The sequence below is a fragment of the Malaclemys terrapin genome, chromosome 8, assembly GCF_027887155.1.
Source record: "Malaclemys terrapin pileata isolate rMalTer1 chromosome 8, rMalTer1.hap1, whole genome shotgun sequence".
In the NCBI taxonomy this organism is placed as follows: domain Eukaryota; kingdom Metazoa; phylum Chordata; order Testudines; family Emydidae; genus Malaclemys; species Malaclemys terrapin.
Genome location: NC_071512.1, coordinates 47382019 through 47526197, shown reverse-complemented (window position 1 = coordinate 47526197; position 144179 = coordinate 47382019). Strand labels below are relative to the sequence as shown.

The 144179-nt window shown below is 46.1% G+C and overlaps 1 protein-coding gene across 3 annotated transcripts; it reads left to right on the top strand.

Annotated features, from left to right (window-relative positions):
* Positions 1 to 51498: 51498 nt before the first annotated feature.
* PRRX1 (paired related homeobox 1) lies at positions 51499 to 143956 on the top strand. 3 transcript variants are annotated; one of them, XR_008446030.1, is made up of 5 exons: positions 51499 to 52451; positions 124493 to 124668; positions 127220 to 127401; positions 138592 to 140055; positions 143211 to 143956. XR_008446030.1 is itself a non-coding variant. In XM_054038692.1 (5 exons), exons 1-4 carry the CDS (start codon positions 52211 to 52213, stop codon positions 129758 to 129760), a joined length of 654 nt encoding a protein of 217 aa, XP_053894667.1. In that variant the 5' UTR covers positions 51500 to 52210; the 3' UTR covers positions 129761 to 129774; positions 138592 to 138680. The 3 variants fall into 3 exon arrangements, 2 of the variants coding, with proteins under 2 accessions (XP_053894666.1, XP_053894667.1); XM_054038692.1 differs by lacking the exon at positions 143211 to 143956 and adding an exon at positions 129706 to 129774 and having other exon boundaries at positions 51500 to 52451; positions 138592 to 138680; XM_054038691.1 differs by having other exon boundaries at positions 138592 to 143956.
* Positions 143957 to 144179: the final 223 nt, after the last annotated feature.

The following is a 144179-nucleotide window of genomic DNA, read 5'->3' as shown; positions in this document are numbered from 1 at the left end:
GTGCAGAGAAGGGCTACTAGGATGATGAGAGGAATGGAAAACCTACCTTATGAGAGGAGACTCAAAGAGTTTGGCTTGTTTAGCCTAACCAAACAAAGGCTGGGGGGAGATGTGATTGTTCTCTATAAATACATCAGAGGGACAAATACCAGGGTGGGAGAGGAGTTATTTAAGTGCCAAGAACACCAGAACTAATGGCTATAAACTGGCCATCAACAAGTTTAGCCTTGAAATTAGGCGAAAGTTTCTAACCCTCAGAGCAGTGAAGTTCTGGAACAGCCTTCCAAGGGGAGCAGTGGGAGCAAAAACCCTATCTGGCGTCAAGACTTAACTTGATAAGTTTATGGAGGGGATGTTGTGATGGGACTGCCTACAATGGCATGTGGCCTGTCGGTGATTGCCAGTAGCAAAAATGCCCAGTTGCTGGAGACAGGACACTAGATGGGGAGAGCTCTGAGTTACTACAGAGAATTCTTTCCCAGATATCCCATGTGCTCAGGGTCTAACCAATTGCCATATTTGGAGCCAGGAAGGAATCCCCCCCCCCCCCCTCCCCATGTCAGATTAGCAGAGATCCTGAGGGGTTTTCGCCTTTCTCTGCAGTATGGGGCACGGGTCACTAGTAGGTTTAAACTAGTGTAAATGGTGAATTCTCTGTAATTTGAAGTCTTTAAATCATGATTTGAGGATGTCAGTAATTCAGCCAGAGGTTAGAGGTCTATTTCAGGAGTAGGTGAGGTTTTCTGGCCTGCAATGTGCATGAGGTCAGACTACATGATCATGATGGTCCCTTCTGACCTTAAAGTTTGAGTCTAAAAGATTTTGTTGATTACTCCCCTCACCCAAGAAGAGGAGACATGCAAGTGAATTCCTCCTGAATTTGCAACTCAAAGCAGAAGAGGGAAAGGAATAAAAATCCCTAACAAGGAGGAGCTGTAATTTTATGCTGCTTGGACTCCGAGAGGCAAGCATTACTAAGCATAAACAACAGAACCCCAGTGCTTGGCCTGGGTTAGCCCTAAAGTACAAATAGAGCTTTGCACATTATAGAAGCTTCTATTACTTTTTGAAATCATAGAAGATTAGGGTTGGAAGAGACCTCATGAGGTCATCTAGTCCACCCTGCTGCTCAACGCAGGACCAACCCCAACTAAATCATCCCAGCCAAGGTTTTGTCAAGATGGGCCTGTCAAGGCTGGATCCCCACTTTGAACTTTAGGGTACAAATGTAGGGGCCTGCATGAAAACTTCTAAGCTTAACTACCAGCTTAGCTCTGGTTCCGCTGCCACCATTTCCCAATTTTTCCCTCCCTGGGAAGCCCTGAGAAACCTTTCACCAATTCCCTGGTGAGTACAGATCCAAACCCCTTGGATCTTAAAACAAGGAGAAATTAACCATCCCCCCTCCTTCCTCCCACCAACTCCTGGTGAATACAGTTCCAACCCCCCTGGGATCTACAACAGGGAGAAATTAACCATCCCCCCTCCTTCCTTCCACCAACTCCTGGTGAATCAAGATCCAAACCCCTTGGATCTTAAAACAAGGAAAAATCAATCAGGTTCTTAAAAAGAAGGCTTTTAATTAAAGAAAAAGGTAAAAATCATCTCTGTAAAATCAGTATGGAAATTAACCTTACAGGGTAATCAAACTTAAATTGCTCAGAGGACTCCCCTCTAGTCTTAGGTTCAAAGTACAGCAAACAAAGATAAACACTCTAGTAAAAGGTACATTTACAAGTTGAGAAAACAAAGGAAAACTAACACGCCTTGCCTGGCTATTTACTTACAAGTTTGAAATAGGAGAGACTTGTTTAGAAAGATGTGGAGAACCTGGATTGATGTCTGGTCCCTCTCAGTCCCGAAAACGAACACACTCCCAAACAAAGAACACAAACAAAAGCCTTCCCTCCCCAAGATTTGAAAGTATCTTGTCCCCTTATTGGTCCTTTAGGTCAGATGCCAGCCAGGTTACCTGAGCTTCTTAACCCTTTACAGGGAAAAGGATTTTGGAGTCTCTGGCCAGGAGGGATTTTATAGTACTGTACACAGGACAGCTGTTACCCTTCCCTTTATAGTTATGACAGGGCCTTAAAAACCTCTAAGGAAGGAGACTCCACCACCTCCCTAGGTAACCTATTCCAGTACTTCATCACTCTCCTAGTGAAATAGTTTTTCCTAATATCCAACCTAGACCTCTCCCACTGCAACTTGAGACCACTGCTCCTTGTTTTGTCATCTGCCACCACGGAGAACAGCCTAGCTCCATCCTCTTTGGAACGCCCCTTCAGGTAGTTGAAGGCTGCTATCAAGTCCCTCCTCACTCTTCTCGTATGCAGACTAAATAAATCAAATTCCCTCAGCCTCTCCTCATAAGTTATTTGCCCCAGCCTTCTAATAATTTTTGTTGTCCTCTGCTGGACTCTCTCCAATTTGTCCACATCCTTTCTGTAATGGGGGGCACAAAACTGGACACAATACTCCAGATGTGGCTTCACCAGTGCCAAATAGAGGGGAATAATCACTTCCCTTGATCTGCTAGCAATGCTCCTACTAATTCAGCCCAATATGCCGTTAGCCTTCTTGGTAACAAGGGCACACTGTTGACTCAGATCCACCTTCTCATCCACTGTAATCCCCAGGTCCTTTTCTGCAGAACTGCCACTTAACTAGCCAGTCGGTCCCCAGCCTGTAGCAGTGCATGGGATTCTTGCATTTTAAGTGCAGGACTCTGCACTTGTCCTTGTTGAACCTCATCAGATTTCTTTTAGCCCAATCCTCCAATTTGTCTAGGTCACTCTGGACCCTATCCCTACCCTCCAGCGTATCTACCTTTCCCCCAAGTTTAGTGTCATTCATGAACTTGCTGAGGGTGCAATTAATCCCATCATCCAGATCATCGATGTTGAACAAAACTGGCCCAGGACCGACCTCTGGGGCACTCCGCTTGATACTGGCTGCCAACTAGACATCGAGCTGTTGATCACTACCCTGTTGAGCCCAACAATCTAGCCAGCTTTCTATCCACCTTATAGTCCATTCATCCAATCCATACCTTTTTTAACTTGCTGGCAAGAATACTGTGGGAGACCATATCAAAAGCTTTGCTAAAGTCAAGATATATCACATCCACTGCTTTTCCCTATATCCACAGAGCCAGTTATCTCATCATAGGTTTCAGAGTAGCAGCCGTGTTAGTCTGTATCCGCAAAAAGAATAGGAGTACTTGTGGTACCTTAGAGACTAACAAATTTATTAGAGCATAAGCTTCCGTGGACTACAGATTTCTTATCTCATCATAGAAGGCAATCAGGTTGGTCAGGCATGACTTGCCCTTGGTGAATCCATGTTCACTATTCCTGATCACCTTCCTCTCCTCCAAGTGCTTCAAAATGGATTCCTTGAGGACATGCTCCATGATTTTTCTATGGACTGAGGTGAGGCTGACTGAGCTGTAGTGCCCCAGATTCTCCTTCTTCCCCTTTTTAAAGAAATTTAAGATTGGAACTCGTTTGTGTGTGTGTATGTTTACCTGCTTTAATCTTGTATGTAACTTGTATTTCCTTTTCCTAGTTAATGAATCTTCAGATAGTTTATTATAGGATTAGTTACAAGTGTTGGCTTTGGTGTGAGATCTGAGGTGCAATTGACCAGGGGTAAGTGGCTGGTCCTTTGGAATGGACAGTAACCTGAATATTGCTGTGATCTTTGGTGTAAGGGACCATCTATCACAAAGGCAGGTTTGCCTGGGTAGCAAGACAGATCAGAGTGTCCAAGGGGACTGTGTGTGGCTCCATGTTAAGGCTTGAGGAGTTCACACTTGGTAGTCGGTAGGTGAAATCTAAATATGGAACTCACAGCCAGTTTGGGGTTTGGCCCTGCTTCTTAACAGTCTCCCTGGAGGTTGGTGTTCTGGAGCCCTGCAGGACAGTTTGACACCACTAGCAGTCCTTCAGGGCCCGCCAACACCACACAATTATTTAAGGGAGGAAGTGCAAAAGAATGTCACATCCAAACGAAGCAGCCCTGCAGGGCCTGCCAACGCCACACAACAATTTAAGGGAGGAAGTGCAAAAGAATGTCACATCCAAACGAAGCAGCCGAGGGAATGTAAGGAAGCGGAATATAATTTCCTCAGATGAGATGGGGTCAGGACATTGGTGCTAACCTACCTCCTCCTATACCAAGGGATCGTGTTCCAGTGGTCAAGACCAGAACAAAACATGGCACCTCCAGGAGCATAGTACCATCCGAAAGCATCTGGTGTAGGGTTTGGCATTTGATTGGTCCAAAAATAATTGACTGGTCCAATATTGATCAAATATTGTCAAATAATATCAAAAATGGTCAAATATTTTAAAGCACTTATTTATTAGAACAATAACAAACAAACAAAAAAAAGAGTAAGACTTTATGGCTTAGGTTTAGCTTTATGTAGTTTTTTTTATGCCTAATTACAAAAAACAGGTTACTTAACTTAGTTATTTGAACTCAGAAAAATGTGAAACACAATGAAATGAAATTCTAAAAAAATGAAAGAATGGCTCCATGATGTGATCAAAAAAGTAGGCTATTGCCTACATCAGGGCATTCTTACTGGAATATTTGACTGTGGTCAAATAATAGGCAGTCACTTGACTGGCTTGCCAAACCTAATCTGGGGTATTGTTTCAGTTCTGATTCAGGGAGAGGAATGCTACTCACTATATAACCAATAAAACTCCCTACTGTGTGCTGGGTTTTCGTCTGGTTCCCATCTGATTACTGATTCAGCAGATCCCTGCTTAGTTTATGAGACCTGAAGAGCTCTCAGCCTGAGGCAATTGTCTCAGAAAAGATTTAAGTTCTATAAGAAGATAAATTTCTTTCCAATACTTTCCAAAATACAAGGCTATTCTTTCTGTGAAGCTCTTCCACATCCACGGGAGTAATAAAGTAAAAACACAAGGAGGTCAGACTAGGTGATCATGATGGTCCCTTCTGGCCTATAAGCATGAAGAGTGCTTACCAGCTAGATGTGGTGTGTGATACAGTCAGCAGCAATAAAATGGCTATTTTAGGCCTCCAGCTGCTTGGGTCTGAAAACGTAAAAGGGACAACTCCAAAGAAAAGCATGCTGGGAAAGGTGCCTACTAGAAGAGGACCCTACCCTGGGGGGTTTCAGAAAAGCATAGAACCTCAGCTATTGGACAAAGGCACAGAACCTCAGCTATTGGACATCTCACCTACATCAAAGAAACCAATGAGAGTTAGGCACCTAAATATCTTTGAGGATCTGGGCCCAAGCAGTCGCAAAGCAAATTGCTTTAACAGTAACTATCAGGGCAATGTCAGTCTACCTGCAGTGTTGGAATACCCTTTCTCCTTCATCTCCTGCTTGGTCCAATAGAGCCTACACCCTAAGACCAGTTTGTTCCCTAAACCTTATGAGAAGGAATTGGGTTAAAAGGGATTTAATGTGGATTAAGGGGCTTGTGGGGGATTCTTGTTTAATTCTGACTGGATTATCAGGTCTTTATTATCTATCTAAGGTACTTATCTGGAATCCAATAGTGTAGTACTGGAGTGCCTCACAATCTTTAGTGTGTTTATTCTGACAATACCCTTCCGTTGCCACTATCCATTGAAGTCTACTAGCACTCTTTAGTTTCCAGAGTGTCAGTTGCTAGTCTGGGATCTTTCACCAGCACTGACTTCTTAGCACAGGGGTGGGCAAACTGCAGGCTGGATCCGACCCATCAGGGCTTTGGATCCAGCCCGCAGGATTGCCACCCCCATGGTGCCGCGGGGCTAAGGCAGGCTGCCCTGGTCCCATGCCACTCCCAGAAGCAGATGGCACCACATCCCTGCGGCCCCTGGGAAAGGGGGGGCCAGAGGGCTCTGCGCGATGCCCTCGCCTGCAGGCACCGCCCCCTGCAGCTCCTATTGGCTGGGAATGGGGAACTGCAGCCAATGGGAGCTGAGGGTGGTGGTGCCTGCAGGCAAGGGCAGCACTCAGAGCCCTCTGCCTTCCTCCCCCCCCTGCCCCACGGGCCACAGAGACATGATGCCGGCCACTTCTGAGAGTGGCGTGGGGCCAGAGAAGGCAGGGAGCCTGCCTTAGCCCCGCTGTGCGCTGCTGCCACCCCTGAGCCACTCAAGGTAAGCAGCACCAGGCTGGAGCATGCACTCTGAACCCCTTCTACACCCCACACCCCAACCCCCTTCCCTGAGCCCCCTGCCGCACCCTGCACCCCTCCTGCACTCCAACCCCCTGCCCTGAGCCCCCTGCTATACCCTGCATCTCTCCTATACCCCTGCCCTGAGCCCCCTCCCGCACTCTGCATCCCAACCCCCTTCCCTGAGCCCCCTGCCACACCCCAACTCACTGCCCCAGCCCTGCATGCAATTTCCCCACCCAGATGTGGCCCTTGGGCCAAAAAGTTTGCCCACCCAATCTTAGCATATTTGTGGGAGATGAAAAACCACTAGTAAAATATCAAATATGCAACTCTCTACCAGACCCAGTGACTAACTGAATGTTATTCTAGGCCATCAGGAGAAAGAGAGTGGGACAAAAATCTTTGGAAGAAAATGTATTTCACTGAAAAAAAAAAATCACCTATTTTGAGAATTAAAATTTGTCTCAAAAAGTTCAGCATTGCAAAGACCTTGTGTGTTTGCTTGGTTTTTTTAAACTATGTTTTTATCCAAACTGCAATGAAAAGGGGGAATTGAAAACCTGACTTTGGCTGAAAATTTTGAAAAATATTCAAATCACAAGCCAGTGGGTCTGTTTCAAACACTGCATAATGCAAACTTCCCCATTTTTGAATTTTTTTCCCACTTTTTCACCAGCTCTAATATCAAGGAAAAGTTGCATGTAAGGGCCCAGTCTTGTAGTTCTTGCACAGGCGAAACTCCCTTTGACTTCAGTAAGCCAAACCTTTGAACCAGGAATAATTTGGGAGATCCAAAAAACAAAAAAACAAAAACCACACCAGTCACCACTTTTCTAGAGATCGGCCCAACTCAACCCTCTGGATCCAGACCAACAGTAGAAGTCTTGTAATTCCACATACAGTGCTATTCTTGTGGCATTTCCAGTTCAAGCGGAAGCAAAAAGTGCTGGGCATTTCAGGGGGCAGCCTGGTATCACAAACTTTCCATCACATCTGTAGATGTAAGAGGTTCTGAATAATGATAATTAAAAATACTGGAGCCTCGGTCCTGGGGCAGGAGCTCATTGTGCTAGGTGCTGTACAAACACAGAGCAAGACTGTTCCTGTACCAAAGAGCTTGTAATCTAAGTAATAAAGTTTTGATGACCATCTGCACTTTTGGGTGGCTATTTAAACCAACCCACCTCTTGGAATCACATCCATCAATAATACCTAAGGGAAACACTTAAACGCTCTTTGCTGTCAGTATTCCCCAAACTGAAGCTACACTAATGGGTAACAAAAAGACTTAGGGCACATTATGAACATTCATTTATCTTCTCTCCACCCATAGGAGTGAAGTTAACTATTATTCTTGTGTGACAGGGGGGGGGGGGGTCGTTGAAGCACAGAGCTTAGACTATCACAAGGCCACAGAGGGAGTTGGTGGAATAACCTGACTGGGAACCCAGGAGAGTTTAGCTCTGTGGACTTGTCTCCTTCCACTACACAATACTGCCTCTCCTGAGGTGGGGGGTTTTCTCCAAGGAGAGGGCTTTTGGGAGAGGTGTAGCCATTTTTCTTGACATAATGACAACCACATGCTTGCTAATTGCCTTTTTCTTCTAATTCCGTTAAGGTGGGTGCAGGCTCCTTTGAAGGGGAACAAGACTAGTTTCCTCTGGCATTTCTCCTGATTTATGTCCCAGGAGCAACCTCCCCCAGGCAGGATGGGAAAGGCCACGTAACTGGAGAAGTGAAGCATTAAAAAAATACATATATGTATATATAGGATGTCAGACAAGACTTTTTTCTTTAAATCCTTGCCTTTGGCAGCCTGTTACAGGGTTTAAATCATACCTTTAAAATACAGATCGAGACACTAAAAGGCTCAGGGGCTCTATGAACTGGATAGAGGAGTTAGAGTCATTTTCTCAATTAGCTGAACATAAATCAGCAGTAATGAGGCGCTTTAGGAGAATTGGGCAGGTTTAGTGCCCCTGCTCCTTTCCTCTCCCAGAATCCCCCATCCTCCCCCACCCGCCAGCTCCCACCTGTTTGTTAGGCAGCGCAGTCAGTTATTTTATTGTCCCATTGCTACAAATCTGAGCGATGGGTTTTAATGTCGCCAATCTAACTGCAGCACCTGGCGTGTGTGTTTGGAGGGGAAGTGTGTCCAAAATATTCTAACTGGGGAAAACATTTGTACTCAATAAGTAGAATGCAGTGCTTGTGTTTAACAAGGGAACAGAAAACCAAGCAGCCTCGAGGTGTTTGCCTCCTGTGTATGGGGAAAGACTCTGCATGAGTAGGAACTGGAAAAAGGATGTCAAGTTTCAGGAGGGACATAATTTGGTGTGACAGCAGGCCTCTCTGCCTGCTCAGTATAGATCTCTTTCCTACAACTCTGCCTGCCACACACTTCTTGTTAAGGGAACAGGAGGAAGAGTGGGTTGGGTACCATGATAGCTGTGATGGGTTCGATCACAGAAACCCCATTGGGATGTCACCTGATGTACTGAGACTACCTCTGGGCCTGTTTTCTCTGCCAGTTTGGGCCTCCAGAACCCTGCCTTGTTGAGCCAGACACCAGTCTGCTCCAACACAGACCCAGGATCTGAATCACACACCCCAACGGTGAAGACTTAACTGAAAACTGCTTAAAAAGTGCTCCTGTCTCCAGCACCCAGACAGCCAGCTCCCAATGGGCTCAAAACCCCAAATGAATCCATTTTACTCTGTATAAAGCTTATACAGGTTAAACTCATAAATTGTCTGCCCTCTATAACACTGATAGAAAGATATGCACAGTTGTTTGGGTTAATTAACAAGCAAAAGTGATTTTATTAAATATAAAAAGTAGGATTTAAGTGATTTCAAGTAATAACAGACAAAACAAAGTAAGTTACCAAGCAAAATAAAACAAAACACACAAGTCTAAGCCTAATACATTAAGAAACTGATTACAGATAAAAATCTCACCCTCAGATGTTCCAATAAGCTTCTTTCACAGACTAGACTCCTTCCTAGTCTGGACCCAATCCTTTCCCCCGGCACAGTTCTTGTTAGCTCCAGCTCTGGTGGCAACTAGGGGGTTTCTCATGATTGGAACCCACTTTGTTCTGTTCCACCTCCTTATATAGCTTTGGCACAAGGGGGAATCTTGTCGCTCTGGGTCCGCACCCCTCCTTCTAAATGGAAAAGCACCAGGTTTAAGATGGATTCCAGTACCAGGTGACATGGTCACATGTCCTGTGAGACCCCAAGTCTTCATTCTTCCTGGCCTGACTCACAGGAAGGCTTGCAAGTAAACAGAAGCACAAGGAGGGGAAGGTATTGTGAGCTGAGGTGCTTAGTGTAGCTCTCACTGAAAATGTCAAGGTCAGGGCAGGCTGCAAAAAGGAGATTAAATTCTCCCAAATCTGGTGGTTAACACTAACTGGTTGGCAAGTCAAACTTCAAACTGTGCTTCTGATCCCCCACACTGGTTATCAAGAAGCTAAAAAAGAAATACCACAACTCCCTTTATTGCATTTCAGTTCCCTGGCTCCCAATTAGCCCATAGGTCCAGTACAGTGAGAAGTTATTTAAAAACTCTGCACTATACAAAATATTCTTCTGACTCCAAAGGGCCACTCACATTACCAGGCCAATATTGGTTTGGATCTTACCCAAAATACCACGCTGCCAGCCAATCCTTTAGTGTCTAAAACTAAAGCTTTATAATAAAAGAAAGAACAAGAAGAGTTGTTAAATGGTCAAGCAATCAATACAGCTAAAAGACTTCAAAATCCATATATCAGGTTCTTCACAGCATTGGTGGGTTTGCTGGCTTGAAAGTCCCTTTGGAACATATCCACAGCTTGGATGGTCATTCAGTCCTTTGTTCAGAGCTTCAGTTCATAGAGAAGTTGCTCCAGAGGTAAGCAGCAGCAATGAAGACTAACTGGAGATGATGCAGCTGTCTTATATCCTTTGTCATGTGGCTTGTACTTCCTGTGTCCCAAACACAAGCATGTGGCATGGAAAAGCCTTAGAGTTCGGTCCATAGGCATGCCCCTATATACCTTGCTGACTCAAGGTGTATCCTCTGGCTCCTTTCAATGGGTTTATTGTACAGTTGATGACCCTTGATTGGCCATCGAACAGGCTAAGCAGTGCTCATGCCATCTGTCAGGGGTCGTCACCCAGAAACACAGCACAAGTTTGGAAATACAGATACCATGCATATCTATAGCTCACAATACAATGGTGATAAACACGTAAACAAGATGATCATACCTGGCAAATCATAACAATTTCACTGACCTCTTACATGACATGTTCGTCACAATTCATTGCAATTTTATAATATTGGTATTAACAATATAAATGGTCTCCCATATTCCACAGTGTCTGTGGTCCCACCCACAGTCAGAGGCACAGCCAGAGTAGAACCCAAGTTTCTTGACTATCAGCATTTCTGTAATGACTAATAGAAGGCAGTGTTGCCTAGTGGATACAAAACACAACGAGGGCTGCAACAAATTGGGGGATGGAAGATGAAGTAAAACAAAACTTCCCTTAACCTGCCGTATAGTTCTTTCCCCACTGATACTTGTATTGCTTTTGCTGCTCTTCTCTCTCTTTTTTTTTTTTTTTAAAGCAAGTTGCTCAGAGCTGAACCCATTACTTCAAATCAGGTATCACCAATAGGGGGCTATTTTATTACTGTGATTATCTTTATTTGTATTACCATAGTGCCTAGGAATCCCAGTTACAGCCTTCCCCATTGTGCTAGGGATTGTACAAATGACTTTGCTGCTTTTAGCTAGAAGACTATTGCTGTGCTCCATCTCAGCATTTGCCTCTTCTGCAGCAGCATTCAATTATCGACTCACATGCAATTTATCTTCCCCGCTAACTTTTTCTAAGCCCCTTCTGTGTGGTGCTGCCTACCTAAAGTTCCCCTATTCTGTACTGTGTGTTTGAATTATTTTGTCTCTAGTTTTGCTTTCAGCCCGTTTCTCCAATGTAGCAAACCCAGACTGCATTTTTCTCTTATCCGCCAGAGCTTTTATGATCCCTCTGAGCTCCAAATCTGATATGGAAATGCTTCACTCCATCGTCCAAGTCATTTAATGATTATGATAAATAGTACTGGACCCAGAACAGATCCCTGAAGGAACAAACTTGATGACTTCTCCCAGCTTGATATTGGACCATTCATAATTTCTGTCTGGGTTCAATTTTTGTAGCCATCTGTGAATCCAGCACTCTGTAGTCCTTTGCCAGTATGTCATTTGGGACTGCATCAGATATCTTACTTAAAAATGAGACACAATATTCACTGCATTTCCTTCATCCACTCATCTTGTTATAGTGTGCAAGAAAGACATGAAATACACGTGCCAATCTTAGCAATATTTTGAGTAACCTGCCAGCACTCAGCATAGCGTTAGATCTACGGATCGGTTAATCTAATCCAGGCATCCTACTCTTCAAAGTATCTTTCATGTGTTTTGTGAAAACAGGCTTGTCTGGGGCTGTCAACTTTCTCCATGCAGGGATGGGCTCCAGTTTCCAAAATACTGATCTGGATCCAGCTTTAAAAAAATAAAGCACCACATTTAAGGATTTTTGTTTAGCTCATGTTTGTGCTGGGTTTGCATGTACATATATCCATGATACTGTTAACATCGCACAAGCTGTATCTCCCACACACCAAGATCCTCTCAGCACAGGAGGTTGAGCATGCAATATGTTTTGATGGTTATCTTCACTGCAGGGAGAGGGATGCACCCAGGCCCAGAGCTCTGTGTATAGAGATCTTGTTTGTCTGCAGGGTTTTTATAACACTGTATAACAGGTAAATCTTACCATTGTTTGAAGAGCTAATCCAGGTTCCCAGCAGGGATTCCACTTTGCCTCCACTTGCTCCTTTTTTTTGCATCCCCCGCTGCCCCATCCCCAGCTCCCAAAATAACAGTTTTTCTGCTTTTCTCAGATCAAAATATTTAGCAACAGTGATTTTTCATCATAAAAAAAAAAAATCACATGATACCTTCTGCCTATCAGGGTGCCAGATGATGCTAAGCAAGGAAGGCAGATGCCAGCAAAGGTGGGAGTATTAGCAGAAACTAGCTTTTCCTGTAAGACTTGCTCAGGGATAGGGCTCTAGGAGTAGGGTTCCAAAGGATTGGTTTTTAGGGTTTGGGTAAGGGTTCCTGGGGGTGGGGCTTCCTGGCCCAAGGGTCAGGATAGTCTTTAGGGTTAAGGCAAAGGGCAGGGTGGGGTTCACAAGGGTTGGGGTTTGAAAGGGCAGGGCTCTGTGCCCAAGGATCAGGGTTAGGGTTTTCAAAGTGTAGGTGTTTGGGCTTGGGGGTTCAAAGGGCTGAGCTCCCCAGCCCAGGGGTCAGGTTAGTATTCCAAAGGGTAACCAAAAGATCAGGCTCTAGGGTCTTGATTAGGTTCCAACAGGTAGTGGTGTGGAGCACTAGGGGTTAGGTTTCCAATGGATAGTGTGACAAAGCTCTGTCCTTGCCTCTGTGGGTCCCACATTTCCTGGCAGATTTCACTAGCCTCAGAGGCTCACTGTGACCCTCCACATAGCCCTTCTCTCTCTAAAGGCAAGGCTCACAGCCTACTGAGCCATTTTCATCATAAGCCAGTGAGAGAGGTGAGGAGAAGCTATCCTCCCTTGCATAGTCTCTGTTGTCTCTCAGTCTCAGTGATTAATCAGGGGGAACAAAAGGGGGAAGCCTAGGCCCACCCTCTACTCCAGGGTCCAGCCCAGGGACCCTAATAGTATCAGCTATGGTAGCTGACCTTTTAGAAAAAGGACACATACAATTCCCTGGGCTACTTCCCCACAGCAGCTCCCACTTCCTCAAGCTCCACTTCACCCTTACCTCAAGCCCTCCATCCTTGTGCCCAATATGGTGTGTACTGCTCAGTCTCTCCAACAGCACAACTTCCTCCTACCACTCCTGACATGCACACCCACCTGACTAACTGGGAGATTTTTAACTAGTTTCAGCCAGCCCCTGATTGGCTTCAGGCATCCCAATCAACCTAGCTGTCACCACTGCTTTCTGGAAGGATATTAATTGGCCCCAGGTGTCTTGATTAACCTGGAGCAATGGCCATTTTGTTACCATGGTAACAGGGATTTGTTTAGCCTGGGGATAACATACCTGTTTCTCACTACTTTCCTATAGCTATCTGGTCTTGCCCCGTCACAGTAGATACATGGCCCTCTTTGAAGCATGCTGGGAAGATGAACTAACAGGGCTATTTGAATCCTATTAACCAGATTACAGCTTTGATAGATATCAAACAAATTATCTGATGTGTAACTTTTGCATTATTTCATCAGCTAGATAGCTGATAGGGTGTGTTTGAGAAATCATGCATTATTCAGCTAATAGAGTGGCTTCCAAACATGTGTGGAAGGGGAAGTGGCCTGCATGACTGAATGAGAATGGAAGTGTCTGCCAATCGCTCTACTACTACTAATTGGTGATGACAATTAGTAAATACTTCATATTGCAGTAGCACCCAGGAATCCCAGTCATGGCCCAGGACCCCACTGTGCTAGCTGCTGTACAACTCAGAACAAAAAGATGGTCCCTACCCCAAGTAACTTCCAATATAAGACAACGGTAGGTAGAAACCAATGGAGGAGCCAAGGAAATCTATTAAGGTGTGGTCCACTGTATTTCTGAAAATGGTGGGTCCAGTATGTTTGACAAAAAACTTGCTCTATATAAGATTAATTCTATTAACTAATTCATTTAACAGGCATCAAAGAAATAGACTTAAGATCTCCCAAGTTCCCATCCCAGGCCTGTCACTGATTCAATTTATCTCCTTAGTCAGGTACCTTAATGTCTTTGGTCTTAGCTGTAAAATAAGGGTACCAGTTACTTACCAACCTCCTGCTATGTGTACAGTGCTTTGAAAATGTTCCCTGAAACTTCCATGGCACATGTTGCCTTTGCATCACCAAGTGCTTTACAAAGGTATTAAGTATTATTAGCCTCACAACACCCCTGTTTTCTATAAATGGGAAAACTGAGGCACAGAGTGCTTAAAGTGCACTTTCCTGCTCCAGAAAGGAATTATGAGGACGTGGTTCCTCCCTACTCAACATATAAGTTCCCGTGTATTTTTAGTCATATCTACTTAATTTATTATCTGTATCCTTTTAGCGCCTAAAGGCCCCAGTTGAGATAAGTGCTGTACACTTTCCTGCCCCCAAAAACTTTCAGGACAGACAAAAGGTGGGGAAAGGAAACTAGACATGGACAGGAAGTGATTTGCCCAAGAAGAGACACAGGCCAGTGGCAGAACCAGGAATAGAACCCTGCCGCCCTTATTCACTAGACTGTCCTGCCTTTCAGACTCCAGTTTTACAACTGTGCAGTAGCCATTGTGGGATTACCTTTTTTTCATGGGTTGGCTATAGATATCTGAGGCTTATGAGCTCTATTGATGTATAGAAGGATGTCTACATGAATACTGAGAACATTTCTTCATCTCTTATTTATTTCAGATGGTTGGAATGTTAGAAGTAGTCACAGGACTATGTTAATCATGGAAAATAAAACTATAATGATTTATATGACACTCTAACTGAAGTTTCTGAACGTTTAACAGACACTATAACTAAAACCAGGAATTCCTAAAAGCACAGTGGCCAAATAGAAAAATGGAAAAGACTGATTTTTTTAAAAAGGCACTGAAAATATCAGAGATGGCTTATCCCATCCTGCTATGAACTGGGATATCAGAAACTGTGATCTGGTTGGTCTTTTGGGGATTTTGGTGAAATAAGGTCAGGTTTTCTAAACCTATCATCATTTTTTTTGCTCTCTGGACTTCCACCAATGTGTCCACATCTTTCCTAAAGTGTGATGATCAGAATTGGAAGATTGCCCCAGCTGAGGTCTCACCACTGCCAAGTAGAGCGGGACAGTTACCTCCTATGTCTTGCATAAGACTCTCCTGTTACTACACCCCAGAATTGTTAGCATTTTTTGCAGTTGTATCACATTGTTGACTTCTATTCAATTTGTGATCCACTATAACCTCCAGATCGTTCTCAGCAGCACTGACACTAGCCAGTTGTACATTTGATTTTTTTTCCTTCCTAAGTAAAGTACTTTGCACTTGTTTTTCTTGAATTTTATCTGGTTGAATTCAGACCAACTGTCCAATTTGTCAAAGTTGTTTTGCTTTCTAATCCTGTCCTCCAAAGTACTTGCAACCCCTTGCAGCTTGGTGTCATCTGCAAATTTTATAAGCATACTCTCCACTCCATTATCCAAGTCTTTAATTAAAATATTGAACAATACCAGACCCAGGCCTGTCCCCCTGGGTCCCTACTAAGTACACCCTTCCAGTTTGACAGCGAACCATTGACAACTATGCTTTGAGTACGGTCTTTCAACTAGTTGTTTACCCTCCCTTTATTAATTTCATCTAACTCACATTTCTCTAACTGGTTTATGAGAATGTCATGTTGGGACTGTGTCAAAAGCCTTACTAAAATCAAGATATATCATGTCTACTGCTTCCCTCCATCCACTAGGCCAGACAAAGAAGGAAATTAGGTTGGTTTGGCATGATTTGTCCTTGTTGTTGACAAATGCTGGCTATTCTTTATAACCCTATTATCCTCCAGGTGCTTACAAACTGATTGTTTGTTTGATCTGTCCCTGTGGAGCGGTGCTCCAGTGGGAACAGAGTTAGGCCACTGCTGACTGCTTTCAACTATCCCATCTTATTCTCAGATATGTCCATGAGAAATGTGTCTTACCAGCCATCATAAATGATCCAATCTCACCTGAGTCTCTTGGAGTTGAAGGCACAGTAACCACAAATTGAGACAAGACATATTTACTGGCTGAGGTTCTCTGCCCTGTTTCATTCAGGACTCAGACTAGATGGTCATAATGGTCTCTTCTGGCCTCAATCTGTGGCGCTATTTCAGCTTATTTGAAACAAAAATGACCACAGTCACTCTTCAGCAGGTGACTTCCACATCCACAGCAGCAGATGGACAAGTCAGTAACTCAACTCAAACCTTTCTGCTGAAAACCTCTGGTGACAACTTCCTCCTTTCATCTTTTATCCAGCTGTCCCTTCTCCCTCCCAACAATTGCTCAGAAATTTTCTGGATCAATCCAACTTGCATTTCAGACTTCTGATTGGTGCTCCATTGACCAGAGATGGAATCACTGATAGCTGATAGCCCAGCTGGCCCTTACTAGAGAGAGCATGAGAGAATACATGAGGTGGGGTGGCAAGAAGGATTGTGTTAGCACTCACTTGAGTTAGCTGCATTACACGCATGTCAAAGGCATGAGTGGGGCAGGCCGGTCATTCTAATCTAAGGCCAGTACAACACCATTCCATAATGTATTCCATGTCTGCCATGTAAGTTTTAGAGAGTTTGAAAATTCCACTGGAACTATATCTTGCATCCTTTTCCCTAGGAAGCCAGAAGCTTTTGTTACCATAAGTCCAGCTGAACAGGACTCAAGCAGAGAGGAAAAATTGTAACTAATACAGCTTAGAAACCCTCTAAAAATGATGTAAAATAGCTTTTTGAGAGGGGGTAAAATACCCTGACTTGAAAGTCTGATTTCCCAGGACTGTCTGGCCTTAGAAGCAAGTACTGTGTCTCCTATGGGAAAGCTGGAAATCTCCCCTTTTGTATGGCCTAGAGCCCCCAACTCTAGCTCTGGGTGTTGTGAGATCTTCCACCCATCAGCATGATAGAACTGATTATTGTCCATCCTGCACCATAGGCTAGGATAATTCTATGGTGGGAGAATTCTACATTTGGTGGGGAAAGAAGGAAACAGCTCCCTGACAGGAGTCTACTCTTTTATTTTTTTTTCCCAAGAGGAAGATTAAAAAATTCTGCTTTTGGTGGGAGGAAGGGGCACCTGGCTTTGTCATGCCGTAATATGCTGCAAGTGTTGAGAGAATGTGGTTACATAACACCATATTTTTTAATCCGACTGACAGACTGTCTTGAGATTTAAGTGGCTTTTGACAGTTTTTATGCACCTGTTAATTCAAAGCTCTTAACATGTGCCAGTTAAAAGGAGCCAGGCACTAAAACATCCAGCATAGGATTTGAATGTGGCTCGGCTGCCGAAGTGTAGAGTTTGCACTCAAGATGGAAATTGGCCTCCTCTACGTGTCCAGACAAATAACCAGTGGAGCAGCTCTGAGCCCCTGCACCTCCCATCTCTCTGATAGACAGCTCATCAACTCCACACCCCCTCAGAGGAATAGGTGCATGCATGCCTATCACTGGCAGTATGGTCTAACAGAAAGAGCTCAGTGATTTAGGCCCCAGTACTGCAAGAGATGTCATGATTGCTAGGCCTGCATGGAGCCATGTGAATTTCAACAAGCCTCTTTGTGGGCACAGCGCCCAGAAGCTGAATTGCAGGATCTGGGTCTTAGATTGCAAGCTTTTTGGGACAGGGAATATCTTCTGTCATGTGTGTACAGCGCCTAGCACACTAAGGCCCTGTTCTTGGATAGGTGCTAATTATCAGTAATAATTCAGTGATCTGCTGGAAATGACTCCCAGGTGCCCCTTGTTAAAATTCTGCCACCTATTTTAAGGGGTGGTATGGATGGTTTCCCTGTCTTTAATGGAGTTCAGATCCCTCCAGATAATATCGTACCCTTCCCAGCAACTTGAGCAATGCTGTAGTGAGCAGCTAGGACTGATCTTCTCTGACCTCAGGTGTCTGAGGATACTAGAAAAGGAGAAAGGTAGCCACAGCCAGTATCAGACCCTGAACATGCTGACCCCAGAGCTGACATGGTGGATCAAAGCCTTTGTGTGGATGACCTTCTGCACCTGTGGATCTGCTGGGATATATGGGGATTCACCTGGCTTGAGAGTGGGTTCCACGGGAGATTCCAAGAGAGGGGGAAACTTTTATCTCCCTCCACCCCATTCGAATGACTGAAGAGAACATTATAACAACCATAGTGGGTCAGACCAATGGTACATCTAGCCCAGTATCCTGGCTTCTGACAGTAGCCAGTGCCAGATACATCAGAGGGAATGAGCAGAAGGGGGTAACAGTCGAGTGATCCATCCAACATTGTCCAGTCCCAGCTTCTGGCAGTCAGAAATTCTAGAAACACCCAGAGCATGGGGTTGTGTCCCTGACCATCTTGGTTAATAGCCATTGATAGAGCTATCTTTTGATGGTCCAGAGGAGTTTCTTAGGTGACCAGAGGAGCTAGCAAACAAGGAGTCTAGAGATGAAGGGTGAGAGCCAGATACACCTAATACACATTTTCTAAACTTAGGCCAATAAACGTCCCTTCCCCAAAAAGAGCAAACAACCCTGCAAGAGCAAACTAGAGCATGCAGAAGTCCAGCAGCAGAGTGGGCTATCCAGTTTATTGTACCGTATGATTACCTGCCTTGTGGGTAGGTGGTGTGTGTGTGCATTCGATGCAAGCAGCTCATGGCCCTCAAAGACTGTGTACAGGCTCTGGAGACCTGAGTGGCTGAACTGGAGGAGCTAAGGGAGACTGAGGTACACAGAAGAGACTTTCAGGGATATAGTAGAGCGGTCCCATCCCTAGTCTGATGCCTCTGTGCTGTTGATTGTCTCAGGGAAGGAGACGATCAAACTGGAGTGGAGGGAAATGATTCCATAGTTGGGATCCTCCTTCCAGATGAAGTCCTGGTATCTTCTCACAGTGAGGACAACTTTTTGGGGAAGGGGACTCCTGTTATTAGGAAGAGACAGGTAATAGTAATGGGGGATTTGATCATTGAAATATAGATAGTTGGGTTTGTGATGACCAGGCAGGGCCGGCACCAGGCAACCAAGCACATGCTTGGGGCGGCACCTCGTAAGGGGCGGCCAATCTTGGGGTGGCAGGGGGCAGCACGGCGCGGCATTCCACGGTGGGTAGGGGCACTCTGGCGGCGCGGCGCTCAGTGGGGGGGCGGCGCGGGGCGCGGCGCTCGGAGGGGGGGTGTTCCGGTGGCGCGGCGCTTGGCGGGGGGGCGGCGGGGGCTCGGCGGGGTAGCACTTTTTTTTGCTGCTTGGGGCAGCAAAAAAGTTAGAGCCGGTCCTGTGACCAAAAGAACCACATGGTGAATTGCCTGCTGGGTATGAGGGTTGCGGATCTCTCAAGACATCTAGACAGGCTTATGTGTAGTGCTGGGGAGGAACCAGTGATCGTGGTATATGAAGGTACTAGTGATATAGAGAGATCCTGGAGGCCAAATTTAGGCTGCTAGGTAAGAGATTAAAGTCCAGGACCTCCATGGTATCGATCTCTGAAATGCTTCCAGTTCCACGCTTAGGGCCAATAAGGCAGGCAGAACTGCAGTGTCTCAATGCTTGGATCAGACAATGGTGTTGGGAGGAGGGATTTTGTTTTATTAGTAACTGGGGAACCTTTTGGGAAAGGAGGAGCCTATACAGGAAGGATGGGCTCCACCTAAAGCAAAATGGAACCAAATTGTTGGCATGTAAAATTAAGAAGGTTGTAGAGGAGTTTTTAAACTAAGGGCTCGGGGAAAGCCAGTACGGAGGAACGCACAGTTTAGTCAGACACATCCCTTAGGGGAGGATTTATTAAAGGGGATTCTCTATATCCTAGTAAAGAGGAGAGGATAGAAGTTGGTAAAATACAATTAGGAACTGAAAACAAACAGTCAAGCAAAAAAGATTCTCATTCAATTATATCACATGAAAGTCAGAGAGCTAAATATTGACAAATTTTATAAGTGCTTGTATACAAATGCAAGAAGTCTAAATAGTAAGATGGGTGAACTTGAGTGCCTGGTATTAAATGAGGATTGGGAGTATTTTCCCAATGTGCACTACTTTGTGTTTGTCGACATTGAATTTCATGTGCCATTTTGTTGCCGAGTCACCCAGTTTTGCGAGATCCCTTTGTAACTCTAATTTTGTGTCGTCTGCAAATTTTGCCACCTCACTGTTCACCCCCTTCTCCAGATCATTTATGTATATGTAACCCTTCTGCCCATCTAAGTTGGCAGCAGCAAGAGCCGGGTTCTGTATCTAGGGGTTCCGTTTCAATAACACAATGCAAAACCGGCTCGAGCCCCCACCCAGTGACCTGGGACAATTACATACCACCCCCTGGGTGCCTCTAAGAGGCAATACTTCCCCTCTCGCAAGCATGGAGTCTGAGTGTAACAGAAAATGTTTAATAACATGAGGTAAACAACATCAGCATTAAATTGGAAAAACACCACAAACAGGCTTCATGAGCAAAAAACCCACCCCAGCAAATTGGGCTGTGTCCTTTCCCTTTGGTTCTTGAAACCAGCAACCCAAGAATCACCAAAGTCCCAAAAGTCCAACAACCCCCCAAAGCCTCTGTCCCTGGTCAGTGCAGCCCCAGAGTTCAAGCCGGGGCGGATGGGGCACGCAGGGTGTTAAGGGCACCTTACGTGATCCGAGGCCGACCGGCTGCCTCTCCGTGGGGTTCCGCCGCAGCCTTCTCCACGAGCCACTCCACTCCACCAGTTGTCCCGTGAGCCGCTCCCGCCGTCCACGAACTTCTCGTAGCTGCTCCGCTCTGCTCACCAACCTGTGAGCCGCTCAGCTCTGCTCCACTTCAGCCGTTCCTTGGGCCGCTCCCACAAGGCTCCGCTCTGCTCGCTGCTTCTCCAGCCACTCCACCCTGCTCACCAACCTGTGAGTCGCTCAGCTCCAACCGTCCTGTGAGGCTCCACTCTGCTAGCGGCTCCGCCAGCCGCTTAGCAATATAGCTTCAGGCTCCCCCACTAGTTAACACAGTCTCAGTGATCTCAGCTCTTAATAACTTTAGCTCTTTTGTGATTTCAGCTCTTAGTAGGGGAGCTCCAGTGCTAGTGCACCATTGGCCCAAAGTGAATTCAGCTCAGCAGCCTGTAAATAGACTCCTAATGGAATCAAAGTTAGTTCTGACATTCAACAGTGGAGAGAGGAAGTAGTGCAATTGGTGTTTCAAACCCTCAAAGAGGGCCCATACCATCAGATATAAATACCTGTTCACATTCTCTCTCCCTCCACTGGGTTTTGTAACCCATGCCCCTTGTCAAGCAAGTGCTACTTAGGTAATGGTGAAGGACTCACTCAGTCCTTCTGTCATACAACAGTTCCACTGGCCTTGATTCACAGAATCAGGGTAACAAAACTTTATTCTTCCTGCCCCAATAACAGAGAAACTGGGGATCCCACACCAGCCAAAGTAACCACTTTGAGTTGCTGTTGTTTCATGCCAGGCGAGTGGGTGTGCCTATGCAAACCAGATCAGCCCCTGGAGTTCTTTTCCACACTCGCCATAATCCACCACCAGATGTCAGGGTAGAGCTCATCCTGACTCTGCTTACATCCTCCCCCCAGCCGAGAATTTGTCGTCCCGACAAATCACACTCCCTATTATACCAACTCACTGGTTCTCTCCAAAGGGCCTCAGATAGCCCACTTTAGCTTCCACAAGCCTGTGTGCTAAACATATTGGTTCCTCACTAGTCACCCCAGGTGCATCATAAGTCAACCGTTTTACTGGTCTTATTACCCTGTCTCGTCTATTGAGAATCTCTGTTGCCGTGGTAGGGGGGACAACCTCTTGAACGACGGATGGGGAGGTTTCCTTTGAGGGCCCCTCGGCTACTGGCATAGGCCCCTGCAGTTCTAGTTCTAACAATGGAGGGTCCAAGGTGCCCAGGACATCCTCCACCTGTATGTCTCCACTGTCCAATAACCTGTGTGTGTCATCACATGGGGGTCCCACCAGTGGCCCAGGGGTGTCAGGAATGGGCCTAAATACTTCTGCCATGGGGTTTAGGGCAGAAGAGGAGGAGCTCTCTTTTGATGCTGATCGAGACTGAAATCTTGTCTCCATCCCAGGATACACCATGGTTGTGTCTTCCTCCTCAGACTCACTCTTGCATGTGCTGTATAGGGGTAGGTTAGCTGCAGGGGGCTGGCTGTCCACGTTGGAGGGCAGCTTTGGTCCAGCACCTTCGTTCCGCCCGGTTGCCCTGTTGTGGCCCATCTCATACGGGGTGTCTACCAATTCCCCCACAGGGAGCAAAAGGTTTCTATGCACCGTCTTTGTCTGCCCTGGACCATCTTCAGGTTTGATCTTGTAGACCGGCAGGTCTCCTAGCTTTTCCATCACCAAGTAAGGTATTGCCTTCCACCTGTCAGCTATCTTGTGTTTGCCAGTAATACCCAAATTTCGCAGCAGGACTCTGTCCCCCGGCTGGAGTTCTTGCAAACGTACCCTAGCAACATATCGATGTTTGTTGCGGTCTGCGTTCTTCCGAGCCGCAGATGTAGCTAAGTGATAAGCATCCCGCAGCTTTTCTCTTAGTCGGGATACATATTGCTGATGAGTTTCATAGCTATCTCCATCCTCTGATACACCAAAGCACAGGTCTATGGGTAATCTTGGTTCCCGCCCAAACATTAAGAGATATGGGGTGACTCCTGTAGCATCATTCTTTGTGGCATTGTAGGCGTGCACCAGAAATGCGACATGTTGGCTCCAGGTTGCCTTCTGCTCTGGCCGCAACGTCCCCAACATATCTAATAGGGTTCGGTTGAACCTCTCTGGCTGAGGATCACCTTACGGGTGATAAGGCGTTGTCCTAGACTTTTTAATTCCCGCTATCCTCAGCACCTCCTTCAGGAGATGACTCTCAAAGTCCCGCCCCTGATCCGAGTGTATCCGGGCTGGAAATCCATAAACTGAGAAATATTTCTCCCACAGTACTCGAGCAACAGTGGTGGCCCTCTGATCACGTGTGGGATATGCCTGCGCATATCGCGTATAATGGTCAGTCACTACTAGAATGTTCCCAATATTCCTCTTGTCTACTTCTAAAGACAAGAAATCAATGCATACCAGCTCCAGAGGTTTGTTGCTGGTGATGTTCTTCAGATATGCAGCCCTTGTGGGCAGAGTTTTCCTTTGAACACATCGAGCGCAGGTCTCACATTTCCTGCGAACATCTTCAGCCATCCGAGGCCAATAGAACCTACTACGAATAAGTTCCAGGGTCCTCTCCATCCCTAAATGTCCAAAGTCATCATGCAGGGCCCTCATGGCCAGGGCTCTGTACTCTTTTGGCAGCACTAGCTGTGCTCGTTGCTTTTGTAAAGGGTCTGTGGTCACTCGATGTAGCACTCCCTGAATCAGTTTTAGTTTGGTCCATTCTCTCAATAGTAGTTTACCCTCCGGGTTAGGTAGGACAACCACAGCTGGGCTTCGCCCCTCCCTTTTGGCAAGTAGTGTATCACGAATGCCAATATCTTGCAGCTGGGCTTCCTGCCAGTCAGCCGCATTGAGCATGGGCAAAGGAGATTGGTCCAACGCAATATAGTTCACTGAAGCAGAAGGCACGCATTCAGGGGGCAGGCCCAAAGCTTCTGCAGCACATCCATGAAGACTCTCATGGGACTCTGGCTCCCGGTGACTCACACTGCAAATAGCCCTCACTCCATCTGTGGGTATCACAGCAACTCCTGGTGCCTGTGGACACCTGGACAATGCATCTGCATCTACATTGCTTCTCCCTGATCGGTATTGAATGCTGAAGTCATAGCTAGCCAAAGCGGCCACCCATCTTTGCCCTGTAGCATCCAGCTTAGCACTTGTTAACACATAGGTCAGTGGGTTGTTGTCTGTCCACACCTGGAACTGAGCACCATATAAGTAGTCTCGAAATTTCTCAGTGATGGCCCATTTCAAGGCCAAGAACTCCAGCTTGTGGGTGGGGTAGCGAGTTTCACTATCAGACAGTCCTCGGCTGGCAAAGGCTACAGGTTTACGTCTTCCTTCCACTTCCTGGTACAGTACTGCTCCCAGACCCTCCAAACTGGCATCAGTATGCAGGATAAATGGCTTGCTTGGGTCAGCAAAGACTAGGACTGGAGCATGAGTTAGGCAAGTAATGATTTCTCGAAAAGCCCTTTCACATCTCTCATCCCGGACGAGCCCCCAAAAATGTAACCCTTCTGCCCATCTAAGTTGGCAGCAACAAGGGCTGGGTTCTGTATCTAGGGGTTCCGTTTCAATAACACAATGCAAAACCGGCTCGAGCCCCCACCCAGTGACCTGGGACAATTCCACCAGATGTCAGGGTAGAGCTCATCCTGACTCTGCTTACATATATGTTGAGCAGTACAGATCCTTGGGAACCCCACTATTTATCTCTCTGCATTGTGAAAACTAACCATTTATTCCTACCTTTGTTTTCCTATCTTTTAACCAGTTACTGATCCATGAGAGGTTCTTCCCTCTTATCCCATGACAGCTTACTTTGCTGAAGAGTATTTGGTGAGGTACCTTGTCAAAGCCTTTCTAAAAGTCCAAGTACACTGTATTCACTGGATCACCCTTGTCCACATGCTTGCTGACACCCTCACAGAATTCTAATAGAGTGGTGAGGCACAATTTCCATTTACAAAAGCTTTGTTGACTCTTCCCCAACAAATTATGTAACAGAGGGGTAGCCGTGTTAGTCTGAATCTGTAAAAAGCAACAGAGGATCCTATGGCACCTTTAAGACTAACAGAAGTATTGGAGCATAAGCTTTTGTGGGTGAATGCCCACTTCATCAGACGCAAGTAATGGAAATTTCCAGAGGCAGGTATAAATCAGGTTTTGCCTCATAACCTAAGTCGTGCAGAACGCAATGCCATCCACAGCCTCAGAAACCACCCTGACATTATCATCAAAGAGGTTGATAAAGGAGGTGCTGTTGTCGTCATGAACAGGTCTGACTACCAGAAGGAGGCTGCCAGACGACTCTCCAATGCCAAATTCTACAGGCCACTTTCCTCAGATCCCACTGAGGAATACACTAAGAAACTGCACCATCTACTCAGGACACTCACTACACTAACACAGGAACAAATCAACATACCCTTAGAGCCCCGACCCGGGTTATTCTATCTACTACCCAAGATCCACAAACCTGGAAATCCTGGACGCCCCATCATCTCAGGCGTTGGCACTCTCACTGAAGGACTGTCTGGATATGTGGACTTCCTATTCACACATATGCCACCAGCACTCCCAGCTATCTCCGTGACACCACTGATTTCCTGAGAAAACTACAATGCATTGGTGACCTCCCAGAAAACACCATTCTAGCCACCATGGATGTAGAGGCTCTCTACACAAAGATCCCACACACAGATGGAATACAAGCTGTCAGGAACAATATCCCTGATGATGACACAGCACAACTTGTTGCTGAGCTCTGTGACTTTATCCTCACACACAATTATTTCAAATTTGGTGACAATATATACCTCCAGACCAGTGGCACTGCCATGGGCACCCGCATGGCCCCGCAATATGCCAACATTTTTATGGCTGACCTGGAACAACGCTTCCTCAGCTCTCGTCCACTCACGCCCCTTCTCTACATACACTACATTGACAACATCTTCATCATCTGGACCCATGGGAAGGAGACCCTGGAAGAATTCCACCATGATTTCAACAGCTTCCACCCCACCATCAACCTCAGCCTGGACCAATCTACATGGGAGGTCCACTTCCTAGACACCACAGTACAAATAAGCGATGGCCACATTAACACCACCCTATACCAAAAACCCACCGACCGCTACGCCTACCTTCATGCCTCCAGCTTCCACCCCGGACACACCACACGATCCATCGTCTACAGCCAACCCCTGAGGTACAACCACATCTGCTCCAACCCCTCAGATAGAGACCAACACCTACAAGATCTTCACCAAGCATTCTCAAAACTACGATACTCACACAAGGAAATAAAGAAACAAATCAACAGAGCCAGACGTGTATCCAGAAGCCTCCTGCTACAAGACAGGCCCAAAAAAGAAACCAACAGAATTCCATTGGCCATCACCTACAGTCCTCAGCTTAAACCTCTCCAACGCATCATCAGTGATCTACAGCCCATCCTGGACAATGATCCCTCACTTTCACAGACCTTGGGAGGCAGGCCAGTCCTCGCCCACAGACAACCCACCAACCTTAAGCATATTCTCACCAGCAACCACGCACCACACCATAACAACTCTAATTCAGGAATCAACCCACGCAACAAACCTTGATGCCAACTCTGCCCACATATCTACACCAGCAACACCATCACAGGACCTAACCAGATCAGCTACAACATCATCGGCTCATTCACCTGCACATCCACCAATGTTATATATGCCATCATGTGCCAGCAATGCCCCTCTGCTATGTACATTGGCCAAACTGGACAGTCACTACGCAAGAGGATAAATGGACACAAGTCAGATATCAGGAATGGCAATATACAAAAACCTGTAGGAGAACACTTCAACCTCCCTGGCCACACAATAGCAGATGTAAAGGTAGCCATCTTACAGCAAAAAAACTTCAGGACCAGACTCCAAAGAGAAACTGCTGAGCTCCAGTTCATTTGCAAATTTGACACCATCAGATCAGGATTAAACAAAGACTGTGAATGGCTATCCAACTACAGAAGCAGTTTCTCCTCCCTTGAGGAGTTCACACCTCAACTGCTAGCAGAGCACCTCACCCTCCCTGATTGAACTAACCTCGTTCTCTCCATACTGATTTATACCTGCCTCTGGAAATTTCCATTACTTGCGTCTGATGAAGTGGGCATTCACCCACGAAAGCTTATGCTCCAATACTTCTGTTAGTCTTAAAGGTGCCACAGGACCCTCTGTTGCTTCCAACAAATCCATGTTCATCTGTGTGTCTGATCATTCTGTTCTTTAATATAGTTTCAACCAACTCTGTAATCTACTCGCCTCTCCCAGCGACATTACTGTGGAGGGGACAATCCAGCCCTCAGTAATCATGAGCCTGTTCACTTTGTACATAGTTGTCCCATTGAAGCGCATGGACCAAACTCCATTAGCAGTAGATGAACCTGCTCCAAAGTGAAAAATATAGACAATAGCAGGAAATGTCTTTACTTTATTCAGCGACTTCCAGAAAACAAACAAGCAGGAGTCAAGGATTATTTTCCAGTGGCATGAAAATGGCTGAAAACATCATGGAGACCAGCTAGGCAAGCTCCTAGCTCACAAAGGGAAGCGAGTTCTTTGCCAATGCCGCACGTCTGTGAGGCTGTTAAACTCCTAATCCTGCCTCTAATATCCCACCAGTGTGAAAATTCATTAAAAAAGTATGTGTGCGAAGCCAAAAGACATTAATTAGTTGGGTCTTTTTTCAAGAGGAATTTTGATTGCATATAATATTTTATTTCACACTTTGTAATTTAAATGCTACAAAACTTACAGCTTTAGTGGAGGAACTCCAAAATCAAATAAATATGAAAACCACTGATGAAGGCCAATTTACTGATCACAAAGTTCTAGTATCCCCCCCTCAACATACTTAGTTAAAATTTATATCCGCTGCAATGTTTATGCATCTTAAGCTTGGTTTATTAAAGGATATGTAAATTGCAAGACCAATTTTAATGAGACATGTTGAAATCTGTAAGGCACAGTGCAACATTTGTTCTAATGAGCACTAAATCTCTTCTCTTTACCTCTTCTGTGTTAAAAACAGTCATGTTGGTGAGGAAGGGGCATGTGTATATATAATATATTCTAACAGGGAAAGCATTGCATCTGATTCTTTATTGCCCTACAGTCATCATTTACATCAGTGGAAACTCTTACATTGCTTTCTAGGATCTGAGCCTCCTATAACAACCACTAATGGATTTTATCCATGCAACAGCCCTGTGAAAGAGGGAGGGAAACTGAGGCAAAGAGCTAAACAGAAAAATGGCCAAATGTCCAAGTGGTTTAGAAATCTCATTTTCAAAAGTGACTTAGCCACTTATGAGTCTGAATTCCATTGGTTTTCAATGGAATGTAGGTTCCTATGGCTGAGATCCTCAAAGGTATTTATGATCTAAATACCTTTAAAAACCTGGCCCTAAGTTTCATTGAAAGCCAATGGAATTCAGGCTCCTAAGTCTCTAAGTCACTTTTGAAAACAGTATGCAGCTTCCTAAATAGATCGCTTACCAAAATGACTGTCACCAACATATAGGTAAGGAAATGGATTATTTTCCCCACTTTTTTTGACAAAACTGAAAAATGTTCTTTTTTATCTACGTTTCTCCAGTTTCATTTGTAAACCATCAAATTTTCAATTTAAAAAAACTCAGTTGTCAAAAGCTGAGCACAAATTGGTTTCAAGTTTTTTTGTTTTTGTTTTTAAATATTTGGGTTTTTGTCAATGAAAAGGGAAATTGCCTTCCACAAATGATCAAAAAGCCTTTTCTGGTAGAATATTCATCAGCGTTTCTCCTGAACATTTTCAGCCACCTCTGCTCAGACCCTTTAGCCCAGCCATAACAGTTTGGAAACATGTGCTAAGTTTTCAGCTCAGATATCCTAGATTTGCCCCACCCCCCTTCCTTAACACACAAAACCATTTCTCTTCCCAATAATTTTCAGGTATAAAAATTCCCTGCAGAGTAAAATGAATTCTTTGGGGGCGTGGGGCACGGTGGAGTCTGATGCAGTGAGAATATTTGCTTTAGAATGAAAGGCACTTGGAGAGAGGGAGTGAAATGAGACCTGGAAGTGCCTGATCAAGGAACTAAAAGGGAGGCTTGACTGAAAGGGGGGAGCTGAATAATAAAGCACAGATTTACTCTAACAAATTCCAGCACTCGGCAGATTTTTTTTAGACATATGGAAGTCTAGTTAGAAAGAAAATTGCTTGCAGCAGCTAATAAAGGCCTAATCCAAACCTCATTGGAGTCGATGGAAAGACTCCTGTTGATTTCAGTGGGTTTTGGATTAGGCCCATATAGGAACCCAGGTGCCCATTTAGCAAAGCACTCAGACATGTGCTGAATCCGGGGTCCCTGTCTTCCCTTACTCACTCCAGTCAATGAGATTTCACTGCTGCCTGAGTAAAGGCAACTCAAGTGATTAAAGGGCTACAAGCTCTGACTCACTGCAGCCATGACTAGCAATAAAGCCCCAGATCCTCAAAGGTCTTTAGGCACCTCCCAGTACTTGGTTTCACTGGAAGTTGAGGTTCTGAGCTCATGGGCCTGATTCAACACCTACGGGGACATGGATCAGCCCCTAAGCAATGCTGCCCTCTCTCCTCTTTCCATCCCTGTCACATTCCCTCACTCCTATCCATATGGAAACCATCTCACTCGAGAACATGGCAGAGAAGAGAATTTGGCTGTGGTGCGATGTAGCTGTATGGACCACTGCATTTTACTTCCAATTGATTGGCTGCAAATCAGATAACTAACACCTCAGCTTTGAACTGCTGGCTATGTTAAATGAAAATGTTATCTGGGTGCATCTGGGCTTTAGCTCGGAGTCAAACGCAGCTTCAATCACATCAGCATGCTAAGTGTATCCCCCAAGAAAAGCCTGAAAGAATGACTGCTTGTGTTCTGACAGCCAGAGTCTTTATTTATTGCTGGCTGTAATTGCTCGACTTTCCCCAGGAAAGCTTGTTGTGTAATTGATTGTATTGGACGTGCTTATCTGGTAATCAGCCCCTTAGTCTGTTACTTCGGCACAAACACTCTGCTAATGTTGAATTGATACTCAGGCAATTGGGGGTCACGGAGAATCTAGCAGGGATATTTTCAGCAAGGGAAAGAAATAAGTTCTTTTGGAGTGCCCCATCCTGCTGTGCTCTATGGAGGCAATAGAGCTGAGTCAATAACTTGATTTTTCAGTTCGGTACCAGGTTTGGGGGCAAAAAATGCTCGGGTTTGGGTGGAACCGAATCTGAAAATTGTGGGTGATTCAGCAAAATCCATGTTGAGTCTGTTCTAGAGCAGGGATTTGAACCAAGGTCTTCTACATTACAGGTTAGTGCCCTGCCCTCTGGACTAAAGGTTACAGCGGGGGGGTAGGGGGGGAAAGGCAAAGAATATACAGTAACTCCCCCTCCTCTTCTGGCTCTTTTGTGACTGGCTGAAACTATTCATGTCAAATTTGAAAATAGCCTCAGGTAGACTGAATCTGCATTTTTCATTGAATAAACTATTTGTCCAGAAAATTTCACCCAGCTCTACTCAGGAAGCAGTAAGGCACCTACTTAGTCATTTTCATCCCAACATTTCCTACCTCATCCCACCCATATCTACAGTCCCTTCCTCTTTTGTTGCAAATGGATTCCATCAGAAATAAAGAATCCTGGATCCTAAAGGGAGTTATCCTACAGTATTTTAACTGCATCTTTTTTGCATCCAGGTTTCAGGAGGTTAAAGCAAAGGATGCAGGAATGGAGAATTACTGTAACTTTCAGGGAATGCTGATTTAGCTGGAGTTTGCATGAAAGAGAAATCTACCAGCAAAACATAAACTATGAGAGACTCTTTTAATCTGTGTCACAGGAGAAGGATTAATACTAAGGCTGTCAATTAATCACAGTTAACTCAAGCGATTAACTCGAAACAAATTAACGCGATTAAAAAAATTAATTGAAATTAATTGCAGTTTTAATCTCACTGTTAAACAATACTAGAATTTCAAATGAAATTTATTATAACTATTTTTGGATGTTTTTTCTACATGTTTTTCTCCCAGCATGGAAGCATGGCCTCTGGAAGGGTGATCAAAGCATGAAGTGGCATACAAATATTTAGCATATCTGGCACATTGGTACCTTGCAACGCCAGCTACAACAGTGCCATATGAACGCCTGTTCTCACTTTCAGGTGACATTGTAAATAAGAAGTGGGCAGCATTATCTCCCGTAAATGTAAACAAACTTCTTCTCTTAGTGATTGGCTGAACAAGAAGTAGGACTGCATGGACTTGTAGGCTCTAAAGTTTTACATTGTTCATTTTATTTTTGACTGCAGTTATGTAAAAAAAAATTCTACATTTGCAAGTTGACTTTCACAATAGAGATTTCACTATAGTACTTGTATAAGGTAAATTGAAAAATACTATTTCTTTATCTTTTTTACAGTGCAAATATTTGTAATAAAAAATAATATAAAATGAGCACTGTAGACTTTGTATTCTGTGTTGTAATTGAAATCAGTATATTTGAAAATGTAGAAAACATCCAAAATATTTAAATAAAAGGTATTCTATTATTGTTTAAGTGTGATTAAAATTGCAATTAATTTTTATCTTGCGATTAATTGCTATAAATTTTTGTAATTGTTTGATAGTCCAGTATTAACCTAATATACGCAGAAATGACAGAATTTCATTTGACAGTGGGGGAAATCAATATTTGTACCTTGTTGGGAAATAATCACAGATGTGGAGACAGAGGGTGATAGGACACTGGACTGGGAGTCAGGAGACCTGGGGTTTGTTCCCAGCTCTGCCACCTTGCTGGTTGACCTTGGGCAAGTCACTTTCCCCTATGTTTCCCTTCCCACCCTTTGTCTGTCTTGCCGATTTAGACTGTAGGCTCTTTGAGGCAGAGCCTGTTTCTCACTGTCTGTGTATACAGCACCTAGCACAACATGGTCCCCCAAACTTGGTTGGAATCTCTAGATGCTACTGGAATAACAATGTAGCTGTAATCTTCTGTGTTAAGCATTTTTTCTCAGAGAGCAAATTCCTACCTTTCAATGATGCTGGGTGTGTGAGCACTCTTTTTTTCCTCCGACCTCTCTGCAAAGTTTGTGAAGCTTTTCCCTGGCCAGTCTGGACAATTAGTGTGTTCATTACAATAGAATTAAATTATCCACTTTAGAAATAAAGCAGTGTGTTTTTATTCTCATTAAAAAAACAAACAAGGCTGATAGTTATTACACTACAAGGCTATTCAGCAAGGATTGGTTTGGACCCCTAATAAATTACTGAACAAACTTTGCAGCCATAGTCCTAAAGATGGATTAGATTTCTGAGAGCCTGGGATACATTATTTGTTTCCCGTTTTATTATTTGAAAGATGAACCCACAGCACTGGGCGTTGTTAACGTCGTCAGTCCCGCTTTAACATGAATTCACACCATGCACGTTCATCAGTTCTGAAGCAGTTAACAGTTTCTTAATTAAAAACATACTTCATTATTATTTGAAAACTGTGAGATGGATTTTCACCCATCCCACTCTGAGACTGGTATTTAGTTGTGTTTGCGTCTCATTGAGCTGCTTCAAAAAAAAAATGTGGCAATTATTACTACTTTTTTTAAACCAAATTCAGTTCCAGGTCTGCCAAATGTTAGCAACCTGAGATTCTGATCCACAACCTTTAATGCATGTACTTCTTAACTTGAAACATGTCAGTTGTCCCACTAAACGTGGGTGTAAAGTTGAGCATATTCATAAGTCTTTGCAGAATTGGGACCTAAAATCTAAGTATGCATTCGGCTCTGAGCCAACAAAGCACTTAAGCACGTGCTTAACATTAAGCACGTGCTGAAGTGTTTTCCTGAATTAGGGCCCTGGTATTTAAATATTTGCTTTTAAAAGAGCTCTAAATGCACTGAAAAAAAGTTTTTTTTTCCTTTTCAATTCATTAATAGCTTGCAAATGACATCATTCATTTGCAAGGTCCAAATGAGCATTTAAAAGAGATTTTTAATTAAATTAGATGCTATTTTAATGGCCACTTACACTGGAGATTTATGGAGAAGCATAAACTCACTTTCTGTGAGTGAAAGCTGAGCTTTTAAGAATTACCTTCCTCTGTTCCCCCCCTCTTGCAATATAATACCCCCAAATATTTGTAAGTTGTGACTAAACTCTGAGGGCTTAGTCCTCGCTTGGAAAAAGAAAAAAAGCACTGGTGCCAATTTGTCTGCCCAGGCTCTGATTATGGGATGCATTTTTTGTCGGCGAGAGGGGTTTGGTGGGAAGGTTTCTTCCTTCAGGGTTAGCGATATCTGATATCCAGTCTGAAAGCCACTACAGGGCCAAACTTTCATCTCCAATTGTGAAGGGTGGGGAGAAAAAATGTATGTGGATAAAATTCTTGGCTAAATTTGCAGTTGGTCTGTAATTCCTGCTGGGCAATTACAGCTCTTTTAACATTTCTGATTGTAAAGAACACTGATTTCTTTAAATATATAGATCACTTGAAGTGGGGGTTTAAATGCACTTATTTATTTATTTGGTTTCCCTCCCCACTACTCCTGTCTCCTGTCTCAAAGTGCTATCCAGTGACCCCTGGTGCTGATGAAAGTTTCTGGATGACCCCTGAGTGCTTTTGCAATGCTGGCTGGTAATAAAAACTGTTTAAACTGCTGGCTTATCCAAACTCTGGTTTCTGCTGCAGAAAGCTTCCAAGTCACTTTCAGGTCTCAGCCAGAGGGAATGCGCAGAGCAGCTGGAGTGAAAGGGGGACGTGATTAATTCTGCTCCCTTTTCTCACACCAAGTAGCACCTCACTGTGCCATTGATTTCAGGGAGACTCCTTGTGGAATTGGGTCTGACTCAACGCAAGTGAGGCTGGCAGAATCAGGTGCTCAATGCTCACCTGAATAAGAAATATAAAGTAAGGGTTGGAATTTGCCTTTCTTGCTCAGGTTGAGTAGTAACTTACTACATAAGTTACTCTAGTGAAGTCCATAGTAAGGTTCCATCCAATGAGAGCTAGAATCAGGCCTCCTGTGTAATCTGGGTACTGGAGCCCCTTAGGTTGTACTTATACACTCATCTTGTATTCTACTCCAAGTCTCTGATGCTCTTTGCCAGCTGACTATACTACCAATGGCAAATCAAGAGGCCCATCATCTCAGGCCAAGATTGGTGCTCAGCTTGCACTGATCCACACTCCAGCAGCTAGACAGTGGCCAATAGGGAGGCCACGCTTATGTCCCCTCTGCCGCTTGTTGTCATAAAGAAGCAGATTTCCTGTTTTGGCACTTCCTTGTTTCGGGTTTCATCCAACTCCATTTGTCTTCATCCAACTCCCATTGTCTGCCCACTATAGTAACCACCCCCAACTTGTGCTCCTTTGCTTTAGCAGTGTTTTGTGTGCCTTCCCCTCCTCACCTGGGCATTTCTTAGTGCTAAATGGGACAACAAGTCCTCGGGATTTGGGCTCTTTCATACAGAGATCCCATCACAGTTGTTTTCCAATGGAGAGATCAGTCTGTGTTGAGGCTTTAAGATGTGTGTGTGTATATTGGCGTAGATAGACTATGTTTCCCCTTCCCCCCTGCCCAGCTCTACTGCTTTGCATTAAGTGTGTCTTATACCTGACTAAAAGCCCTTTTGTTGAAATCTCTAGGAAACAATCCATTATGCTCTCCCACCTTAATTTTGGGCGGAAGAGACAAATGTGTGTGTGGGTGGGTGGGTGGGTGGGTGGGTGGGGTATCTTATTTTAACATTGCTTTAATTCAGGTGTAAGATCCTTGGAGACTAAAGCCCTTTGGATAGCCACAAAACAGACATAACACAGATAGCAGCAAATCCCCCCATGTCAATATGCCACAGTTCTGAACCACAGCGACCACTTTTAGAGATCACTCAAGCCAGATGACTTCTTCAGTAGAAGATAATACCACCCAGGAGGCACTCGGCACCTGGCAGAGTCAGTCTCTTACAGGGATGATTCCAAGCCCATTTAATTCTTGCTGCACCGAGGTTGCTGAAGAAGCTGCTAGCTAGCTGTCCGCTGTAATGGCAGCTTTCTTGCTGGAGGCTGGGCTGAGACCACCCAGACACATTTCACACACTGGTACTGTATTCACAGTATCACCATCTCGTGTGATTTTTGATGATTGGTGAGGAGGAGGGTGTTAAAGTCCCAGCTCCTGGAGCCCTGTGATTATGTGAGAATCTCAGCTGACATTTTTTAAAGTATTTTTCTAGCCCCTGGAAAGCAATGGGGATTGAAGATCACACTCAGAAGGCACTGAGTACCTCAAAGGGTTAAGACCTAAGAGTACAGACCAGTAATATGATTTTTGTTAAGTAGGGGGAAGAATAGAAGAATTTTACAGCCTTTTAAACAACAGGATACCATGGCCACGAAGAGTGATCTGCCCCTTCTCCTGGCACTTTCTGCAGGCAGCATTGTCTAGTGGGTCGGGCCCTACACAGGGAATACAAAGACCTGGGTTCTAGCCCTGGCTTTCCCTTGGGAAAGTGTGACCTTGAGCAAGCCAATTTCCTGCTGCTTCCTCTTCCACCTATTATCCATATAGATTGTAAACTCTTTGGGACAAGGACTATCTCACTATGTGTCTGTACAACCCATAGCACAACTGGGTCCTACTCTCCATTGGGGTCTGGAGGTGCTACTGTAATAACAGGGTAGGAGAAAGTGGGATGTTTCCCCTACCACTGCCTGAGCTGTGCTGCTTCTTGTCTAGCTGTAAGAGGATCTTCAAGTGACATCACCAATGCCGAGGTTGTTGACCATCATCTTTCACAGTCATGACAGACATGTAAAACTTCTGCTCTCCTTGGGATACCAGACCATCTGGTGGTGATTCCAGTGTAACTAGCTCTCCCTCTTCCTCTTCCTAGTTTGCCTGTGATCTTGATAGATAGTATGAGTGCCAGAATTGAGTGGCTCTGTGACTGGCGAGTTGTGTGTCCATACTAAGATGTTAGTCTTTTACCTAGGGCAGGGGTGGGCAAACTTTTTGGCCTGAGGGCCACATCTGGGTGGGGAAATTGCAGGCAGAGCCATGAATGGAGGGCTGGGACAGGGGGTTGAGGTTCAGAAGGGAGTGTGGGATGTGTGGGGGGGTGCGGGGTGCAGGAAGGGGCTCAGGGCAAGGGGTTGGGGCACAGGAGGGGATGTGGAGTGCAGAACAGGGCTCAGGGCAGGGCATTTTGGTGCAGAAGGGGTGCGGTGTGAGGCGGAGGCTAAGGGCAGGGGGTTGGAGTGCAGGGTGCAGGAGGGGTTCAGGGTGCAGGCTCCAACCCAGTGTGTGTCGCGGGGTTAAGGCACGCTCCCTGCCTGCCCTGGCCCCGCGTCGCTCCTGGAAGTGGCCGACACCACGTCCCTGCAACCCTGGGGGAGGGGAGGCAGAGGGCTCCGCGCGCTGCCCTCGCCTGCAGGCAGCACCGCTCGCAGCTCCCATTGGCTGCGGTTCCCCATTCCCGGCCAATCGGAGCTGTGGAGGACGGTGCCTGCAGGCGAGGGCAGCACGCAGAGCCCTCTGCCAACCCCAGAGGCTGCAGGGATCCTGTCTTAGCCCCGCGGCACCATGGGGGTGGCAATCCCGCAGGCCAGATCCAAAGCCCTGCTGTAGTTTGACCACTCCTGACCTAGGGTCTCAGGTAGTTGTGCTCTTTTAAAATTCATCCTTCTCATCATTTGTAGTTTTGGCTAACAACAGATAAGTTTTAACATTCTTCTAGAACACAAAACTTGAACTCTCTGAGTCATCTCTATTCCTTTGTAAGTGTCCCGCTCTCACATCCATACAGGAGGGTTGACCACTTCAGCAATCTAGTATAGCTGCATGCTTTTAATTTTCTGGGACAACCCAGAAGTCTTTTAAAGTTGTCAAATACACTTTTTTATAAGCTGTATCCTTCACTTAATTTCTTTGTTGCATCTTCTGTCTGATGTTATTAGACTCCCTAAGTAGGGGGAAATATTCATTTATTACAGCACTTGACCCTCCAGGTATAGATGTGGCCTACCTTGTGCATTGATCCTTATTTGCTTATTGATCCATTTGCTTATTACCCTACTTTTGTCTTTGTAACATTGATCATTATTCTGTATTTCTTGCTGCTATTGTTCACAGCAGCAAGTATGTCCTGAAGTTCTTCCCTAGTTCAAGTGCTGCCAACCAGACAGGAGAACGATTATTTCTGAATTTGTGCAACTTTTTGTATTCCTCACTTCTATCTTTGCATTCTTGTCTTTATTTATTAGGGTTACACTTTTGTTAGTCATCCAGGGTTGCTTAACATCACATCCTTTCTCTCCTAGTACCAACATAGTGGCTATATGACTCCTGTCTTAAACTTTTTCCAGTTTTCTTCTACAGCGTCTTCATTGTATTCATATGAGACATCCAGGTGTGGTTGACTTTTGAAGCGTGTTCCATGCATGAGTCTATCCAAATCAATCTGTAGTCTTTTGCGTCATTTAGGTAGCTTTTGAAGCATCAGTCTCAGATTCACAGCAAGCAGATTGAGATCACTAGGGCAGTCTGCAAGTGAAAATGTTCTAGTATCTAAAACTGCACTGTGAAATCTCTTTTTTTTTTTATATTAAAACACAATCTATTAAGAGGATAAGAGTCTCAAAAGACATCAGTCTCAGGCCTGTTAATCCAGCACCTTTCACCAACATTAAATCTGTTTATAAATAGAGTTTTTAAAAAGAGATTTAACCTGGAAAAGGAAAGGGGAAAATGTTTCCCTCCATGTTCCAATACAGGAATAATTACAGTAAAACAGGACTACTGTGCCATTATTGTACAATATTTATGGCAATCAGCTTAAGAGAGGGATGATAATCTTCAATGATAGTCTATGATCTGGCCTGGGACTCGAGATCTGTGTTCATTTCCTGGCTCTGCCAAAGATTCCCGAAGCCCTGATCCGGTGAAGCATGTAAGCATGCGCTTACATTTAAGTACCTGAGTAGATCCATTGACGTAAGTGCTTTACTAGAAAAGGGCCGATTGACTACAGGCTTGACTGCATCTTTTAACATGTGGCGAGTCCCACTGACATTGGCAGAATTACATAAGGGCTCCGGGATCACACCCAGGAACAACAACAAAAAAAGGGGATACAAACACAGAGAACCACAAAACCCAGGCAGCCTTCCTGGGGTTGCATAGCCGTAAACTTCTGCCCAAACTCTGGTGCACTGACTTCAAACTGTATGATTGTGATTTGGTTCAGTGTCTTTCTCGTGATTTTTTTTTTTTTTTTTGCATTTGTTAGTCTCCAAAGCTCTCTGTATTTGCTATCCTGCCTGCCTGACCCACAAAGCTAGGGACTTTGAAAGTCATTTAGCTACAGTCTGCAGTAACTGAAAAATCTTTCCCAACCAAGTATAGCCACAGTCTCCTAGAAGCACATATTTAAACAATAAGAAGAGTGAGCAGTGCATTTCTGAGTGATTATAATACACCTCAGGTAGTGTCATAAAACAGGAGGGCTCATTTTTACTACTTGACAAGTGCACTGCCTGGAGTGTATCTTATTGCTGGTTTGAAATGGAATTTATATCTATAAAAATACAGGAATTAGACCAGTCAATGGGCATTATAGACATGGCTATGACATCACCAATGGCCAATCAGAAGGCTCCAATTCTGTGTTCCAAAATCAAGGCAGGGTATATTGTTATCCTTCTGACCTCATCTTCTGCAATAATATATCACTTTTGTTCCTTTTCATTAAGATCACACTATCAAATAATGCTCTATAAAAGACTGTAATTTATAAAGTGAAATCTAGGCCTTATGTTTTAAGCAGAGTATGCCGTGCGGGTGACTCTAGATATATCATTTCTTTCCACTAGTTATTGATGGACTCAAATTCACCGTGTGGGAGGAGGAAAGGGGAGTCAGGAGCGAATTGCAGTAGCCAATGGCAGTGTTCCCTCTAATTTTACCTACCCATGTGCGGAACGAATTTTGTTATGTGCACCAATATGGAGGTGATGTGCGACACCTCACCTTCATATTGGTGCACATAACAAAATTCATGTGGTGGGGGTGAGGCCGAGGGGTTCGGAGTGTGGGAGAGGGATCAGGGCTGGGGCAGAGGGTTCGGTTCAGGGGGTGAGGGCTGGGGCTGGGGTGCGGGCTCAGGCCTGGGGCAGAGGGTTGGGGTGTGAAGGCTCCAGCTGGGGGTGCAGGCTCTGGGGTGGGGGTCAGGGATGAGGGGCTCTGGGATGGGGCAGAGGGCTGGGAAGCAGGGGGCGAGGGCTCCAGCTAGGGGTATAGGCTCTGGGGTGGGACTGAGGATGTGGGGTTTGGAGTGTGGGAGGGGGCTATGGAGGGGAGAGAGGACTCCCCCCAGCTCTCTCTCCCCACAGCAGCACCTGGGCTGGGGAGAAGAGGTGCCTCTCCTTGTTGCGGCAGATTTGGGGCTGGGGCTGCAGGATAGGCACACCTTCCCCGGCTTCAGCAGGACCAGGCCGGGCCAGGACTGGTTTTGGGCTGGGGGAGGGGTGACCCGGCCATGCCTGGGTCTGTGCCAGGCCACTCCTGCCACAGCCAGGTCATGGCTGGGCTGCCCTGGCCATGGCAGGGCTGGGCGCCCTGGCCATGGAAGGTTGGGGGCCAGGCTAGGTTGGGGCTGGGAATGAGGGGCTCAGGGCTCAGGCAGAGGGTTGGAGTGCAGGGGTTGAGGGCTCCAGCTAGGGGTGCAGGTTCTGGGGTGGGACTGGGGATGAGGTGTTTGGGGCATGGGAGGGGGCTTTGGAGGGGAGAGAGGACTCTCCCCATCTCTCTCTCCCCGCAGCAGCACCTGGGTCTGGGCCAGTCAGTCTGGCCACGCCTGGGTCCAGGCTGGGCTGCTCCACCTGCACCTGAGTCCGGGCTGGGCGCCCCGGCCACGGCAGGTTGGGGGCCGGGCTAGGTTGGGGCTGAGGGAGGGGCAGCAGATCCCCAGCAGATTCCCTGAGCGCCTGCGCAGTGCTAAAGAAGCTGCTGTGCAGCCGTGCAGCTTCTAGGGAACTTAGGTTAGTGGCACTAGTAAAAATATGAGCCAGGCCACTATACACTGGTGACAACTGAGAGAGGACAGGCAAAACTGACTGCAGATTAGCCCTACAGTATCTGACTCCAGACAGGACAACGATTATCTGGGGGAGCCTCCGTCTCTGCCGTGTGACACCAGGGTGGGTGGAATCTTGTCCTGCTTGCATCAAAGTCACTGGGAGTCAAGAGTGGGCAAGGATTGCAGGACATCTTTTAAGATGTAGGCCCAAATGAGTGAGCATATGTACTAATCCAGGTGCTTAGTCTTTGCTGAAGGATTCTTTTATGTTCAGGAGCAGTATAGGTCTTGGGAAAGGTTGTGGGAGATGGGTAGCGCCAAGAAAGAGGTAGGACCTGCACTTTGCAAGGCCAGCAGATGCTGATCTAGTGGTGCATGAAGGCATTAGCCAAAGGACCAGAAAAGCAGTCTGGGAAATATGAACAGAGGAGAAATGGACTCCAGAAAAGAATGAATGGAAAGTCCAGGACTGGAGGAAGGGTTTTAGGCAGAGCTGGATTTTTACAACCCAGGAGTGGTGGGAATGAGTGGTGAACTGGACAGTGAGTCGTCCACCCTGCCCAACTGACAGAGGCACAGCCACCTCTCCATCCTGACCAAATTTGAGTGTTGTGGCGATATGGTCCATTGGGTCACCACCATGACCCTTCGTACCATGTGGCAATGCCCAGGCACAGCCCCATGAGACAGGAACTTCCACTGCGTGGTACTTGCAGGGCAGGGGGGCCCGGCCCATGTGAAAATTGGTGTCATACACCTCCTTTGGTCAATTGCATTTGAAAAGCACCCCCCCCACACACACACACACACACAACACATGCAGCCAAAGCCCTGCCCCTGGTTTTAGGTGTTTTCTGGGCGAGATGGCAGCTGAATACAAGGAGGGGAAATCACATGTTCAGCTTGAAGCAGGCTAGTGATAAGTCAGTAAGTGCTGAAATCACAGGTTCATGACCAGGCAAGTGTTGAAATAACATGTTATTTCAGCATTTGTGGTGTCATTGTTCAATTACACCATATAAATCCCGTTATGTTATCCATACTGCCAGGGAGCACAAGGAGCAGGATAGTCTTGGTCTAAAGCTTAGGAGTCAAGAGAGCTGGGTTCTGTTCCCACCTCTGCTATTTGCTCATTTGTTTACTGAAGGCAAGTCAGGTCACTGCTCTCTGCCTCAGTTTCCCCCACCTGCATGGCCCACAGGGGACTTGTGTCAATTAATATTTGTAAAATGTGTTGATATCATTGTGCCTGGCCAGCAGCTTTATTCTGCTGTATTATGGAGAGTCTTGGCAGAATTCAATTTTAATGTTTAATAATTATGAGATGTTGTTTATTTTAAGCATGTTTTTCAATTTGTATCTATTCAAATGTTCACACGTATGTGGAACTATGGATTTTAAACCTGTTTTATTTTTATCTATTTAAATTTTCAGTTGTAGGAAATTAGGGGGAGGAGCCGGATAGTGGAAGAATCAATTATTTAATAACAGTGGATGTTGAGATTCAAAATGTTAAAGATTTATTACTACAATAAAAGATATTCCCTCACGCACCTTATCTCTCTTAGGCCTTGTCTACACTACGAGAGTAGTTCGATTTTACTTAAATCGAATTTTTGGAATCGATATTGCAAAGTCGAACGTGTGTGTCCACACTAAGGACAGTAATTCGACTTTGTGAGTCCACACTAACGGGGAAAGCGTCGACATTGGAAGTGGTGCACTGTGGTCAGCTATCCCACAGTTCCCGGAGTCCCCGCTGCCCATTGGAATTCTGGGTGGAGCCGCAAATGCCTTCTGGGTAAAAAAAAGGTGTCCAGGGTGCTTTTGGGTAACTGTCGTCATCCGTCCATCACTCCCGCCCTCCCTCCCTGAAAGCGCCGGCGGGAAATCAGTTCGCGCACTTTTCTAGTCAGTGACAGCGCGGACGCCACAGCACTGCGAGCATGGAGCCTGCTGCAACCATCACTGCAGTTGTGGCCGCTCTCAACGCCTCGCAACTTATCATACACCTTTCCCTGAGGCAGATGCAGAAAAGTCAGGCGAGGAGGCTACGTCAACGCGGTGATGGCCTGAAGTCTGAGAGTAGCACAGACCTCTCAGAAAGCAGGGGACCCAGCGCCGAGAACATCACGGTGGCAATGGGTCATGTTGATGCCGTCGAAAGGAGATTCTGGGCACGGGAAACAAGCACTGAGTGGTGGGACCGCATAGTGCTGCAGGTCTGGGATGAATCCCAGTGGCTGCGAAACTTTCGCATGCGGAAGGGAACTTTCCTGGAACTTTGTGAGTTGCTGTCCCCTGCCCTGAAGCGCAATGACACCCGGATGCGAGCAGCCCTGACTGTCCAGAAGCGAGTGGCCATAGCCCTGTGGAAGCTTGCAACGCCAGACAGCTACCGGTCAGTCACGAACCAGTTGGGGTGGGCAAATCTACCGTGGGGGTTGTTGTGATGCAAGTAGCCAAGGCAATCGTTGATGTACTGCTGCCAAAGGTAGTCACCCTGGGAAACGTGGAGGCGATCATAGATGGCTTCGCAGCGATGGGATTCCCAAACTGCGGTGGGGCCATAGATGGAACTCACATCCCTATCCTGGCACCGGAACACCAGGCCAGCCAGTACATTAACAGAAAGGGCTACTTTTCCATGGTGCTGCAAGCACTGGTGGACCACAGGGGACGTTTTACCAACATCTACGTGGGATGGCCGGGCAAGGTTCATGACGCTCGTGTTTTCAGGAACTCTGGTCTGTTTAGACGGCTGCAGCAAGGTATTTACTTCCCGGACCACAAAATAACTCTTGGGGATGTGGAGATGCCTATAGTCATCCTCGGGGACCCAGCCTACCCGCTAATGCCCTGGCTCATGAAGCCCTATACTGGCGCCCTGGACACTGAAAAAGAACTCTTCAACTACCGGCTGAGCAAGTGCAGAATGGTGGTGGAGTGTGCTTTTGGCCGTCTCAAGGGGAGATGGAGAAGCTTACTGACTCGCTGTGATCTCAGCGAAACCAATATCCCCATTGTTATTGCAGCTTGCTGTGTGCTCCACAATCTCTGTGAGAGCAAGGGGGAGACCTTTATGGCGGGGTGGGAGGTTGAGGAAAATAGCCTGGCTGCTGATTACTCACAGCCAGACAGCCGGGCGATAAGAAGAGACCAGCGGGAAGCGCTGTGCATCCGGGAGGCTTTGAAAGCAAAGTTCCTGAGTGAGCAGGGTAACCTGTGACTTTAAAGTTTGTGTATTGAGAAGCTAAACCTGCCCCCATTTCTTTGCCCAGTTAATGTTGACTATCCTATCCAGTTACATACCCCCTTCACCCCACTTCCAACACACGTTTCAAAATAAAAATAGTTCTACTTTGTTAAAGCACACCGTTTTCTTTAATACTGTATTCGCGGGAATTTTTTAAAACTGGGACGCAGACTGTGGTGCGGAGCGGGTGTACTGTAGTGGCGCGAATGCAGCTTCTAAACTCAAGGATTGACAGGCTCCGCTGCGGTGGGATGGTTGTTTCAACGGAGCCTGTCACCCCTCCTGATAGGGACTGTGTGTATGGGGGGGTCTATGTGACTTTGTGGCAGGGGGAGGACGGTTACAGATCCCCTGCTGTGTGGCTCTGTGATCCTGCCTAAGGACCGCCGCTTAAGATCTGTAACTGCCCTCCCCTGCCACAAAGTCACAGAGCAACCCACCCCCCACCACATAACATGAAAACAACCTCCCAGACTAACCAGGGTAACTAGTCACTGCATCACTGCACTATGTATGTGCCCTGCTGCTGTGCCTGCCCCCGACTATATACCCTGCCAAAGGTGACTGTCCTGTCGAATTACCAACCCCCTATCCCCCCCTCCTGCAAAAGAACATGATGGAAACAGTAGTTAACAGAAACGTATTTTTTATTATCAACCAAACATGGAACTGGGAAAGTGAAACTTGGACGGGGGCTTGTGTCAGGCGGGAAGGAAAGAACTTGTCAAATTTTGGGGAATGAGAGCCTTCTGCTGCTCGAGCTCTCTGCAGGGGTGGAGTGAGAGTTAGCAGGGACTCTGCCGCCTCTCCTTCTGTGCACTTTGGGTGAGGGGAGTATGGGACTTGGTGGCGGGGGAGGGCGGTTAGAGATGGACTGCAGCGGGGCTCTGTCCTCCTGCCTCCGTTCCTGCAGAACATCCACAAGGCGCCGGAGCGTGTCCGTTTGCTCCCTCATTAGTCCAAGCAGGGTTTGAGTCGCCTGCTGGTCTTCCTGACGCCACCTCTCCTCCCGATCCATGTTGGCTTGGTGCATTCGGGTCAAGTTCTCCCGCCACTGGGTCTGCTGTGCTGCCTGGGCTCTGGAGCAGGCTATAAGCTCCGAGAACATGTCCTCCCGTGTCCTCTTCTTCTTATGCCTAATCCGCGCTAGCCTCTGGGAGTGTGATGACAGGCTAGGTTGTGAGACAGTCGCAGATGGGGCTGTGGGAATGGGAAACAGGGAGTGAATTCCTCAGAAAGATAAATGTAGTTGTGAACAAAGAACATAGTCTTTCTCTGTGAACAAGACCATGCACAGCACCTCTCACATGCGCACTCAGCACAAGGTCGAATTCTCGGCCTTCGCATTCAGTGCCTGGGGTCTTCTACAGCACATTTGAGAAGCCTCTCAGGAGAACGGAATTTCTGTTGCAGGCAGACATGGTAAGCCATAGACTTGTGGCAGCTTAAAACTTTAATATTAGCAATGGCCTCATTTCACATTGAAATCAATGTCGGTCCCTGCTGCCAGCAATTCGGCAAGCAGGAAGTCTGCTCCTGTCCCACACCCTCGCGGCTGTCCCCGGGAACGATCCCTTTCGGCTGCCCCTCTCCCGCCTCCACCGCGTGGCTGCAAACCAGCGGTTACAGTTCTGTAAAGGAACGGCAAAGCAGTCCCAACACTAACATTCCCCTACCTCATTCAAAGCAGGTCATCATGAGCGACATCACCCTCATGAGGATCTCTGACAGCGAGAAAGAGAGAATGCTCCGGGAAAGCCTGCAAAGACCAGGGCCGTATGCCGCCATGCTGTGCAGAGCAATGATTCCAGAGTACTTGATAGTCTCGTGGCGTGGCAACGTGTCCTACTACGGAGGACCCAATAAGGCCGCTCTCCCCAAGAACCTAATGCAGCGGATTTCCAATTACCTCCAGGAGAGCTTCCTCGAGATGTCACAGGAGGATTTCTGCTCCATCCCCGGACATATAGACCGCATTTTACTGTAGCTGCTGTAGCAGTGACTAACCAGTAGAGCGGCTTGGGCAGGACAATCATGCAAAACCGGACATTGCTAGATTTTTTTTCAATAGTTGCACTGCCCATGACTGAACCGTTAAGCTAATCAAACTAATCATGAGAAACCCATTTTTTAAATTGTTAATATTCCTGTTCTGTTACAAATAAATGTTTAGATTTTTACAACACTTACTGGCTGATCCTTCCCCAGATTCTGTGTCCGGGGTAACGGCTGGGGAGGGTTGGTAGGGGATCTCTGTAAGGGTGATGAAGAGATCCTGGCTGTCGGGGAAATCAGCGTTGTGAGCGCTGTCGACTGCCTCGTCCTCCTCATCTCCTTCCTCATCTTCCCCGTCCGCTAACATGTCCGAGGATCCAGCCGTGGACACTATCCCATCCTCAGAGTCCACGGTCACTGGTGGGGTAGTGGTGGCGGCCGCACCGAGGATGGAATGCAGTGCCTCGTAGAAACGGGATGTCTGGGGATGGGATCCGGAGCGTCCGTTTGCCTCTTTGGTCTTCTGGTAGCCTTGTCTCAGCTCCTTGATTTTCACGCGGCACTGCGTTACATCCCGGCTGTATCCTCTCTCTGCCATGTCTTTAGAGATCTTCTCGTAGATCTTTGCATTCCGTCTTTTGGATCGCAGCTCGGAAAGCACGGACTCATCGCCCCACACAGCGATGAGATCCAAGACTTCCCGATCAGTCCATGCTGGGGCCCTCTTTCTATTCTGAGATTGCACGGCCATCACTGCTGGAGAGCTCTGCATCGTTGCCAGTGCTGCTGAGCTCGCCACGATGTCCAGACAGGAAATGAGATTCAAACTGGCCAGACAGGAAAAGGAATTCAAATTCAAATTTTCCCGGGGCTTTTCCTGTGTGGCAGTTCAGAGCATCCGAGCTCGTACTGCTGTCCAGAGCGTCAACAGAGTGGTGCACTGTGGGATAGCTCCCGGAGCTATTAGCGTCGATTTCCATCCACACCTAGCGTAATTCGACATGGCCATGTCGAATTTAGCGCTACTCCCCTCATCAGGGAGGAGTACAGAAGTCGAATTAAAGAGACCTCTATGTCGAACTAAATACCTTCGCGGTGTGGACGGGTGCAGGGTTAATTCGATGTAACGGCGCTAACTTCGACATAAACGCCTAGTGTAGACCAGGCCTAATATCCTGGGACCAACATAGTTTACAACCACACCGAAAACAAAATGCAAATGAAACAGACAGGTTAAGCTACTCTAGGGTTTGCTTTAGCCTTAACTCAAATCAGCAGAAATGGCTAAAGTTTAGGGAGAGGAAAGAAATCAGGCTCATTTTTGGAGAGGTCCAGATTACATTTGTAATTAGGTCTGTGGGCCGAGACTATAAAGTTACCGCCGTATATTCATTCCCATCAATCCACAGCAGCCAACTAGAGAGATAAGGAGAGAGATGAAATTTGCTTGTCTGGTCCAACTAGTTTGTAGCCCTTGGCAAGCTTTGCAGCATCCCCTGGGCAGAACTGGAGTGTATAAGAAATGCAGGCAGGGTGGGGGATGGAATAGACCTAGATTATAGGCAGCAAAAGAATTGGTTTCCACGTTGTGATGCATGCACAGAGAAACAAGCCAAAGCCAAAATAACTGAGCTGCCAAGGGTTTGTGAATTATTTTCATGAGCTGGATCAGAAGATAGGTGAAAAGAGTGGGATGCCTAAATAGCTCCTTTGCACGCTTATTAGTTTGGAAGGGTGCTGTTTTCCATTTATTTACTCCTATTTTTGTACACTTCTTCTGGACAGTTTTTTGAGAGAGAACATTCCTTTCACATCTCCAAAGTTGTTTTGTGGAGTTTAATATTTCCATTTATAAAGGCTTCATTTTTGTTGCTCAGACAGATTTGAAAAGCGTAATCTATAGTCAGTTACACGCGAAGGAAAAATAATCAGGCATATAGGTTACATTTAAAGAAAAAAAGGTGGGTACTGTTGCAATGCAACTATTAAATTCATATGAATTAACACACCGTGTTTATCCCGTTGAATAGGGTTTTGGTGTAGAACGCAGGACAAAGTTCTTAATAGCTTATTGCAATATGGGCAGAAAATCCCGAATAAAAAACAACCTTGACATTGATTGTATGTACATTTAATTATTGCATGTACCTGTGCCATGGTAATAACATGTCAACATATTACATAGCTACATTTACTTGTATTGTCAGCTACTGTGGTGAAAACACGTAAAATACATAACATGCAATAAATGTGCCTTAATGAGGTAGAAGGTTTGCATGTTACCTATACAACGTACACTAAAATTAAATCTATACCTCGTGGTATATTATGGTATCAACATACAAACATTTCAACTCACTAAGCTACATCAAGTTTATTGTATACATGTTGTCATAGTAATATGCAAACATTAACATAACATCTACATGCACGTATGCTACATGTTACTCTGATACACAAGTCTATGGGGCGATGTAAAACGTTTCGCATGTTCTTACCATGATAAACATGCATTTGACATAGCACCGTGCACATTTATTTTGCAGGCTGGGACTCACGGTAGCAACGTGAAAACATTTTACCCCGCTACTTGTCCGCGCCCGGCAGAAGTAGCTTAGGGAAACCTTTGCTCGTTCTCCCCACTACAGCCCGCGCGCCAGCCCAACCGTCCCATCTCTGGCTGGCCCGCTGAGGTTTCCCACCGGCGGGGCTCGGGCCGAAGCGGCTTGTGTTTAAGGTACGCTGCACCTGTTGTGCCTTGCCCACGGCGCTGCAGGAACCCCAGCTCCTGCCTACTGGGGGGCGCTCAGCAGCCGCGGGGGGCGGGGGCTGTTCGGCTTCCCTTCCAGCTACGCTTGGGTTGGAAGTGGTCTCGAGCTAAGGGCTGAGCGGAAGGGGGTGATGGCCTCTTAGGAGAAGAGATCGCAGCAGCCCCCCATCTTCAGCCACCCCTAGGACGCAGCAGGCACTAGGCCTCTCCCTCAGACCCAGCCGGTTCGGGGCGTTCAACTAGCAGCGGCCACTCTCCGGGAGCAGCGATCTCAGGCGGTGTAGTTCCTGCCGCCCGCCCCGATTTCAGCTCCCGTTCACTCCCGTTATCTCCGGCAGCGCGCACAGCTAAACCGGATCGTTCCTCCTTCCCACAGAGACGCCCACTCCCCTTCTTTCTACCCCTCTTGGGCAGCTGGGGTGAATTGCCACTGTGAAAGTCAAAGGGCCTGTACCCAATGCCCATTGATCCCCAGCTGAGGCTTTGGCCGCTAATATCTGCAGGGCTTGCTTTGGTACACATGAAATGAGCTAATTTCTCGTCTCTTCCTCTCTGGCCTTCGTGCAATTCCACACCCCTCTCCTAGATTAGATGATAAATCCATCGCCTAGATTTCTCTCTTTCCTTTTATTTACCACCCTCTCTAATCACAAACTGGGGGAACCTTGGGCTGATTTGGGTGTCTCTAGCCCTACTTGCTTTAAAGGGCGGGCCGGGGAAAGCGGGCTGTCCCCCGACTGGTTGCTTGTTGCAAAGAGCTGGGTTAAATAAACCCAACTCGCCTAAGCAGCTGTTTGAGGGATTAATGAAGATTCCGGAGAATCGTCTTGTTCCTCTCCCGCGTGGGGGTATTTCATTCCGCGGCGGGGCGTGAAAATCGCCCCCATTTCAGCTCACGTTATGCTGGCTGTGGGGAGCGGGTCACCTGGGGCTGGTTCTGAACCCTGGGAGGTCTTACAGGCCTCAGCTCAGTCCCTGCGCGAAGCTGGTTCCGGTTTATAGTCCCCTGTAAATACAGATAGGAGCGAGCCATGGGTCTGGGCGCGGGGACTGGACATGCCATCGTTCAGATCCAACTGCAAACCAGCCCTCCTCCCGCATCCTTCCCATTTGGGGCACTGCGGGCGGGGCTGACCCTGCAGGTCTGGCCGAGGATCGCAGAATGGAGCCCACGGCTCGGTGTCCCGGTCCTGTGCATCTGCTCTGGTCACGGGTTGGCTGCCGGCCCTAGGCAGGGGTGAGCTCCCCCTGGCATGGGGGTGGAGGCGACATGGGGGGAGGGATAGCTCAGTGGTTTGAGCATTGGCCTGCTAAACCCAGGGTTGTGAGTTCAATCCTTGAGGGGGCCACTTGGGGATCTGGGGCAAAATCAGTACTTGGTCCTGCTAAGGAAGGCATGGGGCTGGACTCGATGACCTTTCAAGGTCCCTTCCAGCTCTAGGAGATGGGATATCTCCATTATTATTAAGAATTCATCCCGAAGGCACCCGGCGCGGGGAAGCTCTAGTGTCCTCTCCCCACTCCCCGTACTTTAGGAGTCCCTCATTTCTCGCAGCACACACGCTGGCTCTCTGACCTCAACCCCTTCGCCCGGTGCACCAGCTGCTTGGACCTAGCGCAGCTGGGATACTGCCCCCCACCCACTGCTGTCCCGGCCCGCGTGTCCCCCACGCGCGACCTCTCTGCTGCCCCAAGTGGCCAGCCGAGGCAGCTCGGGCTGCCCTCCGGAACAGTAACGCCACCTCGCGTGCAAACCCGCACCACCGGACTGTCCGACCACTCCTTAGCACCCGCGCCCACCAGCCGCCGGGCCAGGCCTGGAAAAGCGGAGCCAAATTCAAAGCGAAAGCAGCAGCACGTCGATGAAAAGGCAGGGGTCGGACTCAGCGTTGGGGAGCTGGCTGGGGTGTGCCCAGCTACCTGGCTCCTGAAGGGAAGACCCAAGTAAGGGAAACACAAAGCTGCAGCTAGACACAGGCACCCACGCGCAGAGCCCCACGTTCGTCCAAACACACCTACGCACAAATCTAGGCACACAGGCAGACACTCGTGTTCAACACACAGACACGCTCTGCCCTGTGCTTCCGGACGGACACACACAGAAAAACATTCCCTCCAAGGACACACACTGATTCCAGACACGCATTTAATCACGCACACACAGGTCCGCGGATTCTCTAGCTAGCGCGGATTTGTCCATGCAAAGAAAAAACGCGGCGCTGGCACAGCTCTGGGCGCTCCAGGCTGGGAAGGGAAAACTTTTGGAGGAGGAGGCGGGAGACCTAATGATGAAAAAGTCTCCTCTATCCCGGCTCCTTAATTAAATGCATGGAAAGAGCCGAGGAAAGCACATCTGGTTTCAATCTGCAGCCCTTTGATGGCATCAAATGTTCTTTTCCCAGATCAGGGGGCTGGAAATTCTGGGCTGGCTATGGCAGCTTGGAGCCCAGGCTCCGGCCATTTAAACACATGGGTCTTTCTCTCTCCTGGGGAGTTCCCTCACTCAAAACTCATGCAACCCTCTTGGTTCTCCTCGCTGACCCCTCTTCAATAGAAAAGTTTTTTTTTGAGAGAGAGAGAGAGAGAGAGCGAGAGCGCGAGCCGCAATCTCTACAAATAAGCACGTCATATTTTACCTGCTGTCCATGCAGTAATTCATCCCTTATGAGGCTATTCAAGCTGTTACAGCATTGCACTTGGGGGCACATCAGACGCCCCTCTCTCTTAGTTCGACTGTTCAAGTCGAGGACAGAAGTTTGTGAGTACATCTTTCTGCAAAACAGGGCTCACGAAAACCTCTGAACTGGCTGAGCGCTAATTGAATGAATCAGACGTTTTCCCATTTCTCCACACAGCTCTCCTAGTCTATGGGCCCATTTCTTTACTCGGTCACAAGCCCTGTTGATGGCAAAGGGAATTTTGCCTGGATAGGAATTAAGGATCTGGGTTCAAGTTAAATGCCTTCGCCTACTCTTTCTGCGGCTTTAATGATTTCTGATCTGTCCTGATCTGATCTGTAGATCGTTCAGAGTTACTGAATGGGTTTTACTTATTTAAATAATCTCTTCCACCCCCCCTATTTCCATGGATTCTAACAGACAGGAGACCTGTTCTCCCATATGTTGCTGAATGAAGGCTCCTGAAATATGCATCCCACATCTTAAACAGATCGCCCTATCCATTAACTTTCATTAATAGTTGCTTGCTGATGCTTGTATTTAATAATATACTATCTGGTTCAAATATCTGTATATTAAATCCAACCCCTTGTTTGGGTTCCTCTCTTCTTTCTTAATAGCCTGAAGCCAAACGGTTGGAACAGCAGGAAACGTTAAAAAAATAGGAGAAAATTTGATTGGAATGGACATGGACTGTTTCCAAAAGTTTCCCCTGCAGCTGTTATCAAAACATGCAAATGAGAGTCTCCAACAAGATTTAAAACAAATCAGGAGGGGTTAATGCTGAAGCAAAATAATCAGTCTGTTTGAAATGATTGTGGCTTTCAGTTTGACTTTTCTGCCAGAGATCCTATTGCAAGGGGGGGGGGGGAAGAGAGATAATTCGATCGTTATTTAAGAAACGCAAAGGGTCTTCCCAGCTCGCTCGCTACATCAGATGTTGGCGAAGGGGGGAGGGGAGTTCTTAATCAGTCTGTTTTTGGTGGTGGAGGGAGAGTTTGCGCTGTAGAAGAGGGGTCTGTAAAACGTCAGAAACAGCACAAAGACTTTGCCACGTAATTACAGGCCCCTATTAAGTCTCGAGCTGCCCTCCCTTGGGTCTCTAATTTTCATGTATTCCCTGCAAAGTCTCCCCTGTGTGCCAGACTGGCCCTTTTGAAGTGCCAGAGAGCGGCTTGATCCAACTGAGAGGGGTGGGGGAAAGCAACTGAGAGCGAGACCAGGGGAGGGCGGGGGGCTCTCTTGGACTCCTGAAAACCCACGTCTTCCTTTCGGTGAGAGTTAATACTCGCGAGTACATCTGCAAGACATCAGCACCCGTGACCTGAAACCTCAGTCACTCCCGAGACTCGCCAGGAGCGCAAAGGGGGCAACGCGCTCTCTTGGAGATGGTTTAAAGCCGGGACAAGCCTCTTGCTGCTGGTGCCTGCCTGGGAATACGCCGCTTCTCCTGAAAGACACGTTTCGATTCCTCTGCCCCCCTCCCCCATCCCCTTCCTCCATCTCTCTCTCTCTCTCGCTCGCTCGCTTTCTGTGTCACTTTCGCGTGAGAACTGGGCAGAGGGAGGCAGGATTCTCCCCCTGGAACCTGCCGAAGGAAGCCCAGGGAGCGCCCCTGCTCCAGGGACAGCGTCTGAGATTTTGGGGAGGGTCCCTTGTATTCCCCCATCTCTCTCTCTCCTGTTTTGCCTGCACTTTTCCTTTAAGACTTGGGGGAAACCATGACTTCCAGCTATGCCCACATCATGGAGAGACAGGCCGTCCTTGCCACCCGCTTGGAGAGCCCCAGCAATCTGGACAACTTACAGGCCAAAAAGAACTTCTCCGTCAGTCACCTGTTGGATCTGGAGGAAGCCGGAGACATGGTGGCGGCTCAGGCGGACGAGAGCGTAGGGGAAGCCGGCAGAAGCTTGCTGGAATCCCCGGGGCTAACCAGCGGCAGCGACACCCCGCAGCAGGACAGTAAGTGAGACGGGGGGTCCCCAGCGCGCGGCGCAGGGGCGCAGATAAAGCAGGCGGTAGCGCGCAGGGGACAGTCTGAGATCAAACTAATTTGGAGGGGGGGTGGAGACTGCCACAATGACACTATCCCACAGCTCGAGCTGTGTCCTTTAGCAGAGGGATCGATATTCTGGGGGAAGACTGGGCTTGAAAGGGACTGTCCTTGTCGTGGAAAGAGAGAGTCGGGTTGGGGGTTCAGTCTGAGCTCTGCGCGCCTGAAGGGCTTGGAGATGGCCGGCTGGAAGTGAGCAATTGCAGTTATTGCTGGATCAGGCAGAGCCTGGGGCCGGTATCTGGTGGGGGACGGCTACATGGTCCCGGGAAATCAGGCGCTGGTGCCAGTGCCACGAGCTGGACGTCGGGCGGCTGGGCTGGGGAGGGACCGTGGGCGTCTGGCAGGAGAGGTTGGGGAGACGTGTTCACCAGGAACGCACGGTTGTAATCGCACAGGGGGTGGCTGCAGCAGGGGTGCGCGTGTGGATTAGGTACCCAGGGAGCCAGCGCAGACACACCGCGCTGTGTAGGGGGGCTGGCGGAGCAATGACATCAGCATCTAAAGCCGCATACCGGGGTTCTATCACCTTTCCACTCTTGGCAATGACTGTCCTTGAAGAGGGATCAGTAATCAGAGCTCGGATTCAATCCGAATCGGTCTTTAATTAAGACGACTTGTAAATTGAACTATAAAATAAAAATACTTATTGGAACCCGAAGGGTTTTAATAAATCTCTGGGATTTGCCGGGGTGGTGGTGGTGGTTTGGAAACAGGGCCTTGGAGCCACCGATTGCAGATATCTTCCCCCATCCACCCCAACACAAGCACCACAACTATACACAAATACATCGCTAAGATATCACACCAAAAACAAAGAACGTCCTTCCCCGTCTTCTCACTCACTCTCTCACTCACTAAAAAGAGAATGATATGTTAGGGTCCCAACAATGTGTATTTAAATTTGAGTGGAAATGTAAAGGAACAAACCTGCAGACTTTGCCCTGGTAGGATGCTTAGTTTTACTATAATTTCTTCTTCTTAATTTCCCTTTACTCGAGAGAAGGAGATTGGCTTTTCATTCCACCCTCAGTGAGTAAAACCTGACTGCCCTGGTACATTCTGAAAAATAAAAATAAATCATTCCTCCTTTACGTAGTAAGTAGCTTAAAAAGCAGATGCCCCGTTAAAGTGGGAGATACGGATTTCTTCTCCCATATTGGCCAGTTTTAATATATGAGCTCTTCATTTTATTTCATGCTGATTTAAAAACCTTTGTCCCAGGTCATCTGTAGTCAGAACGCTCTGTGGGAAAGAACTGGAGCTAGGGGATGTCTCTGGCACTCTAGATACAGGACAAAGTACCTTATTTTTAAACACGCTTTCCAAAGAGGGTTTGAAGCCCGAAGAGAAGGGGCAGCCAGCGGGTGGGGATGGATTTCCTAGTCTTCTGCTCTCACCTAAGAGCCGGATCCCTGCTTGACTCCAGTAGGAGCAGGATCGGATCGCGAGTAGCAGCTACTTAAAAAAAAAAAAAAAAAAAAAAAAAAACTTGCTGGCTCTTTCCGGGGCGCTTTGCCATTGGGAACAGGATCGGGATTTCGGCGTTCAATCCAGATTCCAGTCTCTACGGGAGTGGAGCGGGGTTGCTGGCGGAGCGAAGCCGGCTAGCCCAGAAACGCTCGCTCCAGCCTGGGTTTACCGGCACTGCCCGATTGAATGGGCCGGGGTTTAATACTGAGACACAGGCGGTTCCAGTCCTGCCAGGCCAACTCGGACGTGAGGGGGGCATGCCAGAGCTGGGGAGCCGGTTTAATCAGCGCTCCCCCTTTGCTGAATTGGACGCCCGGAACCGCCTCGTTTATCTGTCCGGCAGAGCGACCCCACCGGCCCCAGGTGGAACTGAGCATGGATTTAACCCGGGGATTTTGGGTTAAGGGCTGGTGGACTAAATCTCGGGGCATCCCAGCCACAGGGTCCTGACGCTGCCTTAATGCCCATCCCTGTTATTTTCAAAGGGAATGGCTCAGACGCAGGTAGCGCCACTATTTACTTTAGCGCTGCCCCAGGAGCTCTGGTGGCACCCCGTTGTGCTAGGCGCTGTACAGAGGCAGCACTGGGGCAGGCCAACAAGCGATCAGTGCGGCGGGTGTCTGGCTTGAGGGGATGAGCCAGGCGAGATCGCTGATTGGACCCAGGAGGGCTGTGGCTGCTGGGGAAGGGAACACAGAAATAGTCCCACACTCCTGCACCTTTCTGATAGGATCAAACAGATCGCCTTTCCTGCTGAAAGAGGCCCCAGCAATCCCCACCGCGCGGAGAGATGCATTGAAGCCAGCCACAGGACTAAAGCTAACCCCCAAAGCGGTGCGCCCTGTACTCGGCTGGCTCCGCTATTCACGGGTGCATCCCCCAGCCCCTATACATCCCTGCACGAGGCTCCCCCTTCTGCCCACCAGCCCGGGGCTACAGGCTTGAGGAGCTTTGCTCCCGTGTCAGCTTGCGACCCAGACAAATCACGTTCGCTTTGGGACGTGTTTGCAAGTCAATGAAAAAAAATGCAACTTTTACAAACATTGCATTTGACTGATGTGCAACATTGGAAAGAAGAAGAATACAGAAGACCCCATTCGGGCGTAGGGTTGCAAAAGCCAACTGCTTTTCCCACAGGCGTACATTACTGTTCTAGCCCACCCATCCAGACCTAAGTGTGGTTGTTTCTTTTCAGTAGACAGGATCTTTCAGAAGTTCTGCGAAGCACAACAGAAATGGACATACTGAGCTCTTCTCAGTTCTCTGCTATTTCATAGCTAAGGCAGGCGGCGCGGGGGGGGGGTCATGTTAATATTGGCTTACTTAACGGGGGGCGATTCTAGCGGTGGGGCGTTGGTGGTAAACTGCACGTACCAACACAGGGAAGGAGACTAGGTACTGACCATGTACGCCCGGGGGCAGCTTTCCTTATGCCCACATCAGATAGATTTAAAATATCCTTTTAGAGTCAGCCGCCTGGTGAGGGCTTTAGGCCTTGTCCCTCTATACCAATCTCCCCCCTAAGTCCGAGAATTCATTGCCAGACGGCAGAGAGCTAGTGAAACACACGAGAAAGCTGAGCCATGTGTAGCTACGTGTCCTTACACGTGTCCCCGCTCGAGCTCTGCGCGTGCATAACTTTCCCGTCCGGATCTTCCAGCACATTTATAAAAAATGTTGCTGTCGGTATTAAAAGAGTTGCGTTAGCTCTCATTGAGGCGGTGCTTTAAACAATTCGTGGGTTAATTTTGTTCCTGTGTTGCTTTTCCTCTAATTGGGAGGGTTTAAATGATTTATTTATTTAGACTGTGTGAGTTGAAATCGTAAAGCTTATGGTACTGATCATATGTGACATAGCAGTTCACAATTAATCAGCTTCCTAATTGGCACTTGCACGTGCCTTGCTTTTCCGGTTGAGCGGAATAACTCCTCAGACAGCTCAGTCCGGCAGCCTTTCCCCACGTGCGTAAGCTTTGCTCGGGCGAGTTAGCTTGGCGCGCAAGGTCTGGTACAGGAGCTCTAGCTAGGTAGCCTTTCACGTGCTTCTTGGCGCTTCCCTGGGATCTGCGATGCGCTGCGGGGGTTAGAAATGGTATCATCTTCTGAGGAGGAGACTAGTTTGCCTTGGTTATCTGATCTTAGGGACCCGATGGAGAGTGTGCAGGGAACCTTTCCTTCCCTGAGTCCTCTGGAGTTGGTGATCTGAAAAATCAGCCTGCCTTCCGCATTCTGTAACTCTCAATTAGTGAAAGCAGCTTGTCCTAATAAGAGCTTTGTGAGAAACACATGTCGCCATAAAAAGGTAGACTAGAAGTCAATTAGAGACACCAGGCTGAAGTGGGGGCCGGGCTGTTCGTCCCTCTACCAAGACACAAACAAATCGGAGCCCTGGCAGGAGAAATCGATTAGTCATGAAGAAAGGGATTAAAGGGAAGATATTAATCATCTGAGCGCAGGGACTGCACGAATCGTAATTGAGTCTCTCCTGGACTGACACCTTGAGTGAAATGACTTCTCCCAAAGCAGGGATCGTTTTGAGGTACAAGAATAAATGCATCAGTGAGCGGGACTTGTGCTTTGAGACGGAATTCTTGCAAAGAAACCAGATTACATGTAGTGCTCCAATCCAGCACAACGAACTGTTGTCCGCACTGTGCGATAAATGCTTTATTACCTAGGAATAAAATTCCTTAGATGCATTATTTTCCTCTAGGAAATTGTCATACGATGTGAAGCAGCCACAACATACAGATCTGGTTTATAAATGCGATGTAGCCCACTTTATAATTTATCTCTTATTCACCTCCATACTATTTCAAAATCTTTTCTAATTTCGGATCGCATGGCTCATACTAGCGTACCGCAAATTCAAATACCAACCTCTATAGCGGCGAGAAATTATCCTGTACGCACAAACGGATCTCGCATACATACTCCCAATTTCGCCATGTCTGGTCGGTTATACAGAGAACATTCCTGCAGATTTCAAAGCCCCGATCCGTTTTTAAAATCCTCCCAGCCTGTTATAATTAATGACACAGCTCATCATTTATCCCCAACGGGTATTTCCGTTAGCCGCTATTATTGAAGTCTCGATCCTGCTTGTATTGGAGACCGTGTTAACATTCCCATTGACTTCAGTGAAAAATCAGGCCCTGATGGAATATTTATATCTGGCAACTTTATTTAGTGTGGTGTCATACTTTCTTTGAATGTTTCCATACAGCTTTGCAAACGCCATTCGGGATAGTTAAATTAAAAACATAAAATAACGTTGTCTGGTTTCCAGTAACCAGCTAACCAAAGCATGAAACAATGTAGCACGTTCCCAGTGTATCTGCTTAACTATCGTACCCAGGGAGGCAAATAACAACAGACAGGCACAAATATGGTATCTAGTTGCTGGGAGGTTGCATTTTATAGGCCTATTTCTCAAACAAGCTTATCAAACACATGTATGGCGCTGTGAGATCATGGCAGTTGTTAAATTTTTACTGAAGGGTGGAGAACGAACACAGCAGCAAATAGACCCCGAGCCTGGAAAATGTTACAGCTCATGTGGCAAGGAACCGCTTTGCAGGACTCCCGAATGGCGGGGAGGAGGGGGATTTACAACTCTGTCCCCAACCGCTGCGCGTTACCCCAATCTCTCTCCCCGGGAGCCCAAAACTCTATTGTAGGAGCGCGGCGAATGAGAGGGGCAGAGATTGGGACGACAGAGATCCACCGATCCCACACGGAAGGGACCCAGCCCCTGACAAAATCAGGACCCTTAAGTCAATTTGAATGCCCGGACTGCAGTGAGTGCTCCGTACGGGAGAAGCAATGGAATCGAATGGAACGCGGCTGGTCTATTTCAGGGATTATTCCAACAATTCCCCAATCTGGCTTCCTAGAAGAATTGACTATACACTATGAAATGTCAGGTTTCATTCTGATACTTGTGCTAAATAGCCAGGCTGATATCTCAATTTCAGCTCTTACATTCCCATGTTTCCGATAGGATTTACAAATACCTCTATTCCACCAACACCCCTATCGGTACAAAATCGACATCATCAGACTAACATTCTGTATATTCCACTTTATTTCTCGTTTGCTATAAGAAAAGACAAGAGAGACATTGAAATCGGGGCGCGTGTCATATAATCTTGAGGCCAAACAAGTAAATTACGCAGCTGAGCCGTAGTGACTTCTCGGTGCAGGAGAGAGAAACTCGTCGAGCTGAATTTAGGTTGGGACCAAAATGCTTTTCAAAATCTGTTCTGTGCGGTGGCAAGAGGCTTGCCTGTTTGCTAGGAGCCCCGTTTCAGATTAAGTAACAAGGGTCATTAATAAGGCTTATGACAGGCTCATACAAAGCGTTCACGGGGCAGAGAGAACTGGAGGTTAAAAGACTGTTTGGATAAGGATTGCGTTTCCTCCTCCCGCCAGTCTCCAAACATTTACAAAGCGGGCAGGGATTAGACAGACCAGCCACCCCGCCCCAGATCAATGGAACCTCCAGCCAGCCCTGCTTTTGACAGCGCTAAAAAGTCGCTGGAGTTTTTAAAAGTCTAGTATCTCTGTAGTCAGTCAATCCTTACAACACTCCTGTGAACTCCAACGGGGACTGGAGATCTGGGCCAGATCCCGGCTCCAGTGGCTTGCAATAGGAGTTTTTCCATTTGGAATAGCATCTAGTCTTTGCTATTTAATCTGCAAGAGTTTACACATTAAATAGACAAACCCACAGTAACAACAAGAATATCTATCTATCTATCTATCCATCTATCTATCTATCTATCTATCTATCTATCTATCTATCTATCTATCTATCTATCTATCTATCTATCTATCCTTCCAACGGTCCCAACATTTCCATAGTTAACGTTGTCATTTCTTACCAAATCTGCTACCTTTTCGTTTGCTATTGTTGGCATTTAAAAGAAAAGACACTCTTTGGTTTTAAATAATTGTATGTGTACTAATGTAACCTAATGTCTGTGTGGTCCAAAAATCCCCTTAGCTCTGTAGGGTTATTCCTCCTGAAATTCTTCCTCCTGAAGCTATAAAAAGGGTTTGCTTAGCCTTAACCACACCAACAAGTGGATGTACCCAGCTCAAATGCATTTTATCCAGCGCAGCAGCACAGAGCAGAGAATTGTTTAAAAAAAAAAAAAAAAAAAAAGCTAATTTGATTTTAGAGGTGGCCGGATCTGAATAAAGCCACTGGTGTTAGTTCTGTACCTCTCGTTACCGATCCGGTGACATAAGATCGTTTCAGAAAGAAACTGAATTCCCGTGGAGGGCCCGATCTCGCAGCAAAAGTACCCGCAGCGACTTCTGCGGGACGCCTTTGTGAGCAACCTTTACTCCCATAAGGCGATGGGGGATTTAGCCCTGAAATCCATTTGGGGTGTCTAAGGAATAAAGAATCGCGGAGTGAGGGTTTTCAAACGCTCTAAGGGATTTAGGCGCTCAAGTCCCAACTGAAAGTCAGTGACTAATGCACCGGGATCTCTTAGGCTTTCCCGAAAACCTTCCCCTCTGGCTTTTAAAAAAACACTAAGAACTGGGGGGTGAACATGGTGATCTCACCCCATCCCCCAACATGCCAGTAATTAAAAGTTTGTGCCTAAGAGCCCTGCAGAACAAGAAACCTTCCTTTAAAACAGCATTTCCAGGCGCTTGCTACTTTATAACGGGCTGTTGTACGTAACCCCCAGGCGCCTGGGTTTACAGGTTTGCTGGAGGCGGGCGGGGGGCCGAGGACAGACCTAAAAGCCCTGCTAGCTAAAGCACTTTGATGCAAATATGTCTCTGCTGCGTGGAGCTCGCTAGCTGGGCGCGCGTTTGCTGTGTCCCCTCACCACTGCTGCACCATTTCTCCGGACGCTTAGTAGAGATCGCTTCCCGTTCAGGGAGATGCACAGTGTCAGCCCCCAATTTGAAATGGTAAGCGATGTACTTGCCGCTGGTTACTCCTCTGAGGATCCCCTGTGTGCATTGCATGGGGGCCGCCTGCTCTGCTGGAAAAGCCGGATCCAAAGTGCATTTGTAAAAATCTTATTAAAGTCAACAACCTTTGGATCAGGCCTTAAGTTTCTCTAGACTACTCTGAGCTCCAGGGCTTTGTCTGAAATCCGATTTAAAAGGGACTTTCTTTCTTTTTCTGAGGAAGAAAAATATGAAGCTGGATTTGCCCGTGAATTGGCAGCTTTCTGGGGTGGATATACCAGCAGCCCCTGAGATGAGGGTGGAAGAAGTTGTAATATTCCAGCAAGACATTGCTCAGGGTAGATCAGTGTACTAACTCTTCAGCTCAAATGAGGCAAACTCGAGTAATCATTTAGTATTCGCGTGTTATTGTGTTTTGTTTTATTGAAGGTAAATACAGCAATTGTAAACTGCAAATGTTGTTTACCCACAATGTTATCCTTATTTTCAATTGAAAGTCAAAAATCATCTATCAGATATCCCCAGTCGGTCTGAACTTCCACACCAAAATCAAAGCCAAAGTTGTTGTTATTGTTATTATTTATTTTATTAACTAGCTCTCGGATTGCACTTCCCATCAGCAGATTTTGAAGTACAGAAAAAAGAGACTATTTACATCTCAATGTTATCAACACACACGTGTTTTGCTGAGTCAAGCCAGACTTGGGGCGGGAGACTTGGGAAAACACTGAAAACCAGCCTTTGGGTTTTCTTGCCCTTATATCCAAAGTAAACTCCTCTGAAGCTGTTAAACTAACACAGCTGATAGGGTGACATTTTGAGCTGATACTGAAGAACTGAGCTTCCCCAGAGTCCGGGGCTGTTGTTTTCTCCTTGTCGGGTGTATCTGAGCTTATGCTGCTGGCTGATTTTAGAATCAGACTGAGGCCTGATGTACAAAGTTAGGTCGACATGAGCAGCCTTGCATCGATCTAGTTGTGCATGTGTCTAATTCGTCTCCCACTGGTGTGATGTGAATGCCCCATTATGCTGACACAGTAACACCATGTCCCTGAACCGCATTGAGTCCTGGTTGATGTACTGAGGTTGATGCAGCATGAATGTAGCCACTGCATTACTTCTGTCTATCTTAACAATCTTCCAGCAGCTGTCCCACAATGCCTGACATTGACCACTCTGGTCACAATTGTGAACTCCACTGCCCAACATCACAGAGACCAGAAGGACCCCTCCCTTTTAAAGCCCCATGAATTTTTGAAATGCCTTTTCCTGATTGTCCAGATTGGTGAGCACACCTAGCAGCTCTCCATTGTGTGCAGTTGCCCAGCTGGCCGTGCTCCAGCTGCGCTCCGGCTTGGAGCAGGCAGGAGATACGGGATCTCCTGGGCCTGTGGGGAGAAGAGGCTGTGCAGGCACAGCTACAGAACAGCTGTAGAAATGTGGACACCTATGAGCAGATTGCAGGGGGGATACAGGAGAAGAGATAGAACAGGGATCAGCAGCAGTACTGCATGAAAGCAAAGGAAATGTGGCAGGCCAAGGAGGCAAACAGTCAGTCTGGTGCTGAGCTGCAGACCTGCCGCTTTGACAAAGAGCGGCGTGCCACCCTTGACGGAGACTCCACCACCACCTCACGAACCACTGTGAATACCTCTGAGGAGCCAGAGTCACAGGCCCCTAGCATGAACAGCGAGGATGAGGAGGTGGAGGAGGATAGAGGACATGCGAACAGGGGGTCCAGCTATGCCGGAAGCCAGGCCCTGTTTGATACTCCAGTCAGTCAGTCCTGGCAGTGGCACACGGGCGAGCCCAATGCAAGGGAAGGAACCTCTGGTAAGTGTGTAATTGTATTTCCCCATTACAATGATGTACTGATGGCACCCCCAATTTAACAGAACACAGCTATCACCTTGTCATTAATTTACTCACACTAGAAGACGTAGCAGTACAGCAAAGAGAGATGGAGTTGCTATCTGCTTTTCATTCCCCTGTAGACTTAGGTGTGTGTGGGAGGGGCAGGGACCGGACCATGTGGAGCAGTTTATTTATGTACACAGGAACGTCCCTTGAATCTTCCTGACAAATCTTGATGAAACTTCCATGGAGATACTCTACAATGGCAGCCTTATTTCTTCCTCTGTGGTAGGACACTTTCCCACACCAGTCAGCGTTAACTTTGGCTGACACCATTGCAGTAAACAGACTAGCAGCTACTGGCCCAGGCATCTTCAGGATGCCAGCAGCAGCTGTGCTCTCTATGCCTTGGTTATTCTCAGGATTGAGATATCAGCTAAAATCACCACTGCTGGTGCCAGTATTCAGTACCATTGCCCTGTGCTCATAGTTTCATGCAGCTGAGCAATTCCCTCCCCTCACCCTTGGTGGGCCATACTCTCCAAGGTGCTGTGAATGGTGCCATGCACAAACACTCCAAACAGAAGTGTCAATAAGCGTGTCCTGTTCAAAACTTTAGGGGAGCAAGGGAGGGGAGTTCTGAATTTTAACTTTTGCTTTCTGTGGTAACTATAGTGACAATGGTACCTGTGTGTGTTTTATCTGCAGCTACTGCCATTGTGGCCTTGAGGGACTCTCCCTCCACACCTGTAGAACACCTGAGCCAGATAAGGAGGAGAAAGAAGAGGACTTGGGATGACATGTTCAGTGAGATCCTGCAAGGGCTGCATCAGACTAAGGTCCTGGAGGGTGAGCATTGCAGACAGCCCGGAGAAGGAAAGAGTGGACAGGACAAAAGGCCCAGGAGTCTCAGCAGGAAAAGGAGAGGGAGACATTCCAGGACATAATGGGGCTTCTCTTCAAGCTAACACAGATGCTGCAGACTCTGGTGGACCTACAAGTTCAACAATCCCAAGTTTGCCTCCCTTTGCAGTCCATGAAGAATTCCATTGCAGCACTTCCTTGTATCCCCCTCAACATTCCATATGGCATCAGGGTCTGCATCCCTACTTTTACCAGTGCACCCCAGGGGACATTAAGGACAACCACAGCTTCACATACACCGACCGGTGAGAGCCGCAGTTGATGTATGCACAGGTAAAATGGATGTGAATGTTTTTTCCTCCTGTTCTGTTCCATTAATTTATTAAGTTTTTAATGTATTTGTTTTTAAATTGCAAAGATTTTTCTTTGTGCTGGTTTTGTTACTGAATAAAATTTATTATTTGGAAAATAATTCATCACAACATATGCTGCAGATTGCCTAGAAGTTCTGAATGCACCCACTTACTTGTTACTGAACAGAGTGACACAACTCACAGGATCAGTGAAAAACACAGTGTTATTGTAAATGCACAGCAAGCACTGCAAAATTAATAGGTGCATTGACAGTGTTATATTCATAGATATACTCCAAGGACCACACAGTTTCTAACTGACCCCAAACAGCAGGGCCAGGTAGAGCACAGTACATCACAATGCATTACTGTGGCTCACTGTTAAAGTGCTCATTCAAAACTTTCCTGAGCTTTATAGCTCTGTGCTGAGCTTTTCTAATAGCCCTTGTGTCTAGCTGTTCAAACTCAGAAGATAGCTGCTCCACCTCCGCCCTCCACTCCAGAAGTATCTTTTCTTCCTTTGCTTCACAGATATTATTCAGGACACAGGAGGCAGCTATACCTACTAGTATAGTTTTTCACTGAGGTCCAATCTCATGAGTAAACAACACCAACATCCCTTCAATCTACCAAAAGTACATTAAACTGTCATTTTACACCTGCTGAACTTGCAATTGAATCATTCCTTGGTGCTATTGAGACAGCTGGTGTATGACTTCAGGAGCCAGGGGAGCAAGGGGTAGGCTGAGTCCCCCAGGATCACTGTTGGCATTTCAACATCACCAATGGAAACCCGCTGGTCAGGAAAGAAAGTTTGTGCTTTTAGCTTTCTCAGCAGTCCTGTGTTCTTAAAGATGCACTCATCATGCACCTTCCCTGACCAGCCAACACTGATATCGGTGAAGAATCCTTTGTGATGCACCAGTGCTTGCATAACCATAAAAAAGTAGTCCTTTATGTAGATGTACTCTGCAGCAAGGTGGGCTGGAGCCAAAATTGAGATACGCATACCGTCTATTGCTATCCCACAGTTTGGGAACCTCATTGCTGCAAATCCATCTGCTATGTCCTGCACATTGCCAAGCATCACAGTCCCGCATAGCAGGCTATGATTAATAGCCCTACACACGTGCATGGCAATCACCTCCATAGTGGATTTTCCAACTCCAAAATAATTTGCCACTGACAGATAGCAATTTTCATTGCAAGATTCCACACTGCAATCACCACTCACTTCTCCACTGTCAGTGCAGCTCTCAGTTTGGTGTCCCTGTGTTAGAAGGCTATGCTAAGCTTGGCACACAGGTCCAGGAATGTTGCCCTGCACATCCAAAAGTTCTGCAGCCACTGCTCATCATCCCAAACCTACATTACAATGCAATCTCACCAGTAAATGCTTGTTTCTCCGGCTAGAAGTGGTGTTCCACCATCTGCAGCTGCTTCAGGAACACCACCAGCAACCTTGAATTGGTTCTCAGAATGTCCGACAGCAATTTATCCTCCAAGAAATCATATTTCCTGCTGATTTGGTTCTTTGTAAGGCTCTGCAAATAACTGAGGATTGTGCATCCTGTGTTTGCAATGTTTATGACAATAGTGCAGAGCTGTGCAGGCGCCATGCTTCTGTCAGAAGAGTGCTGAGAAGATTCATAGGAGTTTTTAAAAAGATGCAAAAGTTATGGGAATTAGATGACATGATGGGATGGAGACAGTTGCCTGCTGGGAAGCTGACCCCATTCACACCCATGTGACTCCTTTCTGCCCCACCAGGCATTGCCAAAATGTCCAAAAAGAGTGCACTGAATGGTGGTGAGTTGCACGCTGGGATAACTACCCATGGTGCACCACACTGTACAGTGACACAAGCACTTCTGGTGAGTATATGCAGCGCCAACACAAGTAGCCTAGTATGCACGTGCACAAGTGATATACTAACTGTGGCGGCTTTACATTGACATAACTTGCGTCAACCAAAGTTTGTACTCTAGACATGGCCTGGAGGAGGGTTTCTCTGGGGCTGGAGCACCTGGATTTAGCTCAGATCTGGCTGCCGCGTTCATACTCGGTATGAAACATTGGAGAATAGACCGTTAGAATTTGGCAAATCCCTGGAGTCTGAACCAGCTCCCATTTAAGTTAATGGAAAGACTTCAGGGAAAGTTGGATCAGGCCTACCGAGAAGTGGGAATCAGGAGGGGCTGCTCTTCTCCAGCTCCTGCAGAGGAGTCCTTTCTCTGAAGGGCTGGAGCTATGTGTCAGCGGTGGTCTGCGTGAATGCGGAGAGGAATGGGCTTCTCTTCTCCTGGGAAATCCAGCTTGAGAAGCAGATGTGAGGGGTTGACTGGCTCTTTGCATCTGCTCCCTGAAACACTCCCCCCAATTGAGGACAAACAGAACACTTGTTCCTTCTGCAAATACATATCTCACCCACCCACCCAACCAAACCACCCATCATTGTTTCGCATTGATGGGGATTATCCGTATTTCCCTCTCAAAAGAGCTCACAGCTACAATTCCAATATGCCAGTGATTTAACATGTAAAGTTGCAAATGTTACCATTTGCTTGGGTAATTTTTATTCCAGCTGAGCTTGTAGTGGAACTAGAAATGATTATGAGGAATAATATAAATAACCTTTTTCTTAAAAAAAACCAACCCAACAATCTATGGTAAGTATTGTTTAGACTGAAATCTATCTAAAGTTTAATATTTAAAACTAAAGCCATTTTTAAATTTAGAACAAAAAAAGTTAAACACCATATTTCAAAAAAGCTTATTTTTAACTCCTTCTGACTTCTAAATAATTAAAAAGCTTTACTTGTAATAATCCAGAAAATTAAATCTCCCTGGAAGTGATTGGGTTAATTATGCCTACAATTAACATCTGTTTACATTCCTAACAAAATTACTTAAACTCCACTTTAACTGAAAAAACAAATATAGCCTTAACTATAGCATTTCTACTAGCATTTCCATAATTATTTATATTGCCCTGTAGCCATACACATTGTTTTATAACCTGCAACTAGAGCAGGGCATAATTTTTCAGCTGAAACGATTTTTTGCAGAAAAATGCAGATCTGGGTGGACCAAAAGGTTTCTTGAATCTGTCGTGAAATTGCCAAATTGTTTCAGTCAAAAAACAAACAAACAAATTCTGACAAAGTGAAAAAGCTTTATTTCTACATTTTTGTAATTGAAATGTTTTGACTTTTTGTTTCAAAAGGGTCTTTTTCTTCAAATTTAACTGCAATTATAATTTTTAAGAAGGTTAAAAAAAAACCCCAAAATGTTTTGTTATGGGTCAAATGAAACATTTTGTTCAACTCAAAGTAAAATGTTTCTGATGTTTTTGCTTCACCAAAAAATAAACAAATTAAAAAATCTTTTCAGGTATACCCCAAATGATTTTATTAATTTAATTTAATATTTAAGTTCAGCCCCCACACCGAAAAATTGATTAACAGCGCAGCTCTACCTGCAACATAGATCACACAGAGAATATAATCCCTGCCTTCAAAATCTGATAATGTAAAGGCACAGCAGTTTCAGTAAAATGGCCAGTTGGATCTGCTGTTGAAATAATAATACAGTAATAATCAAAGGCTCAATCTTTCAGCTCTTATTCACACGAATAAAGACTGCGGGACTGGGAGCATAATAATATAAAGTGCAATGTACAATAATACAGAGGAGTTGAAGAACTGGATGTTTTTTTCTGAAAGATCTGTTCTAGGAATTATTTTCTGGCTGTTCTCTGGCCTGTGATATACAGGAGATCAGACTAGGTGATCACAATGGTCCCTTCTGGCTTTAGAATCTATAAGAATAACAAACACAATTATTGTTAATTATTAATAATCAATACTTTATTCCTACACTATCCAAAAGCCCCTACAGGGATGTATTTCACAAGGATACTATTATGACATGTTACTAGTAAAGACTTAACATACAATTTAAATTGAACCCAAGACATCATTTTGCCGTTCAGATTGCATTTCAGATAAACAGTAGTAAAAAGCTGTTCTGATTTGGGCTCTTCTAGCTTGCAGAGCAAATCACACCAAAGGTAAATGGAATTGGGATTGAATCTATCCATTGCCATGTTTGGAACTGGTAAATGGCACAGTAAGTATTACTATGAACTAGACAGAGGGGAAGGTTAGAAATACCAGCTGTGTCCTTTAATTATCCCAGTCCTTCAGGGATTGATTGTTTTACAGGAGACAGACAGGAAAGTGACAATCAAAAACTACCCGGGGTTGGAAGTTGCTTGCTCCTGATTAGGGCTAATTTGGAAATGATTTTTTTTCCTAGTGAAAAATCAACAAAAGCAAATATTTTTCTTAGAATATTTTTTTGCGGGGGGGAGGGAATTTGTCAAATCCCACAAAAATCATGTTTCAATTTTCAGAACTCAAACCAGATTTTTTGGGGGAGGGTAAAACTGAAACATTTTTGCACTTCCATTTTTTGATGAATACCCAAAATATTTTGTTGAAAATGGACATTTTGCATAGAACTTCCTTTTCCATCAAAAAGCCGATTTTCATTGGGGAAAAAAAAAGTTGAGACAATATTTTGTTGCCTAACTGTACACCTATGTATGGATATGAATAACTAATCTCCACTAATGCCCAAATCAGCTCACAGTAATAGTAAGAAAATTGTCCCCCAAACTCAAAGGTTTGATTCCTGCAGGAAACGAACCAAAAATATCAGATGGTTCCTTCCTTGCTGAAGGTAATCTTTTTGTGATTCCAAATATGGTGATCAATTTGACCTTGAAATAATGGTCCTGGGGCAGCAGACATCCCTATAAGGTAGAATTTAAAAGTATTTTAAGATAAGAAAAATATACTGAAGATAATGGAATTATCTTTTCTCCTTCTCTGAAAAAATCAGATCTGTTTTAGAGGACAGATCTATCTATCTATCTATCTATCTATCTATCTATCTTGGCTTCACTTCTCCAAAGCTATATGAATGAAAACTTGCCTTATGGATTGGGTGAGATGCACAGACAGCAGATGCAAGATAAGGGGCAAAGATCATCCAGAGATCCCATTCAAGCACTTTCTTTGGAAAGGTTTATTTTAGTATTCCTGATTTTAGCATCTTTTACTCTCAAAACTCAGGGTTCTTCCCAAGAGATGTGGAGTTTATGGACTTGGGAGGGACAAAAAATAGGAAAAAATAATTAGGGACTTTACATTGACTAGAACTAGCAGCCGTCAGTATTTTTTCCTATTTTCTGTAATCAGTAGGCAAATGGAAATTGTACAGAAATGGATGGCTGGTTACATCAACAGGTTACAGACTATATAAACAAGGCAGACCGGTCAATGCATTTAACTCTTGAATGTAATTGGGCATCCCCAAAGGAATACTGTCGAAATAGAAATTCAGGGTCCAATCCTGCTCCTATTGAAGTTAATGAGAAAAATCCTTTCCACTTTGTTAGGTTTAGACCAAAATTATTTTTAAAACATTAATTACCTCCATTTTAATAACCACAGGTGATAGATCCTACAAACTTTACTCATCTGAGTAATCGTTGTTCAGGTGAGTAGTCCAATTGACTTAACTGGGACTTCTTGCATGAGTAACAATTGCTCATGTGAGTAAAGGTTGTAGTGCAGGACTTAGATAATTAAAAATGAAAAAAAATCTGTTTAAAGTCTGATTTACTTTTCTCCATTTATGTTGGTTGTGCATTTTTTGCATGTCACTCACAGTCCTGTGAGTCTTAGAGTATTTGGTATTTGTCTTAAAGCCCCAACTCCTGGAGTATATGTGAATCTCAGCTTTCCTTTCTTTTAAAGCAATTTTCTCACTCTCATGGTTGCAGAGGAAAGCTAGAAAACGTGACCCAAGTGCATCCTGAAGGCAAAGAAAAAGACTCCAAAATGTATTATTTTAAAAGAAGTCTGATGGTTTTCTGGAGCTTGACTAATTATTTTTGAACATTGCCCTTACTTTGGAAAATAAAACTAGACTTTTCTGTTTATAATCATTTTCACTTCCTGATTTGTAGTAAAGTGGTAATCAAGGTGTTAAATGAGTTACTCAGAGTATAATAGGTTGGAGCCATGCACCACCCCACCCTTATTTCCTGTTTATTTACTGGGTGTTTTGACCCCCTCCCCTCCATTTGTTATGTAGCTCAGTGGGTCTCAACCAGGGGGTATGCATACCCCTAGGGGTACAGAGAGATCTTTCAGGGGGTACTCAACTCATATAGATATTTGCCTAGTTTTACAACAGGCTACATAAAAAGCACTAGCAAAGTCAGTACAAACTAAAATCTCGTACAAGCAATGACTTGTTTATACTGCTCTATATATTATATATTGAAATGTAAGTACAATATTTATATTCCAGTAAGTTGATTGATTTATTTTATAATTATATGGTAAAAATGAGTAAGTAAGCAACTTTTCAGTAATAGTGTGCTGTGACACTTTTGTATTTTTATGTCTGATTTTATAAGCAAGTAGTTTTTAAGTGAGGTGAAACTTGGGGGTATGCAAGACAAATCGAACTCTTGAAAGGGGTACAGTAGTCTGGAAAGGTTGAGAGTCACTGATTAGCTGAACAAAGCAGCGTGTTCTCTGTCTGCAGTACTATAAGTAAAGTCTGTTTTCTTGTGCACTGAGCAAATTATTATAATCAGGTTTCAGAGTGGTAGCCATGTGTCACGGACTCACAGATCGTGCCCACTCTTGGCCCCCAGCGGTCTGTGGGGGGTGCCCCTTTCAGTGAGACACCCTTCTCGGGGGTCCACTTTCTCTCGGGGTCAGGCCCCTCCACCTCCTGGAGCCGCACCTCTCGGAGCTCTAGCACACCTGTTTCTCGCCATGGGCCCCCTCAAGGAGTCCACTTGCTCTGGACCCCCCTGGCCTCCACCCCCAAAGGGGTTGATGATACCCTGTTCTCTAGACCGGAGTGACTCTCAGCCAGCATAAAACAGGAGGGTTTATTGAGAGTTGAACACAGCACAGGAAACTCTCAGGGCCTCAGGCCTGGCCTCTCTCAGCCCAGCACACCCCAGTCTCTCTGCATCCAGGTGGGCTCTGCCTGCTCCCCCTCTCCAGCCCAGAGCCCCCCTGCTCCCAGCTGGGCATCTGAGATCACCGGCCCCAGGCCCCGCCTCGGTCCATTGTCTTCTCTCCAGCTAAACAGGGTCGTAAACTGGGGCCTCCTCTCCTCGCTTCTGTCCTCTGTCTGGAACCGGCTGGTTAGGTCACTGGGTCCTCACGCTGCAGCCCATTGTCCGCCCACTGGCCAGAACTGGCTGCGTCTCCTCAGCTGGGCCTCTGGGTCACCAGGTCGCCAGGTCACCGGTCACTGGGATACCCATCCTCCCAGCCATCGCTGGGTCCCCAAGTCCTCTCTCCGGTCCTCTGCAAAACACACTCCCTCTCCCCTCACCTCGTTAAACCAGTAATACCCAGGGAAACTAAGCCCCACCCCCTCCACATGCAAACCATTGAAACTCCACAGAAAACAAGACCCCCCCCCCACTTCGTCACACCATGTTAGTCTGTATCAGCAAAAACAACAAGGAGTCCTTGTGGCACCTTAGAGACTAACAAATTTATTTGGGCATAAGCTTTTGTGGGCTAAAACCCACTTCATCAGATGCATGGAGTGAAAAATACAGTAAGCAGAATATATATATATTATAGCACATGAAGGCAACTCCCATCTTTTCATGTGCTATAATATATATTCTGCTTACTGTATTTTCCACTGCATGCATCTGATGAAGTGGGTTTTAGCCCACTAAAGCTTATGCGCAAATAAATGTGTTAGTCTCTAAGGTGCCACAAGGACTCCTCATTGTTTTTTTTATTATAATCAGTTTCACGTCCTAGTTCTCCTGCTGTGTTTGTATTTTTAATACTTCAGCACAAAGTTTCCAACTTTTTAATTTAAAAAGTTTTTTACTGAATTTTATTTAAAACCCCCCAAACAAATGCAGTGAAAATATTTCTAACACTAGATTTTGAAATCAATTATAAAACCAAAATGTTCTATCTAAGGTATTTGACAGAGTGCCTTTAATGACCATCAGCATTCTGTGTTCTGCACTGAGTTTCTACTACGAGGAAGTGTATTTTGTCCCATTTAATGATATATAAAACAACAATTGGGGGAAAATATTATTTTAGGGTTAATTTGTGCAAGCTTGACTTACACCAGTTGCTTTCAGTGGGGCTGCTAATGTGAGTAAATACTGCTCAATGAGTGCAAAGTTTGCATATTTCATGCCTTAGTATTCAGAGGCTTGATTCTGCAGCCCCAACTCATGTGAACGGTTCTCCTGAAGACAATGAAACTATTCCTGTTAGAAGCAGCTTCCGAATTGGGCCTAGATTGTATAGTTGCTTGGTGCTCAGAGTGGCAACAGAATTGGGCCCTTAACTGACAGAGGTTTCCCACAATCAGCATCAGTTCTGGTTACATCTGGTTACATCTGGTAACATCTGGTTATATGTACAACCTACATGTTGGAGGGGCTTCAGAGTATATGGAGGGGACGGGCATGAGAGAAGAGTAGTGGAAGAGCTGGGAAAGGGTGTAACAAAAAAAGTTAAGTGCGGGAGAAGATGAGATTTTAAAACACCTATTGACTAAGCAAGTGCTGAATTACAGGGTAAGAATTCATTCTGTGATTTTCTGGCCATTTGAAATTTGCTCCCCTGGTTTATGACATCACCAGAATTCCTTGATGGGATTACAGCCAGGTAGTTCAATGCTGCTTGTTGTTTATTCTATACTTAATCATTTGTGATTTACATATTAAGTACACCCTAGGGGGTTACGTGGTTATTTTCCTGAAAAGTTTTTTTGTTGCATAATTAAGCACATCGTGAGTAATTTACAGTGTGTCACAATATTATATACTCTGGCCTCTATAAAGTCTGACCTGACCCATGGCGAAGTTGAATCACCGTGTTTCTCCTTCCCTGACAGAGAAACAATTCCCAAAGGAGGTTTGGCTCCTGGGTAGGGATGCAGAATGGTAAACATCCCCGCCTAGCAGGAGGTAAAGGGCTATTGGTTCACCTGCTGTTATCTTCCCTACCAACTTGAAAGAACAAATGCTATGAGGGAAAAGGGCTGGTGTGGAGCAGGGGGAGACTGCGCTGCCTTCTGAAGTGTTTCGTTGGGTCTGTCTTCACTGCAGAGTTAATTTGAGCTATCTACACTTGAGTTACTCCTCTCAAGTTAGCCTGGCTTGAGTAAGAACAGCCATGCTATGAAATACCCCCCCCCCCCCCCCAAAAAAATTAATAACTCTGTGTCCCTACTGGTGCTGCCCTCATGTGGGTGCGACACTAAGACTGTTATCCCATGGTTCTTTGCACTGTGGTAAACTGGTGGGATCTGTGAATTATTTCCCAGTGAATTGTGGGAGAACTTGTCTGTCCTTTCTGGATGCACAGAGGGAATTGTGGGATGGTGCTGTTGGAGGACTAGCGGTGCTTGAGTGGCACTAGCCTGCCTCCACATTACACATCAGATTTGACAGATTGTGCTGAGGCCAGTTTTAGCTTCTAGCCCCTTCGGAGTCAGCCAACTCCTTTAAAAGGACCACTGCACTAGAGCTCAGGATCTGTGTGTGGGGATGGGCCTCAATATAGGGATGAGCTCGAACGCCAGTTAACTCTGCGGGGAAGGCAAGCCCTTGCTGTTAGTTTTGGGATCTGACATTTTAGAAATGTCTGCAGTTGCCTTGTGAGGCCCCAAGTTGATTTTCCCCCCAGGAAGCCTGGGCTATTTTCTTAAGGATCTTTATAATGACCTTGCCCTTTCATGTGTGGAGGCCTAAATAGAATGTTCTAACCATTATCACTCTGCATTCTGAACAACAATATGGGATTCTCCTCTCATTCAGGCGGGAAGAGCTGCTGCTTTTTATCTGTAAACCCAATGGGGAAGTCACAGCTTGGGACTAATTATTCCCAAGCCGCAAGTCATTATGGAAAATTAGCAAAAATAGGGTCTTTGGCTCCCAAATATTTGTGGGGACTTGCTACTGACTCCCCCTGAAAAGACAATGTTAGGACATGGAGCAGCATTTCCACGGGATGTTTAGCAAACCACTGAGCACTAGATCCTCAGTGAGTGCAAATCAGAGTTGCTCCATTTACTTCATCTCAACCTTGTCCCTATGGAACGGCCCCTCACTGGGGCACTGGGCCAGGGACTGCATTTGTGTGCTTCAGGGATGGAGAGATGTGAAGGTGTATGGGGCTACTCGCATGCGCCATCCATCGCTATAACTTATTTAAGGTCACTCCCATGTGCCAGGGTTGCAGGACTGAGCCCTAAGTGAGGGTTGTAATGGACGTGAATGGAGGAAGACTTCACTGTAGAAATCTTAGTGCCATAGTAGTTGAGCTTCCAGAGAGCTTTGTGAGGAGGCAGAATAGGGGTCACAGTGCTACCCCCTGGTTCCTGTTATGGGGTGGGTTTGTTTTCTTCCTTGTTTCCTTTTTAAAAAAGTAGCCACAAAATTGAAATGCAGGTGGTGGAAAAGAAGGGCCTGCTGCACTGTATTGTTTGAGAAATAACATGTAAGCACGCAAGCGAAGGGTGTATTGTAATGCATGGGCACAAAGGAAGCGGAGATAAGGTTACACATGCTTTTCGTTGCTTTCAATTGCTCAACTGTGCAACCTTAGTGTCCTTTTACCAGAGCTTTTTGTGTGGAATTAATCTAGATAGCGTGAGATAGAAGAGAGGGGGAGAGATTGTCGGACAGTGAAGGACTCTGTTTACCCATGGAACAGGTACAGTATGTTGCTTCCCTTACACTGCCTGCACCCTGAGCTGGAGGGAGGACCCATTGCTAGGGGTCAGAGGGCAGTGCAGTCTCCATGGCTCCCATTCAATCCTTGGCTTCTCCATTGTGATTGCCAAGGATAGAGCTGCTTGTGGGCACCTCTCTGTGAGAACTTGGAAAAAGGAATAGATTCAGAGCGGGCCAAATCCATACCCAAGATCAAAGCGCCCTCAAACTTTGAGCACAGTTGGCTCCTTTCTTTATAATGAACTGAACCAAAACCTGGCTCCAAACCCAATGGCCTTTGAAGGGGTTTCGAAATCCAGATCAAATTGTGTGGCTCAGGTCTATTATATTTCTATAGCTGGGTAACTGAAAGGGGAGTTCACCATTCTGTTTCCTGTGCACTGCACCTTCAAGTGGAAAGGTGTCCCTGTGTCTGATGTGCCTGCCTGGCTTTACTAATTAAGTGGGTGGCCCTTGTGCAGCCACCCAGGCATGCACCTTAGAGGGAACTATCGCGGACCACCTGAATGGAGCTCATGGACCACTGGTGGTCCATGGACCATAGTTTGAGAACCTCTGATCTAATGGATATATTGTTGAACTAGGAGCCAGGGTCCTATACGTACTACTGGCCTGCTAAGTGACCTTGGACATGTCCAGTCACACCTTGTGCCTTAGTTTCCCAATCTGTAAAATGGGCATAATGATACTGACCTCCTTTTGGAAAATGCTTTGAGATCTAATGAAAAGTGCTATACAACAGCCAGGTATTATTAGTGACACAGTGAGGTTCATTGGTTTCTCCTCTGGCCCTTGATTATTCTAAGCTGGTCATTACTTTCCAGTGTCTCGATGGTTATTTCTTAGCTAGAAATAAGCCTGTGTCCTTCTCCTGGAGCTGAGACAGTAATTTGCAGCAAATAATTTACTGTAAAACATACCCTCTTTCTCTGCTGATAGAATGCGACTTCCTCTAATGTATTTGAGTTCACTAAGCATGTGTTGGGTAAGTTTTATTTTTACCCAACGGATTGATCTGTGACAGTCTTTCTTGTATGATATTCCGAATATGAGCTGTGTTGGTTAGGTGTGGTCACTTATATCACACCATGGTATGGTTTCGGTGACCAGAATTAGTGAGAGTTACAGAGAGGGCTGGAGGAAGGCACTGAGGATTTGACTTTGTAAAGTTGGTAGATTACTATAAAACCAGCCAACCATATCATCAGCTGGTGTTAATTGATGTAGCTTCACTGAAGCTGTAAATCCAGTGCAGGTCGCTGACATACATTTGAATTTCCAATGGATTTTGATTTGCTCATGTTCTTTCCAATGGCTAGTCATTCTTCATGAATATTTTTGCGCAATGAATCTTTGTTCATAATTTGTTTTGTATATGTGGGTTTTCCCATGTCCCATAGTCACAGGTAATCAATCATCAAGTGATCCATCCCCTGTTGCCCATTCCCAGCTTCTGGAAAACAGAGGCTAGAGATACCATCCCTGTCCATCTTGGCTAATAGGCATTGATGGACCTATCCTCCATGAATTTATCTAGTTCTTTTTTGAACCCTGTTATAGTCTTGGTCTTCACAACATTCCCTGGCAAGGAGTTCCACAGGTTGACTGTGCATTGTGTGAAAAAATACTTCTTTTTGTTTGTTTTAAACCTGCTGCCTATTCGTTTCATTTGGTGACCCCTAGTTCTTGTGTTATCAGAAGGAGTAAATAACACTTCCTTATTTACTTACTCCACACAGTCATGATTTTATAGACCTCTATCATATCCCTTTTCCAAGCTGAAAAGTCCCAGTCTTATTAATCTCTCCTCATATGGCAGCTGTTCCATACCCCAATAATTTTTGTTGCCCTTTTCTGAACCTTTTCCAATTCCAATATATCTTTTTTTGAGATGGGGCGACCACATCTGCATGCAGTACTCAAGATGTGGGTGTACCATGGATATGATATTTTCTGTCTTATCTATTCTGTTCGCTTTTTTGACTGCCACTGCACATTGAATAGATATCTTCAGAGAACTACCCACAATGACTCCAAGATCTCTTTCTTGAGTGGAAACAGCCAATTTAGACCCCATCATTTTATGTTTTCCAATGTGCATTACTTTGCATTTATCAACATTGAATTTCATCTGCCATTTTGTTGCCCAGTCACCCAGTTTTGAGAGATCCTTTTGTAGCTCTTTGCAGTCTGCCTGGGACTTAACTATTTTGAGCAATTTTGTATCATTTGCAAATTTTGCCACCTCATTGTTTACCCCTTTTTCCAGATCATTTATGAATACATTGAATAGGACAGGGCCCAGTACAGACCCCTGGGGGACACCACTATTTACCTCTCTCCATTCTGAAAACTGACCATTTATTCCTACCCTTTGTTTCCTATCTTTTACTAGTTACCAATCCATGAGAGGACCTTCCCTCTTATCTCATGACTGCTTACTTTGCTTAAGACCTTTTGGTGAGGGACCTTGTCAAAGGGTTTCTGAAAATCTAAGAACACTATATCCATTGGATCCCCCTTGTCTACATGCTTGTTGACTCCCTCAAAGAATTCTAATAGATTGGTGAGGCATGATTTCCCTTTTACAAAAAACATGTTGACTCTTCCCCAACAAATTATATTAATCTATGTATCTAACAATTTTGTTCTTTACTATAGTTTCAACCAGTTTGCCTGGTACTGAAGTCAGGCTTACCGGCCTGTAATTGCCGGGATCACCTCTGGAGCCCTTTTTAAAAACTGGTATCACATTAGCTATCCTCCAGTCATTTGGTACAGAAGCTGATAAGTTAGTAGTTCTGCGGTTTCACATTTGAGTTCCTTCAGAACTCTTGGCCAAATACCATCTGGTTCTGGTGACTTATTACTGTTTAGTTTATCAATTTGTTCCAAAATCTCCTCTAATGACACCTCAATCTGGGACAGTTCCTCAGATTTGTCACCTAAAAGAAGCATGCTGAGCTAGCGTGGTGGCCATTTCCAAGATCCTTTGGGGCTCTGCTCCATTCGGTCTCATGTGGTTAAGGAATGACTAGTTGACCCTTGACAACATTCGCCCATTGGCTAAACACTTCTGTGTGCAGGGGGCTGGGAGCCTGGATGAACAGCCTACACTGGAGCTCCATAGATGCATTCCCTTCGGCCACCTCCCCTTTGCAAAGCCTGCTTCATTGGTCTTTGTGCAGGGAAAGAGGATGTGGGACTTCGCTATTGTGAAATGCTTCATTTTGGTGAGCGGAGGGTGGAATTTCTTCCTGATCTCTGTGATGATCAGTTTGTGCCCTGAAGCTTGTGATCTGATTACCCTTAGCAGGCAGATCAATAAGCATCAGTCTCCGATTGCTACCTCCATCAAAACAGGAGAGCCATTTTCCCAGCATGGGATATGTTTCTTTCCCTTTTGGACACATGCAGAAGGCTGCTGTGCTGGGTGAGGTCAGGCGCTCAGGAGGCACCAGAAAGGCATTACGTCATGACAGAACAAGAAAAAGCATGTGGGGGGAAAATAGAAAACAAATTCTTTGAGACTGAATCACCGCTGGGGAACTGGACAGCAACTGTTTGATCCAGAACTGTGTGTGTGTGTGTGTGTGTGTGTGTGTGTGTGTGAAAGAGCAGAGATTTTGCAAGATACAGACACAAAGTTGCTAAAAAGGAAAACTCCATCTCCATCTCCTACACGACCTTGAGATCTGCCGGGACTGGTGCTTTATGTGGGAGATGGTTTTGTTACTGTCTGTAGCGCCTGGAGGCCCCAGCTGAGATCAAAGTCCCATTGTGCTGAGTGCTGTACAAACACCCAGTAAAAGACCATCCTTACCTTGAAGAGATTACCATTGAAATTGCCAAGCGAGACAGAGAGCACTGTTATCCCCATTGTACACAGTGGGGAATTGAGGCTCAGGGAGGTTAAATGATTTACCCAAGGTCAGGCAGGGAGGCTGTGGCAGAGATGGGAGCTGATCCTGAGTGCAGTGCCTTTAGCCACATGATCCTCCTTTCTCTCCATGGATGTGTATTTGTGTAATTTGGGGCCTGATTCCATCACCTCTTGTCTTAGCTCTGCTGACCATGCCAGCCTACTTTCAGGCTTTCTCCAGCACCAGTGTGTAAAGCTCCCAGTCCAAATCCATAGAGCCACTCCCTTGTCCTCTTTCAAGACACCTCTGATGGAAAACGTATAGAAAACTGATAATGGCTAGGAATGTGGGAAGTTGTGATCGCTGCTACTGTTCTCTGTCTCACACTCACTGTAGATGAAGATGATGATTTTCTTATACGAGGCACTGAGCTTTCGGTTTGTTCGTGAACACTTTAATGTGTTTAGTATTTCAAGTATTCCAGAGCTCAAACTTTGAACTGAGAATGTTTCGATTTGGAATGTGCTATGTTTGTGTTCTAAGACAGGATGAGTGTTACTCTTAGAATCAGATTTTCCTTGTAAATACTTATCATTTTGAATTTGAAATTTGCTTTCCATGAATATCTCTAGTGGAGAAAGGCGGGACAAGAATAAATGGCTGAAAAATTAAAGCCAGACCAATTCAAATTAGAAATAAGGCACAAAAGTTGAACAGTGAGGGCAATTAACAAACTACCAATGGAAGTGGTGGAGTCTCCATCTCTTAAGTTTTTAAATCAAGACTGGCTGTCTCTCTGGAAGAGCTGCGTTGGTCAAACTTAAGTTAATGGGCTTAATACTGAAGTAACTGGATTCAATTCTATGGCCTCACAAAGGAGGTCAGACTAGAAGATCTAGGAGTCCCTTTTGGCCTCAAAATCTATGACTGTTTTGCAACATTCACTTACAATTTGTGGTTTCAGTGAACACTCTTGCCAGTAAACTTGTTCACTGGAATGGCTGCAGAAAGTAAACACATTCAGTTCAAATTTGTTTATAGGGTTTTTTTTGCATTATTTACTTAGCTCTGATGATAATGCAGGGGAAGATATCCCAGTCCTTCCCTTATTAGAACCAGACTCCATACTCACTTATGGAACAAAACAAAACAAAACAAAACAATCCCACACCCCCCAGCTGCCCCTGACACCCTACGGCTACAGTATACAGTATAGCCTGTTAATGGTGATGCTGGGAAAGCCACTAAAGATATAGGGTTTAGTAGGCAACTAAATGGATATCTCTGTGCATCTTCTCTGAACTATCTGGATTCCTTGAGTCCACAAAACTAAATTGGAATTCTTAGATGAACAAGATTTCACATGAGATTTCTGGTATTTCCCACTTCTGACCATGCTGAATATTCCGTGTGAACTGCCTTTGTGGTAACTGTGGTGCTTTTGATCTTATTGAACTTGAAAAAAGTTTATTTAAATATTTTCTAGCCTCAGAAAGGGTTTCAAATTTGGAGTGAGTGTGGGTTTTTGGTGAAATTCTGGGTTGGTTGCTCAATACAATGGAGTCCTGGTCCAAGAGGATGTTGTGAAGGTCAAGACTATAACAGGGTTCAAAAAAGAATGGCTATTAGCCAGGATGGGCAGGGATGGTGTCCCTAGCCTCTGTTTGCCAGAAGCTGGGAATGGGTGACAGGGGATGGATCACTTGATGATCACCTGTTCTGTTCATTCCCCCTGGGGCACGTGGCATCAGCCACTGTTGGAAGATAGGATACTGAGCTAGATGGACCTTTGGTCTACCCAGTATGGCCGTTCTTATATTCTTATAATAAAAATAATACTGCAGAACAATTGCTGTGAACTTTCAGTTGGAAATTTAAGCCAGTTCTTCAGCTGTCCACACACCATTTGGTGTTCACTTTCCATGAATATCCTAGCAAACAAGTTTACTAGCAGGATTGTCTCTGAAAATGGAAAAATGTAAACAAATCTTGCAGATTGGTCCCAGAATCAAATCCTCAATTCCTAATCATGAGTGTTTCACACTGGTAAACTGATCCTATGATCTCCCTTCATCACACTGGGGAACAAAAACAATCACATCAGTCCCGTGGAAGCGGGTTGAATTTTGAATTTCTAATTCACAGCTAACTGCCCACATGGTTCTCATCTTCAAAGACCTTTCACAGATCCACTACATGCAAAGGATAATTTGCAGAGGGTGGTATTTCCAAATGCATCTAGCTCCAGTAGGCACTTTGGAAAATCCCAGAAATTATTTTGCAAGTAATAATAACCGTATTTGAAGAAAATGCAATCGGCTTATGGACAATTCATAAACAGGAAGGCAGAGACCACCGTGCCTGCAAATAGTGTGTGTGTGTGTGGGAAACACACAGAGTGAGGGCAGCTGGCTTCAGCAGTGTTACTGAGCATGCTCAGTCCAACCTAAGCAGCAAATCTGGGGGACATATGACCCACATGCCCTCCTTCCCCATACACATTGCCTCTGTAGGGAGGGGAGGAAAGGCATCAAATCATCAAATAAATTATTGTGATAAATTATTTGCTGGAATCTACTCCATACACCCCCCCCAGGCTCATGCCAAACTCCCCCTGGGTGTGCTAGTTGGAACTTGGTTCAGACATACTCCAAACTCACCCCAGAAGTACCCCAAACTAACTCATGTTGGCTGAAAAAGTCACAGCCCTCAGTAACTATAATTGTTCTTCACAGTGTACATATCTTGGGTACTTATCTGGTACCGGTTACCCTAGCATCTGAGCACCTCACAAGCTTTAATATGGTTATCTACCCCAGCCTGGTAATACAGAAGTGCTATTGTACAGGTGGGGTACCGAGGCACGGAGAAGCTAGGTGACTTTCCCAAGGAAACCTGTGGCAGAGCAGAATTTGAATCTGGATCTCTACCTTCAAGGCTAGAGTCCTAACCATGCAGCTATCCTGGCTTGGCCTAAGCTAGAGCTTCCGTTGTTGGTTTCCATCAGGGTTCTGTGTCACAGCTGAACAAAGTATCAGGTGAAGTTTAGTGGCTCTGAAAGGAAAACGTGGCCCTCATTACTAGGTTTAGGTTAGGTAACCCTGTGCCATAATCATCATCGCCCTACGTGGTCAGTAAGAAGAATTCGCTTTGTTCTGGCTGATTGGGTTGTGTCGAGGCTGAGGGGGATAATATATGTTTTTTTTTTAAAAGGGTCTTCATCTTTACAGACATTTTAGTTTTGCTCTGTCATAAATGGAGACTTGCTCTGTATGCCAGTGGTTCTCTTCCTCCATCTGTGCCATAGCAGCCTATAACGGTCTGGGCAACGCCCGCTGATGTCTGTGGGAATCTTTCCACTGATTTCAATGGGCACTAGATTGTGGCCTAAGTCAAAGGGAGCCTTCCCTGGATTTATCACTAGTCATCAAGAAGTCCCAGGTGTGCACCTCCTTCAGTAGGTGACTTGTCTCTCCCTCAGTGGGTGGGAGAGTCCCCAACCATCTTGCTCCGCCTTCCTAGCTCCTACCTCTCTTCAAATCCTGCTCATCTCCCTAGCCATCTTCTAACTCTCTTCTTGAGAAAACAGGCAAATCCTACTCCTGGCTGCTCGCCATTCTACTCTCGTGCCAAGTCCTCCTTGACACTCAGCCATTGCAAGCTGGAACGCAGCACTAGGGGCTCCTTGCCTGACACATCACAAGCTAGAGACTTTATTGGGCTCGACTGTGAAATGCTTATCAAGGCGTTGCTTTTCCCTGGACAGAAATATTCTGCACAAGATCTGAACCAGGGAGGGAATGAGGTCTGCTGGTCAGTATAGGACCCTGAGGGCCTGAAATCCTGATTCTTATTCCCACCACTTCCACTGACTCATCCAGTGTCCTCTGGACCAGTTTAAAGCAAAGCTTTGCTGGATCAGGGCTGGAGTGCTCAGCACCTTGCAGGATTGAGACCATTGGTCCTACTGGTGTAAATCAGGAGTAATTCCAGTGAAGTCAGTGGTGTCACAGCACTGTCAAGCCAGTGGAGGACCAGACCCCTGGGTTCTACTGGCCTCTCAGGGCCGGTGCTGCTTATTAAACCTTTCTGGGGCTTGTATGACTCTCACACACCAGACTGAACCCCGTTGTCCCGATGAGATCAGAGCAACCAGGTGTGCGCATTGCAATCACTGTGAGTCACTTTTCTCCAGCTGTTTCAGTCCAGCCCCAGCTGCTCATTCTGCATGCGTGTTATTGAGACGATAATCCACCAGCTGACTTGGAGCTGGCAACTGCTGCACTTCATAATCATGCTGACAGTCATGGAGGAGGAGGGGAATTAGCAAACAGGAGCTCACTCTTGGGAACAAAAGGGAGGCAGGTTTGACTTTCCCAATGGCTCCTTCTGCGTTAAACTGCTAGTTATACAGTTGTGTGCATGTGTGTGTGTGTGCGTGTGTGTGTTCTGTGAAGAGTTACTTGACTCAAGGAATTAAAGGGATCATTTAATCTATTAAGTGTTGGGCTAAAAAATTTTTGGGGTGTGAAATTGTCTTGTGAGAGGGAGGACAGAGCAATTAGTTGGAGAGCTGTGGGAACTCCCAAGGAAAAGGCTTGTACGAAGGACTCAAGCCTCCTATTGAACTTGAAGCAGAAGGTCAAGAGTTTTCTGTGAGTCCCCCCCGAGACTGGCTTTACTAAAAGCTTTCATAATGGCTATCATCTAATGATAAATAGTACACAGGGTAAGATAAAGGTGATCAGTTCCTGTTTCAGGGCACCAGTTGAGCACAGTAGGGTTCCAGAAGGTAACTGTGTTCACCATGGTACAAGAGACTGGTCACTATGAGGTATTTCTCACCTTCCTGTGAAGCATTGGATACTGTCCGCTGTTGGGCACAGGATACTTGACTTCCTATGGTCTTACCAAGTCTGGCATCTCCTCTATGGAGGGGGATTCCAGATTTGAATCAGAACTTTCCAAAAGTTCAAGGGTGTTTGTATTGAGGATTTTGGTTTTGGCCCATTATAGCAATAGGTATGAGACTCAATGTATGATCCAGAGCTGGCCTTTCCCAAAATGGAGGGTGAGGAAGAGGCTGGGGGTGGGGTGGGGCTGATGTTGGATTCTGGTTTGGGCTTATCTTGTGTTCCTTTGGTATGAACTCTTCAGTGCTGCTGCACCCGGTTGGTGTCTCATCATCACTGTGAACAGAACAACTGTTCAAAATGACTGGGATGCAAGGCATTATGGGAAAAGGTGCTTGCTTTCACATGACTGCCAGGTATGCATTGCTCTGTTTCATCGTTTTAAATGAATGGTCTCTGGGCACAGCTGCAAAAGCCCAAGCCACATGCAGTGATGGGGAATGGACCAGATTGGACCTGGGCTCTGGAAACTACTTTAATAGACTGTCAAGTCAAACTTGGGAAATACAAGGATACATGCAGCATACCTGGCAGCCCTGCTGGGCTGAGCACTTCTTTACCAAGGTGCAGCCACTGACTTCTTACAAGGTGTTCACTGATGTTGCTAGAGGCCTGTATGATGTCATGGAGTGGAGCTGGACTCAGGAGAACAGGCCAGAAAGAACGACCAGTAATATAACTAGTGTGCACTAAAATAGGTCAGTACAGGAGGCTCCTGTTGCAAATAGATGGCTGAAGGTAATACGTGAAGATGGGAGATTCTTTGGGTAGAGACGGGTTGGAGCGGTGAGGTTTGGATTCAGTCCTGGAGCTAAAGATCAGAAGGGTTCAGGTTCTGTGGGCCAGTTTGGTCTCATCTTTGGATTAAAAGTGAGACTACCCAGCCCATCCCCATGTCTGTGAGCAACCTCCCAAATGTCAGAAGGTGCTTGACCTTGCAATGTCCTTCCCAGAAGGACCTGTCAGCTAGTGCTATGGAGCTGCCCAAGGGTAGCTGAGAGAAGAATTTGGCTCAGAGAAATTAATATGGATTGTGTATAAATAAACATTGCAAAAAATCCCACACCCCCCAGCTGCCCCTGACACCCTACGGCTGCAGTATACAGGGCCAGATCCAATGCCGACTGAAGTCACTAGAAGGACTCCGCTGACTTCAGTGGGGATTGGGTCAGGGCCTCTATTCAGTAAGGCACGTAAGCACTGAACAAAATAGGATGCTTCTCATGGTTGAAGTTAGGCACATGCTCAAGTACCATACTGAATCAGAACCGCTGTCCTTATGATCACATGCTTCCTATTCACAAGTACTCCAGCCCATATGTTCCCCTCCACTCTCCTGTCACAAATAAGCTAAATGCTATTACAAACTGAATGTAAGACGCAGCTTATCCCGACCAACAACAGACAGGTAATGAGCAAACACACCCTCCTATGTTAAATTGCTCCCAGTGTAACAATTGCACTTGAGAGTTTGCTTTTTTGGTAGAAAAGTACTGGATTTGGTGCAGAAGGGGAGGCTGTGAATGTAATTCTAAGTAGAGCTCAGAAAAAAACTTTTTCAATACCATCCCAGATGAAGGACTAATGTTCAGCCTTTAGATAGTAAAGCAAGAGGGAAGGTTGCTAGAATGTGCTAATATTTGAACAGGGGAAAGAACAGGAAGAGAATGGGAGACCATTTTTTTCATTACTTTAGTGCCATCTACTGGTTGAGTTCAATTATGGCTAGAGCAGGGCAAAATACTTTGTATGAAACTCAGGTATCAGAGTGGTAGCCGTGTTAGTTTGAATCTATAAAAACAACGAGGAGTCCGGTGGCACCTTAAAGACTAACACATTTATTTGGGCATAAGTTTTCATGGGTAAAAAACCCACTTTTTCAGATGCATGGAGTGAAAATTACGGATGCATGTGCCACCGGACTCCTTGTTGTTTTTGTATGAAACTGTTTTTCAGTGAAAAATGCAGCGGCAATGACACTGAAACATTTTGTGAATTTGTGTCAGTTTTGTTGCATTGTTTTGGTTGAAAAAGGGGAAAAAACCCTAAAAAAATCTGGACAAAATCAAAACGTTTCATTTTGACATTTTGTGAAACAAAATCTTGTGATTTTTTTTTGTGTGTGGCTTGAAACAACTTTTTATTTCAAAATTTCCTTTACATTTATTTAAAAAAAAATCAAAAACAGTCAAAACTGACACAAAACATTTTGAGTTTGTTAAAATGAAGTGGTTTGTTAAACCTGAAATTTTTACTTTTTGATTTGCTGGGATGTTGAAATGATACGTTCTTGGTTCGGCTTGAAACTAGTATAATTTTTTCCCCAGAATTGTCAGCAAACCCAAAAGTCCATTGTTCACATGGGATGTAACCATGATAACAGGAAGTGACATACAGCGAGATTTGCATATTAAGGGTCTGTCTGTCTTCTGTGCCTATATGACTGTAGAGTAGTACCTGTGCATCTCACAGTGCTAAACATATAGCAGGGGTGGGCAATAATTTTTGCAGGGGGGCAACTCCACGAATTTTGGTAAGTCGTCACGGGCTGCACATTTCTACTATATTAATGGAGGGGGTGCGGTGTCTGGGAGGGAGTTTGGGTGCAGGAGGCAGGTCTGGGCTGGAGCAGGGGGCTGGGGTGCAGGAGGGAGTGTGGGCTCTGGGACAGAGTTTGGTGCAGGAGGGGGTTCTGACCTGGGGCAGGGGGTTGGGGTACAGGAGGGGATGCGTAGGGTTATCATATTTCCACAATAAAAAAAGAGGACACGGAGGGGAGGGGGGAGCCCCGCCCCCATCCGCTCCCTCCCACTTCCCACCCCCTGACTGCCCCCCTCAGAACCCCAACCCCCCCCTGCTTCTTGTCCCCTGACTGCCCCGACCCTTATCCACTCGCATGGGTGGCAGGGTTGTAGAAATTTTGGTGGTGACCAGAACCCCCCCCCCCACCTGCCTAAGGCTCTGGGAGGGGGGTTGGGTGGGGGGAGGCGGTCTGGGGTAAAGGCCCTGGGCTGGAGATTAGGGTACAGGAGGGGTGCTGGGTGCAGGCTCCGGGCTGGGGCGGGGGGGTGGGTGTGCAGGAGGGGGTGAGGGGTTCAGGCTCTGGGATGGAGTTTGGGGGTGAGAGGCGGTGCAAAGGGAGGGGGTGCAGGCTTTGGGAGGGAGTTTGAGGGCAGGAGGGGGTGTGTGGGAAGGGGGAGGAGGTTTGGGAGGGAGTTTGGGGATAGGAGGGGATGCAGGGGTGAGGGCTGTGGGGCTGAGGATGAGGGGTTCATGATGCAGGAGGGGGCTCAGGGCTGGGGCAAAGGATTAGGGTGCAGGGCGATGAGGGCTAGGGCTGAGGGGTTTGGGGCATTGGAGAGGCTCGGGGCTAGGGTGGAAGGGCTGGGTAACGGCAGCCTGTCTTCCCATTAGTGGATGGAGGATGCTAGGACCCGGGGGCAGCAGACAGCAGTTGCCTCTGTCTCTGGCAGTACAAGGCAAGGCGGGGGGAGGGAGGGCGCAGGGCCGGCTCTAATTTTTTTGCTGCCCCAAGCAAAAAAAATTTTGGCTGCCCCCCCCCCCCCCACTGCACCCTCCTGCCACCCCAGCGCTGGGTCACTGGTAACTCGCTCCCACGGCAGGTCATTCAGCAGGAATTTTGGATGTGCACAGAACACAGACAGGATTGGTTCCCATGTGGTTACAGAACTGCAGTAAAGTGGAACAATTTTCAGCTTGTGTGATTGGAGGATATCTGGATGCATATTATAAGACTGTCCTACATAAATGAGGAAAAGTTGAGGTGCCTTTATTATTCTTTTGTTCCATTCTTTCTTTCTATGGGGAATTTGTCAATGCAATATCACTGTCTTCCTTTTAAACAAATAAAACTAAAACTTAAAAAATAATAAGAATGAAAAAAAAAAGCAATGGCTGTTGAAAATAGCAATTCCAGTCCTAATAACCACTGGGAAGCATTTCTTGCTCAATTTATTCTACTTTTTCTACAGCAAGTTACAGTGGATCAGTATATTTGATTTGGGAGAAATGAAGTAACAGCTGCCCAAATTGAGCTTGAGCACTCCTGAATTTTGAGGGTGTTCAAATCTGGAAGGCAGATGCTAGATTCTCTTTCTGAATATTAGCTAAATCTGGAAAAGAAAAGTCAATTTCTGCTTCCATGGCTCAGAAGTGTAAATCCTCCTATGTGCCTGGTACTGTATCTAAAGCTGCCCAGTCTAGTAGAGCCTGCCCTCCCTTACTTTTCATTTTAAATTCTAGTGCAGGGGTCGGCAACCTTTCAGAAGTGATGTGCCGAGTCTTCATTTATTCGCTCTATTTTAAGGTTTCGCGTGCCAGTAATACATTTTAATGTTTTTAGAAAGTCTCTTTCTATAAGTCTATAATATATAACTAAACTATTGTTGTATGTAAAATAAATAAGGTTTTAAAATGTTTAAGAAGCTTCATTTAAAATTAAATTAAAATGCAGAGCCCCCCGGACCGGTAGCCAGGACCCGGGCAGTGTGTGTGCCACTGAAAATCAGCTCGCATGCCGCAGGTTGCCTATCCCTGTTCTAGTGGGATCCACGTACCTGCCTTGCTAGGCTTCAGATAGAGAGGTGCAATGTCCATTTAGTCCACCCAATTCTTTCTTTGGGGGAGTGCCCAGGGCTGGGGCGGCAGGCGATGCGGGGGAGGGGAGAAGAGCCCAGGCTGGGGCAGCAGGAGGGTGCAGGTGGGGGCCAGAGCTGGGGCGGCAGGGAGTGCGGGTGCGGGGGGGAAGAAGAGCCCAGGGCTGGGGCAGCAGGAGGTGCGGGTGGAGGGAGAGCCCAGGGCTGGGACAGCAGGGGAGTGCAGGTGGGGGCCAGAGCTGGGGCCACAGGGGGTGTGGGTGGGGGAGAGTCCAGGGCTAGGCAACACAGGGGTGCAGGGGGAGCCCAGGGCTGGGGTGGGGGGGCGGCAAAAAACCTAGAGCTGGCTCTGTCCCTACCATTTACAGCAAGCTGCAGATTTCAGTTCCATACTCGTTCCCTTTCCTGTTAATTGCGGCCGAGGGAATGCTGGGAAATGTAGTTCTTTCCCTGCTCCAGGGCTGGCTCTATAGGCAGGGAGCTAACCAAGGAACTACAGCTCCCAGGATTCTTGTGCTCCTGCAAATTTGCCGCCCCAAGCACCTGCTTGCTTTGCTGGTGCCTAGAGCTGGCCCTGGGGGCAGCTCACGGGGGGCGGGACACGCGGAGGGGGTGGTGGCAGGTGGAGGCCAGGGACCCATCCAACACTCCCCCACTCCCTGGCTGCCCCCCCACCCCCCGGACTCCCCTTACCTTTCTGGCTCCACGTGTTTGCAAAACACGCTGCCCTGTGGGTCGGTTTGTGTGTTACACAGGGCTGCAGACAGAGGGAGGGGGGAGCAGGGGAGGGCTCTGGCTGCTGGAGGCCAATGGAAGCAGCTTAATCGGCCAAGCCGCCCAATCAGCAGCCGGACTCTGCATGGAAGGAAGGGAGGGAGGGAGGTGAGGGAGAAAAAAACCCTGGACATTTTAACCTTGTTACCAATTCCTCCGGGACGGCTATTTAGAGACGCAAAAGCCGGACATGTCTGGGGAAATACGGAGGGATGGTAACCTTAGGGATGCGAGGTGCAGGCTCTGGGCAGGTGGCGCTTACCACAGGCAGCTCCTGGATGGCAGCGCAGCAGGGCTCAGGCAGGTTGCCTACATGCCATGGCCCCACACCGCCCCTGGAAGCAGCTGTGGCCGGCTGCTGCTGGCATGTCTCTGCATGCCCCTTGGGGGAGGTGGGCAGTGGGTCTCTGTGCGCTGCCTGCATCCGCGAGCACTGCCCCCACAGCTCCCATTGGCCAGTTTCCAGTAAATGGGAGCTGTGAGGACAGAGCTGGGGGCAGGGGCAGCATGCGGAGCCGCCACCCTCCCCCTCCCCCACCAGGGCGTGCAGAGATGTGCCAGCTACAGCCAGCCGCTTCTGGGATCAGTGTGGGGCCACATAAGGCAGGCAGCCTGCCTGAGTGTCCTGCTGTGTTGCGGGACTTTTAGCGGCCCAGACTCGGAGCTTGCGAGGGGGCAGAGGAGGCCAGACAGAAATGTGAGTCATGGCGGGCTGGCCAGAAATGTTAGATGGGCCAGATCTGGCCTGTGGGCCGTATTTTGCCCACCCCTGACATATAGTTCCCTCCTGCACCCAAACTCCCTCCCAGACCCCACATCCCCTCCATAAAAGACCCACAACATGGCTGGCCCAGTTCAGCTGACTCAGGCTCGTGGGGCTTGGACTGTGTAGGGTTACCATATTTTGTGCCTCCAAATGGAGGACACTCCATGGGGCCCCGCCCCCAGCCCCGCCCACGCCCCTGCCCCAACTCCGCTCCCTCCCCAAAGTCTCCGCCCCCTCCCCTGCTTCCCGTGAACATTTGATTCGCGGGAAGCCTGAAGCAGGTAAGGGGGAGTGTGGGGGGAGGAGGCGCGGCCCAGGCTGGCCCCCCGGCGGCGGGCCAGCCTGGGTCGGCTCAGGCCCTGGGGTGCCGGCCCCGGCCCCCCGGCCGACCACCCCCGGCCCGCCCAGCACTGCCGGCCCCCGGCGGCCCGGCGCACCCCCCGGCTCCCGGCCCCGCGACCCCGGCTCCCGGCCCCCAGCCCGGCCCGGTGACCCCGGCCCCGCGACCCCAGACTGGCTCCCAGCCCCGCAGGCCCGGCCCCCCGGCCCCGCAACCCTGGACCGGCTCCTGGCCCCGCGGGCCCGGCCCCCTGGCTCCTGGCCCGGACCCCGGCCCGGCACCGCGCCCCCGGCTCCCCGCCCGGCCCCGTGCCCAGCCCAGCCCGGCACTGCGACCCCGGCTCCTGGCCCGGCCTGGCCCCCGGCCCGGCACTGAGCCCCTGGACCCTGGCCCGGCACCGCGCGCCCGGCCCGGCTCCCGGCCCGGCACCATGCCCCCGGCCCCGCGACCCCGGCCCGGCCCCGCACCGGCCCCGGCCCCGCACCGCCGACCCCAGCCAAAGAGGCCCCGGCCGAGCCCTCCCTCCCTCCTGATTTTCCCGGACATGCCCGGCTTTTGGGGATTTCCCCCCGGACGGGGATTTGAGCCCCCAAAAGCTGGACATGTCCGGGAAAATCCGGACTTATGGTAACCCTAGGACTGTGGGGCTAAAAATTGCTATGTAGATGTTCGGGGTGGGACTGGACCCCGGGCTCTAGGACCCTGCAAGGAGGGAGAGTCCCAGAGCTCAGGCTGAGCCTGAATATCTAAACAGCAATTAAACAGCTTCTTAGCCGGAGCCCCGCGAACCCAAGGCAGCTGGTGCCAGTGAGTGTCTAGCTGCAGTGTAGACATTCCCAATGAGGCTAAGTGTTACACAGGAAATCAATGGCAGACAGGGAAGCTGGTCTCCCAGGTCCCAAGGACCATCCATCTTCTCACAAAGAACATTCTTTCTGAGCTGTGTACAGTTTAGGCTGAGATAAGCGAGCAGTATGAAAACCTGCCCTCACTGACTGATTTCTTTAGAGGGTTCTTTGGCTGGCTGTGCTGTGCAGACAGCCAACTTGCTAAAAAGGCCAGACAGACTGGTACTTGGCTAACCAGCAGGTAAAGGCTTCTCACTGTAAAGATGTGACTAGTAAAGGTCTCTTTCAGGAGGCGGTGTGGGTTTGCGGAAAGAACATTGGGCTGGCACTCAGGAGATTTGGGGTCTTTTCTTGACTCTACCACTGACCTTGTATGTGACCTTGAGCAAATCACTTCCCCACTGTGGGCCTGTTTCTCCTCTCACCCTTTGTCTGTCTTGAGTGTTTAGACTATAAGCTCTTTGTGGCCTTCACCTTAGTGGGGTCTTTTAGGTGTCACTGTAATATAAAATCTTGGGAACCCCTGGGCCAAATGACCCCAAATTTGGATCACTAACCCTGCCCCACGTGGCACACCAAATTTCAAGTCTATCTGAGTAGTTGTGCAGGCAGGAACTTAGACGAGTCAAGCTTTAAACAGAGATGGCTTTGACCTTAACTATGGTCGACCTGGTCATCCACTCTAATAATGATGATAATAAAGGACATTTAGGATGAGAGAACAGAAATGCGGCAGCAGCTTCAAACCTGTGTTTGTCCTTTTGCTGTTTAACATGACAGAGGGGAGAGTCAGATTTTAAAAGTGGTTAAATGGGAATAAATGCAAAGATAGAAGAACAATGCTAGTTAGTACAGCAACCAACTACAGAGTTACCAGGAGACAGACAACTGCACTGGAGATGCTCAGGACAGGACAGTGTAATGTCCTGGGGGTTAACTGCTTCTCCAGATCTTTTGAAAAGTCACAAGGAGCAGATCATACTGCCCAGGACTCATGGGGATGGGATGGGCACAGGAATGATTCTTGCCTGCATATTTATACCTGCCCTGGAAATTTCCACTACATGCATCTGATGAAGTGGGTATTCACCCATGAAAGCTTATGCTCCAATATGTCTGTTAGTCTATAAGGTGCCACATATCAGAGGGGTAGCCGTGTTAGTCTGGATCTGTAAAAAGCGACAAAGAGTCCTGTGGCACTTTATAGATTAACAGATGTATTGGAGCATGAGCTTTTGTGCGTCTGACGAAGTGGGCATTCACCCACGAAAGCTTATGCTCCAATACATCTGTTAGTCTATAAGGTGCCACAGGACTCTTTATCGCTTTTTACAGATCCAGACTAACACGGCTACCCCTCTGGTAGCTGAAAAAGACATAGGATCTGCACTGTGCACTCAAGCAATAGTAGGGCATGCTGGGCGTGCCACATGACAGATCCCTGTTCTGTTTACTCCGTCAAGATGGGAGTCAGGGCGGGAATGTAACATGTGAGAGACCTCCATAAAGCTCGCTTATCCAAGACTAGGGGGCTGGATTAAAACAGCCCAGGTGCCTTGCACTGTACACTCAGCTGAAAGTGTGAGTGGGATTGGAACACCTGATGTACCCCTGTACTAGTCACTCGGCAGAATAGTTGTGACATGTGTGACCCCTTTACTGAAGGGATGGGAAAGCTGGATTTTGAGTAGGTGAACCTGGACTAGGCCTCACTTAATCAGTGACTCAGATGATCCAGCGTAGTGTTTTCCAAAGGAAAAAGCATACAGGGGTGTTTAGCAAGATTTGTAGAAGAGATGGGCAAAATCAGGGTTGGTTTTAAATGGGAAACCAAGAAACCACGGATGGTTTAATTGGGACAGTTTGCATCACGGTCCTGTTTTCTTAGAACCTTCACAGTTCAGGGACATTGGGTGCTCTGATACACTCAGTATCTAGCTAGATGTGCAGAAATGTTGATCTGGATTAAGTGGGTGTTATTCCACCATGCCATACCCCTGAAATGAGCATCAATAAGGAACTAGTGATGGATATTGTGGGCACTGCTGATGAATGACTAATAGGCAGATCCGTGTGGAAATCCCACACGGCACAACTGAGGGCAACAAAGAGGGCTCCGTGCTTTTAATTTAAGGTGAAAACCAAGCTGGACTCAGACTACATGGCCCTGGATAGAGGAGGCCAAAGGGCTTATTTTAATTTGGAGAGAAGCAGATAAATATGTAAATCCCTGAGCACTCACAAAGACAGAGGCCAGTTCTGTGCTTAAAAATTAGACCCGCTTTGCTATGTCGCTTTCATGCCCTGAACAGTGTAGTGAATTTTTCCATCGAGCTAGCTGTGGCCTCTCAGAGAGATGGATTAACTCCATCAACAGAAAACCCACTTCTGACTATGCAGGAAGCGTCTACACTATGGTGCACCAGCGACACAGCTGCATAGCCATAGCTGTTCCGCTGTAGTGTAGACATGCTCCCACGGTACATCAGATGGGTGTTTGCAGCATGAGCAGATGTTCCCAAGCTAGCTTTGATCTAGCTAGCATGAGTAACACTAGCAGTGAAGCCACAGCTGTTTGAATATGTACCCAGAGTCCTGGGCAGGCAGGGATAACCCATGCACCTGCCCATGCTGTGTTGGCTTCACTGCTGTTGTTACTCGAGTTAGCTAGATCAGTTATGTCTACACTTGCTGCAATCACACTGCCCCAGCTGCAGTGTAGACATACCCTAAGGGTGAAATCCTGTCCCTAGGGTGGTCAACGGGAGTTTTGCCATTGACTTCAATGGAGCCAGGATTTCTCCCTATATTCCTGCAGTGCTGTAGTCTTACGGCGGGCGGATTGTTTGTTAGTCTGCCAGAGCCTGATTCTCCAGCTGCAGGATGTAAGCAGCTATCTGATGGTGAAAGAACAGGAGCCCCAGGGAGTGCAGCTCTCTAGGGACGGTGGTGGGAATAAGGGCGAGGGTACTGAGGCGTAAGGAAGTGGGATGGAAGGTGGAAAGCTTAAGAATTTAGGCCAGGATTTTCAAGGGAGCCTACGAAAGTTAGACACCCAACTCAATAGGATTTCATTGGGCTAATCACCACTGGGTAAATTCTGCTCCTCCTGCACATACCCAACTCCCACTGAAGCCAATGGGAGTTATGGCTCTTGGATTCTCCCTGTTTCTTGCTCTCTTCTGGAATGCATTCCCCATTGGCCTGATTTTGTCCATGACTCTGGACAGTCCCCCGTGGTATTTCTCCAGGGAGAAAAGGCCTTTTCTGTTGTGGCTGCTTTGAAAGTCCCAGGTACATTTCTACAATATGGCAGGCTGTGCAGACAGCCAGATGCCAACTGTCCTGAGTGCAAAGCCCAGGAAGAAAGGGGAAGAAATGTTTACTTACTTTGGTGCTTTTCAAATTTTCTTCCCAATCTCCTGGTATGTTATTAAGCATAGATCTCATTTTGCTGCAGTTTAAAGGTGCACTACTGAGAAATCCAAAGGGGTCATTGACACAGATACAGTACACTCCTGTTTATCCGAATAGCTAGGAGGTTATTGGAAACTTTTGGATAAATGGATGTTTGGATAAAGGGTAGTGCTATTAACTAACTAGGGTTACATAGGGGACACCCTGGATTCAGATAACTAGGATTTTCAGATAACTGGACTTGCACTGTACATACACTCCCTTTCTGTCCCCCAGTTTTCAATAACTCATAACTTTCTGAAGCGTTCGTATTTGAAACTGAAATTTGCCAGGTTTGTTCTCTGCCCCTAGATGAACAGTTTGGAAAAGTTCAAGCCAAAACAGTTGAAGGACTTTTGACTGAGAGGAAGGTGGAAAAAATACACTTTCTCCTGAGGGGATCTAAAAGCTGAAATGGCTCAACTTTGAAAGTTGCAAGTTTTCATGGAAACAGTCCTCTCCAAGGAGCAGGGCATAGCCTTGGAGGAAACTGGTTTTCATATGCCCCAGTCACGACCATTTGAAAACATAGTAATATTTGTGGCTAGTTTAATTCAGTATGGAGGAAGAAGCATGGTCCAGTGGTTCTACAGACTTCCTTTGTGAATTGGGCAAGTCACTTTGTTTCTCCATGCCTCAGTTTTCCATCTGTGAAATGGGGATAATAGCACTTCCCTACTTCACTGAGGTGCTGTGGGTGCAGATACATTGCTGATTGTGAGGTGTCAGGCCCTATGGCAATGGGGAGGCCCATGTATGTACCCTGGAGAGATTTCCTTAAGAAAGGATACACTGTATCTGCATTCACGGGGTGCTAAGTGCCTGATCCAAAGCCCATTGAAATGAATGGGAATCTCTCCGCTGGCTTCACTTAACACCCTGAACTCCTTAGGTATGTACTTGTGAACAAACTGGTGACAGGTAGAATTCATTCAGAGTTGAGTGGAGTTGCAATGAGTGTGGTTTGGACTATTGGCTCATAACTAGTCACAAGAAGTGGAGGTGAGGAACTTGTGTTTGGAGTAGCACAGGGGTCAGTGACTCTGCTAGGTTAATGTATGTAGTCTGTTTTCTTTGAATCACAGGGCAATAATGTTTTCTGATTCTGGGTATTTTGCATGGTGCAGTTTTCTTGTATTTGGGGAATTCGTTAGGTACCCTATAAATCAAATGCTGCTTTGATCAGTTGCTTCCACAACACTGAGCTGAAAATCCCAGGAAAAGAGCTCCCTGGCAGCCTCTGATGGCTTCTCTGAGCTACGGCCCAAATACACAGAGGCATCAACAAGAAAGAAAAACATCAGCAAAAGTTATTCAAACGTTTTAAGTCGGGGGAGGTGGAAGGCTTAGTTCAAGTAAGGAATGAAACTCCAGGGAATCAGGATTGTTTTATTTAATCTGCGCTGTTTCACCATCCCTAGCTGGACTTGACCTATAACAGGTCTGCCCACCTCCCTGTCAATCTAGCTAAAAGGACAGAAGAACAGGAGTACTTGTGGCACCTTAGAGACTAACAAATTTATTAGAGCATAAGCTGGGCTGTAGTCCACGAAAGCTTATGCTCTAATAAATTTGTTAGTCTCTAAGGTGCCACAAGTACTCCTGTTCTTCTTTTTGCGGATACAGACTAACACGGCTGTTACTCTAAAAGGACAGAGTTACTGAGGGGTGTGGCATTACACATCTAATTGCCTCAGTGCAGAGCTCTGAGTACAATGGAAGTTCTCCCTTGGGAAGCAGCAGCAGAGCTAGCTCTGTATAGATGGCATTCATCCCATTAGAGTAAAGCTGGGATCAGAAGTGCTCTGGCCACAATTTTCAGATGGGACTAGTGATTTCGGGTGTCCAACTTAAGGCAGCTTAAAGGTCCTGAGCCTCTGCTCTCTCAGAAATAGGCTAAGGTGTCTCAAGTTGGACACTCAACATATGGGACACCCAGAATCACTGTCTTACGTACTCATATGGCTTTATAACTGTTAAAACACAAATTGTCAAGATCACATGTCACAATGTACACAGTAAATATTATTAAATCAAAATTTAAGTTCTGCAGCAGTATTTTTCTTACTTTGCCTATCTGTACATTTCGATTATTATCAATTGAAGTATTTTTTCATCAGTTTGTGTGTGTAAGGTGATATTTACTGACATTTACCAATACATAGCAAATCCTTCCAAGCCTACCTGTCATTATTGTTTCTATAATAAAATTACTAGGGTTAGTGAAATACAAACTAAGAGGAAACATTTGGTCTGTCGTAATTTTAATAAAAATAGATTTCTTGGGAAACCTTTACATTCTATAACTGTATTATATGACTTGTACATTATCTGTAATTAATTGATAGTCACCAGGGGTATTTTTGCTTCTTGCAATGTATTCACAGAACTGCTAATCCCATTAGCTAAAATTAAATGTAATATCAGATTTCATAAATGTTAATTCCTTTATTAGCGAATAGGAGATGGAATCTATAATTTAACAGGGGCTTTTCCTTTCCAGCTCCCGGGATTCTAATATTGTGAGTAGAGTTGGTCAAAATATTTGTTGGGAATAATTTATGTGATGAATTTTTCCTTAAATAAGACCTGATTCAGGGAGCATCCCTGTTCAGAAAGGGCACCGAAACATGTGCTTAAAGTTAAGCTTGTGCGTAAGCATCTTTCTGAACTGGTGCCTAGATCATTTGCAAATATATTTTTAATTATTTGATCAATTTTGATTGATGGTTTGATGAGGTGAATAACATTCTGATACATTTTTTTACATCAATTGTTGGGAAAAATAGATTCAAATGACTGTTCGTGTTATTGGCCCCGCTCTGATGGTGACCATGAGTCTCTTCACTGATGGATAGCAGAATGAACTTAAAAATCTACTTCAATGGGCACTTTACCTGAATAAGAACTGAGAAAGGACTACAGGATTTGCCCAAGTAAAAATACTATGTATTTGGCCAACATTTTCAAATATTGTTGCCTAAAGCTAATAATCTAAATCCATATTTAGGTACCTAACTATAAATGAACTGATTTTTCAGAGGTGCTGTGCTTCCATTGGCTTCAGGTTTCTAAATATGGATTTAGGTGGCGCACTTTAGGCACTGAAAATTAAAAATTTGGCTAAACTAGCTAACCACTGACTGTTATTAATGGGGTCCCACTTTTTGTGTGGCTTGCTTATATAACTCTTCTGCCCATCTGAGTTGGCAGCAACAAGGGCCGGGTTCAGTATCTAGGGGTTCCGTTTCAATAACACAATGCAAAACCGGTTTGAGCACCTACCCAGTGACCTGGGACAATTACATACCACCCCCCAGGAGCCCTAAGAGGCAATATTTCCCCTCTCGCAAGCACAGAGTCTGTGTGTAGCAAAAGCCTTTTAATAAAGGAGGGAAACAATGTGGCATTATGTTGGGGAAACACCACAAACTGGATTGATAACACAAACCATGAGCAAAAGACCCACCCCACCCCAAGTAAGTTTGGCAGTATCCTTTTCCTCTCAGGGTCTTAAGTCCAACAACCCAAAAATTCACCCAAAGTCCCAAAAGTCCAACACCCCAAAAGTCTCTGTCCCTGGTCAGTGCAGCCCCAGAGTTCAAAAGTTTATCTGCAGAGTTTTACCTCCCAGCCCGGGGCTGGGGCGGGGGGAGGCACAGCAGTGTTAAGGGACACCTTATGTCGTCCGAGGCCATCAGCCCCGCCTCTCTATGGGGTTCTGCTGCAGCCTTCACCGCCAGCCGCTCCGCTCCACCAGCCATCCCGTGAGCTGCTCCAGCCATCCCGCAAACTGCTCTGCTCCACCAGCAGCTCAGCAATATATCTTCAGCCCCCTCCCCCCCCAGCACTCAGTGATTTCAACTCCCAGTAATTTTAGTTCTTTGGTGATTTCAACTTGTAGTAGAGGAGCCTCAGTGCTGGTGCACCATTGGCCCAAAGTGAATTCAGCTCAGCAGTCTGTAACTAGACTCCTAATGGAATTAAAATTAGCTCTGATATTCCCCAGTAGAGCGAGGAGAAGGTGCAATTGATATTTCAGGCACTCAAAAGGGGCCTATAACATCAGATACAAATCCCAGCCTCTCTCAATTCACCAGGTTTTGGAACCCATGTCCTTGTCTAGCGAGTGCTACTTAGTTGACGGCGAGTCTTTGTGTCATAAAACAGTTTCATTGTCCTTGATTCACATAATCAGGGTAACAACACTTTATTCTTCCTGCCCCAGTAACAGAGAAACTGGGGATCCCACAGCAGCCAAAGTGACCATTTAGGCTCATGCTAGGCGGGGTGGGTGTGCCTATGCAAACAAGATCAGCCTCTGAAGTTCTTTTCCACAACTCGCCACAATTCATATTCCAGATGTCAGGGTAAAGCTCATCCTGACTCTGCTTACACTTATTTAGACTGTAAACTATTTAGGGCATGGACTATCTCTTACTATGTGTATGTACAGTGCCTGGTGCAACTGGGCCCTGGTCTTAGTTGCAGTATTGCCAATTCTTGTTGTTTTATTGTGAGCTTTGCAGTGTTTGGTGGTTCTTTTTCAAGCCCCAGCTCCTGGAGCCATGTGAATAGGTGAGAACCTTGGTTTTATTTTTTTTTAAAAATACATCAGTCTCTAGCTTTCATAGCTGGGGAGTAATGCTTGCAAATGTGACCCGAACGCAGACTACAAGTTTAAAAAAAAAAAAAAAACAACAACGAGCAGGAGATCAATAAAGAGAACCTTCGATGTATTATTTTTTAAAACATCTCATGATTTTTAAGCCTATCTTATGATTTTGGGAGCTTGACTCATGATTTGTGAATGCTTGGGGTTAAGTATTAGAGGGGTAGCCGTGTTAGTCTGAATCTGTAAAAAGCAACAGAGGGTCCTGTGGCACCTTTGAGACTAACAGAAGTACTGGGAGCATAAGCTTTCGTGGGTAAGAACCTCACTTCTTCAGATGCAAGACTTGCATCTGAAGAAGTGAGGTTCTTACCCACGAAAGCTTATGCTCCCAGTACTTCTGTTAGTCTCAAAGGTGCCACAGGACCCTCTGTTGCTTGGGGTTAGCAATAGTTCTGCCATGTTACCAGTAATAAATCATAATAAGAATGGGAGTTATGCAACCTATCAAGAAGGGAATAGGCCCTATGGAGAATTATACAGCCACATCGAGAGGAGCCCATGACCCATAAATATTTCTTCCTATGTCCTCCATCCTGTAATTAGAGCCACCCGTTCGCAGGATTAGGGCCCTAAACTCAGATGGTCTAATTTAGCGATTTACCCCATAATCTGTGCCCTCAATTAATGCCCAGAATGCAATGAATTATTATAGCCATGATGCAGCACAGCTAATATCTCTCACCCTGATCCTGCAAGAACTTTCGCATGTGCTTAAATTTCATGTCAATGAGACAACTCACTTACTTAAAGTTAAACCCATTGGAAAGTCTGCAGATCAGGAGCTAATTCAGGTGCCATGTGGAATGTGCTAGCATTTTAAAATCTGTTTCAAACAGGACCAAATAACACAAGGCCCTTTTTTATTTTCTTTGTAATCCTACAAATTTCCAGGAGTGCTTCCAGCAGAAATACTGCTTTAGCACATATTCCCCTTGTGGAGGTAGATGAGCTGCCCTTTAAAATCATTTTAATCCTCCTGCCCCCCAAACTTTTTTTTTCTATTTTGAAAACCCTATAAACATTTAAATATCCCAACCCAGGAGCTTAAATTAAGGGTCTTTGTCAAATAAAACTGGTCTTTACAGGTTGTTATGAGCTGCTTTCTCTGAATCAGAGTGTGGTTTCCACCAGAGGAAGGAAACAGTAAAGTTCTCACAGAGAGAGAGAGAGAACATTTACCACTCAGGAAAAGGGCCTGGGGTTTGCTGGATGAAAGCTTTAATTTAGCTCAGGCTCACATCTTGTGAGTTCATTCCGAGAGCCAATGGAAAGAGATTATTTTTGGACTGAGAATCGGCTTGGGTCTCTCTTTTAATTTAACAAAATTAGAGATATCCAGAGTTGTCTGATTCTTGGAAAAGGATAGCACCAAGTGACAGCTCATTGATTAACTCACACACACACTTACCTACCTCCCCCCACTTTTCCCCGGAAATATCAGAGTGTTTTAAAAGAACCTTGAGGTTTTCCTTTGTGGAGTTCTCAGCAGCATAACCTCTAATGGTAAGGGTTGTGGGGGCACACTTTCTCCCTACCCCACAGATCTCAGTGGGAAAGGGGCCACCCTTCTATAAAGAGGCAGGAGCTGTCCTGCAGGGACATCTGCCTCTTAGCTGTCCCCCTCTCCATGGCTGATTTGACTCTTGCAGGATTTATGTTGCACATGGGAAGATCCTCCAGGGGCTGTTCAGTAGCAGCCACAGAAATCAGCCAGAGGAAGGTAATTGCCACATGGAAACCCAGGTGCACAGCAGGGGATGGAATGCAGCACTTCCTCTGCTCCATGCCCTGTCACCCTCAAGCCCCTCATCGAGCCCCATGTGTACCACCAGAGCACTCATTCTGCAGCAGCAGTCAAAAAAAGCAAACAGACTGTTGGGAATCCTTAAGAAAGGGATAGATAATAAGTCAGAAAATATCATATTGTCTCTATATAAATCTATGGTATACCAGCATCTTGAATACTGCATGCAGATGTGGTCGCTCCATCTCAAAAAAGATATATTGCAATTGGAAAAGGTTCAGAAAAGGGCAACAAAAATGATTAGGGGACTGGAACGGCTGCCGTATGAAGAGAGATTAATAAGACTGGGACTTTTCAACTTGGAAAAGAGACAACTGGGGGGGATATGATAAAGGTCTATAAAATCATGACTGGTGTGGAGAAAGTAAATAAGGAAGTGTTATTTACTCCTGATAACACAAGAACTAGGGGGCACCAAATGAAATGAATAGGCAACAGGTTTAAAACAAACAAAAGGAAGTATTTCTTCGCACAACGCACAGTCAACCTGTGGAACTCTTTGCCAGAAGATGTTGTGAAGGCCAAGACCATAATAGGGTTTAAAAAAGAACTAGATAAATTCCTGGAGAATAGGTCCATAATGGCTACTAGCCAGGAATGGTGTCCCTAGCCTCTGTTTGCCAGAAGTTGGGACTGGATGACAGGGGATGGATCACTTGATGATTACTTCAGCTCATTCCTTCTGAAGCACCTGCATTGGCTAGATGGACCTTTGGTCTGACACAGTATGACTGTTCTTATGTTCTGGCCTCTCCTTTCTCTAGGGAATACCCTGAAAAAGACCTTTCTCATGAGACTTCCAGTGCAGTTGGGTAGTCAGGCGGTTTCAGTTAGTTTGTGCCAGTATGAAGATGGTTGGTTACTAAAGGCCTTTTCTCCTTTATGCCAATGTAAATTCAGAGCAAACGACTCTATTGACTTCAAACAGAAACATACAGAGGCAGTCTCTCAGCTGGGGTAAACTGGCATAGCTCCATTGACTTTGATTCATATTAGGTGAGAATCTAGCCTACAGACTGCATTGGAGTTACTCTCGATTGCCACTGTTGGAACTGAAATCAGAACCCAACGTATTCAATTCAGCATTTTAAATAATGTACCCCTTAAAGAGGCTTAATGTTGCTTTGTCGCTAGGGGGTTAGTTCGCAGCCTGGCTGGAGCCAGTGGCAAGAATTGGTTATTAGATTGCTGATTACCTCTGACAGGCTATTCTAAAAGGAAAAATTAAAACACATATCAACCTGATTGTAGCTCGATCCAAATGCTCTGAATTTGTCAGCCACAGAAACCGAAGTAGTGGGGTTGAGGAGAGTAATTTATTGCAAAATCTCTGAAGAAGGGGCACTAAACATCAACTTCTTAACTGTCCATCCTAAATTAGCTGCTCGCTGCCAAACACATTGAAGCAGAGTATGTGAGTGCGCTGTTTATGGTGCATAATCTGCACGGCAAATTCCATACTTTGCAGCTGATGATAAATGGATCTTTTAAAGGTTGTAATTTCTCGTTTAACTGATGCCAGTTGCAAATACTTTGTGCTGAGGAATAATCCTTCCATGCCAAATAAAATACAGTGGAAGTCTGTGGCATGTTTTTCAACGTATTGTTAGTTACAACCCCCTGACAGAGCACATTCTATGCCAAAGATAAATGCTCGGCAGCCCCTTGCCAACTTCAGTCCAAAAGGGCTTTTCTTGGATGTCCTCTTCTGTGTGGAAAATGCTTTTCTGTTTTTCCAGCACACACTTAACGAGCTGCATTTTAAAAATCCCTATTTCAGGATCAGACGGCCAATTCTGTATTAAGGGTCCTCTCCTGACTGGATTTAAGGCCCATCAGCTCTCCAGTTTTTTAAATACTATCACCTTGCATTTACACAGGGCTTTGCGTGTTCCAGGAACTGTCCAAAAGTTAATTAATCCCCACAGTGCCCTTGTGAAGCAAGTATTATATACCCAATCTACAGGTGTGGAAACTAACGCACAGAGCAGTGCCATAACTTGCCCAAATTCACAGAGAAAGTCAGAGTAGAAGGATAGGAAAGTCAAGATGGAAAAGGCTGGAGCTGTCTCATAGGGTTCCCATTTGTAGAGACCTGCAAATCTGTGGATATCCGCGGACCATGTTTGCGGATCAGATGCGGATACAAATTTTGTATCTGTGTAGGGCTCTACCTATTGGCAGTAGAGAGGTAGACTTGGAGTTGATTCTCTGCTAGCTTCTTGATTAGCTTGCTCAGAAATGGGAGGGATGCCGAGCAGTAATTTGTGAGTCAACTACATTAAGTAATGGTTTCTTAAGTTCTGCTCGGGGTAATTCATGTTTCAAGGCAGGAGGCAGATTTCTTTCTTCGAAGGAAAGGTTGGTGATCCCAGTTATGAAGGGTTCCAAATTCTCTAACCTCTCTCACTAGCCCGGAGTGGTAGGTCATGGCTCAGATTTCTGTTAGTGCTTCCTAAACATGAATGGACCAAATCCTTGGAGGTTACTGGGCCCAGGCTTGGCTTGGCTTGCTGCCCTTGATGTCCAGAGAAGCCATCTCAGGTGTGGGTGATCTCAGGGAAGTGGGCTGGTAGCTCCTCACAACAGAGGGTCTGGCTTCTGGAGTTCAGGACAAGCATTTCTGGTTGAAAACTTGATTTTCAGTCTGGGTTAGTTATGTGGGGTGTGACTCAGTGAGTGATGGTGGAAAAAAAGATCTCTTTGTCTCCTCCACAGCAGGAATGTTGACTTGTAAGAATCCCTTCTGGCAAAGCCTATTTATGCCTATGCTGATGCTCCTTCCCACTTCTCTGATTGGGTCATATGAGAGTTTTGGAGGTTGCCGTGAGAGGAAGGAGTGTCCATCCTACAGTGATTGTAGTGTCTGACTGGTTCTTCTGTCCCCCTGGGCCTATTGGCTGGGTAGGATTTTCCTAAGAACATTTGGAAAAGAAAAAGGGCCCATGATGTGCTTTCATGAGCAGACCACCACAGTGGTTCCTTCTTGCTTAGAGACAGGAACAGCTTGGCCTTCCACCTGAATGAGCTGGTGATCTGCACAGGACAGAAGGAGGAATAGCATTATACGCTCTGTCTACAATCAACCCAAAGATGAGGCCTAGGGTGTGACTGGTTGTGTAGTCCCAAAGACTATCTATGAGAAACCAAGTTGGTTCTGAGCCCAGCTGGCAGAGGTCTTGACAGCACAAATGCTGCGCTCCCTTCAGGCAGTGACAATAATGACTGTCAGGAACCAGGAGAGCCCTGTGTGGATACCAAGTTTGTATCCGCATCTGATCCACAAATATGGTGTGCGGATGCTCTAGCAATCAGGTCCTCAAGGGAACCTCTGCCATTTGGTAATCTTAAAAAATGAATGGCATGCCCACCTTTGCCTGTTATACAGGTTAAATGGAGGTATTTAGTAACCTTTCCACTAAGCTGGCATTTCAGTGACACTCATTTTGCACACCTCCTGAATGCTGAGCTGGTACAAGCCAACACTGTCACTGACACCTAGTTTCTAGCCACCCTATACCCAGCATGTGGCCCTTACCTTCTCATTTATGCCACCGCTGAGTTTGTCCCACTGGATGAAATTCATCCCTGGAGTAACTCCATTGATGTTGCACAGAGAGGAACTGGCCTTCTATGTTCATCTCGGTCTAGATCTTTGATTTGTTGCATCTGCCTGATGTGCATTTGGTTAAGGTACTAAACACAGAAAAGACCCTGCCTGTCATAGGGCATGACTGCCCTGTAGTGCCCCCACCTGAGTTAGTGTGGCGATGCAGCGATTCCTTGCCTCAGTTTCCCTTCTCAGGAAACCAATAAATCCACTTCAGGCCATCTTGATGCTTAACTCAATAAATACCCTCCTGGGAGGCTGATTTATTGTAAAACCTCATACAAAAGGGTCCATAATAAAAAGTCCCAAATAAACAAAAGGTACATCTGGCTTTTAGGGTTCCCCTGAAGCCTGTCCTGTAAGCTCTGTTCCCAGTCCCTTCATGGTCATTTCTCAGTCTCCGTAACTTCTCCTTATGGCAGAAGCCCCAGCCCTCCTCTTGGAGCTGGGTCATTCAAGCAATTATTGTCCCTCTCCTTACCAGGGCTCCCCATCTGTCCTTCTGGAGCTGGGTTGTAACCAGCTTCTCCCTCAGCCAGCCCCACTTGGTCCTCAGGCTCAGAGGGTTTAGCAGTCTTCTGCAGTATTTATGCTGGTCCCCTTCTCCCAGCTCATCCCTGATTGGTTGGGTGAGAGGGGAGTTTTGCTCCGCCCCTTCTGCAAGGCTCCCACTCTTAAAGAAGCAATAATGGGATTTCCTCCCAAACACTTCTTACTTGCAAGACTGCTTCCTCTCTTCCAATATCTCCCAGTTCTTCGTGTCTACAATGAGACCTTTCAACTCGTAAAGAGCCATGCCAGATGGCAGGATGGACTTACCATTCGCGCCTTCAAAGGACAGACTACCCCGCCACGCTGGCCTTTGGTGGATATAAGGCCTGGTCTACACTGGGGGGCAGGGGGAATCGATCTAAGATACGGAACTTCAGCTACGAGAATAGCATAGCTGAACTCGATGTATCTTAGATCAAATTTAAATTACTTACTTCGCGTCCTCGCGGCACGGGATCGACGGCCGCAGCTCCCCCGTTGACTTTGCTTCCGCCTCTCGCACTGCTGGAGTTCAGCAGTCGACGGGAGAGCAATCAGGGATCGATTTATCGCGTCTACACTACATGCGATAAATCGATCCCCGATAGATCAATCGCTACACGCCGATCCGGCAGGTAGTGTAGACGTAACCTAAGTGAGGCCAGGGCACTAGATTATCTTTGGGCAGTTTGGTGGCATCTTTCAGTCTCTAGGTAGCACTAGGACTTATTCTGTTTATTCCCTTTTGTGGCCTTGCATAGTTACAACAATCTGATATTTAAATACATTTGGTTTTAGCTTCTGTTTCTTGCCCCTACTCTAGACATTCAAACGTATGGCTGGAAGTGTGCTAGGAGAGATTTGTGAACTGAACGGGTGTGGGAAACATACAGCTCTGCTGGTTTCCGTATCTCGAATAAAGTGATCCTGCTTTGATATAATGGCCATTCACAAGAGATGCTCAGTGGTAGTATGATAGTTGACACATGGGGCATTGAAATGTTTACCTTCAGAGAGAGAACACATTGGTTACATTTTATTGGCTGTTAAAATATTTCAGGTTTTTGTTGTTAACATTGTCATTTTTTTGGTTTTCAAATACAGATTTTTTTAAAAACCAAAAATATTTTTTTTCAGTTTTTGCTTTTTCATGAAAAAAATTTTCAGAAGGAATTTTGGAAAAACAAAACAAATGAATTTTAAAATCTTCCCATACAAGAATTATTGGCTTCTTTTGGCCAACTCTATGAAATTTATCGAAGGTGCCATATTGCCAGCCCTGGAGGAAGAAATTCTCTTTCAGCAGAACACAGGAAGCATGGAAATGGCAATATAAATCCCTCAGCACTGCCCTGCCAACATGTCTAGACAGTCCATAGCCAAAGGTGAGAGCATAGCTTCCTCTTTGGCCCATTCAAGTGTTGGCCTCTCTGAAGAGACAAGCGTAAAAGTGATGTCATCATCTACTGTGATGGTGGCTTTGTATCCAGATTTGTGGCTGAGCTAATTGACTGACTGCAAATAGACCATGAAACAGTCATCGCATGACTTTTGTTCACTGAGACACCATGGGCTAGTGGTTAGAGGGGGGGTGCGCTGGGGCTTCCACCCCTTGTTCATTTAGCTATGTGACTTTGGGTGAGTCGTTAAATCTCTTTTCTTCAATTTACTCATCCATAAAATGGGAATGATGATAACATGCAGCTAACAGGAGTGTGGTAAATTGTATGCGTTTGAAGTGCTTTGAGATCCTTAGATTAAAATGCAACAGAAGGGCAAAGTGCTATTACTGCTCTGAACCAAATTTAAAGCAGTATTCTTTAGCTCATTACCAATCCCTTGAATCATCCAGACTTCCAGGTTGGGGTGTCAGCTAGTTATGACTGATTAAGGGCAGTAAAGGAGAATTATGTGATAATATATTCATCACATGGAAGTGAAGATCATTATGCAATATTGCGCAGTGTAGATTCCAACATATCACTCATTTCCCCCAATTCTCAAAAGCTCTGATAATAATTATCCTGCCTCTTCTACTGGGAATTTATAGGTTTCCATTTCTCATCCTTTTGATTTCAAATCTCTAGATAGCTGTTAGACTTTGGCAGAGGACCATTCAAAATACATTCCAAATATTCATCATTCCAAAAGGTTAAGAGACATAAGATGGAGCAATTTATTAGCTAATGTGAAATGCATTTAGTGTATATAATAGGCTAAGTATACAAGTTGGGTCAGATTCTGATCTCCGTTTACACTGTTGTAAATCTAGAGAATTCCAAAGAAGTCAACAGAGTCACTCTGGATTTACACCATTATAGACCAACTCTGAATCTGGCCCATAGTTTTGCTAATTCTGCAGAATCTTGTTATCTTGTATGAGTTGCAAGTTGTACCTAAGAAAACATAGACTCTTCCTTTTTCCAGTCCTATCATCTTTCAGCTAGAACCTGCTAATAGCAGGCTACCAGTTTCAGTGAAAAGAATGAGAAACAAAGTTAGTTTTTTAAATAGCTCTAAACTCTCTAATCCCACAGACGCCGTACTCTGACAATGCTAGATAAAAAGGTATTTATTCAGCATCCATGGAACACAGTACCTCTTTGGATGTTCCATTCTTGGATGAGGCATGTAGCCTGGAAGCTAATAACCAGGCTCAAGTTCTGTTGTTACTGGATCTCCTATGCCATCATTTTTCCAGGCCTGATCAGGAGGGACCCATAAAATGCATTAGTGGTTTAGATCGGGATTTCTAAATGAAAATCTGCTAATGGTTCCAAGATGCATGCGTTACTTGGGGGAAATCATCTAACTGGGTCAAAATACATTTGGATATTAATGAAAGGAAAATGACCTTTTCAGAGATCTGACCACAATGTTCTTTTTCATGTTCATTTGCATCTTATGTTTTCCCATAACATCCTGTCAATGCCGTGAATTACAGCACTATTGATCCAGTCCTTGGTAACAAGAACTACCAGGATTTGGCACACTAGGTGATCTGTAGCTGACATTCTCTAGCTGTCTGAGGTCTGCATGTTAAAATTATAAACAGATGAAATATCTATTGCAAATACCTTGCTTGTTTACTGGGGAGGCCAGCTGGCATTCATATCACACAGGCCATTGACTGTGGGCCCACATGGGCCATACATACAAAATAACATGTCAGGTGGGACAAGGCTATGTAGTAATGACACTTCCGAGCAGCAAAGCTAGCTCACTGTGGGACCCAAACAAGCAAAGATATTCATGAATCAAGTACTGTAGGAATGAGTAAATCTTTGCCAGTGCAGGCTATAGGGAGTTCTGGGTGGCTTTGTAGAGCATTGTAGTTCCCGCGGAGTTTCGAAAAGGCCATTAGGAATGCACAAAATGCCAAACAATTGGTTTGCAATCTTTTTTTTTTTTTAATTCTCCTTGCAAAAATATTTTTTAGTAGCCCTGTGCAAAATGTCTTTCATTTTTCCATTCTTCCCAATTGAAACCCACATGGATTTTTGCAGTTTTCTGAGTACAAAGTAAAAACAAGTGAAGCCGCATGTGTTCCCGGTCACAGATTGGCCTGTTTGAGAGAGAGGCTGGAAGGCACAATGGGCAGCAACCTCGTTGGCCTCTAGCCAGTACCACAATATAAATGAATAATAATAATGATAACAGGTGAGATTCTGTGTGTAACCCACACACCTCCTGGGTGTGGTGTTCTGTCCCATCTAGTGGCTCCGAGACCCCTTAGAGAGAGATCAATGAGTCTGCTCTAGAGCCTTAGCTAACAGTCATATGGCTTTTAGCTCCTGCAATAGAGGCTCATGCACTAAGCTCCCGAGGTCCCAGGTTTGACCCTGCCCGCTGACGACCGCAGTCTGTCTGTATTACATGTGCTCCACAGAACTCACAGCCCAGGGGGATGCAGGTTGAGCTGGATTTAAGCCACCTTTGTGCCTGCCGAATCCTGAGCTGCTCTCGAGAGCGCCCCCTACCCTAAAGGATTGCCTTGTTGACTGCAGTGCTACCTGGAGTCTCCACAGTACTGTATGTTCCGATCCTGCCTCTGACTCACCCCATCCCCATCCTAAGCTTGCTCCTACACCAGGGCTTGCAAGAGGGTCCTCTGACAGCAGCATTACCACTCTCTCCTGCAATGCCTATGCCCAGGGAAGATATGGGGCTTTAACAAACCCTTCACATTGCTCCAGCACTTTTATGTGATATGCAGGGACCAGAAAAGGGCTGAGGATCTTGTAATAATCTGTAAAAACAAACACACTATATTTTGTCATACTGGAAAAAATGTAAACGACGAGGCGATACCCTTCAAGTGTTCTGCTTTTTATGAGTATGGTCCAAGGATGATGGGTTAAATTCTGCCTAGATATGCACCACATGCAATCCGTTAACTTCAATGGGGTCACTGAAGATTTAAGACGGCAGGAGTACGGTCTGATGGGTTTTTTTGCTGGTTTTCCTCAGGGTGCAAGTTAAAACCAGACAGGTATTGGGTACTCTCCTCCCTCATAAGTCATATACATCATAGGCTTTGAATAAGGAGAATGAGATCGCTAAGAATTCACCAGAGCCAGAGGGATGTTGCAAATTCCATCCTGTTTTACGATGACTCCAGGAATTCTGGGAGGCTTTGCCACCTAGCATGGCTTCTCCACCAAAGTGTGAGATCTAGTGAGGGCTGGAGCACTCTGCCAGGATAACAGATAGGAAATAATATCCCCAAAGTTGGTTTTACTAGAGTTTTATTCCTCCAGCTGTCCAAAAAAAAAAAATACAACCATCAGTTTGGTCCCTGAAATGCCGGGGGGTCCTTAGGAATACTCTGTGTTTCTCTGCTGATTTCTATTTACACTATGACTTATGGGGGTCTCATGTGGCTTTAAACCTGTGCACAGCTGCAAGATGTTTGTGGGCTTTGTCTAATTAAAGTGATCAGTCAGGCACTCCTAACTCTTGCCCAATACATGGAGAATGGTATACAAGTACAGAAAATAGAGGGCACCAGCTAAAATTAAAGGGGCAGCAACTGTAAAAGAGATATATGGAAATACTTTTTGTTGATGCATTTTACAATTACCTTGTGGCACATACTGCTTCTGGATACTAATGAGGCAAATTGATTAGTATTGTTTACTTGTGAGTGGGATATTTTCTCATTGCCTTTTCCATGGTATTTTGCTCCTTCTCCTGAAGCATCTGTTACTGGCCACCATTGGAGATGAGATACCAGATTAGATGATCACTCATTGGGGTCAGGAAGGAATATGACACTAACCCATTGATGATCCACAAATTTTCACAATGAATGAACAGAGAGAGAGGTTTTTTAGAGGGAAAAAGGAAAAGTTGTTTTGGAGTGAAATGAGATGGTGACAGAAAAGGAAAGCAGACACGCAGACATGCTGCAGGAGGAAGTGAAAATGGAGTGTAGGCACTTTTTAAACTGTTATACAATATTTGATTTCAAACAGTTGCACTAAACGATATGAAGAGTTTTTGGTTAGCAAGAGACACCGGGAGACATGACTGAGGGGATGAGGAACAGATGGCCGGAGATGCAGATGTTGTAAACCTGGCTTTGAAGCCAGCAAAGATTTATGCCCAGGCTTATATTTTCACTCTTGAGTAGTGCTATAGACTTCAATGTTAAACGCGTGTGTAAGTTTTGGCAGGGTCAGGGTCTTGTGAATGTGAGGTGGGTGATGGACCCAATGTTTCTATATATAAGGGAGGGGATGATATCTATTGACTTTGTAGTGCTGGCTTTGGGATTGTTTTGCATAGTTTTATGTCACTGTGTGTTCTTTAAGAGATATGACGACAGGCACCAGAGGATTGGGGTGTGTTGACCAGTTACAAACACAACATAAAGAACAGGAGTACTTGTGGCACCTTAGAGACTAACAAATTTATTAGAGCATAAGCTTTCGTGGGCTACTGCCCACTTCTTCGGATGCATATAGAGTGGAACATATATTGAGGAGATATATATACACACATACAGAGAGTATGAACAGGTGGGAGTTGTCTTACCAACTCTGAGAGGCCAATTAAGTAAGAGAAAAATTTTTTTTGAAGTGATAATTTTTCTCTTAACTCTCTTTCCATGGTAGCGGTCTTCGGGGGTTACTGCTAGCAATAATAAATAGAAATTTTAAGGGGAAAAAGTGATCTTCAGATTGACACAGTCTCTTTAAGGTTGCAGTTGAAACCTTAATGTTGGCATTTTCTAACCACTGAACGTTTGAAGATGTTCTCTTAAAGAGACTTTTTGAGAGAATATAATATACATTCACATGAGGATTTTTTTTCCAGTTTCACTGACTCACAGAGCAACTCAAAAACATATGCACTCTGCTCCTGAAACTGGCACTGCCTCTCCAGAATTTGTCTGTGTTAATGGTTTTTGGCTTCAGCAATTTGTAATGGAAAAGGTAACTTCTGTTGATAATTTGGAGTTGGATAGATTGCTATCATGCTGTAAGGATTGCTTTCATTATGTCTTTGTTAATTTCTTTTCATAAACAAACCCAATGCTAGTTTTGAATTCCTTTTCTCAGCCCTTTCCCCCTCTAAGTTTCCTGTTCTCTAGTGTGTAAAATTTATGCACAATGTGTTGGGGGGTGTGGGGTATTTCAAATATAAAAGGAAATGTCACCAGGGCCAAGCAAGGACCCAACTGGGCAAAGAGTTATCGCCATACACCAAGTTTTACTTTGGCAAGGAATCTCCTGGAATTCCTGGAAGTAGGTTGCTCAAAAATTTCCCATCAAACCTTCTTTTTTGGTCTGGAAAATTTGGATTTTGATTAAACGAAAATTTTCACAGCAAGTATCTATTTTTCTCAAAAAAAGGCTTGCTTTTTTCTATTGGCAAACACCAAACCTGAATTTTTTGTTGGCTTATGGCAGAAAACTTTCAGTTTTACTTTTTTCTACCAAAAGTCAAAATTTTCCACTAAATTTTCCCACTCAGTACTTTGAGGCCTGGGAACATATTTCAATGCTCTTGTTTTCTTACTGGAATTAAGTCATTGAGCTTCCAGCTTACACAACTGATGTGAAAAATCTTTCCTGGCGTATCCTATGTTTTGTGGTTAAATGTCTCGGGTTGGAAAAGCCTCATACCCTTCTTGGATTAAATCAAACTGCTTAGTTTCAATGTGGATTTGATTATTATGTTTATAATAATCAGTAGCTATGACTAAATTATTCCTCTTTTGCTTCAGTTTCTGACATTATTATAATTGCAGTGGCTGGAGCACCCTACAGAGGACAGGAGCCCATTGTGCATGGTGCTGTACAAACATATAGTCAGAGGCAACCCCTGCCTCAAAAAGCTTATTGTCAGGATCCCAGACAAAGTCAGGTAGGACTAGTGGCAGGGTCTTGGGAGCCAGGAACTGATGTCAGGGATCAGAGCTGGTGTCGGAGTCAAGTTGAGGGTCAAAGCTAGAGTCTAAGGCCTGGTCTACACTATGAGTTTAGCAGCGTTAAATTGAATTAAACCTGGACACGTCCACATGATGAAGCCCTTTTTTTCGACTTAAAGGGCCCTTTAAACCGGTTTCTTTACTCCACCTCCGACGAGGGGATTAGTGCTAAAATCGGCCTTTGTGGGTCGGATTTGGGGTAGTGTGGACGGACTTCAACGTTATTGGTCTCTGGGAGCTATCCCACAGTGCTTCATTGTGACCGCTCTGGACAGCACTCTCAACTCAGATGCACTGACCAGGTAGACAGGAAAAGCCCCGCGAACTTTTGAATTTCATTTCCTGTTTGCCCAGCGTGGAGAGCACAGGTGACCACGCAGAGCTCATCAGCACAGGTAACCATGATGGAGTCCCAGGATCGCAAAAGAGCTCCAGCATGGACAGAACGGGAGGTACGGGATCTGCTCGCCATATGGGGAGACGAATCAGTGCTAGCTGAACTCCATAGCAGTAAACGAAATGGCAAAATATTAGAAAAAGTCTCAAAGGCCATGAAGGACAGAAGCCATAACAGGGACGCACAGCAGTGCTGCGTGAAAATTAAGGAGCTAAGGCAAGCCTACCACAAAGCCAGAGAGGCAAACAGAAGGTCTGGGGCAGAGCCGCAAACATGCCGCTTCTACGCGGAGCTGCATGCCATTCTAGGGGGTGCAGCCACCACTACCCCAACCGTGTGCTTTGACTCCATCAATGGATAATCACGCAACAGGGAAGCGGGTTCAGGGTACGAGGAAGATGATGATGAAGACAATGAAGATAGCTCACAGCAAGGAAGCAGAGAAACCGGTTTCCCCAACAGCCAGGATATGTTTATCACCCTGGACCTGGAACCAGTAACCCCTGAACTCACCCAAGGTGTGCTCCCAGACCCTGAGGGCACACAAGGGACCTCTGGTGAGTGTACCTTTGTAAATATTACACATGGTTTAAAAGCAAGCGTGTTTAATGATTAATTTGCCCTGGCAATCGTGGCCAGTACAGCTACTGGAAAAGTCTGTTAACGTGTATGGGGATGGAGCAGAAATCCTCCAGGGACATCTCCAGAAAGCTCTCCTTCATGTACTCCCAAAGCCTTTGCAAAAGGTTTCTGGGGAGGGCTGCCTTATCCCGTCCGCCATGGTAGGACACTTTACCATGCCAGGCCAGTAGCATGTAGTCTGGAATCATTGCATAACAAAGCGTGGCAGCTTATGGTCCTGGTGTTTGCTAGCATGCAGACAACATCCATTCCTTATCTCTCTTTGTTATCCTCAGGAGAGTGATATCATTCATGGTCACCTGGTTGAAATGGGGTGATTTTATTAAGGGGACATTCAGAGATGCCCGTTCCTGCTCTGCTGAACATAAATGTTCCCCGCTGTTAGCCACGCGGTGGGGGGGAGGGGTGAAGTGATCATCCCAGAGAATTGGGTGTGTGTTGGGGGGGTAGTTGGGTTTGTGCTGCATGTTAACCCAGAAACTGCAGCCCCTCCTTTTAAATTGCAAACCCATTTTAAATGGCCAACCCAATGGGTGCTTGGTATGAGAAATGAGGGCGCTACTGTTTGAAACCATTCCCACATGTTAAGAAGGTTAAAAAAGCCAAAAGACTGTGGCTTACCATGGCTGCCTGCAAGCCGAAATCTGTTGCCTGGCACTGCGTGAGTGATCTCTCACACCAAACCGGCAGGCCCTCAATATAAGAGGAAAAATGCGACCTTGTAACAAAAGCACATGTGCTGTGTAATGTGAACAGCAAAATTTAACATGAAAGAGTGTACCCATTGTTCTCTAAAATGTCTTTTTCAACCACCTCTCCCTTCTCCTCCACCAGCTGCAAATGTTTCTCCTTCACAGAGGCTAGTGAAGATTAGAAGGAGAAAATGGCGGACTCGGGATGATATGTTCTCGGCACTCTAGATGTCCTCCCACACTGACAGAGCACAGCAGAATGCGTGGAGGCAGTCAATGTCAGAGTGCAAAAAAGCACAATATGAATGAGTGGAGAGGTGGCGGGCTGAATCGCGGGCTGAAGAGAGCAAGTGGCGGGCTGAAGAGGATAGGTGGCGTCAGCTTGCTGACAGAAGGCAAGAGTCGATGCTCCGGCTGCTGAAGCATCAAACTGATATGCTCCAGCGTATGGTTGAGCTGCAGGAAAGGCAGCAGGAGCAGAGACCACCGCTACAGCCCCTGTGTAACCAACAGCCCTCCTCCCCAAGTTCCATAGCCTCCTCACCCAGACGCCCAAGAACGCTGTGGGGGGGGCCTCCAGCCATCCAGTCACTCCACCCCAGATGATTGCCCAGGCATCAGAAGGCTGGCCTTCAATAAGTGTTAAAGTTTTAAAGTTTTAAACTGCAGTGTGTCCTTTTCCTTTCCTCCTCCCCCACTCCTCCTGGACTACCTTGTCAGTTATCCCCCTAGTTGTGTGATGAATTAATAAAGAATGCATGAATGTGAAGTAACAATGACTTTATTGCCTCTGCAAGTGGAGCTCGAAGGGGGGAGGGGAGGGTGGTTAGTTTACAGGGAAGTAGAGTGAACCGGGGTGGGCGGGTGGCGGAGGGTTCATCAAGGAGAAACAAACAGAAGTTTCACACCGTAGCCTGGCCAGACTCAAAACTGGTTTTCAAAGCTTCTCTGATGCGCACCACGCTCTGCTGTACTCTTCTAACCGCCCTGGTGTCTGGCTGTGCGTAATCAGCGGCCAGGCGATTTGCCTCAACCTCCCACCCCACCATAAATGTCTCCCCCTTACTCTCACAGATATTGTGGAGCGCACAGCAAGCAGCAATAACAATTGAAATATTGGCTTCGCTGAGGTCTATCCAAGTCAGTAAACTGCGCCAGCGCGCTTTTAAACGTCCAAATGCACATTCCACCACCATTCGGCACTTGCTCAGCCTATAGTTGAACAGGTCCTGACTACTGTCCAGGCTGCCTGTGTACGGCTTCATGAGCCATGGCATTAAGGGGTAGGCTGTGTCCCCCAGGATAACGATAGGCATTTCAACATCCCCAACGGTTATTTCCTGGTCTGGGAAGAAAGTCCCTTCCTCCAGCTTTTGAAACAGACCAGCGTTCCTGAAGACGCGAGCATCATGTACCTTTCCTGGCCATCCCACGTTGATGTTAGTGAAACGTCCCTTGTGATCCACCAGGGCTTGCAGCAGCATTGAAAAGTACCACTTGCGGTTTATGTACTTGGTGGCTTGGTGCTCCGGTGACAAGATAGGGATATGAGTTCCATCTATCGCCCCACCACAGTTTGGGAATCCCATTGCAGCAAAGCCATCCACTATGACCTGCACGTTTCCCAGAGTCAATACCCTTGATATCAGCAGGTCTTTGATTGCGTTGGCTACTTGGATCACAGAGGCCCCCACAGTAGATTTGCCCACTCCAAATTGATTCTCGACTGACCGGTAACTGTCTGGCGTTGCAAGCTTCCACAGGGCTATCGCCACTCGCTTCTCAACTGTGAGGGCTGCTCTCATCCTGGTAGTCTGGTGCTTCAGGGCAGGGGAAAGCAAGTCACAAAATTCCATGAAAGTGCCCTTACACATGCGAAAGTTTCGCAGCCACTGGAATCGTCCCACACCTGCAACACAATGCGGTCCCACCAGTCTGTGCTTGTTTCCCGGGCCCAGAATCGGCATTCCACGCCATGAACCTGCCCCAGTAACACCATGATTTGCACATTGCTGGAGCCTGTATTTTGTGAGAGGTCTATGTCCATGTCAATTTCCTCATCACTCTCGTCGCCACGCTGCAATCGCCTCCTCGCCTGGTTTTGCTTTGGCATGTCCTGGCTCTGCATATACTCCAGGACAATGCGCGTGGTGTTCATAGTGCTCATAATTGCCGCGGTGATCTGAGCAGGCTCCATGATCCCAGTGCTATGGCGTCTGGGCTGAAAAAAGGCACGAAACTATTGTCTGAGGGAGGGAGGGATAGAGGGAGGGAGGGAAGGGTGAGTGATGTCATGGCTTACAGGGAATTAAAATCAACAAAGGTGGCTGTGCATCAGGGAGAAACACAAACAACTGTCACACAGAATGGCTCCCCCAAAGATTGAACTCAAAACCCTGGGTTTAGCAGGCCGTTGATTTCACAGAGGGAGGGGGAAGCAAATGAATACAGAACAAATCTGGTCCCTCTATTTTTTACATCTTAAGCTGGCAGCAGACCATGCTTGACTGATAGCCATCGGCATCTTCTGGGAGCTTGGCAGAAAATGCTGTATTACGACTGCTAGCCATCATCGTCAAGACGGTTCAATAGGACTGCCGGCAGGACTGAGTCTCCAGGAGACAAAACATGTCTGCCCAGGTGCCTCTGATTGAACTCACTGAGGAATATGACGATGACGGATATCAATCGTAATACACCATCTACTGCCAAAAGGCAAGGAGCTGCTGCTGAATAGCAATGCAGCCTCACGTCTGCCAGCACCCAGATAGCCAATGAAGGCTACTAGTCATACTGCACCGTCTACTGCCAAAAGGCAATTAGCTGCTGCTGTGTAGCAATGCAGTATCATGTCTGCCGGCACCCAGATGACATATGGTGACGGTGAGCTGAGCTGAGCTGAGCGGGCTCCTTGCTTGCCGTGGTATGTTGTCTGCACAGGTAACCCAGGTAAAAAGGCGCAAATCGATTGTCTGCCGTTGCTCTGACGGAGGGGGAGGGGCCTGACGACATGTACCCAGAACCCCCCGCGACACTGTTTTTGCATCATCAGCCATTGGGATCTCAACCCAGAATTCCAATGGGTGGCGGAGACTGCGGGAACTGTGGGATAGCTACCCACAGTGCAATGCTCCGGAAGTCGACGCTAGCCTCGGTACTGAGGACGCGGTCCGCCGACTTAATGCACTTAGAGCATTTTATATGGGGACACACACAATCGACTGTATAAAACCGATTTCTATAAAACCGGCTTCTATAAATTCGACCTAATTTCGTAGTGTAGACATACCCTAAGTCAGGAGCCAAGGCTGAGGGTCAGAGACAAAGTCAGGAATTGGGCCAGGAATCAATACTACATATTGGAATCTCAGTGTTGGGGTTGAGGGGGTCAATCAGGAATCAGGATCCAAATCAGAGCCAGAGTCAGTACCGGGAGTTCAAAGGCAGAGAAGCAGGGTTGTCATGGCAGCTAGCTGGTAATCCATACTGTTGCCTGGTACGCCCCATGGGCTTATGTAGGATCAAGGAGCCAATCAAGGGTTGTTAAAGACAACTGTCAGTCAGTCCCTGTGGATTATGGTTCACAGGGAGCATCCAGGTTGCAGCTGCCATCGGCTGGCAGTGCGGGGGTGTTGGTTGCGTGAGAGGCCTGCAGGCTTGCATTCGAGTCCTGCCAATCCTTTTACTTACAATCTAAATAACAGCAAATGTTGACACACAAATCTTGTGTCCTATTATCGTATTTCTCTCTCCTATTTCCCCTCTTTCTATTTCCTCCTCTCAGGCTCTCTCTATGGTATTTATACAGCCCCTATCTCCACAATATCTGAGCACCTTCCACCACCCCTGCAAGGCAGGGCATTGCTATTCTCTCTACTGGGGAACTGATGCCTATAGAGAATACATGATCTGTCCCAGGCCACACTGGAAGCATATGACAGATCAGGGAGTTTAAGCCAAGTCCTAGGATAGTGCTCTAACAATGGATGGTCCTTCCTCTCTCTTTTAGCGTGTTCTGAGTAACCTTTACTGCTGTTTAGATCTGGGCATGTGTCTACCCTGCAATGTTCTCTCCTTGCCCTCTGGAGGGATGTCATGGGTCTAGTCCAGAGATGGGGCGGGTGTGGGTGCTTGGTAGGCAGGTATGGGCATGCAAGGGGATCGGGCTTGGAGGATGTGAACCAAATTGAGCCATGATATATTTCCTGTTTCTGAACTACCAGAGAGCAGTGGTCAGATGCTGGTTTTGACCCCTTTCTGCTATTCAGCAAATGCAGGAAAGGATGAAGAAGAAAAAGAAAAGAAAAGGGTGTTCCAGGCAATGAAATGGTGACAGTGGTGGGAGGGGAAATAGAAATCAAGGTGCTGAGGGTGGTTAAGATTTTTCAAAGCTACCTAAGAGATGATTTAGCCGCTCATTGACGTTACTGGGAGTAGACTGGCTACACCCTCTAGTCATCTCTGCCCCTGTAATTAACCCATGCCTGTGGTCAAGGAAAACCACCACCGGGCTTAGCTGCTGAGCAATCTGTGTCCAGATACTTCCCGTAACGGGGTGAGTAATGTCCACGCTCCATGCCAATTGATGGCAGAGGTGAATTGGCCAGGGCTGACCTTCACATGAGTCACTGGAATATAATGATTGCTCATAATTTTCCATTCAGTGCCTGCACCAAGTCACCTTTTATTGACCTTTTGTTTTTTGGATCCCGTCTGTTATGAGTGAGCTGTGAATCACTGGCATCTCCCTTCATGCCAGGAAGAACCAAGCAAATTGTGATGATGCTTTTGGGGCTGTTGGCAGGATGTACATTTATTCTTTGGCATTTTTCAGGCTGTCTCTTTGTTCTCCCATCCCCACAGCATTGAGCTCATGGCTCCTCGTGTGTAACAGTCACACAGGAATGTAGCAATTGCCAGACTGGATCAGGCCCATTGTCTACCTAGTCCAACATCCTGTTTCTGATAGTGGCCAGTACCAGATGTTTCAGAAGATGAGGTATGAAACCCCAAGAGAGCCCTTAGGAGCTAGCTTTTTTCTGAGAAATGTTTGGGAGATGAGAAAGCAATGATCCAGCTCGTCAAGATATTTAAGGGCCTAACTCCCATTGAAATCATTATGTTTAGCATCTTAGGACTGGTCTATACACAGTTTGGGCTCTGATTTGTGACCCCCCCTTAGACACTCTTGAATCTGATTAAGAGAGGCAGTGTGCTTGGTGGATAGAGTCCTGGACTGGCATGCAGGAGACCTGGGTGGGTTCCATTCCCAACTCTGCCACTGGCCTGCTAGGTGAGCTTTGGCAGGTCACGTCACCTCCATGCCTCAGTTTCCCCATCTGTAAAATGGGGATAATGACACTGACACTCCTTTGTAAAGCACTTTGAGATTTATGATGAGAAGCACGGTATAAGAGCTAACCCAGTTTAAGGAGGCTCCCACTAGGATTTGTACTAATTTAATCATAGCCATGTCTCTAGCTAACCCATATTCCCATGAATATTAAGAGAAGCCAATGGTTTCTCCTCTCATCTACGCTGGTGTAAATTGGGACTATTTCCACTAAAGTCAATGAAGGCACACTAATGTAAAACTCCTATAAGTTGAAGAAAAACAGGTCCATTGTGTCTAGAAATGACCAACCAAGATAGAAATAAGGTGACCCTTCACTATGGTATCACAGGAAAAAACAATCTCCTTTTTGGCATTGGACCAATGGGCCATCTAATTCTGTATTCTGCCTCCAGCACTGGCCAAAAATTGATTCTTCAAAGGAAAGTGAAAAGCATATAATGCACTTCTCTAGTCCGTAGGGTCCCAGATGGAGCAATGAGTCGGAGGTAGGGTAATAGATAGTAGAACAGGCCCCCTGGTATGCTGAGCTGAGCTGTTCCACTCTAGGAGGAAGATCAAGCACTAAGAGGTGGAAAGAAGACCAGAGTCCATCTGGGGTGTATGGAGAGAGAGATCCTCAGGTGGCAGGGATGCTAGACTGAAGTATGTGTGGATTTGGGTCCCTTTTATACTTCCTCCAAACCCCAGATTCTGGCCATAAAGAGCAATGAGCTAGAATCTGAGCTCCAACTCAGAACCCTCCCTCTTCTGGGTGCTTAAAGCACAGGACATTCTGGGCCATCTGCACAATGTGATGATGTTTGCAGCAATGTAGCTCAGTGGATGTTGTGATCCAAATGTCATGAAGTTGTGGTGAAGCTATGCCTGACAAACTCATAACAACTCGGGCCAGTTTGGGGCGGGGGAGGGAGGAAATCACACAACACATATGGTTTAGCTGGGCAGGGTTCAGAATTCTTCCAAAACTTCCTACACAAAACAGTCCAGCTCAGGCCCCAGGCACTTGGGTTTTCCACTTGAAGAGTGAGGTGGTATTATTTGAACATTGACCCAGCCACCTATCCGCAGCGCCGCTGATTGGAAACAGGCTGCCTGGTTCCCACAGACATACTGGGAAAAAAACCCAACCTGACCCTTCCCAGACAACTTACACTGAACCTTCAGCCCTTATGAGGGTTGCCCATCATTTGTCAGTGTTGCACTAGGGTTCCTCTGTGGAGTTTATGCTTCTGTTCCATTGCCCTTACTTCAGGCCCAATCCTGTGCCCTCTTATCCTCTGCTGACCCTGTATTAATAGAGACCTTCATTTGGATTCCAGAGGAAGCTGTAAGTGGACACCTCCCTCAAAAGCCAAATCTCTAACTTTGTATTGGCACTTACAATTTTCATGGATTTTTTTAATGCCTCCAGAAACCATTTGTGGGGCCCACAAACCACAGCAGCTGGTCTTGCAGTGTTTCCACTGTCCAAGGAACTGAAACACCGTGAGACTGATTCTCCCCTGCCTTGCGCTGTGTGCTCCGAGTGTAAAATGCTACCCTGTCAGAACTCTCTGCTCACATCACTGGGTGAGTGCTCTCCCTCTGCACAGGTTTTGGTGACTACACAAGGTGGAAGGCAGTAGAGCAATATCTCCTTCATATGATATCAGCCCCATCACTGGTTGAAATAAACCCATGAAAAGCATAACCAGAAATGCCAACACTACACAAGTATTAATTAAATTGTGTCTCACTGTCTCCCTCACTCATCTTCCTGTAGCCTGATCAGGATGACCCACTGTCACCACGTGTGACCATACTTTAATGCTCCAAAATTCCTAAACACATTTGCTTTTCTAACACATTCCTGCCTTTCCATCTCGGCTTAAAGATTCAAAACTCCTGTTTAAAACTATTCTCCAGACACTTCCTCTCAGATACAAGGAAATCATGGGCATGTTTGTATCCAGCATTCCCAGACTGGAAAGGAATCTGTTCAGGGTTTGACTGTCTATTGAGGAGAGGAGAAGATATGGGAGCTGTAAACCTTTTGGAATCTGAAAACCGCTTTTTAATTTAAGTGGAATGTCCCTTTGTTCCCAATTGTATGGACTTTAGGTGTACAGGTGCAGTAACTGTTACCAGATGGACAGCGAAAAGCATCCCAAATGGGTGCTCAGAAAAACAACACATTTTGGATTTCATTTTCTTAATAAAAACTTTCCTGTTTTGGGACTTCATCTTTTCCCAGGGACACTAGGGAGAAGGCAGTATCACTATGGGAGAGGCAAGGCAGGGTTACTTTCACAATGCTTTATTTTATTCTAAATCTATTGGGCCACATCTCCAGATGGGTGTAGCTGATGTATCTCCTTCGACTTCAATGGGTCCACACTGATATACATTAGCTGAAGATCTGGTCTATTATATTTAAGGATGTTAAGGTCCCAATCCAGCAACATACTTAAGTAGATGCTTAACTTTAATCACATGAGCAGACCCATTGATTTCAGTGGGACTATTCACATGCTTAAAGTTAAACACATACTTAAGTGCTTTGCTGGACCCAGATCTTTTCCTGGCTCTCTCCTTCCCCCACACTGCATGGAAACAGATGCTGACCTGACAGACAGGGGTGCTGTGAAACTGTTCATGCATGTTTGAGCTCCTCAGAGAGAAGATGCTGTCAGTGCAGATCATTGTTATTAATACATCTGCTCAATTAGGAGCTCAATTCCCTTTGGAATTCCATGGCAGTTGGGTGCCTATCTCCCATAGACATCTCTGAAAGTTCCAGCACAGGATACGTCTAGACTGGGGAGGAAAAAGCCCACAGCAGCAAGTCTCAGAGCCCAGGTCAACTGACTGTGGGTGGCGGGACTCACACAATGGGGCTAAAAACATCAGTGTAGATATTCCTGTCCAGCTTGGAGCCCAGGCTCTGAAACCCAGTGTGGGGGTGGCTTCTCAGAGCCGGGGCTTTAGCCGGAGCAGGAATGTCTACACTTCTGCTTTTAATGCTGTAGTGGGAACCTCATGAGCCAAATCAGTTGACCTGGGCTCTGCGGCTCGCTGCTGGCAGTTTTTGTTTTGTTTTTTTTCAGTGTAGATATACCCTTAGAGTTGAATAATATGAAGCCAGGCAGGGTACAGATTACAGGAAGCAGCCGTGTCAAACTATTACGGGTCTGATTCCCTACTCCGGGACACCATGTTCATGCAGATGGAACTCTACTGACATTAGTGAAGTTCTCCTGGTATAAAACCAGTGTAAATAGGCAAGGAATCAATCCTATTGCATGGTGGACGTAAGCCTCATTATAAGGCCAGTGAGTGACATAAAGAGGAGAAAATAACTCCCCAGTGTTTTCGTTAAGACCAGTTCAGCAGAAACAAAGCCACAGAGAAGAGGAAGGAATCTCAGACCATGTTTTTCATCGTCTTATTGCGCCAGCATCTTGGATAGTTCCCTACCTAGCTGGCCAAAGGTTTGACTACCCAGTATATAAACATATAGCTCCCTAAGTGCTTTGCGGGACATCTGGAGCCACACTGCCACATTGCTGCATCAAATGCTAAGGGTTCTGGTGTAACTAAAGGGCCCTGCGGTCTCTGACGAAGCAGGAACAGTGATGCTGTTATGGAAGAAATAATGAGGGAGAAAAGGGAAGGACAGTTTGCCGAGCGAGCTAGTTTGCATAAGGTGGAGCAGGGAGTAATGGGAGGAACCAAATTCCACCTTTGCCTGGGATGCCTTTGCACTGGTTTGCATTGGAATCTGGTGAGCAGGATAATAATGATCTTCCGGTGCTTTCCTGAGAGAAGCAACCAATCAATGAGTTCAAGTAGTCTTCCTGTTTATAAAGTGTAGCTCTTCCAAACTGGGGAAAATGGAAACCCAACCATGTGAATTAGGTGACTAATCACATAGGGCACCTAGTGACTCGGGAACAATGCATACTGGCAGCAGACACTTTGTGAACAAGGCCTAAGCTGAAATTGGTTCATGCTCAGAACTCATCCAACAATGCTGACGAGAAAACAAATATGTAAAAATCACCACCTGTCTGTGGACAATTCGCAACAAGGGACTAAATCAATAAATTATTTGGTGGTGAATTGTTCATCCAGATCTAGGTCAATATCACAAAATAGCAGAGGCTGGGCATGCCCAGGACTAGCTGCATCATGGCAGGACAATGGGTAAGCGGATCGGTTACCATTGTATCTGACCACTGTGCTGTTCATTCAGTATCCTGGGACAATTATGCACGTGGGAATAGGATTGTCATTGCATTTCCCTATTAATGCCATGAGCATGGTTTTTATCTTGGTGGTGCTAAATCCTCAGTTCAATACTTGTGCTCTGGCTTCAGTGCAACAGGGTAGGTACTTGACATGAGTGGTGCTAGTACAGCTGGTCCTTTGCTCAGCCATGTGAACCAATCACCTCTGGCCATAAAGGGATGGAGGAGGGGGAATATGCAGCAGCCGCTATTTATGGTAGGTCTCGCTGGCAAAGCTTTGGAGCAGAAGAAGATGGCCAGTCAAAGAATTTCAGATGCAAAAAAAAGCAGGTGGGAATTAGGGAGATCTCAGCAGCATGCATCGACTGCAGCAGCTAGTGTTAGAGAACAACATTATCCTCTTCAGCACAAAAAATGTGCCAAGAGAAAAACCGAATACCAAAATCCTCCAATAATAATGTATATTAGGATATCTTCTAGCAGTCCCAACTGAGATGAGAGCCCGATTATGTTAGTCAGTGTACAAACACATAGTAAGAGACAATTCCTGACTCAAAGAGCCCACTCTGTAAATGAACAGACAGGGAGACGGTGGGAGGAAGGAGATGTTATCCTTACTTTACATCTGAGGCCTGCAGAGATTAAGTGGCTTGCCTGAAGTCACAGAGAAAATCCATGGCAGACCAGGTCTCCTAAATGCTATGCCAGTGCCTTCATCCCAAGGCTGCCCTACCTTCACAGAAAAGTCCATTGATCATAGTCTAATGGGGTGGAAAGATGAATTAATGTCAGAGCAGAAGAGGCGAGAAGGCTGGCCTTCTAAATCAGGTAGAGTTTGAAGGGCTTTGAGGAATCCCAGTCCAGACCTGATGGACCTTGGACATCTGCTGTAGCAGCATAATTTCTCTGCATCAAGGGCCCTACACACTGATGGTGAACTCCCCAAGCTGAATAGATCCAGAGTTCCTATTTTCTTTTCCTAAAATTGATTTCAGTGAAGATTTGCTGATTTACACCAGATGGGGATCTGGTCCATTGACTTCAGTGGAGCTATGTCAGTGTATACCAGATGGGGCTCTGACCCTATGTCTGCATTAAGTTGTCTGCGCAGAAGGTTTTCTATCAGCACTGGGCAGAGGGAAGCATTCAGTCTAGTCTCCACTTTCCTCCGCGTTTCCTATCCAAACTTTGGAAGGTTTTCATCGGTTTGCTCCCCTCTGCAATGTGGAACAGAGGGAAACATTTGTATTAGAAAGACAGCTTCAAGAAAGGGGACAAATAGGTGAAGAAAGGGACATGAAGCCATAGGTCCAGACTTCCAAAATTGATGCTGAATCTCTTTTTAAAAGGTCTGTTCTAGCTCAGCCAGAAGTTATGGGTTTTGATACAAGAATCACTAGGGGAAGTTCTCTGGCCAGTGTTCCAGAGATGGTCAGACTAGATGTTAAGGATGGTCTATTCTGGCCTCCAAATGTATTCATTTATATGAATCTATGAAAAATGTGTGTCTCAACTTTGATCCAAGTGGCCAGGATCTTGGTTTTTATCTCTCATCCAAATGATGCAGAGATCTAAATTAGGTGTGTTTAAAAAAAGAAGAAGAAAAAAAAAAAGGTAAATGCTGATGCTTCAGACATACGAGTAATCTAGTTCCAGCACTTCACCTGTCTGATTCTCTCCCATTCTAGATGATCAGCTGAACTCAGAAGAGAAGAAGAAAAGAAAGCAGAGAAGAAACAGGACCACCTTCAACAGCAGTCAGCTCCAGGCATTGGAGAGAGTCTTTGAGAGGACACATTACCCCGATGCCTTTGTACGAGAAGACCTCGCACGCAGAGTCAACCTCACTGAAGCCAGAGTTCAGGTAAGTAAGTCAATCTTCTGCCCACCTCATCCAGGTACTGTCAGCAAGCCATGGCTTTAGCATTCACTCAGCCAGCAGGATGGCTGCAGAGATAGAGGATTGTTAAAGAACATGGGCCTTAAAATCATTACAAGAATATAGGTCTTACTGTCAGTAAAGCTCTCAAACAACTAAATGCCATAGAGATCCTTCTGAAAAGCTCTATCATATTTAATAGTGTGAAACATTAGGGTTTTCTAGAAATCAAAGAGGACAAAAACAATAATTGTATCACAGTAGAGCCCCGGAACCCCAGATTGGGATTGAGACCCCATTGCGTTAGGTATTATACAAATCCATACAAAGACAAGGGCCAAAATCTGAAAAATCCAAAGAATTTAATAGAGAATAGGATCCTTTCTGTAGAATTTTTCAGCCAGATTATGGAATTCTATAGCAGGGAGAGAATTCACTAAATTCTGTAGGAATGTGCCATGAAAGAAACACAAGTGCAAATCTCATCTGCTTTAGCAATCAGAGACAACTCAGCAGGGGCTTGGAAGTGGTGTCTATTTTTGTAATCAGATTGACGACACAGGCAAAAATGCCAAGTCAAGAAGCCTTCTCCAAAGTGAGCCGTGTGGGTTATACACTGTACTGAGCTTCCTATGGAGGCATTACACCCAATATTTAATTATGGTGGCAAATGTATGCTACTTTTGGGGGTAGAGAAGAAGGTTCTGGATCATGATGAGAGAAACCTCAAAAGGCTGAGACTTTCGGCTCAGATCCCAAAGTTGGGTTGTGCATCATGGCTTTAGCCTTCTGGTCTGGCTAAGGTGCACTCCGTGTAGACCCAGTATGGCAAGCAAAGACGGGTTTGAACTCCCCTTGTGCCCCTGTGCAAGATGACTTGTGGCATCAGTAACAGGCCCCAAAGGGCTATTATGTTGGATGGGGGTTGATGGAGTGCAGCATCACTCTAACCATGTGCCATTGCTTAGAGGTTCTGTGGAGAGGGAGGCAGGGAGAGCTGGTTATGCCAGCTTTGTGCACCCAGGGAGTCTCATCACACCACCAGAGTGCCACCAATGGTCCGCATCAGAGCTAACAATCCCCTCGACTTGTTCTGAACCTCAAGAGATTTCAAGATTGGGTAGGGAATCACAACAGGATAGGGTTCTTCATGGGGTTGCCAAGGCTTCCTGCGTCTGCTCAGGCTGGAAACACCCTGTGAGTGACCTTTCTCAATCCTTGCCAGAGCCCAGAAACACAGAGCTGTATGAAACTGAAAAATAAAAGGAAACAAATTGCTCACAGCCTTATCCAAGTGCCAGGAGACTTGGGTTTCACCAGAGGTTCTGATGAAGGTTTGAGTTAGATTTATTTAACCAGAACGGATGCACCCACTGCCCAGTGAGTATCCAGGCCTAGAGTGGCATTGCAGGGAACAGTACACCTCCCAAACCTCTGTTCACATCAGTTATCACCAGAGTTATAACAGCATAAACTCTCTCTTGTTCTTACATTTGCTAGTTTAGCCAAGCAGGGTTTCCCCAAGATGTGCAGAGGGTGAGAGTAAAGCCCTTGAGCAGTTTGAGAGCACAAGAGTGGGACGGGTCAGGGAATGAATGAAATCAGCCTTTTAAATTCTGATGGTTTCTTGGACTGAAGGGAAAGAGCTTGTGGGGGTGTGCACGAGTGCGTGTGTGTGAGAGAGAACACCTGTGTGCATGTGTGTATGTTTGTTCATTGATAGATTCAGAGTTTAAAGCCAGAAGGGACTGTTAGATCATCTAGTCAGATGTCCTGCACCTGCACAGGCCATTCAAATTCACCTAGTACCCCTGTACTGAGCCGAATAACTTGCGCACACGTGCGTGAGTGTTTGTGTGTGCGCATACATATGTGTGTGTATACATGGGCTAGCAGCAAAGGTATGTGTGTTGTATTTTAGGGCAGGGCATGAGTGCCAGGCATAGTCAGGGAAAGGGATCACCATGCATTAGGACAGCAGGGCAAAGCCTAACATAAAAGCAGCCGCTTCTGCAGCTCAAGGCAATGGACCAGCAGCAGCTTCCCAAGAATCCCTGTCATTCAGGAATGAGGTTCAAGCAGCCAGCAGCCCCTCCAAGAGCAGCCGTGATCTTGAAGGCCAGACAGGACATCTGCATCTTCACTGAGAGGATCCTTGGTGCTCAGGCACTGGGGTGGAGACATGAGGCCACCAGCATCATCCTGGGTCCTGGAATATCCAGAAGCAGGAGAGGTCCAGCTCATGAGAATCTCCCCTGTGGGTCCCAGCTTGGAAGTACATGACCTCCCACATGCTGCTGCTTCACCTTGGGTAGGGAAGATGATTAGCTGCTCAGGCATAATGGAAGCTCCTCCTGCAGACACAGTGCATCCGTCCACTGCTGGTCCTTTCCTCACAACGGGGTTCTGGCTCTCCAGGCCACCATCACACCAGGGTGCCTGGGCCCCCAAGTATCTGATAATGCAGGGAGAGTAGCAGAACATCAATGGAGCAGGTTATAATCTCTGGCCTGTCTGTCTTTTCCCCTCCTCCTAGGTGTGGTTTCAGAACCGAAGAGCAAAGTTCCGCAGGAATGAGAGAGCCATGCTGGCCAACAAGAATGCCTCCCTTCTCAAATCCTATTCAGGGGACGTGACTGCGGTGGAGCAGCCCATAGTACCTCGCCCAGCTCCAAGACCCACTGACTATCTCTCCTGGGGAACAGCCTCGCCTTACAGGTGAATGCATATCCCATCTCTAGGTGATCAGTCTCCTCTGGCCTTGGTCAGCCATCACCTTCAGAGCTCCTTCTTCATCTGACAGTGATGCTCACTGGAAGCACCCTGTGAGAGCCATATCTTGGGCCAGATTTCCTGTTGTTCCTTTCCCACACCCAGGCTTTAAGCCACCTTTGTGCTTCCCTAATTCTGACCTGGGAGGCTTCCTGGGACAATTTAGAGCAGCCCCAGCACTGCGCTAAGTTGCATTGGCTTGTAACAACGCCCTATAGGCATTGCACAGCTGGAGCACATAGCATTCTGGCCAAACCCCTCCTGCCCTGGTCCATCCTCAACACACACCCTATACCTGGGGCTGCAAGTAGGGCTAGCATAGAACAGTTATGTCAGCCTTGTGTTAGGCAAGAAACCCCCTTGCAACAGAGATTTTCTAGGGGGCTGTTTCTTGTCTCTTTGTGGCCCCTTTATGCAGTTCAGACAGCTTAAAGAAAGAATGGAGGGAGAAGGGAAAGGTGGAGCCGTTACATTTTGTGAGCTTGCTTAAATAAAGAATCAAATTTAATGTGACTAATTTCTGGCTTGTTTCATTTGAAATACAGCATCTAGATTAAATGGGGTCACCACAAGAACACCCACATTGGTAAGGGGACGCTGATACAATGGTAGCCTTTGTTGAGCACTTTAAGGACCTGGCCACTTTTGTTGTTAAAAAGCTAGAACCGCTGTGCCCTGGGGTGGCTGGCAGGAGCAGAAAGAATGCCGAGTCTTTCCTCTGGGGGATGCTTGTTTGAACGCAGATGTGGGTGGCACCAGTCTCTGAAAGAAGTCGCCTTCTGGTGGCGAATGTGAGATTAGTGAGTGGTTCCTCTCTCTTGTTCCTAGTGCACAGGCATTAACTTGTTGTTGGCAGTCTCAGCAGAGAGGCCAAGAACTGACGTGACTCTTCCATCCTTAGGCAGGTTGGGAAAGTTCCGGGAACTTCCCGTACCCTGATCTAGCAATAGGCTTAGCTGGGTCGTCCCAGCATTGTCTGGTCAGCTCTAGGGCACAGGGGCAGGGCTGGGGAAGGAGACAACAAGACTCAGCTGTTGGGCCCCAGAGCACCAGCCTGAACCTGCTCAGTTCTGGGTCTCGCAAGTCTCAGGTCTTTTATTTTAACAAGGACAAGACTAAGCCAAGGGGAAAACGTGAGAGAGCGAGGTTCATTGCTGCCATGGAAAATGTTTTTCCTGGCACTGGCGTTGTTGCTCTGGTAGGTCTGGTTGCTCCCACTCACACCCAAGGTGACCTGCCAATATTGGAAATATACAAACAGGGTAGCAAAACAAGGGCCCAGCTTCCCTCTCCGCTGAACCACATAGCAGAGGGAGCTTTCTGGAGCAGTGGTGGGAGGAAGTGATAAATACATTGCTAAAAGGAGCAGAGGCGGGCATTCCTCTCCACGAGTGGTAGCCAGCCTGATAGCATGTTCTGGGAGTTACTGGGCCATGAGAAATGCTGCCAGCGTAAAATCAGAAAGGGAAAAATCTCCTTAGCATTTGCGCTTCATACAATTCACAGCCCTCGCCTCCCGTCTCTGGGCAGTCCCCAGCCAGCTGCGGCCTGCTCTCTGGGGAATGGAGGGAACTCAGGTTGTGCTGGCTTGTGGGGAGGGGTAGGTGGCTGGTAGATGTTTTTAGCACTGTGGCTTGAATTTAAATGAAAGGCTTGAGATTCTTGGCCATTGCTCCATCCTGTCACAGCCCAATGTCAGCCCAGCTAAGCAACTTCCCCTGTGCTGGCCTTAGAGAGCCGTACCCGATCAAAGGTCTCTGCTGCCCAAAGTCAATCCTCGCAGCACTCATGCAACAAACAATCACTCATCACGTGGCATCCCCTGTATGTTGGTACCTTTGCTCAGTGGTCCTCAACCATGTCCACACCGCAACCTCACGTTAGAATAAAGAGGGGGTTAGGACGCCCCTTCTGTACAGACAAGGAGTGTGGTCTGGTCGTGACACTAGATGAACTCAATGAGCCCACTTTTTTGCCCTGTACACTGGGGCCAGGCCTTGCCCTTTGGTTTTTACCTGCCTGGCTGGCAAAGCCCCTTCCCATGGGGCTTAGATCCCAGCATTGCATCCCAGCTTGGGGGTTTTGCCCACAGTGTTGCTTGCTGGGGAGGAGTTGGGTGGTGAGATGGTCCAGGAGAGATGAGTGCAGATGGCCACTCCCTTCCCATCCCCTATAGCTGTTATGGTCACGGTAACGGGGATCTGTTGAACTCGCGTGGCTCATTTCTACCTCTCACACTTTTAAAAATAGATCCTCGTCCCTCCCAAGATGTTGTTTACACGAGGGGCTTCATAACGGATTCTAGAAGACACTGCAAAGGTAACTTCCAGGGGGCAGGGGGCATTCTGTATGGGCTGTATGGGGCGGAGGCAGCATGGTCACCGGAAAGGCAAGGAGGAGACTGCCAGCTGGCTAGGCTGGTCTGGGCTGCTGTAGAGAGGAGGGACTGAAGTGGGCTCGAACGCGAGCCACGCCAGGCCCTGGCAGGGAGCACAGAAGGGACGTCAGCAGGAGGAAACTGTCAGGCTTATGGATTAGGTGGGTGGGCCTAGGCCAGATGCAGTGTTTAGAGGGGTGCCCCATGCTGCTCCAGGTCTGTGTGGATGGGTGCACTCCTCCCTCTAGGTCACAGTGTTTAGGGGTGTTCTGTCTCTTCCAGGCCACTGTTTATAAGGGTTCCCCTTCCCTGAGTCAACTCATAGAGGTTCCCCTTCCCACCACATTACAGTTGATAGACAGACCCCTTTCCTTTCAGGGTCACAGTTCATAGGGCTGCCCTCTCCCCTTCAGGGTTGCAGTTTGACACAAAGTCTTATGGCTGGCCCAGAAATACATGGCAAACGTGTGGCCTACAGAGTGCTCAGTGATTTTGGGGTCCAGCTCTGTCAGCACCCACTCCCAGCACACCCGTACATCCTCCAGCTTCCTGCTCTGACCCCCTAGTTTGCTGTGACATGGAGAGTTGGGCTCCCAAGTTCATCTTTCAAAGACAAGCAGCCCTGTTCCAATCCCCCCGTCCCCCGATCACTGATCCTCCCCTTCTCCGCGCCCTCAGTGACAAGCCCCTCTGCGGGCTACTTGGGCTACTGAAGCCCACGTGTCTTAGATAGCACAGAGGCCCGCAGAACACAGAGCTATGCCCTTTGTGCTCTGGGGCCATCCCTTCCGCAGGTGCTAGAGCTCTGCTGGTCGGAGTGCAGGCCCAAGGCAGGATGGCAGAGCAGGGGAAACCCATGGTCTCTGCTGCTCATACCTGCAGGCAGTGGCCATGGGCAGATGTAAGGCGAGCAGAGGTAGGATATCCACAGAGATGATCTGCTTTCCCTGAGGTAGGCGTGCTAACGGCTAATGGCTTCCTTCCCACACCACCCTGCCCTTCACCAGCAGCAGAGTCCACAAGACAGAGGCTGGGGTGATCACAAGAAAGCCCTATAGGGGGCTTTCTTCTGGGAGGAAAAAACTCTTGTCACCTAGCCCCCCCTCCCAGCATCTCTGCCAGAGCTGCCTTGCTATTGGGAGATGCAGGAAAGATGCACCTGTGCAATTACTTCAGTGGGTCTTGGAAACACCTGATTGAGTTTTATATACCCTTGTTTCTATCCTATTCTGAAAAATAGGTTAATGGGCTGCTGTCATCCTATAATGGAGAAAGAGAAGACCCAGGAGCTTAAAAACTTCATTGTGCTTAACCACACCACATATCGCTGAACTTTGAGGTGGTTTGCAACCGTTAGCTCACCCCGTCTCACAGCACCCCTGTTAGCTAGGGATGTATTATTCCCATTTAGGAAACAGGCAAAGTGAAGCAGAGAGATTAAGGCCCAGATCCTTAAAAATATCTTGGCCCCTAAATTCCACTGGAATCAAGTAACTTGGTCAAGGCCTCAGAGAAACACAGTAGCAGAGTCAAAATTAGAACTAAGGAGGTCTTTGCTTCAAATTCTGTGTCCTGGCCTCTTGGCACCATTTTACAATGTATGCAAACAAAGCTTATTAATGTTGGTGGGAGTTAAATGTAACATCCCTATGTTGGAACCAAAAGAAGACAGCAGTGGGGGTATTAAACTATTGATTTTTTATAGGCCAATTGTTCTCGTGTGTGTACTCTGTTCTCTGCACCCCTCAAAATTCAATCAGTTGCTAGTCATATTCTGGAGTGGATTAAGAAATTCACTGGAATAGAGTTGCACAAACTATGAAGCAGACTATGGAGTAGTTCACTGGGCTGGGGTTGCTATAGTACAATAGAAGTAAGTGAAAGAGAGAGCCAGCCCCAGGGTCCCAAGTTTTATAATAATCCCTTACCATGACTGCCCTAGTATTCTACAGTAATGGCCCAAGATGCTGCAAGGACGCTGTTGTTAGCTGTTGTGTTTGGGACCGTTGTAGAGCCCTGCAGCATAAGAGCTCGTGAATTTCAGCTGAATCTTTTTTTCGGTGAAGAATGCAGATTTGGCAACATCAAAATATTTTGCAAATTCAGTAAGTTGTTTTGGCTGGAAAAAACCCTAACAAAATATTACCCCAAAATCAATTTTTTTTTAGCTTGAAACAACTTTTTGCTTCAAAATTTCCTTTCATTTAATGAAAAAACAATTGAAAATACTTGAAACTGAAATGAAACATTTCATTTCGGGTTGAAAGAAACTTTCTTTTTCTTTTTCTTTTTCAATTCTCTGAAAAATTTGAAAAATGGTTTTGGGTAGACTTGAAATGAAATTTAATTTTGTTTTGTTTTTGACTTGCCGGTGAACCGACAAATCGGTTATTCGCACAGCTCTATGCTGCATTTTACAGAATCATAGAAATGTATCGCTGGAAGGGACCGTGAGAGGTCATTTACTCTGGGCCCCTATGCTCAGGCAAGACCAAGTATACCTAGTCCATCCCTGACAGGTGTTTTTTCTTTTGTATAATGACTGCTGTTGAGGTAGAATGTATCTAGAGTGGAAAATTTAGTCTCCTCTCAAATTCTCCTATCCTAAGTTATTCTTGAGAGACCTTTGACCATCTGGTTATTATAATTCATGATGCAGACAGGACGGTTAGCATTGAAGTCAAACCAGCCTCTATCAGGAGCCACTGTAACAAAAAGGCTGAGGCCTGGCCTACACCTAAAACTTATGTCAATCTAGCTACATTGCTCAGGGCTGTGAAAAATTTTGTGGCCCCCAACCCACACGGTAAGTGCAGCAAAGCTGATTGTAAAATTCTGTCAACTTAGCTTCCACATCTCAGAGAGGTGGATTATCTACATCGATGGGAAAACTCCTTCTGTTGATGTAGGAAGCATCTACGGTCCAGTGGCACTGCTGTAGCACTGTTGCTGTGCCGCTGTTGCGGAGACGGAGCTTTTCAAAGGAGTTTAAAGGAATTAGATGCCCAAATCCCATTGAACTGGGCACCTATTTGGGATTTATGTCTAGCCATTTCCTGGTGAGGGGAGATGAAATTTCGCCAGAACTGTGATATAGTTGTGCATATGAAGTTGGCATTTTTAACTGAATGAAAAACAGAAACCTTGAGTTGCGCTACTAAACGCTACAGTATTTTTCCATTCTCCAAGCAGACTCTTCCTGTTTGGGATTTTGGGTACTGTAATTATTATTCACTATTTGTATCGTGGTAGCTCATCCAGGCCCCAGTAAAAGATCTGGGCCCCATTGTGCTGGGTGCTGTACACCAGTATAATGAAAATATGGTTCCATACATCTTACAATCAATGTATAAGACAAGACGAGAGACAAGTACAACCCAACAGGCTCTTTCCTGTACTAAGAAGTACTATAATGAAAATGACCACTAGAGGGCTTTCAAAACTTTGAGGATGACATTCACCTCGGTGCAGAGAGCCAGCACAAGGATCAGGCGGGCTGGGGTGCAGGGCAGAAGGGTAGGAGAGAGAAAGGGGAGATATTGAGACTCAGCATGGGGCAGGAGAGACAGCAGCTGGCTCCAGGCTGGGAAGGAGGATCCCAGGGGATCCTACCTGCTTCCGGGCCCATTCCAGACCCTCCAGATCCCACTCTCTGCTCCCCAGCCCAATCCTGGGTGCCACTGCAGCTTCTGCAGGTCCCCTCTATCACTCCTCCAGCTGTACACAAGTTTACATGGGAGCAGAACTCCCAGCATATTTCCATTGCAGGGATGCTAGGCCTTCCTACACCGCCCCCCGTCCCCCCTCCAGGTTTTCACCCATCCCCAAGCCCAGATACCACTTAAGTCTCACATAAAATGTATTTTAAGGATGTAAGTGGTGCATGGCCTTTTGCGCAGGGGTTAGGGTGACCAGACAGCAAGTGTGAAAAATCGGGATGGGGGTTGGGGGTAATAGGCGCTTACAGCAGAAAATGCTCAAATATCAGGACTGTCCATAAGAACATAAGAACATAAGAAAGGCTGTACCGGGTCAGACCAAAGGTCCATCTAGCCCAGTATCCTGTCTACCGACAGTGGCCAATGCCAGGTGCCCCAGAGGGAGTGAATCTAACAGGCAATGATCAAGTGATCTCTCTCCTGCCATCCATCTCCACCATCTGACAGACAGAGGCTAGGGAACCATTCCTTATCTGTCCTGGCTAATAGCCATTAATGGACTTAACCACCATGAATTTATCCAGTTCTCTTTTAAACGCTGTTATAGTCCTAGCCTTCACAACCTCCTCAGGTAAGGAGTTCCACAAGTTGACTGTGCTGCGTGAAGAAGAACTTCCTTTTATTTGTTTTAAACCTGCTGCCTATTAATTTCATTTGATGACCCCTAGTTCTTGTATTATGGGAATAAGTAAATAACTTTTCCTTATCCACTTTCTCCACATCACTCATGATTTTATATACCTCTATCATATCCCCCCTTAGTCTCCTCTTTTCCAAGCTGAAGAGTCCTAGCCCCTTTAATCTCTCCTCATATGGGACCCGTTCCAAACCCTTAATCATTTTAGTTGCCCTTTTCTGAACCTTTTCTAGTGCCAGTATATCTTTTTTGAGATGAGGAGACCACATCTGTACGCAGTATTCGAGATGAGGGCGTACCATCGATTTATATAAGGGCAATAATATATTCTCAGTCTTATTCTCGATCCCCTTTTTAATGATTCCTAACATCCTGTTTGCTTTTTTGACCGCCTCTGCACACTGCATGGACATTTTCAGAGAACTATCCACGATGACTCCAAGATCTTTTTCCTGACTTGTTGTAGCTAAATTAGCCCCCATCATATTGTATATATAGTTGGGGTTATTTTTTCCAATGTGCATTACTTTACATTTATCCACATTAAATTTCATTTGCCATTTTGTTGCTCAATCACTTAGTTTTGTGAGATCTTTTTGAAGTTCTTCACAGTCTGCTTTGGACTTAACTATCTTTAGCAGTTTAGTATCATCTGCAAACTTTGCCACCTCACTGTTTACCCCTTTCGCCAGATCATTTATGAATAAATTGAATAGAATCGGTCCGAGGACTGACCCTTGGGGAACCCACTAGTTACCCCTCTCCATTCTGAGAATTTACCATTTATTCCTACCCTTTGTTCCCTGTCTTTTAACCAGTTCTCAATCCATGAAAGGACCTTCCCTTTTATCCCATGGCAGCTTAATTTACATCCGAGCCTTTGGTGAGGGATCTTGTCAAAGGCTTTCTGGAAATCTAAGTACACTATGTCCACTGGATCCCCCTTGTCCACATGTTTGTTGACCCCTTCAAAGAATTCTAATAGATTAGTAAGACACGATTTCCCTTTACAGAAACCATGTTGACTATTGCTCAACAGTTTATGTTTTTCTATGTGTCGGACAATTTTATTCTTAACTATTGTTTCGACTAATTTGCCCGGTACAGACGTTAGACTTACTGGTCTGTAATTGCCGGGATCACCTCTAGAGCCCTTTTTAAATATTGGCGTTACATTAGCTAACTTCCAGTCATTGGATACAGAAGCCGATTTAAAGGACAGGTTACAAACCTTAGTTAACAGTTCCGCAATTTCACATTTGAGTTCTTTCAGAACTCTTGGGTGAATGCCATCTGGTCCCAGTGACTTGTTAATGTTAAGTTTATCAATTAATTCCAAAACCTCCTCTCGTGACACTTCAGTCCGTGACTGTTCCTCAGATTTGTCACCTACAAAAGCCAGCTCAGGTTTGGGAATCTCCCTAACATCCTCAGCCGTGAAGACTGAAGCAAAGAATCCATTTAGTTTCTCTGCAATGACTTTATCGTCTTTAAACGCTCCTTTTGTATCTCGATCATCAAGGGGCCCCACTGATTGTTTAGCAGGCTTCCTGCTTCTGATGTACTTAAAAAACATTTTGTTATTACCTTTGGAGATTTTGGCTAGCCGTTCTTCAAACTCCTCTTTGGCTTTTCTTATTACATTCTTGCACTTAATTTGGCAGCATTTATTCTCCTTTCTATTTACCTCACTAAATAAATTGCCTATAAAATAGGGACATCTGGTCACCCTAGCAGGGGTGTATGCCAGCCTATTAGCATAAATTACATTATAATATTTAGATACAGCTAAAAATCACAGAAAACTGGGATCAGCCTTGACAAAATCCCAAACCTGATTTGATTTCCTGATACTTTTCAATTGTCTGCGGTACACATGAGAAATGTAGTCTGTCAAACTATTGGGATTCTTTTTAAAATTGAGTCACTCATTCAGTACACTTTATTTCCTCGGGGTCTTTAAATCAGCATCGGGCAATCATTGCAAGTTCCCCAGTTCAGATCGGGCTTTTATCTGAATGACCCACACCTGTTGTTCCTGTAAAACTGCTCAGGGAATTTCTCGGGAACAAGAAATTTCTACTTTTGTTCTGGAAAGGTAGATGTAACATTAAAATTAAACATAGTTTGCACAGGGTATATCTAGACTGCAATCATGGGGTACGACTGCAGCTTGAGCTGACGTATCTAAGTCTGCCTTAATTTGGCTAGCTCAGGTATTGGAGCAGTGAAGCTGTGACAGCATGTCACAAACCTTTGCTAGCCCTGGAAGTGATTACCCCAGGTTCCAGGCAGGATCAGATATGCTGCAGCAGCGTGGGCTATCTGATCCTGCCTGGAACCCAGGGTAATCACTTCCAGGGATAGCCTGTGCTGCCACAGCTTCCCTATTCTGGGACCCGAGCTAGCCAGATTCAAGCTAACTTGGGTACATCGGCTTGAGGAGTGTAGATGTACCCTTAGATTGCAAGCCCTGTGGGACACAGACCATCCTTTTGTTCTGTGTTTGTACAGCACCTAGCACAATGGGATCCTGGTCCGTGACTGCAGTTCTTAGGCGTTACCACAATACCAATAAATATTAATAATAAATGTAACCAAACATTATTGAACCTCAGGAAAGCTTCAGAGTTGAAGGTTTAAATTTACAATACAGGACAAAGGTGCAGGTGGGTTTGTATTTTATTCAAAGCTGTTCATCCTTAATGCTGTTTTGACTTCTTTCCCACGTGATTTCCCTGCATCAGGCAGGGTATCTTTCCCATCCACAAAGTTAATATGAGTCGAAAGCAGTTTGAGCATTTGTAATAAAGACAGTTTGGAATCCCCTTGATTACAGTAGGTTTTGGATCGGGCCTTATGAGAGATGACTGTTAGATCATGTATGTGCTGTCCAGTGATGCTTAGTGGCAGCTACTGTCACACTCTGTAACACCTTGTACATTCGTTCTCCAATCGGTGCTAGACGTCTCAGGTTACAGCTGTACGGTGGCTGTAAAGGGATATGCCACATCCATGTTCACAGTTACTGATGAGCTGTTAAACAGGAAAAGGGACAACAGAGAAAATGGAGCAGGGCCATGGGAGTAAAGTTTCCCAATAGGAATGCTGCTGAGGTTTTATCCGGTGATAAAAGTCCATCTTATCCCACAGCCCCACCAAAAGTGCAAAGGAAGTGTTTAGAAAAAAAACGCCTGAATGCATGTGCTGAGTCAAATAATTCCTGTAGTCTAGGAGATGGTGTTCCCTAAAGCTAAAGCATGGCACTGCTACCGTGCCCATTTCTAGGCTGGGCAGTGAGAAATGTGAGTGTTCATGATCTGTTCTTTCTGTTTCTCAGTGGCGTTTGGTATGAAGCTCAGTTTTCTCTCCTTGGCCAGGCCACTCAGGTGATGTAACAATGAATGCTAGTGACTGACAAAACTTGGCTGGGACGCAAGTGACAGAAAACTGTTTGCAATTCCATACAGGAAGTGGTGGCATGGTCCATCTGGGTCTTTGTGGCAAAATGGACTTTCCTGAGTTTATTTTCCTGTGAAAGGGGTCTGGTAGCTGCTTGGCCTGCAATAGGGTCTGTTCTGGATCATCTGAAAGTTTCTGTCTCGAGCAGCAAATATAACTGAACTGCATGTAAAATTCTAAGGGTCCAGCTCTGAATTGTGCAGCCACTTAGAAATATCACCAGCAATTTGGAATATGTGCAACACACTGGCAAAACCTTTGCTCCCTTACCTGTAGTAAACCCCCAAATTTTCCCAAGGTAGACTTGCCATTAGAAAGGTTTCAGAGTAGCAACCGCGTTAGTCTGTATCCGCAATAATAATAATAATAATAGTCTGTATTATGCTCTAATAAATTTGTTAGTCTCTAAGGTGCCACAAGTACTCCTGTTCTTTTTGCCATTAGAAAGAATCTCCAATCATAGAAATCAGAGGTGGAAAAGGGCTGCGTCTAGTCTATCTTCCTGCTAATGCAGGCGTGTTCCTTCCAATATATTCTAGAGCCAGGAGCTCAGACCTGAGCACCCCTGAACTTTGACAAAGGTTGGCTCCGAATGTGAACTTTGCATCTGATGAATATTTCTAGTACATTCTCATATACTTTGGTCATTGTGGGGCTGGTTCATAACCCTTTGACTTCAGCTGGCTTTGGATCAGCCTGTAGCCTGGGAAGTGTCGTTAGATAGGGTGATCCATCAGTGCACTAAAAGAGAAATTACTAAAATGTCCAGTCATGGTAAGGAATGTTGCACCCAGTAACTGAAACATTATACATCATGATGTATGCCCATGCCAGCACGCGCTCACCTAGCGACTGTTTTCCGAATTCAATGCAGCCCTGATTTGCAGCTGGATTCTGATTTTGTTTTTCTTTCTTTTCTCCTCTTCTCTCCACCCCAACAGCGCCATGGCTACCTATTCTGCTACGTGTACCAATGCTAGCCCTGCCCAGGGCATGAACATGGCCAACAGCATTGCCAACCTGAGACTGAAAGCAAAGGAATATAGTTTACAGAGGAACCAAGTACCGACAGTCAATTAAACACTGTCTCAAAGAAAGAGTAAAACAAAATGACACCCATCCTGCTTAGCAGTTTGCTCATGCTGAAAAAATAAACCCTGAACTGACTATTGGGACAAAAGCAGGAGAAAAATGAACTGCAAATTAGTTATGATGTTCCTCTTTCATTGTGGGATAATGCCACCACTTTGTGTCAGGTTTATCGCTTCTGCTCAGTATACTATGAGCTTCTTCAGTTAAGGACAATTCCATCCTTGTTGTTTATTTTATACATGACTGCAAAAGAAACCCTATCAATCCAACCTTTGAACTTCTCCCCTAGACTTTCCTGAGGTTCAGCACCGAGTCCCTCATCTCCTGTGCCCCAGCTCACTCTAGAAAAGGGAATTCCGAAGCCAAACCCCTCCGTTGTATCCGCATGAGATCGAAGTATCCTTCCATCGCTCCAGACCAAGGCTGCAGCTGCAAAGTCGTTATCATTAGCCTCTGAGGAGGCTTTTTGAGCAACGCAGTGGGTTCCTCTAGTCCAGTTGCCTGAAATGTTCAGCGTTTCATTCACACCCATCTTGAGTTTAGAACTTATTCGCCTCTATCTGATTATTTCTGGCCAAGCCTCTTTGAAAAGCCAAAGAAGAGAAGATCCTTCTCAAGCTAGAGTGCGTGTCTGCGTGGGGGAGATTGCTCGGGAGCTCAAAGATTAGGACTTTGCCTTACGCTTCTTTCTATACCTTATGTTTTGTGCCACAGGTAAAGGTGTTGTCCAAACGCATTTGTTTTATATATACTGTATATATTTATATATATAAGATATACATGCAAGCTTGGTTGGTGTTTTTTATTAAACAAAATAAAAATACATTGAAAATGTTCAGGATGTGTGTGCTCCAGCCAAGTTCCTATAGAGACAGATACATATTGGAGTGCCAGATTCCCATTTATGGTCGTATGCTGCCCTCGAGCATAGCAATAATAAATAGCTTACACTTAGAACATTTCATCTCACAGAAGGCCACAGCACATTACAAGCTGTCGGCCAAATCCCCATATCTTTAGTCAGGCAAAACTCAGGATCCAGTTGATCCAAATCTGGAGGTCAATATTCAGGGCTAGATCATCTCTTCCTATGGGAAAACCCATCTGACGAGGCCCTGGGGGAAGAAATATTGTGAAGTTCCATTTGTGGAGTGAGTAGGGTTTGCTCCTCCAGAGAAGTGAGGACTCTGGCCCTCCAGCACTTCAGATCCAGTCAGATCTTGGGAAATCCACCGAAGACACAGGACCATCCACTGGGTGTGGTGCCAGGAGATAGAGGGGGTTCTCCCACCATGGAGGGATTACACACCAAGGTAAGAAGCAGGAGCCAGTAGTGCTTTTTCCCCTGAAACACCCTCCCCCTTGTGAGACTCAGACAGGGATGAGATTCCTATCAGATCCCCTTCTGTACTTCCCCCCACAGTCTAGAGAGAGGAGGGACAACATTATGAAGCTGTCTTGGATCTGTGCCTGGAAAGTTTCCCCCCATGCATACGTCCTGAGGGAAAGATGATCCCCTTGTGCTTTTACTGCTGCCAGTGGGGATACGCCTGAGTGAAACCAGAGGGCCTGCTTCTGCCAGCCTTTCTCACACCGAGTAGCACTTATGTACAGAAGTAGAGCCATTGAGGGTCAGGTGCTGAGACCTTTGCTCACGCTGAGTAGAACTTTGCTCCTTGAATGGCCCCACTGAAGTCAATGGACTGTTCAAGGTACTACTCGATGTGAGTAAGCATTGGGCACTGATCTGATGTTTATATATACACAGAGCATTTCCCAAACAGTACCGTAGATCTATATCTAGGTGTTGAAGCAGGCATCTTTTGGCTGGAATATGGCTTTGGTCTGGCAATAGGCCCCACCATTCTAAAACCACGCACAGCCATTTAAAATGAAGGTGAAATGTTACGTAGGCTGAATATGAATTAGAATTTAGTCCAAGCATCGGGCTTAACACTTGCAAAAAGCATATGAACCAAGGGCCAGATCCTCCACTGGTCTAAACGGGTGTCGCTCCCTTGACTGCAGTGCTGGGTTGATTTGCATGAGGTGATGAGCTGGCCCCCATGCAGCCAGGATTTTTGTTGTATCTAAAAGACGGTGCCTCCGTGTGCTCTGGCGTGGATTTGTTCAGGACTGAATCCAGGGGATGAGCGCCTCCTGCTGAGTCACTAACACCAGGGTACAACTGTGCTGCCCAACCTTACAGGACAGTTCATTTAGGAGTTCACATGCCATACTGGACAGAAAGACTTGCCTTCCCTCTCTCCGACTTGAGTAGAATTTGCCCTTCAAAACAGATCAACTTTTTAAGCAGATTGGTCTACCCCTCTAGTTCTCTATCTAACTCTGCTTAGCTTCTGAGCTCTAGCTGGCAGGGTCACATGCAGTTGCGAATGTCCCTAAGAGTTCTGTGTGTGGCATGAGGATGTCATAATACAGCCAGGCATTGCCTAGTCGGCACCAGCATTACGCTTCAAACTTCCCACCATTGCATCAAGGTTGTTGACCCTCATGATTTCATTGGGATATTTGGTGGGGTTCCTAAAGCCACAGGTCCTGGAGTCACATGATTGCAAGAAAATCTTAGCTTTCATTTAGCATCCCCCTACTGCACCCTGCAAAATTCTAACCCTTGTGGTTGTGAAGAAAAGTGAGACAGTGTGACCAAAGTGTCACCTAAAGGCTCAAAAGTTAGACAGTAAGAAAAATGACCCAATATTTACAGGACCCAATGCCCTCAAGTTCAGGGTGGGGGACAAACCAGATGACCACTTGGGGTCCCTTCCAGTTTTACATTTCTATGAATTATTATTTTTAAGTTGATATTATGATTTATTGGGGGTGGCTGACTCATGATTTTTGATTACCTGGGGGATGACACTATTGTTACACTACCAAAAGTGCTGTTCTGCTGGTGACACAGCAATCGACTACTACTGGTGTTCAAATCACAGCGGGGCATAGCCCTCAGAGCAGACTGAGGCAACACAGTGGTTAAAATGTATGGCAACATACCTATCTTATAGAACTGGGAAGGGACCCTGAAAGGTCATCAAGTCCAGCCCCCTGCTTTCACTAGCAGGACCAAGTACTGATTTTGCCCCAAATCCCTAAGTGGCCCCCTCAAGGATTGAACTAACAACCCTGGATTTAGTAGGCCACTGCTCAAACCACTGAGTTATCCCTCGCCCCTGAATGACTGTGTCTGGCCTACACTCAACCTCTGTCTGCTGTTACCATCAGTCGATGGTAGTGCAATAGGGAGAAATTTAAAGGAAAAATGTTAGTGTAGACACAACCAATGGGACTTAGATATGTGCCAGGACAAAGACACCCTTTAATTATCCACTCTTTCCAGCACCAGCCTACCGATACATCCTTGAAGGGGACAGGAATAAATTTACAAGAAAGTTTAAATATTGGAAAGCATTTAATGTTATCTCCAGTTTTCTGAGGTGCATTGTATTATCTAGCAGGGCACTAGGAGTTATGACTCATGGATTGTGCTGCTGTGTCCACTGCCGACTCACTCCGTGACATTGGCCAAGTTATTTCACCTCTCTTGTGCCTGGGTCTCCTACTCTGCAATATGGGGAGACTAGTACTTACCTACCTCACAGGAGTGTTGTGAGGCTTCATTTATGGAGATGTTCAGATGAAAGGAAATAGCTCAGTACAAAATACTATGTGGTGTCTTAAACTATGAATTCGGAGCTGCATTTTCCCAGCAGAGAGAAATTGCGTCCTTTTGGCTAACTGTGTTTCTGTGTTGGGGTTAAGAAGGGTGATGGTTCATCTTCACAGAACTCTTGAGATCAAACGCTGTGTGGAGAGGTCCAATCACCATAGCAAACTTCTAGGAAATGGCTCAAAGAGCTTCCTTTCTTTCTCGGCTTTTAAATTGATACTTGGGGTACTTTCAGCTCACCCAATCCTGCACCAAGCAGAGCTTGGGGGAGGAGACTCACATCCAAATTAAAAGCAGGAACCATATCTTCAGCGTGTGTGTATTGGCATGGCTTTGATGAAGTCAATGGAGGACAGATGCTAGCTGAGAATCTGGGCCAAAGTTTTCAATCAATGAATGCTGCATTTTTGTGGTACCGTCTCCACTTTTTGATACACCACGAGGCATCTTCTGCAGGCAGAAATCACTTTGAGACTCAGCAAAGGAATCCATTTCTTATGCTGGTGGGAAAACAGCTCAGAAAGGACGAATGTGCAAACTCCCGGGGCCAAAGTTGCCCAATTTGTGTTCCCTGAATTGTTGTGACTCTTAAACTGAGATTTACCTGTAAATACCAGGACTTAATTAAGGCCTGATCCTGTAAACACTTATGCACATGCTTAACTTCACTCTTGACAGTAATCACATTCACTACATGTGAGTAAAGTTATGCGTATGTATAAGTATATGCAGCAGTGGAGCCATAGAAATGTCTCCAGATTTTGCCTTATTATTTAGGTGGCGATGATTTTATTTTTGGTGAAGTCATCCCGTCTGCTGGATTCTCACCCTTCCATTGGTAAACTTCCACCAGATCAGAGTGGGAGTATCCTGACGAGGGCCAGACATAAAACCACCACATCCAAAAGTGCACCCAGCACCCACCAGCTTTTGTAAATATAATCCACGGACAAAGCTGATCAACTGCAGGTTTTCATTGCTGATGATTTCAACCAACAAGCGATTTTCTATTCATCTACTCAGCAAAAGCGCAATAGTGTGATCACACGTGTTCATTCTGTATTTTTTAAAACTGTATCAATATACATGCAAATTAGGGGCCTGATTGTGAAGGCATGAAACTCTCCACAGCTTTAGTAGAACTTCCATGTGCACTGTGTCTGGGCTTCTTAGATGTTACCTAATTAACTCTTGGTGTCACAAAGTTTGGGGACCCATACGGAAGAACATGTTCATGAGACGTATCCCCCTCTGACACTCATGGACAAATACTGATGAGCAACTCTCCACCATTGGTCTGTCCAAAAACAAGGTGGTGGTGGACTGTATGAAATTTTAAGTGTGGGGAGGGGGAATAAAAACACTGGGAAGATGATGGACAGGAACAAACACCACTGAGGGGTTTTGAGATCTTGTGGAAATATATTCTGTAAAGTATATATTGCTTTGTGATGTAAAATATACTATGTTTGACTAGAATAGAAATGATCATTTTCAATAAATGGAGCCCCTGCCGCCCTTTCCATTTGTTGTCATGCATTTGTGTCTGCTGCACTAGTCTGGAGAGAGCACCAGGGGCAGGGCACCGGAGGAGTGGCAGTTGAACCAGAGACCAGTGTCACTTTTCTTTCCAGGGTCTGCTTCTGGAGACTGAGGCCTGGTCTACATTTCAAAACTAGATTGACCTATCTACATTGGTTAAGGATGTGAAAAATTTCATGCCTAACCCCTGGTGTAGACATGGCT

What these genes read in the sequence shown, in the direction of transcription:
- PRRX1 (XM_054038691.1), top strand. Translation starts at nt 52,211, where the DNA reads ATGACTTCCAGCTATGCCCACATCATGGAGAGACAGGCCGTCCTTGCC. An exon ending in CGACACCCCGCAGCAGGACA is followed by an intron (nt 52,452 to 124,492) that starts GTAAGTGAGACG and finishes CTCCCATTCTAG; the next exon opens with ATGATCAGCTGAACTCAGAA. An exon ending in TCACTGAAGCCAGAGTTCAG is followed by an intron (nt 124,669 to 127,219) that starts GTAAGTAAGTCA and finishes CCCTCCTCCTAG; the next exon opens with GTGTGGTTTCAGAACCGAAG.